This window comes from Eucyclogobius newberryi, unplaced genomic scaffold (assembly GCF_026437365.1).
Source record: "Eucyclogobius newberryi isolate DKJ021-1_F unplaced genomic scaffold, fEucNew1.0.hap1 SCAF_7, whole genome shotgun sequence".
Lineage (NCBI taxonomy): Eukaryota > Metazoa > Chordata > Actinopteri > Gobiiformes > Gobiidae > Eucyclogobius > Eucyclogobius newberryi.
The window spans coordinates 2,822,922-2,967,100 of record NW_027316389.1 but is presented as its reverse complement, the minus strand read 5'-3'; the positions used below and the strand labels follow the sequence as shown (position 1 = coordinate 2,967,100).

The following is a 144,179-nucleotide window of genomic DNA, read 5'->3' as shown; positions in this document are numbered from 1 at the left end:
AACAAGTATCCATCCATCCAACAAATATCCATCCATCCAACAAGTATCCATCCATCCAACAAGTATCCATCCATCCATCCAACAAGTATCCATCCATCCATCCAACAAGTATCCATCCATCCAACAAGTATCCATCCATCCAACAAATATCCATCCATCCAACAAGTATCCATCCATCCAACAAGTATCCATCCATCCAACAAGTATCCATCCATCCAACAAGTATCCATCCATCCATCCATCCAACAAGTATCCATCCATCCATCCAACAAGTATCCATCCATCCATCGGTGTAATCCCTCATTCGTCCAGGCGTGTTCCATAGTAGAAAAAGCTTCAGTTGTAGTCATCTGGACTCAGTTTGAAAAAATAGACGTTTCGACTCTCATCCAAGAGTCCAATAGGTTATTGACAATGACTCTTGGATGAGAGTCGAAACGTCTATTTTTTCAAACTGAGTCCAGATGACTACAACTGAAGTTTTTTCTACTATCCATCCATCCGACAAGTATCCATTCATCCATCCATCCAACAAGTATCCATACATCCAACAAGTATCCATCCATTCAAGTATCCATCCATCCATCCATCCAACCAACTAACCAACAGGTATCCATCCATCCATCAAACAAGTATCCATCCATCAAACAATTATCCATCTATCCATCCAACAAGTATCCATCCATCCATCCAACAAGTATCCATCCATCCAAATATCCATCCATCCAACAAGTATCCATCCAACAAGTATCCATCCATCCAACAAGTATCTATCCATCCAACAAGTATCCATCCATCCAACAAGTATCCATCCATCCATCCAACAAGTATCCATCCATCCATCCAACAAGTATCCATCCGACAAGTATCCATCCATCCATCCAACAAGTATCCATCCATCCAACAAGTATCCATCCATTCAAGTATCCATCCATTCAAGTATCCATCCATCCAACAAGTATCTATCCATCCAACAAGTATCCATCCATCCATCCAACAAGTATCCATCCAACCAACCAACAAGTATCCATCCATCTATCCATCCATCCAACAAGTATCCATCCATCCAACAAGTATCCATCCATCCAACAAGTATCTATCCATCCAACAAGTATCCATCCATCCATCCAACAAGTATCCATCCATCCATCCAACAAGTATCCATCCATCCATCCAACAAGTATCCATCCATCCAATCAACAAACAAGTATCCATCCATCTATCCATCCAACAAGTATCCATCCATCCAACAAGTATCCATCCATCCAACAAGTATTCATCCATCCAACAAGTATCCATCCATCCAAGTATCCATCCATCCATCCAACAAGTATCCATCCATTCAAGTATCCATCCATCCAACAAGTATCCATCCACCCAAGTATCCATCCATCCATCCATCCATCCAACAAGTATCCATCCATCCATCCATCCAACAAGTATCCATCCATCCAACAAGTATCAATCCATCCATCCGACAATTATCCATCCATCCATCCATCCAACAAGTATCCATCCATCCAACAAGTATCCATCAATTCAAGTATCCATCCATCCATTCAACAAGTATCCATCCATCCAACAAGTATCCATCCATCCAACAATATCCATCCAACAAGTATCCATCCATTCAAGTATCCATCCATCCAACAAGTATCCATCCATCCAACAAGTATCCATCCAACAAGTATCCATCCATCCATACATCCATCCATCCAACAAGTATCCATCCATCCATCCAACAAGTATCCATCCATCCAACAAGTATCCATCCATCCAACAAGTATCCATCCATCCAACAAATATCCATCCATCCAACAAGTATCCATCCATCCATCCATCCAACAAGTATCCATCCATCCAACAAGTATCCATCCAACAAGTATCCATCCATCCGACAAGTATCCATCCATCCATCCAACAAGTATCCATCCATCCAACAAGTATCCATCCATCCATCCATCCAACAAGTATCCATCCATTCAAGCATCCATCCATCCAACAAGTATCCATCCATCCAACAAGTATCCATCCATCCAACAAGTATAAATCCACCCATCAAACAAGTATCCATCCATCTGACAAGCATCCATCCATCCATCCATCCAACAAGTATCCATCCATCCAACAAGTATCCATCCATCCAACAAATATCCATCCATTCAAACAAGTATCCATCCATTCAAGTATCCATCCATCCAACAAGTATCCATCCATCCATCCATCCAACAAGTATCCATCCATCCGACAAGTATCCATCCATCCATCCATCCATCCAACAAGTATCCATCCATCCAACAGGTATCCATCCATTCAAGTATCCATCCATCCATCCAATCAACAAACAAGTATCCATCCATCTATCCATCCAACAAGTATCCATCCATCCAACAAGTATCCATCCATCCAACAAGTATTCATCCATCCAACAAGTATCCATCCATCCAAGTATCCATCCATCCATCCAACAAGTATCCATCCATTCAAGTATCCATCCATCCATCCAACAAGTATCCGTCCATCCATCCAACAAGTATCCATCCATCCAATAAGTATCCATCCATCCAACAAGTATCCATCCACCCAAGTATCCATCCATCCATCCATCCAACAAGTATCCATCCATCCATCCATCCAACAAGTATCCATCCATCCAACAAGTATCCATCCATCCATCCATCCGACAAGTATCCATCCATCCATCCATCCAACAAGTATCCATCCATCCAACAAGTATCCATCAATTCAAGTATCCATCCATCCATTCAACAAGTATCCATCCATCCATCCATCCAACAAGTATCCATCCATCCAACAAGTATCCATCCAACAAGTATCCATCCATTCAAGTATCCATCCATCCAACAAGTATCCATCCATCCAACAAGTATCCATCCAACAAGTATCCATCCATCCATACATCCATCCATCCAACAAGTATCCATCCATCCATCCAACAAGTATCCATCCATCCGACAAGTATCCATTCATCCATCCATCCAACAAGTATCCATCCATCCAACAAGTATCCATCCATTCAAGTATCCATCCATCCATCCATCCATCCAACCAACCAACAGGTATCCATCCATCCAACCAACCAACAGGTATCCATCCATCCAACCAACCAACAGGTATCCATCCATCCATCCATCCAACAAGTATCCATCCATCCATCCAACAAGTATCCATCCATCCATCCAACAAGTATATATCCATCCATCCAACAAGTATCCATCCATCCAACAAGTATCCATCCATCCAACAAGTATCTATCCATCCAACAAGGATCCATCCATCCAACAAGTATCCATCCATCCAACAAGTATCCATCCATCCGACAAGTATCCATCCATCCGACAAGTATCCATCCATCCAACAAGTATCCATCCATCCAACAAGTATCCATCCATTCAAGTATCCATCCATCCATCCATCCAACCAACCAACAAGTATCCATCCATCCATCCATCCATCCAACAAGTATCCATCCATTCAACAAGTATCCATCCATTCAAGTATCCATCCATCCATCCATCCAACAAGTATCCGTCCATCCATCCATCCAACAAGTATACATCCATCCAACAAGTATCCATCCATTCAAGTATCCATCCATCCATCCAACAAGTATCCGTCCATCCATCCATCCAACAAGTATCCATCCATCCAATAAGTATCCATCCATCCAACAAGTATCCATCCACCCAAGTATCCATCCATCCATCCATCCATCCAACAAGTATCCATCCATCCATCCAACAAGTATCCATCCATCCAACAAGTATCCATCCATCCAACAAGTATCCATCCATTCAAGTATCCATCCAGCCAACAAGTATTCATCCATTCAAGTATCCATCCATCCAACAAGTATCCATCCATCCAACAATTATCCATCCATCCATCCAACAAGTATCCATCCATCCATCCAACAAGTATCCATCCATCCAAATATCCATCCATCCAACAAGTATCCATCCATCCAACAAGTATCCATCCATCCAACAAGTATCTATCCATCCAACAAGTATCCATCCATCCAACAAGTATCCATCCATCCATCCAACAAGTATCCATCCATCCATCCAACAAGTATCCATCCGACAAGTATCCATCCATCCATCCAACAAGTATCCATCCATCCAACAAGTATCCATCCATTCAAGTATCCATCCATTCAAGTATCCATCCATCCAACAAGTATCCATCCATCCAACAAGTATCTATCCATCCAACAAGTATCCATCCATCCATCCAACAAGTATCCATCCAACCAACCAACAAGTATCCATCCATCTATCCATCCATCCAACAAGTATCCATCCATCCAACAAGTATCCATCCATCCAACAAGTATCTATCCATCCAACAAGTATCCATCCATCCATCCAACAAGTATCCATCCATCCATCCAACAAGTATCCATCCATCCATCCAACAAGTATCCATCCATCCAATCAACAAACAAGTATCCATCCATCTATCCATCCAACAAGTATCCATCCATCCAACAAGTATCCATCCATCCAACAAGTATTCATCCATCCAACAAGTATCCATCCATCCAAGTATCCATCCATCCATCCAACAAGTATCCATCCATTCAAGTATCCATCCATCCAACAAGTATCCATCCACCCAAGTATCCATCCATCCATCCATCCATCCAACAAGTATCCATCCATCCATCCATCCAACAAGTATCCATCCATCCAACAAGTATCCATCCATCCATCCGACAAGTATCCATCCATCCATCCATCCAACAAGTATCCATCCATCCAACAAGTATCCATCAATTCAAGTATCCATCCATCCATTCAACAAGTATCCATCCATCCAACAAGTATCCATCCATCCAACAAGTATCCATCCAACAAGTATCCATCCATTCAAGTATCCATCCATCCAACAAGTATCCATCCATCCAACAAGTATCCATCCAACAAGTATCCATCCATCCATACATCCATCCATCCAACAAGTATCCATCCATCCATCCAACAAGTATCCATCCATCCAACAAGTATCCATCCATCCAACAAGTATCCATCCATCCAACAAATATCCATCCATCCAACAAGTATCCATCCATCCATCCATCCAACAAGTATCCATCCATCCAACAAGTATCCATCCAACAAGTATCCATCCATCCGACAAGTATCCATCCATCCATCCAACAAGTATCCATCCATCCAACAAGTATCCATCCATCCATCCATCCAACAAGTATCCATCCATTCAAGCATCCATCCATCCAACAAGTATCCATCCATCCAACAAGTATCCATCCATCCAACAAGTATAAATCCACCCATCAAACAAGTATCCATCCATCTGACAAGCATCCATCCATCCATCCATCCAACAAGTATCCATCCATCCATCCATCCATCCAACAAGTATCCATCCATCCAACAAATATCCATCCATTCAAACAAGTATCCATCCATTCAAGTATCCATCCATTCAAGTATCCATCCATCCATCCAACAAGTATCCGTCCATCCATCCAACAAGTATCCATCCATCCAATAAGTATCCATCCATCCATCCATCCGACAAGTATCCATCCATCCATCCATCCAACAAGTATCCATCCATCCAACAAGTATCCATCAATTCAAGTATCCATCCATCCATTCAACAAGTATCCATCCATCCATCCATCCAACAAGTATCCATCCATCCAACAAGTATCCATCCAACAAGTATCCATCCATTCAAGTATCCATCCATCCAACAAGTATCCATCCATCCAACAAGTATCCATCCAACAAGTATCCATCCATCCATACATCCATCCATCCAACAAGTATCCATCCATCCATCCAACAAGTATCCATCCATCCGACAAGTATCCATTCATCCATCCATCCAACAAGTATCCATCCATCCAACAAGTATCCATCCATTCAAGTATCCATCCATCCATCCATCCATCCAACCAACCAACAGGTATCCATCCATCCAACCAACCAACAGGTATCCATCCATCCAACCAACCAACAGGTATCCATCCATCCATCCATCCAACAAGTATCCATCCATCCATCCAACAAGTATCCATCCATCCATCCAACAAGTATCCATCCATCCATCCAACAAGTATCCATCCATCCAACAAGTATCCATCCATCCAACAAGTATCCATCCATCCAACAAGGATCCATCCATCCAACAAGTATCCATCCATCCAACAAGTATCCATCCATCCGACAAGTATCCATCCATCCGACAAGTATCCATCCATCCAACAAGTATCCATCCATCCAACAAGTATCCATCCATTCAAGTATCCATCCATCCATCCATCCAACCAACCAACAAGTATCCATCCATCCATCCATCCATCCAACAAGTATCCATCCATCCAACAAGTATCCATCCATTCAAGTATCCATCCATCCATCCATCCAACAAGTATCCATCCATCCGACAAGTATCCATTCATCCATCCATCCAACAAGTATCCATCCATCCAACAAGTATCCATCCATTCAAGTATCCATCCATCCATCCAACCAACCAACAGGTATCCATCCATCCATCCAACAAGTATCCATCCATCCATCCAACAAGTATCCATCCATCCATCCAACAAGTATCCATCCATCCATCCAACAAGTATCCATCCATCCAACAAATATCCATCCATCCAACAAGTATCCATCCATCCAACAAGTATCCATCCATCCATCCAACAAGTATCCATCCATCCAACAAGTATCCATCCATCCAACAAGTATCCATCCATCCAACAAGTATCCATCCATCCAACAAGTATCCATCCATCCAACAAGTATCCATCCATCCATCCAACAAGTATCCATCCATCCATCCAACAAGTATCCATCCATCCGTCGGTGTAATCCCTCATTCGTCCAGGCGTGTTCCATAGTAGAAAAAGCTTCAGTTGTAGTCATCTGGACTCAGTTTGAAAAAATAGACGTTTCGACTCTCATCCAAGAGTCCAATAGGTTATTGACAATGACTCTTGGATGAGAGTCGAAACGTCTATTTTTTCAAACTGAGTCCAGATGACTACAACTGAAGTTTTTTCTACTATCCATCCATCCGACAAGTATCCATTCATCCATCCATCCAACAAGTATCCATACATCCAACAAGTATCCATCCATTCAAGTATCCATCCATCCATCCATCCAACCAACTAACCAACAGGTATCCATCCATCCATCCAACAAGTATCCATCCATCCATCCAACAATTATCCATCCATCCAACAAGTATCCATCCATCCATCCAACAAGTATCCATCCATCCAAATATCCATCCATCCAACAAGTATCCATCCATCCAACAAGTATCCATCCATCCAACAAGTATCTATCCATCCAACAAGTATCCATCCATCCAACAAGTATCCATCCATCCATCCAACAAGTATCCATCCATCCATCCAACAAGTATCCATCCGACAAGTATCCATCCATCCATCCAACAAGTATCCATCCATCCAACAAGTATCCATCCATTCAAGTATCCATCCATTCAAGTATCCATCCATCCAACAGGTATCCATCCATCCAACAAGTATCTATCCATCCAACAAGTATCTATCCATCCAACAAGTATCCATCCATCCATCCATCCATCCAACAAGTATCCATCCATCCAACAAATATCCATCCATTCAAACAAGTATCCATCCATTCAAGTATCCATCCATCCAACAAGTATCCATCCATCCATCCAACAAGTATCCATCCATCCGACAAGTATCCATCCATCCATCCATCCATCCAACAAGTATCCATCCATCCAACAGGTATCCATCCATTCAAGTATCCATCCATTCAAGTATCCATCCATCCATCCAATCAACAAACAAGTATCCATCCATCTATCCATCCAACAAGTATCCATCCATCCAACAAGTATCCATCCATCCAACAAGTATTCATCCATCCAACAAGTATCCATCCATCCAAGTATCCATCCATCCATCCAACAAGTATCCATCCATTCAAGTATCCATCCATCCATCCAACAAGTATCCGTCCATCCATCCAACAAGTATCCATCCATCCAATAAGTATCCATCCATCCAACAAGTATCCATCCACCCAAGTATCCATCCATCCATCCATCCAACAAGTATCCATCCATCCATCCATCCAACAAGTATCCATCCATCCAACAAGTATCCATCCATCCATCCATCCGACAAGTATCCATCCATCCATCCATCCAACAAGTATCCATCCATCCAACAAGTATCCATCAATTCAAGTATCCATCCATCCATTCAACAAGTATCCATCCATCCATCCATCCAACAAGTATCCATCCATCCAACAAGTATCCATCCAACAAGTATCCATCCATTCAAGTATCCATCCATCCAACAAGTATCCATCCATCCAACAAGTATCCATCCAACAAGTATCCATCCATCCATACATCCATCCATCCAACAAGTATCCATCCATCCATCCAACAAGTATCCATCCATCCGACAAGTATCCATTCATCCATCCATCCAACAAGTATCCATCCATCCAACAAGTATCCATCCATTCAAGTATCCATCCATCCATCCATCCATCCAACCAACCAACAGGTATCCATCCATCCAACCAACCAACAGGTATCCATCCATCCAACCAACCAACAGGTATCCATCCATCCATCCATCCAACAAGTATCCATCCATCCATCCAACAAGTATCCATCCATCCATCCAACAAGTATCCATCCATCCATCCAACAAGTATCCATCCATCCAACAAGTATCCATCCATCCAACAAGTATCTATCCATCCAACAAGGATCCATCCATCCAACAAGTATCCATCCATCCAACAAGTATCCATCCATCCGACAAGTATCCATCCATCCGACAAGTATCCATCCATCCAACAAGTATCCATCCATCCAACAAGTATCCATCCATTCAAGTATCCATCCATCCATCCATCCAACCAACCAACAAGTATCCATCCATCCATCCATCCATCCAACAAGTATCCATCCATCCAACAAGTATCCATCCATTCAAGTATCCATCCATCCATCCATCCAACAAGTATCCGTCCATCCATCCATCCAACAAGTATACATCCATCCAACAAGTATCCATCCATTCAAGTATCCATCCATCCATCCAACAAGTATCCGTCCATCCATCCATCCAACAAGTATCCATCCATCCAATAAGTATCCATCCATCCAACAAGTATCCATCCACCCAAGTATCCATCCATCCATCCATCCATCCAACAAGTATCCATCCATCCATCCAACAAGTATCCATCCATCCAACAAGTATCCATCCATCCAACAAGTATCCATCCATTCAAGTATCCATCCAGCCAACAAGTATCCATCCATTCAAGTATCCATCCATCCAACAAGTATCCATCCATCCAACAAGTATCCATCCATCCATCCAACAAGTATCCATCCATCCAACAAGTATCCATCCATCCAACAAATATCCATCCATCCAACAAGTATCCATCCATCCAACAAGTATCCATCCATCCATCCAACAAGTATCCATCCATCCAACAAGTATCCATCCATCCAACAAATATCCATCCATCCAACAAGTATCCATCCATCCAACAAGTATCCATCCATCCATCCAACAAGTATCCATCCATCCGACAAGTATCCATTAATCCATTCATCCAACAAGTATCCATACATCCAACAAGTATCCATCCATCCATCCATCCAACCAACTAACCAACAGGTATCCATCCATCCATCCAACAAGTATCCATCCATCCATCCAACAATTATCCATCCATCCATCCAACAAGTATCCATCCATCCATCCAACAAGTATCCATCCATCCATCCAACAAGTATCCATCCATCCAACAAGTATCCATCCATCCAACAAATATCCATCCATCCAACAGGTATCCATCCATCCAACAAGTATCCATCCATCCATCCAACAAGTATCCATCCATCCAACAAGTATCCATCCATCCAACAAGTATCCATCCATCCAACAAGTATCCATCCATCCAACAAGTATCCATCCATCCAACAAGTATCCATCCATCCATCCAACAAGTATCCATCCATCCATCCAACAAGTATCCATCCATCCGTCGGTGTAATCCCTCATTCGTCCAGGCGTGTTCCATAGTAGAAAAAGCTTCAGTTGTAGTCATCTGGACTCAGTTTGAAAAAATAGACGTTTCGACTCTCATCCAAGAGTCCAATAGGTTATTGACAATGACTCTTGGATGAGAGTCGAAACGTCTATTTTTTCAAACTGAGTCCAGATGACTACAACTGAAGTTTTTTCTACTATCCATCCATCCGACAAGTATCCATTCATCCATCCATCCAACAAGTATCCATACATCCAACAAGTATCCATCCATTCAAGTATCCATCCATCCATCCATCCAACCAACTAACCAACAGGTATCCATCCATCCATCCAACAAGTATCCATCCATCCATCCAACAATTATCCATCCATCCAACAAGTATCCATCCATCCATCCAACAAGTATCCATCCATCCAAATATCCATCCATCCAACAAGTATCCATCCATCCAACAAGTATCCATCCATCCAACAAGTATCTATCCATCCAACAAGTATCCATCCATCCAACAAGTATCCATCCATCCATCCAACAAGTATCCATCCATCCATCCAACAAGTATCCATCCGACAAGTATCCATCCATCCATCCAACAAGTATCCATCCATCCAACAAGTATCCATCCATTCAAGTATCCATCCATTCAAGTATCCATCCATCCAACAAGTATCCATCCATCCAACAAGTATCTATCCATCCAACAAGTATCCATCCATCCATCCATCCAACAAGTATCCATCCAACCAACCAACAAGTATCCATCCATCTATCCATCCATCCAACAAGTATCCATCCATCCAACCAACAAGTATCCATCCATCCAACAAGTATCTATCCATCCAACAAGTATCCATCCATCCATCCAACAAGTATCCATCCATCCATCCAACAAGTATCCATCCATCCATCCAACAAGTATCCATCCATCCGACAAGTATCCATCCATCCATCCATCCATCCAAAAAGTATCCATCCATCCAACAAGTATCCATCCATTCAAGTATCCATCCATCCATCCATCCAACAAACAAACAAGTATCCATCCATCCATCCAACAAGTATCCATCCATCCAACAAGTATCCATCCATCCAACAAGTATTCATCCATCCAACAAGTATCCATCCATCCAAGTATCCATCCATCCATCCATCCAACAAGTATCCATCCATTCAAGTATCCATCCATCCATCCATCCAACAAGTATCCGTCCATCCATCCATCCAACAAGTATCCATCCATCCACCCAAGTATCCATCCATCCAACAAGTATCCATCCATCCATCCATCCAACAAGTATCCATCCATCCAACAAGTATCCATCCATCCACCCATCCATCCATCCAACAAGTATCCATCCATCCGACAAGTATCCATCCGTCCATCCAACAAGTATCCATCCATCCAACAAGTATCCATCCATCCAACAAGTATCCATCCATCCAACAAGTATCCATCCATCCAACAAGTATCCATCCATCCAACAAGTATCCATCCATCCATCCATCCAACAAGTATCCATCCATCCATCCAACAAGTATCCATCCATCCAACCAACCAATAGGTATCCATCCATCCAACAAGTATCCATCCATCCATCCAACAAGTATCCATCCATCCAAGTATACATCCATCCAAGTATCCATCCATCCAACTATCCATCCATCCAACAAGTATCCATCCATCCAACAAGTATCCATCCATCCAACAAGTATCTATCCATCCAACAAGTATCCATCCATCCAACAAGTATCCATCCATCCATCCAACAAGTATCCATCCATCCATCCAACAATTATCCATCCATCCGACAAGTATCCATCCATCCATCCAACAAGTATCCATCCATCCAACAAGTATCCATCCATTCAAGTATCCATCCATCCAACCAACAAACAAGTATCCATCCATCCATCCATCCAACCAACAAACAAGTATCCATCCATCTATCCATCCAACAAGTATCCATCCATCCAACAAGTATCCATCCAACAAGTATTCATCCATCCAACAAGTATCCATCCATTCATCCATCCATCCAACAAGTATCCATCCATCAAACAAGTATCCATCCATCCATCCATCCAACAAGTATCCATCCATCCAACAAGTATCCATCCATCCAACAAGTATCCATCCATCCATCCATCCATCCATCCAACAAGTATCCATCCATCCAACAAGTATCCATCCATTCAAACAAGTATCCATCCATTCAAGTATCCATCCATCCAACAAGTATCCATCCATCCATCCATCCAACAAGTAGCCATCCATTCATCCATCCATCCAACAAGTATCCATCCATCCAACAAGTATCCATCCATCCATCCATCCAACAAGTATCCATCCATCCAACAAGTATCCATCCATCCATCCAACAAGTATCCATCCATCCAACAAGTATCCATCCATCCAACAAGTATCCATCCATCCAACAAGTATCCATCCATCCATCCATCCATCCAACAAGTATCCATCCATCCATCCATCCAACAAGTATCCATCCATCCGACAAGTATCCATTCATCCATCCATCCAACAAGTATCCGTCCATCCAACAAGTATCCATCCATTCAAGTATCCATCCATCCATCCAACCAACCAACAGGTATCCATCCATCCATCCAACAAGTATCCATCCATCCATCCAACAAGTATCCATCCATCCATCCAACAAGTATCCATCCATCCATCCAACAAGTATCCATCCATCCAACAAATATCCATCCATCCAACAAGTATCCATCCATCCAACAAGTATCCATCCATCCATCCAACAAGTATCCATCCATCCAACAAGTATCCATCCATCCAACAAGTATCCATCCATCCAACAAGTATCCATCCATCCAACAAGTATCCATCCATCCAACAAGTATCCATCCATCCATCCAACAAGTATCCATCCATCCATCCAACAAGTATCCATCCATCCGTCGGTGTAATCCCTCATTCGTCCAGGCGTGTTCCATAGTAGAAAAAGCTCAAGAGTCCAATAGGTTATTGACAATGACTCTTGGATGAGAGTCGAAACGTCTATTTTTTCAAACTGAGTCCAGATGACTACAACTGAAGTTTTTTCTACTATCCATCCATCCGACAAGTATCCATTCATCCATCCATCCAACAAGTATCCATACATCCAACAAGTATCCATCCATTCAAGTATCCATCCATCCATCCATCCAACCAACTAACCAACAGGTATCCATCCATCCATCCAACAAGTATCCATCCATCCATCCAACAATTATCCATCCATCCAACAAGTATCCATCCATCCATCCAACAAGTATCCATCCATCCAAATATCCATCCATCCAACAAGTATCCATCCATCCAACAAGTATCCATCCATCCAACAAGTATCTATCCATCCAACAAGTATCCATCCATCCAACAAGTATCCATCCATCCATCCAACAAGTATCCATCCATCCATCCAACAAGTATCCATCCGACAAGTATCCATCCATCCATCCAACAAGTATCCATCCATCCAACAAGTATCCATCCATTCAAGTATCCATCCATTCAAGTATCCATCCATCCAACAGGTATCCATCCATCCAACAAGTATCTATCCATCCAACAAGTATCTATCCATCCAACAAGTATCCATCCATCCATCCATCTATCCAACAAGTATCCATCCAACCAACCAACAAGTATCCATCCATCTATCCATCCATCCAACAAGTATCCATCCATCCAACAAGTATCCATCCATCCAACAAGTATCTATCCATCCAACAAGTATCCATCCATCCATCCAACAAGTATCCATCCATCCATCCAACAAGTATCCATCCATCCATCCAACAAGTATCCATCCATCCGACAAGTATCCATCCATCCATCCATCCAACAAGTATCCATCCATCCAACAAGTATCCATCCATTCAAGTATCCATCCATCCATCCATCCAACAAACAAACAAGTATCCATCCATCCATCCAACAAGTATCCATCCATCCAACAAGTATCCATCCATCCAACAAGTATCCATCCATCCATCCAACAAGTATCCATCCGACAAGTATCCATCCATCCATCCAACAAGTATCCATCCATCCAACAAGTATCCATCCATTCAAGTATCCATCCATTCAAGTATCCATCCATCCAACAAGTATCCATCCATCCAACAAGTATCTATCCATCCAACAAGTATCCATCCATCCATCCATCCAACAAGTATCCATCCAACCAACCAACAAGTATCCATCCATCTATCCATCCATCCAACAAGTATCCATCCATCCAACAAGTATCCATCCATCCAACAAGTATCTATCCATCCAACAAGTATCCATCCATCCATCCAACAAGTATCCATCCATCCATCCAACAAGTATCCATCCATCCATCCAACAAGTATCCATCCATCCGACAAGTATCCATCCATCCATCCATCCATCCAACAAGTATCCATCCATCCAACAAGTATCCATCCATCCAACAAGTATCCATCCATCCATCCATCCAACAAACAAACAAGTATCCATCCATCCATCCATCCAACAAGTATCCATCCATCCAACAAGTATCCATCCATCCAACAAGTATTCATCCATCCAACAAGTATCCATCCATCCAAGTATCCATCCATCCATCCATCCAACAAGTATCCATCCATTCAAGTATCCATCCATCCATCCATCCAACAAGTATCCGTCCATCCATCCATCCAACAAGTATCCATCCATCCACCCAAGTATCCATCCATCCAACAAGTATCCATCCATCCATCCATCCAACAAGTATCCATCCATCCAACAAGTATCCATCCATCCACCCATCCATCCATCCAACAAGTATCCATCCATCCGACAAGTATCCATCCGTCCATCCAACAAGTATCCATCCATCCAACAAGTATCCATCCATCCAACAAGTATCCATCCATCCAACAAGTATCCATCCATCCAACAAGTATCCATCCATCCATCCATCCAACAAGTATCCATCCATCCATCCAACAAGTATCCATCCATCCAACCAACCAACAGGTATCCATCCATCCAACAAGTATCCATCCATCCATCCAACAAGTATCCATCCATCCAAGTATCCATCCATCCAAGTATCCATCCATCCAACTATCCATCCATCCAACAAGTATCCATCCATCCAACAAGTATCCATCCATCCAACAAGTATCTATCCATCCAACAAGTATCCATCCATCCAACAAGTATCCATCCATCCATCCAACAAGTATCCATCCATCCATCCAACAAGTATCCATCCATCCGACAAGTATCCATCCATCCATCCAACAAGTATCCATCCATCCAACAAGTATCCATCCATTCAAGTATCCATCCATCCATCCAACCAACAAACAAGTATCCATCCATCCATCCAACCAACAAACAAGTATCCATCCATCTATCCATCCAACAAGTATCCATCCATCCAACAAGTATCCATCCAACAAGTATTCATCCATCCAACAAGTATCCATCCATTCATCCATCCATCCAACAAGTATCCATCCATCAAACAAGTATCCATCCATCCATCCATCCAACAAGTATCCATCCATCCAACAAGTATCCATCCATCCAACAAGTATCCATCCATCCATCCATCCAACAAGTATCCATCCATCCAACAAGTATCCATCCATTCAAACAAGTATCCATCCATTCAAGTATCCATCCATCCAACAAGTATCCATCCATCCATCCATCCAACAAGTAGCCATCCATTCATCCATCCATCCAACAAGTATCCATCCATCCAACAAGTATCCATCCATCCATCCATCCAACAAGTATCCATCCATCCAACAAGTATCCATCCATCCATCCAACAAGTATCCATCCATCCAACAAGTATCCATCCATCCAACAAGTATCCATCCATCCAACAAGTATCCATCCATCCATCCATCCATCCAACAAGTATCCATCCATCCATCCATCCAACAAGTATCCATCCATCCGACAAGTATCCATTCATCCATCCATCCAACAAGTATCCATCCATCCAACAAGTATCCATCCATTCAAGTATCCATCCATCCATCCAACCAACCAACAGGTATCCATCCATCCATCCAACAAGTATCCATCCATCCAACAAGTATCCATCCATCCATCCAACAAGTATCCATCCATCCATCCAACAAGTATCCATCCATCCAACAAATATCCATCCATCCAACAAGTATCCATCCATCCAACAAGTATCCATCCATCCATCCAACAAGTATCCATCCATCCAACAAGTATCCATCCATCCAACAAGTATCCATCCATCCAACAAGTATCCATCCATCCAACAAGTATCCATCCATCCAACAAGTATCCATCCATCCATCCAACAAGTATCCATCCATCCATCCAACAAGTATCCATCCATCCGTCGGTGTAATCCCTCATTCGTCCAGGCGTGTTCCATAGTAGAAAAAGCTTCAGTTGTAGTCATCTGGACTCAGTTTGAAAAAATAGACGTTTCGACTCTCATCCAAGAGTCCAATAGGTTATTGACAATGACTCTTGGATGAGAGTCGAAACGTCTATTTTTTCAAACTGAGTCCAGATGACTACAACTGAAGTTTTTTCTACTATCCATCCATCCGACAAGTATCCATTCATCCATCCATCCAACAAGTATCCATACATCCAACAAGTATCCATCCATTCAAGTATCCATCCATCCATCCATCCAACCAACTAACCAACAGGTATCCATCCATCCATCCAACAAGTATCCATCCATCCATCCAACAATTATCCATCCATCCAACAAGTATCCATCCATCCATCCAACAAGTATCCATCCATCCAAATATCCATCCATCCAACAAGTATCCATCCATCCAACAAGTATCCATCCATCCAACAAGTATCTATCCATCCAACAAGTATCCATCCATCCAACAAGTATCCATCCATCCATCCAACAAGTATCCATCCATCCATCCAACAAGTATCCATCCGACAAGTATCCATCCATCCATCCAACAAGTATCCATCCATCCAACAAGTATCCATCCATTCAAGTATCCATCCATTCAAGTATCCATCCATCCAACAAGTATCCATCCATCCAACAAGTATCTATCCATCCAACAAGTATCCATCCATCCATCCATCTATCCAACAAGTATCCATCCAACCAACCAACAAGTATCCATCCATCTATCCATCCATCCAACAAGTATCCATCCATCCAACAAGTATCCATCCATCCAACAAGTATCTATCCATCCAACAAGTATCCATCCATCCATCCAACAAGTATCCATCCATCCATCCAACAAGTATCCATCCATCCATCCAACAAGTATCCATCCATCCGACAAGTATCCATCCATCCATCCATCCAACAAGTATCCATCCATCCAACAAGTATCCATCCATTCAAGTATCCATCCATCCATCCATCCAACAAACAAACAAGTATCCATCCATCCATCCAACAAGTATCCATCCATCCAACAAGTATCCATCCATCCAACAAGTATTCATCCATCCAACAAGTATCCATCCATCCAAGTATCCATCCATCCATCCATCCAACAAGTATCCATCCATTCAAGTATCCATCCATCCATCCAACAAGTATCCGTCCATCCATCCATCCAACAAGTATCCATCCATCCACCCAAGTATCCATCCATCCAACAAGTATCCATCCATCCATCCATCCAACAAGTATCCATCCATCCAACAAGTATCAATCCATCCACCCATCCATCCATCCAACAAGTATCCATCCATCCGACAAGTATCCATCCGTCCATCCAACAAGTATCCATCCATCCAACAAGTATCCATCCATCCAACAAGTATCCATCCATCCAACAAGTATCCATCCATCCAACAAGTATCCATCCATCCAACAAGTATCCATCCATCCAACAAGTATCCATCCATCCATCCATCCAACAAGTATCCATCCATCCATCCAACAAGTATCCATCCATCCAACCAACCAACAGGTATCCATCCATCCAACAAGTATCCATCCATCCATCCAACAAGTATCCATCCATCCAAGTATCCATCCATCCAAGTATCCATCCATCCAACTATCCATCCATCCAACAAGTATCCATCCATCCAACAAGTATCCATCCATCCAACAAGTATCTATCCATCCAACAAGTATCCATCCATCCAACAAGTATCCATCCATCCATCCAACAAGTATCCATCCATCCATCCAACAAGTATCCATCCATCCGACAAGTATCCATCCATCCATCCAACAAGTATCCATCCATCCAACAAGTATCCATCCATTCAAGTATCCATCCATCCATCCAACCAACAAACAAGTATCCATCCATCCATCCAACCAACAAACAAGTATCCATCCATCTATCCATCCAACAAGTATCCATCCATCCAACAAGTATCCATCCAACAAGTATTCATCCATCCAACAAGTATCCATCCATTCATCCATCCATCCAACAAGTATCCATCCATCAAACAAGTATCCATCCATCCATCCAACAAGTATCCATCCATCCAACAAGTATCCATCCATCCAACAAGTATCCATCCATCCATCCATCCAACAAGTATCCATCCATCCAACAAGTATCCATCCATTCAAACAAGTATCCATCCATTCAAGTATCCATCCATCCAACAAGTATCCATCCATCCATCCATCCAACAAGTAGCCATCCATTCATCCATCCATCCAACAAGTATCCATCCATCCAACAAGTATCCATCCATCCATCCAACAAGTATCCATCCATCCAACAAGTATCCATCCATCCATCCAACAAGTATCCATCCATCCAACAAGTATCCATCCATCCAACAAGTATCCATCCATCCAACAAGTATCCATCCATCCAACAAGTATCCATCCATCCATCCATCCATCCAACAAGTATCCATCCATCCATCCATCCAACAAGTATCCATCCATCCGACAAGTATCCATTCATCCATCCATCCAACAAGTATCCATCCATCCAACAAGTATCCATCCATTCAAGTATCCATCCATCCATCCAACCAACCAACAGGTATCCATCCATCCATCCAACAAGTATCCATCCATCCATCCAACAAGTATCCATCCATCCATCCAACAAGTATCCATCCATCCATCCAACAAGTATCCATCCATCCATCCAACAAGTATCCATCCATCCATCCAACAAGTATCCATCCATCCATCCAACAAGTATCCATCCATCCATCCAACAAGTATCCATCCATCCAAGTATCCATCCATCCAACAAGTATCCATCCATCCAACAAGTATCCATCCATCCAACAAGTATCTATCCATCCAACAAGTATCCATCCATCCATCCATCCAACAAGTATCCATCCATCCATCCAACAAGTATCCATCCATCCGACAAGTATCCATCCATCCGACAAGTATCCATCCATCCAACAAATCAAATCATCAAATCAAATCAATTTATTTTTGTAAGGCCCAAAATCACAACAACAGTTGCCTCTGAGGGCCACAGGGAGAAATGAATCAACAATGTCTGTGGTGGCGATGAAGTCAAACAATGTCTGTGGTGGCGATGAAGTCAGACAATGTCTGTGGTGGCGATGAAGTCAGACAATGTCTGTGGTGGCGAGGGACGATGTCCCAGGGTCCTCTGTCCTTAGACTCTCCTTCTCGGCCAGGAAAAACTACAAAAAAAACCTCTTCGGGAAAAAAGCGTAGAAACCTGGAGGAGTTCCAGTGAAGGAGAGATCCGACTCTCACAGACGGACAGACGGACACAAGGAGACTGGAGCTGGACCCACTCTTCAGGCAGAAGAGGGACCGTCTGAGTCGAGCTGGACCCACTCTTCAGGCAGATGAGGGACCGTCTGAGTCGAGCTGGACCCACTCTTCAGGCAGAAGAGGGACCGTCTGAGTCGAGCTGGACCCACTCTTCAGGCAGAAGAGGGACCGTCGGAGGCGAGCTGGACCCACTCTTCAGGCAGATGAGGGACCGTCGGAGGCGAGCTGGACCCACTCTTCAGGCAGATGAGGGACCGACTGAGGCGAACTGGAGCCACTCTTCAGGCAGATGAGGGACCGTCCACACAGGGCAGGGACCACTTCACCAGGAGAGGGGCATCTGGGTCCACAGGTCCTCAGGAGTGAGAGAAAGAAAAGAAGGCGGTGAACAGTTTGCAAGTGGAATCAAAAAATAAATATTGTTTGATAGCATAAGTAGTCAGAAGAAGAAGAGGATAGTGCTCAAGCTGTCATACTTCCCCCAGCATAGTTACTCCTAGGGCAGCGTAGCTAAAGCTGTGGGTTTATGTTTCTGTTCCTAACTACTCTGACCATAAGCGATTTCGAAGAGGAACGTTTTAAGCCTGGACTTAAATGAAGAGACTGTGTCAGCATATTTAACATGGGTCGGGAGCTGATTCCATAACACAGGAGCTTGGTAGCTAAACGCTCTACCTCCTACAGTACTTTTAGAGACTCTTGGCACCACCAGAAGGCCAGCATTCTGGGAGCGAAGAGCTCTGTTTGGATGATATGGTTCTATAGCATCTTTGAGGTAGGATGGGGCCATGTCATTTATGGCTTTGTAGGTCAAGAGTAGAATTTTGAATTTGATTCTAGACTCGACGGGGAGCCAGTGAAGAGACTTCAGCACTGGCGTAATGTGCTCTCTTCTTTTTGTTCCTGTTAGTAATCTTGCTGCTGCATTTTGAACCAGTTGAAAGCTTTTTATGGAGCTTTTAGGACACGCTGCAAGCAGGGAGTTACAGTAGTCTAATCTAGTCGTTACAAATGCATGGATAAGTTTTTCGGCATCACTTTTAGGCAGGATTCTTCTGATTTTGGCGATGTTGCGCAAATGGAAATAGGCTGTTTTACAAGCTTGATTTATATGAGCTTTAAATGAGAGCTCCTGGTCAAATAAGACTCCAAGGTTTCTTACAGTAGAACTGGAGGCTACACTGACATTGTCCAGTGTGACTATCTGCTCAGATAGAGCGTCTCGTAGATGCTTAGGGCCAAGCACAATGACCTCGGTTTTTTCAGGGTTAAGAAGCAGGTAGTTTAGTGTCATCCAGGTTTTTATCTCCTTCACACAAGTACTAAGTCTGTCTACTTGATCGCTCTGATCAGGTTTCATTGATAAATACAGCTGAGTGTCATCTGCATAGCAGTGGAAGTTAATGCCATGCTTTCTGATAATGTTGCCTAATGGTAGCATATAAAGAGTAAACAGAATTGGACCGAGTACCGAACCCTGTGGCACACCGTAAATTACTTTAGAGCTTGGTGAGGAGCTCTGGTTTACATTAACAAATTGGAACCTATCAGATAGATAGGATTTAAACCAGCTGAGGGCTGTTCCTCCAACACCTACATCACATTCTAACCTCTGCAGTAGAATGTTGTGGTCGATGGTGTCAAACGCTGCGCTGAGGTCCAACAGAACCAGGATTGAGACCAGTCCATCGTCAGCGGCTAATAACAAATCATTTGTGACTTTAACTAGTGCAGTTTCAGTGCTGTGGTGGGCTCTGAACCCTGACTGGAAAACTTCAAATAAGTTATTGTCCTGCAGGTGGCGACAAAGCTGTTTTACTACAACTTTTTCAAGGATTTTAGAGACGAAGGGAAGATTTGAAATAGGTCTGTAGTTTACCAATAGGTCGGGATCTAGATTAGGCTTTTTCAGAAGAGGTTTAATGACTGCATGTTTGAAGGACTGTGGAACATAGCCACTTTCGAGTGAAGTATTTATTATATTAAGAATAGGGTCTATAATTAGGGGAAGAATGTCTTTGAGGAGTCTGCTTGGAATGGGGTCTAGGACACAAGTTGAGCTTTTAGAGGACATAATGGCTGAAGTTATCTCTGCTTGATCAACAGCTGTGAACCTTTCTAAGTTTACAGGTGGATTTATATGGGACGTTAGATTTACAGCTTGGGCTAGTTCAGGGCTAATAGCGGGGGTAATTTCATCTAATTTATCTCTGATTGTTTTTATTTTATTATTAAAAAATAGGAGGAAATCATCAGAGCTAAGTGTAGCTGGGATTGAGGGCTCTACTGCACTGTGACAGTTTGTTAGCCTAGCTACAGTGCTGAAAAGGAATTTAGTGTTACTTTTGTTGACTTCTATTAGATTTGAATAATATCTGATTTGGGCCTTACGCAGAGCCTGCTTATAGGACAGCAGGCAACTTTTCCATGCTTTTAGGGATTCTTCGGTGTGAGAGCGACGAAATAATCCCTCTAACTTTCTAACTTTTTGTTTATGTGAACGCAGTTCTTGGTTGTACCATGGGGAGGCGCGCTTTGGCCTAATGACCTTCTGTTTTAACGGCGCGACAACGTCAAGAGCAGACTTCAGAGAATTCATGGTCAAGTCGACACATTGATCACTTAAACTGGGACTAAAGCTGTTCTCAGCAGGATCACATGACATGTCACTGAATATTGGCTCTATTATTTCTTTGAATTTTGAGATAGATTTTTCAGATATTGTCCTTTTCATTATAACTTTATTTTGTGGGACTGGATGATCTTTAAGAATAAACTGAAAGGTAATTAGGAAATGATCTGACAATATAGGGTTTTGAGGGAGGACAATGAGGTCACTAATCTCTGTTCCATACGTTAGGACAAGATCCAGAGTGTTCTTGTGAGTGTGAGTCGGTTTATTTACATTCTGAGTGAAACCAATGCTGTCTAACAAGGCGCTGAAGGCATTACTGAGAGCGTCATAACTCATGTTCACGTGGATATTAAAGTCTCCAACTATAACTATTTTATCCCAGGCTAACACTAAGTTTGATATAAAGTCAGAAAACTCTGTTAAAAACTCTGAATAGGGACAAGTATCCATCCATCCAACAAGTATCCATCCATTCAAGTATCCATCCATCCATCCATCCATCCAACCAACCAACAAGTATCCATCCATCCATCCAACAAGTATCCATCCATCCATCCAACAAGTATCCATCCATCCAACAAGTATCCATCCATCCATCCAACAAGTATCCATCCATCCAACAAGTATCCATCCATCCATCCAACAAGTATCCATCCATCCATCCATCCATCCATCCAAGTATCCATCCATCCAACAAGTATCCATCCATCCAACAAGTATCTATCCATCCAACAAGTATCCATCCATCCATCCATCCAACAAGTATCCATCCATCCAACAAGTATCCATCCATTCAAGTATCCATCCATTCAAGTATCCATCCATCCATCCATCCAACCAACCAACAAGTATCCATCCATCCATCCAACAAGTATCCATCCATCCAACAAGTATCCATCCATTCAAGTATCCATCCATCCATCCATCCAACAAGTATCCGTCCATCCATCCATCCAACAAGTATCCATCCAGCCAACAAGTATCCATCCATCCAACAAGTATCCATCCATCCAACAAGTATCCATCCATTCAAGTATCCATCCATCCATCCATCCAACAAGTATCCATCCATCCATCCATCCAACAAGTATCCATCCATCCATCCAACAAGTATCCATCCATCCAACAAGTATCCATCCATCCAACAAGTATCCATCAATCCAACAAGTATCCATCCATTCAAGTATCCATCCATCCAACAAGTATCCATCCAACAAGTATCCATCCATCCATACATCCATCCATCCAACAAGTATCCATCCATCCATCCAACAAGTATCCATCTATCCAACAAGTATCCATCCATCCAACAAATATCCATCCATCCAACAAGTATTCATCCATCCAACAAGTATCCATCCATCCAAATATCCATCCATCCAACAAGTATCCATCCATCCAACAAGTATCCATCCATCCGACAAGTATCCATCCATCCAACAAGTATCCATCCATTCAACAAGTATCCATCCATTCAAGTATCCATCCATTCAAGTATCCATCCATTCAAGTATCCATCCATCCATCCAACCAACCAACAAGTATCCATCCATCCATCCATCCAACAAGTATCCATCCAACAAGTATCCATCCATTCAAGTATCCATCCATCCGACAAGTATCCATCCAGCCAACAAGTATCCATCCATCCAAGTATCCATCCATCCATCCATCCAACAAGTATCCATCCATCCATCCAACAAGTATCCATCCATCCAACAAGTATCCATCCATCCAACAAGTATCCATCCATTCAAGTATCCATCCATCCATCCATCCAACAAGTATCCGTCCATCCATCCATCCAACAAGTATCCATCCATCCAATAAGTATCCATCCATCCAACAAGTATCCATCCACCCAAGTATCCATCCATCCATCCATCCAACAAGTATCCATCCATCCATCCAACAAGTATCCATCCATCCAACAAGTATCCATCCATCCAACAAGTATCCATCCATTCAAGTATCCATCCATCCAACATGTATCCATCCATTCAAGTATCCATCCATCCAACAAGTATCCATCCATCCAACAAGTATCCATCCATCCATCCAACAAGTATCCATCCATCCATCCAACAAGTATCCATCCATCCAACAAATATCCATCCATCAAACAAGTATCCATCCATCCATCCAACAAGTATCCATCCATCCATCCATCCAACAAGTACCCATCCATCCAACAAGTATCCATCCATCCAACAAGTATCCATCCATCCAACAAGTATCCATCCATCCATCCAACAAGTATCCATCCATCCGACAAGTATCCATTCATCCATCCATCCAACAAGTATCCATCCATCCAACAAGTATCCATCCATTCAAGTATCCATCCATTCAAGTATCCATCCATCCAACCAACCAACAAGTATCCATCCATCCATCCAACAAGTATCCATCCAACAAGTATCCATCCAACAAGTATCCATCCATTCAAGTATCCATCCATCCATCCATCCAACCAACCAACCAACAAGTATCCATCCAACAAGTATCCATCCATTCAAGTATCCATCCATCCGACAAGTATCCATCCATCCAACAAGTATCCATCCATCCAACAAGTATCCATCCATTCAAGTATCCATCCATCCATCCATCCAACAAGTATCCGTCCATCCATCCATCCAACAAGTATCCATCCATCCAATAAGTATCCATCCATCCAACAAGTATCCATCCACCCAAGTATCCATCCATCCATCCAACAAGTATCCATCCATCCATCCATCCAACAAGTATCCATCCATCCAACAAGTATCCATCCATCCATCCAACAAGTATCCATCCATCCAACAAGTATCCATCCATCCAACAAGTATCCATCCATCCAACAAATATCCATCCATCCAACAAGTATCCATCCATCCATCCAACAAGTATCCATCCATCCATCCAACAAGTATCCATCCATCCAACAAGTATCCATCCATCCAACAAGTATCCATCCATCCAACAAGTATCCATCCATCCAACAAGTATCCATCCATCCATCCAACAAGTATCCATCCATCCATCCATCCAACAAGTATCCATCCATCCGACAAGTATCCATTCATCCATCCATCCAACAAGTATCCATACATCCAACAAGTATCCATCCATTCAAGTATCCATCCATCCATCCATCCATCCAAACAACCAACAGGTATCCATCCATCCATCCATCCAACAAGTATCCATCCATCCATCCAACAAGTATCCATCCATCCATCCATCCATCCAACAAGTATCCATCCATCCAACAAGTATCCATCCATCCAACAAGTATCCATCCATCCAACAAGTATCCATCCATCCATCCAACAAGTATCCATCCATCCATCCAACAAGTATCCATCCATCCGACAAGTATCCATTCATCCATCCATCCAACAAGTATCCATCCATCCAACAAGTATCCATCCATTCAAGTATCCATCCATTCAAGTATCCATCCATCCAACCAACCAACAAGTATCCATCCATCCATCCATCCAACAAGTATCCATCCAACAAGTATCCATCCATTCAAGTATCCATCCATCCATCCATCCAACCAACCAACAAGTATCCATCCAACAAGTATCCATCCATTCAAGTATCCATCCATCCGACAAGTATCCATCCATCCAACAAGTATCCATCCATCCAACAAGTATCCATCCATTCAAGTATCCATCCATCCATCCATCCAACAAGTATCCGTCCATCCATCCATCCAACAAGTATCCATCCATCCAATAAGTATCCATCCATCCAACAAGTATCCATCCACCCAAGTATCCATCCATCCATCCATCCAACAAGTATCCATCCATCCATCCATCCAACAAGTATCCATCCATCCATCCAACAAGTATCCATCCATCCAACAAGTATCCATCCATCCAACAAGTATCCATCCATCCATCCATCCAACAAGTATCCATCCATCCATCCAACAAGTATCCATCCATCCAACAAGTATCCATCCATCCAACAAATATCCATCCATCCAACAAGTATCCATCCATCCATCCAACAAGTATCCATCCATCCATCCAACAAGTATCCATCCATCCAACAAGTATCCATCCATCCAACAAGTATCCATCCATCCAACAAGTATCCATCCATCCATCCAACAAGTATCCATCCATCCATCCATCCAACAAGTATCCATCCATCCGACAAGTATCCATTCATCCATCCATCCAACAAGTATCCATACATCCAACAAGTATCCATCCATTCAAGTATCCATCCATCCATCCATCCAAACAACCAACAGGTATCCATACATCCATCCAACAAGTATCCATCCATCCATCCAACAAGTATCCATCCATCCATCCAACAAGTATCCATCCATCCAACAAGTACCCATCCATCCAACAAGTATCCATCCATCCAACAAGTATCCATCCATCCAACAAGTATCCATCCATCCAACAAGTATCTATCCATCCAACAAGTATCCATCCATCCAACAAGTATCCATCCATCCATCCATCCAACAAGTATCCATCCATCCATCCAACAAGTATCCATCCATCAGACAAGTATCCATCCATCCATCCAACAAGTATCCATCCATCCATTCAAGTATCCATCCATTCAAGTATCCATCCATTCAAGTATCCATCCATTCAAGTATCCATCCATTCAAGTATCCATCCATCCATCCAACAAGTATCCATCCATCCATCCATCCAACAAGTATCCATCCATCCAACAAGTATCCATCCATCCAACAAGTATTCATCCATCCAACAAGTATCCATCCATCCAAGTATCCATCCATCCATCCAACAAGTATCCATCCATTCAAGTATCCATCCATCCATCCAACAAGTATCCATCCATCGATCCATCCAACAAGTATCCATCCATCCAACAAGTATCCATCCATCCAACAAGTATCCATCCATCCAACAAGCATCCATCCACCCAAGTATCCATCCATTCATCCATCCATCCAACAAGTATCCATCCATCCAACAAGTATCCATCCATCCAACAAGTATCCATCCATCCAACAAGTATCCATCCATCCATCCATCCGACAAGTATCCATCCATCCAACAAGTATCAATCCATCCAACAAGTATCCATCCATCCAACAAGTATCCATCCATTCAAGTATCCATCCATCCATTCAACAAGTATCCATCCATCCATCCATCCAACAAGTATCCATCCATCCAACAAGTATCCATCCATCCAACAAGTATCCATCCATTCAAGTATCCATCCATCCAACAAGTATCCATTTATCCAACAAGTATCCATTCATCCAACAAGTATCCATCCATCCATCCAACAAGTATCTTTCCATCCAACAAGTATCCATCCATCCAACAAATATCCATCCATCCAACAAGTATCCATCCATCCATCCAACAAGTATCCATCCATCCAACGAGTATCCATCCAACGAATATCCATCCATCCATCCATCCAACAAGTATCCATCCATTCAAGTATCCATCCATCCAACAAGTATCCATCCATTCAAGTATCCATCCATCCAAGTATCCATCCATCCAACAAGTATCCATCCATCCAACAAGTATCCATCCATCCATCCAACAAGTATCAATCCATCCAACCAACAAGTATCCATCCATCCAACAAGTATCCATCCATCCAACAAGTATCCATCCATCCATCCAACAAGTATCCATCCATCCAAGTATCCATCCATCTATCCATCCAACAAGTATCCATCCATCCATCCAACAAGTATCAATCCATCCATCCGATAAGTATCCATCCATCCAAGTATCCATCCATCCAACAAGTATCCATCCATCCAACAAGTATCCATCCATGCATCCATCCATCCAAAATATCCATCCATCGTTTCCATTGCAGGAGTCTTATGTCCCAGATTCTCAGATACTTAGTTTTCATATTCAAGTGGGACGTAAACGTTGAAAATAATCCAGTGTTTTATCGATCTCAGACGTAACAATCTCTGCTCTGCGTCCGAGCGTTTGACAGTTTGAAAAACGGTCAAAAGGCCTCGTCTGAAGCGGTTTGTAGATGTTCAGTTTCACTAAAAGAACATGTCGGAGCAGTGGTTCCCAAACTGTGGTTCGGACCTTCCTCTACGTTATTGACTCAAATTAGACTTATCACTGAATTTCAGGAAAAGATTCTAAAATGGAAACATTTTATTGTGTATTTTACTAAAAAAAATGTTTTGAAATGTGCACTTTTTACTGTTGAATAAACTAAACTAAACTAAAGACAACAGCTCAAAAACAGATTAATTTTCTGAAACAAATTTTATTCATACGTTTATTTTTAAATCACGCAAAACATATTTTAAGTATCAAGTTTAGTGCATGTTTGGTTCAGTTTTAGTCCTGAGTCGTCCTCGTTCATACTTTCATATTTGTCTTTAGCTGGTTCTCATGACCTTCAGCTCTGGTTTTTGCTCCTCAGAATCGGAATTCATCGGATGAAGCTCGGTCGGATCCCTCGGCGCGGTCGGTTCTCTTGGCTCTCTCGGTTCTTTTGGCTGGGTCGGTTCTCGTGGTTTGGTCGGTTCTTGGCTCGGTCGGTTCTCTTGGCTCTCTCGGTTCTTTTGGCTCGGTCGGTTCTCGTGGTTTGGTCGGTTCTTTTGGCTCGGTCGGTTCTTTTGGCTCGGTCGGTTCTCTTGGCTCTCTCGGTTCTTTTGGCTCGGTCGGTTCTTTTGGCTCGGTCGGTTCTCGTGATTTGGTCGGTTCTTTTGGCTCGGTCGGTTCTTTTGGCTCGGTCGGTTCTCTTGGCTCGGTGGGTTCTTTTGGCTCGGTCGGTTCTCTTGGCTCGGTCGGTTCTCTTGGTTCGGTCGGTTCTCTTGGCTCGGTCGGTTCTCTTTGCTCGGTCGGTTCTTTTGGCTCGGTCGGTTCTTTTGGTTCGGTCGGTTCTTTTGGCTCGATCGGTTCTCTTGGTTCGGCCGGTTCTTTCGGCCTCACAAACCCCGGTTTGTGTCAAACTGAATTAATCATCTGAGAAATATCTCCGACGTGTGAAAAACAGCTTCATTTCATTCACTCTATTTTTCACGGCTTTATGATCACTTAGCCCTGGTTTAGTCCTGGTTTAGACCTGGTTTAGTCCTGGTTTAGTCCTGGTTTAGACCTGGTTTAGACCTGGTTTAGACCTGGTTTAGTCCTGGTTTAGTCCTGGTTTAGTCCTGGTTTAGACCTGGTTTAGACCTGGTTTAGACCTGGTTTAGTCCTGGTTTAGTCCTGGTTTAGACCTGGTTTAGTCCTGGTTTAGTCCTGGTTTAGACCTGGTTTAGTCCTGGTTTAGACCTGGTTTAGTCCTGGTTTAGTCCCGGTTTAGTCCTGGATTAGTTCTAGCTTAGTCCTGGTTTAGACCTTGTTTAGACCTGGTTTAGTCCTGGTTTAGTCCTGGTTTAGACCTGGTTTAGACCTGGTTTAGTCCTGGTTTAGTCCTGGTTTAGTCCTGGTTTAGTCCTGGTTTAGACCTGGTTTAGAGACACATTTTTCCCTGAGTAAAATCCACATTGTGCTTTCATCGTTTCATCTTCAGCTCATATTTCGCGTGCTCCAGATCTTTCTCTTTAAAGGTCCCGTATCGAGCAAAAGTGACTTTTCAGATCTTTTAACCTTCTTTGTTCTATTTGTGCCTCATATTTGTCCAAAGTGTTTTTTGATTGATTTCCGCAGTTTTTAGCTACAAAACAGTCTATATCCTTTCCTCGGATCTGGGCGGGGCACACAAGCTCTCACTGAGACTACGTCACGGGGTGGGCGGGGCACTACGTCACGTGGTGGGCGGGGCACACACGCTCTCACTGAGACTACGTCACGGGGTGGGCGGGGCACTACGTCACGTGGTGGGCGGGGCACACACGCTCTCACTGAGACTACGTCACGGGGTGGGCGGGGCACTACGTCACGTGGTGGGCGGGGCACACACGCTCTCACTGAGACTACGTCACGGGGTGGGCGGGGCACTACGTCACGTGGTGGGCGGGGCACACACGCTCTCACTGAGACTACGTCACGGGGTGGGCGGGGCACTACGTCACGTGGTGGGCGGGGCACACACGCTCTCACTGAGACTACGTCACGGGGTGGGCGGGGCACTACGTCACGTGGTGGGCGGGGCACACACGCTCTCACTGAGACTACGTCACGGGGTGGGCGGGGCACTACGTCACGTGGTGGGCGGGGCACACACGCTCTCACTGAGACTACATCACGTGGTGGGCGGGGCACACACGCTCTCGCTGAGACTACGTCACATGGTGGGCGGGGCACACACGCTCTCGCTGAGACTACGTCACATGGTGGGCGGGGCACAACGCTCTCACTGAGACTACGTCACGGGGTGGGCGGGGCAGGCGGATCGCTCTTGGCGAGGGTGGGGGCGAATCTCAAACTAAGCCGTCTGCATTTCCGGGTTTGTGGGCGGGTCCAGGACATGGGTGATATTTCATAACTGTTATGTTATGGGTGATGCACAACACTTATTATGATCAAATACACTTAGGATGGACTAGGGACCGGGGGAAAAAGCATGATATGGGACCTTTAAAGTGGTGAAAAGACTCTTTCAGCGCTGGTTCCTCGCGAGTCTCAAGCTGCGGGTCTAACCCACAAGTTACAAATGGATATTCGCTGTTAGAAACAGTAAATATTTTACTGGAGGAAACGTGTTTAAATAAGTTGTTCATTTTGTGAAGTTTCAGTTTGTGTTTTTAGCTTTAGCTTTGAAAGAAAAGAGTCAGTTCTGCTGAACGTGTCGTTTCCTCTTAAAATGTCTCAAAAAACACTTTTCAAATGTAGTTTGAGTGTTCAGGCAGGTGTTCAGGCAGGTGTTCAGGCAGGCGTTCAGGCACCTGCCTGTTCAGGCAGATGTTCAGGTGGAAGTTCAGGCAGGTGTTCAGGCAGGTGTTCAGGTGGAAGTTCAGGCGAGCGTTCAGGCAGGTGTTCAGGCGGGTGTTCAGGTGGAAGTTCAGGCAGGTGTTCAGGCAGGTGTTGAGGCAGGTGTTCAGGTGGAAGTTCAGGCAGGTGTTCAGGCAGGTGTTCAGGCAAGCGTTCAGGCATGCGTTCAGGCAGGTGTTCAGGCAGGCGTTCAGGCAGGTGTTCAGGCAGGCGTTCAGGCAGGTGTTCAGGCAGGTGTTCAGGCATGCGTTCAGGCAGGTGTTCAGGCAGGCGTTCAGGCGGAAGTTCAGGCGAGCGTTCAGGTGGGCATTCAGTTGTTCAGCGCGCTGGGTTGACAGGTGTCATTCATGATCCGCAGAATGAGCCGGTCGAACACGGCGGTCGGCAGGTGTCGCTGGAGGAAGGGGAGGAGCCAGGCTCCTTGTCCCGGACAGTAGAGCGTCTTGGGCCGGCTCGACAGCAGCGCGTGCTCCAGACACTCCAGCACCGGAGAGAAGTCCTGCTCGGAATTCTGGGACATGAAGGCCAGAGAGGAGGGCAGCTGGGAGATGTAGTCCAGGCCGTAGTCCTGCAGAACCTCGGGCGTAGTGCGGGCGAGAAGCTCCTGTTTGTACCGACACACGTCCTCACGGCTGCCGAAGATCTCTGCCACGAAGAAGAGAGGATAGGTCAGAAGAAGGAAGTACTAGCAAGGAGTACTAAGTAGTAAGTCGTTAAGAGTAGTAAGTAAGTAGAGTAGTAAGAAGTAGTAAGTGCTAAGTGCTAAGTGCTAAGTGCTAAGTGCTAAGTAGTAGGTAGTAAGTAGTAGAGATGCATGACCAGTTCCATACTTGTCCTGAAGCCTGAAGGCTGAACCAGAGCCACATGAACTCCCCACTGAAACATCTCGAGTCTGAGGACTCTAGAGAAGCAGCTCAGAGCAGCTTTAGACGACGAGTAGGCCGAGAAGCGCCGCATCGGCACAGATCCTGAAAACAACCACACAACCACATCACAGGCCAACACAACCACAACACAAGCCTACACAACAGGCCTACATAACCACAACACAAGCCTACACAACAGGCCTACATAACCACAACACAAGCCTACACAACAGGCCTACATAACCACAACACAAGCCTACACAACAGGCCTACACAACCACAACACAAGCCTACACAACAGGCCTACACAACCACAACACAAGCCCACACAACAGGTCTACACAACACAAGCCTACACAACCACACAACAGGTCTACTCAACCTCACAACAGGCCTACACAACCACATCACAAACCTACACAACCACACAACAGGCCTACACAACCACATCACAAGCCTACACAACCACACAATAGGTCTACTCAACCACACAACAGGCATACTCAACCACACAACAGGTCTACTCAACCACACAACAGGTCTACTCAACCACACAACAGGCCTACTCAACCACACAACAGGCCTACACAACCACATCACAAGCCTACACAACCACACAACAGGCATACTCAACCACACAACAGGTCTACTCAACCACACAACAGGCCTACTCAACCACACAACAGGCCTACACATCCACACAACAGGCCTACTCAACCACACAACAGGCCTACACATCCACACAACAGGCCTACACAACCACACAACAGGCCTACACAACCACATCACAAGCCTACACAACCACACAATAGGTCTACTCAACCACACAACAGGCATACTCAACCACACAACAGGTCTACTCAACCACACAACAGGTCTACTCAACCACACAACAGGCCTACTCAACCACACAACAGGCCTACACAACCACATCACAAGCCTACACAACCACACAACAGGCATACTCAACCACACAACAGGTCTACTCAACCACACAACAGGCCTACTCAACCACACAACAGGCCTACACATCCACACAACAGGCCTACTCAACCACACAACAGGCCTACACATCCACACAACAGGCCTACACAACCACACAACAGGCCTACACAACCACATCACAAGCCTACACAACCACACAACAGGCATACTCAACCACACAACAGGTCTACTCAACCACACAACAGGCCTACACAACCACATCACAAGCCTACACAACCACACAACAGGCATACTCAACCACACAACAGGTCTACTCAACCACACAACAGGTCTACTCAACCACACAACAGGCATACTCAACCACACAACAGGCCTACACATCCACACAACAGGCCTACTCAACCACACAACAGGCCTACACATCCACACAACAGGCCTACACAACCACACAACAGGCCTACACAACCACATCACAAGCCTACACAACCACACAACAGGCATACTCAACCACACAACAGGTCTACTCAACCACACAACAGGCCTACTCAACCACACAACAGGCCTACACATCCACACAACAGGCCTACTCAACCACACAACAGGCCTACACATCCACACAACAGGCCTACTCAACCACACAACAGGCCTACACAACCACATCACAAGCCTACACAACCACACAACAGGCATACTCAACCACACAACAGGTCTACTCAACCACACAACAGGTCTACTCAACCACACAACAGGCATACTCAACCACACAACAGGCCTACACATCCACACAACAGGCCTACTCAACCACACAACAGGCCTACACATCCACACAACAGGCCTACACAACCACACAACAGGCCTACACAACCACATCACAAGCCTACACAACCACACAACAGGCATACTCAACCACACAACAGGCCTACTCAACCACACAACAGGCCTACACATCCACACAACAGGCCTACTCAACCACACAACAGGCCTACACAACCACACAACAGGCCTACACATCCACACAACAGGCCTACACATCCACACAACAGGCCTACACATCCACACAACAGGCCTACTCAACCACACAAAGACGTCTTAATAGAAACTCCTCGCCTGGCTTCAGGTGTAAAGTTTGTGGAGATCGATGCTGTAAATGAAATGTCTGACATCTTGGATCCAGCTACTTTTACAAACACGAGCCGCTGATAACGACGGAGGCGTTTTCTCCGTCTGTTTTGCCTCATTTTTGTCGGTTGAAAATGCAAACAGTAATTCTTTGCCACTGCAGAGTTTAGCTAGCTAAAGGAGGGGGAGATAAAGGCCACTCCAACTCAACACTTCAATGAAACACATTATTTTGGTCTTGAGCTCAACTGTGTGTGATCTTGAAGTCTGTGTCAGCGATAAATGTGGGCGGAGCTGCAGCTCGACGTCATAAATCTGCTTTTTTTTACCATTTACGGCGTTTCTTTTTTTAGATTTCAGGTACAAACTCAATATCTAGCAGAGTTGTAGACTTCTACGCTCTGATGTCGACCGCTCACCTGCCAGACTGGACACGTTGACCACTCTTCCTTTGGCTCTTCTGATCAGCGGGAGGAAGGCCTGCGTCACGGTAACGGCCGACAGGAAGTTCACCTCCATCAGCCGCCGGAAACAGGAAATGGACTGCAGCTCCGCGTCGACTGGGCACAAGAGGAGTCCGGCGTTGTTCACCAGCCCCCACAACCCTGCCACAGGAGCACGTGAAGGTTTATGGCGGTCAGTGACGCTGTGTTCTGGTCGTGTGGGTGGAGACGTGCTCCACCGTGAACAGAGCTCCAGCCTTTAGGAGGAGTCAGGACAACCACCCTTTAGGAGGAGTCAGGACAACCACCCTTCAGGAGGAGTCAGTACAACCACCCTTCAGGAGGAGTCAGTACAACCACCATTTAGGAGGAGTCAGGACAACCACCCTTCAGGAGGAGTCAGGACAACCACCCTTCAGGAGGAGTCAGGACAACCACCCTTCAGGAGGAGTCAGTACAAACACCCTTCAGGAGGAGTCAGTACAACCACCCTTTAGGAGGAGTCAGGACAACCACCCTTTAGGAGGAGTCAGGACAACCACCCTTCAGGAGGAGTCAGGACAACCACCCTTCAGGAGGAGTCAGGACAACCACCCTTCAGGAGGAGTCAGGATGTGACGGAGCCAGTGCGTCTTTAACTGGTGTCGGCGCTTATTTGCTGAGCAACCGCGCGGCCGTCATGCCCGCGCGCACTTTCCAACACACACTCATACATTCCCCGCTCCCCGCGTTTCCCTCTGTTTCATTCATTCGCATCAGACGCCACACACGCATCTTTCCCCGCACTCCTCCGTCACTAATCCGCCAAGGGTGCACACTTGCGCGCGTTAGGTTCATTCTAAGCATACACACGTCAATTGTTGCCTGTTTTGTCACGAAGCCGCGCTCCGCCGATGCGTCGCGTTGGGTCGAAACCGAGCCAGGACTTCCTGGAAGTTTAAATGCGCGTTGTTCGCGCCGTGGTGCTGACCATGTGACACCGGGTATTCTATGTGTTTATATTGCTTTATTTTGAACATGTGTATATAATTAATGATGTATTAGGTTGTAGGAAGAGGCCACAACAGTTTATTGTCAATTTATTTGGGATTTGAATTATATAGTTATTTTGCTCAGTGGGAGGGGCAAGTGAGGAATAAAGGGAGCCGCTCTTGGCTGGGGGGGGAGTCTGTCCCCAACAACAGAGAAGGAAACAGTGTGAGAGAGAGAGTTAAAAGAGAGAACGAGTTAAAGTTGAACTCATAATTGGAACTCTGTAAATATATGTTTTTGGATTTTTGGACCTTTTTGCTCACTGTATATATTTTGCACTGTTACACTATTTTTGCACTTTGGTTTGGCACAATAAATCCACCTGAGCACTTGAAATCTGACTTCGCCATATTTTTGAGGGAGAGCCCCGCTACACAGGACAACCACCCTTCAGGAGGAGTCAGTACAACCACCCTTCAGGAGGAGTCAGGACAACCACCCTTCAGGAGGAGTCAGTACAACCACCCTTTAGGAGGAGTCAGGACAACCACCCTTCAGGAGGAGTCAGGACAACCACCCTTCAGGAGGAGTCAGGACAACCACCCTTCAGGAGGAGTCAGTACAACCACCCTTTAGGAGGAGTCAGGACAACCACCCTTCAGGAGGAGTCAGGACAACCACCCTTTAGGAGGAGTCAGGACAACCACCCTTCAGGAGGAGTCAGGACAACCACCCTTCAGGAGGAGTCAGGACAACCACCCTTCAGGAGGAGTCAGGACAACCACCCTTTGAACCTACCCTTCTCCCCGAGCTGTTCTGTGATGTGCTCTTTGGCCCGTGCGACGTGCTCGGGTTTGGTGACGTCCATGTGTAAAACTGTGATGCCTTTGGGGTCCTGTTCTTTCAGGCTTTGGGCTCCGGGGCCATCAATGTCCAGGACGCCAGCAAAAATCTGCACTCCCCGTCCACTCAGCCGGAGTGCCAAAGCGTGACCGAATCCAGAGTCACAACCTGCAGAAGAAGAGCCACAAAGATGCTCCACATCACAGTCAAAATCACCAATAAATGTGAACTTTACGATTTACCGGGTAAAACTCAACTGAAGGCTTTGAATGATAGTGTTAGTATTTTACAAGGTCAGGGAATTATAATTGGACAGAATTAAAGATGTGTGTTCTAAAATAAAACACTTATCATCATATGTATCATGTATCATTTTGTAAGAGTGATTTATTTCTGGAATTTATTCTCAACAACATTGTCACTTTGTACACGTCAATAGTTATTTGTGATTCTGGAAGGTCTGGGTCTTTAAACCAGTTTGAGGCGACAAGTGGTTCAGCTGTAAGTCCTCTGGGGGCGTGGTCTGCCTCCATTGTCTAGACTTTGTGCTTTGTTTGATACGTTAGACTCTGTTTACGACAAACACACGGAATCTTCTGGCTTCATTTCCAAAGTATCCGAGGACAACCTTTGAGTCCGTCCAGTGTGTTTCTTGTGAGAGTTTAACTTCCAGTTCCTTTTTTAGCGAACGGCGACTTCAGCAGCTGACAACTCAAGTCGTGGATCGGTTGTGACTTTAGGTACGTCCACAGACCATATCCAGACGCGTCAGAGAAAGGATGCAGTTCAAAATGCTGGGCCTTGAAATTAGTTGGAGTTTAGCATCTTTGAATCTTTACCCCTGCTAGGTTCCTCAGGTCAAGCGGCCGAGATTCTCACTGAGGTCGAAGACTGTCAGGTAAGGTGTCGTCTCAGCTGAGTTCATCTCGACATATTTGTTGCTTTCCTAGCAAGACCAAGAGTGACACAAATCCAAGCGGATCGAATACTGAGGCAACTGAGGACAAACGCTCTAAACTGGAACTGATCTAATGCTAAATCTTTGGCAGCTCCAGCACATTCTTCTTTAGGAAGCGACTCTAAGACCTTGGAACAGTTTGAGATGAACTAAGATTGACTTTACTGCAGAGTTCACGTGCCTCTTAGACCAGCTGCATTGCTTGACCTTCTGTGTCAACACTTCGTCCATCGTCAGCATAGAAGTTGGTTTTGATAGACTAGATGGTTTCCTCGCTGAAGTGTCCTTCTCCTGGCAACAAAAGAACGACGAAACGACGGAACCACAGAATAAAAGAACAAAAGAACGACGGAACCACAGAATAAAAGAACGACAGAACAAAAGAATGACGGAACAAAAGAACGACGGAACCACAGAATAAAAGAACAAAAGAACGACGGAACCACAGAATAAAAGAACGACAGAACAAAAGAATGACGGAACCGCAGAACAACAGAACAAAAGAACGACGGAACAAAAGAACGACGGAACCGCAGAACAACAGAACAAAAGAACGACGGAACAAAAGAACGATGGAACCACAGAATAAAAGAACAACAGAACAAAAGAACGACGGAACGACGGAAGCACAGAATAAAAGAACGACGGAAAGAGAGAACGAAAGAACGACAGAACGACGGAACGACAGAACGAAAGAACGACAGAACAAAAGAACAAGAGAACGACGGAACAACAGAACAAAAGAACAACAGAACCAAAGAACGACAGATCAACGGAACGAAATAACGACGGAACGAAAGAACGACGAAACGAGAGAACGACGGATCGACGGAACAACAGAACAAAAGAACGACGGAACGAAAGAACAACAGAACAAAAGAACGACGGAACGACGAAGCGGCATAACGACAGATTGACGGAACAAAAGAACGACGGAACCACAGAACAACAGAACGACGGAAAGAGAGAATGATGGATCGACGGAACGACAGAACAACAGAACGACGGAAAGAGAGAACGATGGATCGACGGAACGACAGAACAAAAGAACGACGGAAAGAGAGAACGATGGATCGACGGAACGACAGAACGAAAGAACGACAGAACGACGGAACCACAGAACAAAAGAACGACGGAAAGAGAAAAAGACGGATCGACAAAACAGAAGAACAACAGAACAAAAGAATGACGGAACGACAGAACAAAAGAACGACAGAACAAAAGAACAACTGAACAACAGAACGACGGATCGACGGAACGAAAGAACGACGGAACAAAAGAACGACGGAACGAGAGAACGAAGGATCCACCGAACGGCAGAACAACAGAACAAAAGAACGACGGAACGACAGAACAAAAGAACGACAGAACAAATGAACAAAAGAACGACGAAACGACAGAACAAAAGAACGACGGAACGAGAGAACGACAGAACGAAAGAACAACAGAACGACGGAACCACAGAACAAAACAATGATGGAAAGAGAGAACGACGGATCGACGGAACGACAGAATAACAGAACAAAAGAATGACGGAACGACAGAACAACAGAACAAAAGAACAAGAGAACGACAGAACAAAAGAACGACGGAACGACAGAACAAAAGAACGACGGAACGACAGAACAACAGAACAAAAGAACGACAGAACGACAGAATAACAGAACAAAAGAACGACGGAACGAAAGAACAACAGAACAAAAGAACGACGAAGCGGCATAACGACAGATTGACGGAACAAAAGAACGACGGAACCACAGAACAACAGAACGACGGAAAGAGAGAACGATGGATCGACGGAACGACAGAACAAAAGAACGACGGAAAGAGAGAACGACAGAACGACGGAACCACAGAACAAAAGAACGACGGAAAGAGAAAAAGACGGATCGACAAAACAGAAGAACAACAGAACAAAAGAATGACGGATCGACGGAACGAAAGAACGACGGAACAAAAGAACGACGGAACGAGAGAACGAAGGATCCACCGAACGGCAGAACAACAGAACAAAAGAACGACGGAACGACAGAACAAAAGAACGACAGAACAAATGAACAAAAGAACGACGAAACGACAGAACAAAAGAACGACGGAACGAGAGAACGACAGAACGAAAGAACAACAGAACGACGGAACCACAGAACAAAACAATGATGGAAAGAGAGAACGACGGATCGACGGAACGACAGAATAACATAACAAAAGAATGACGGAACGACAGAACAACAGAACAAAAGAACAAGAGAACGACAGAACAAAAGAACGACGGAACGACAGAACAAAAGAACGACAGAACAACAGAACAAAAGAACGACAGAACGACAGAATAACAGAACAAAAGAACGACGAAGCGACATAACGACAGATTGACGGAACAAAAGAACGACGGAACCACAGAACAACAGAACGACGGAAAGAGAGAACGATGGATCGACGGAACGACAGAACAACAGAACGACGGAAAGAGAGAACGATGGATCGACGGAACGACAGAACAAAAGAACGACGGAAAGAGAGAACGATGGATCGACGGAATGACAGAACAAAAGAACGATGGAAAGAGAGAACGATGGATCGACGGAACGACAGAACAAAAGAACGACAGAACAACGGAACCACAGAACAAAAGAATGACGGAACGACAGAACAAAAGAACGACAGAACAAAAGAACGACAGAACAAAAGAACGACGGAACAACAGAACAAAAGAACAAGAGAACGACGGAACGACAGAACAAAAGAACAACAGAACGACGGATCGACGGAACGAAAGAACGACGGAACAAAAGAACGACGGAACCACAGAACAACAGAACGACGGAAAGAGAGAACGATGGATCGACGGAACGACAGAACAAAAGAACGACGGAAAGAGAGAACGATGGATCGACGGAACGACAGAACGAAAGAACGACAGAACGACAGAACGACGGAACCACAGAACAAAAGAACGACGGAAAGAGAAAAAGACGGATCGACAAAACAGAAGAACAACAGAACAAAAGAATGACGGAACGACAGAACAAAAGAACGACAGAACAAAAGAACAACTGAACAACAGAACGACGGATCGACGGAACGAAAGAACGACGGAACAAAAGAACGACGGAACGAGAGAACGAAGGATCCACCGAACGGCAGAACAACAGAACGACGGAACGACAGAACAAAAGAACGACAGAACAAATGAACAAAAGAACGACGAAACGACAGAACAAAAGAACGACGGAACGAGAGAACGACAGAACGAAAGAACAACAGAACGACGGAACCACAGAACAAAACAATGATGGAAAGAGAGAACGACGGATCGACGGAACGACAGAATAACAGAACAAAAGAATGACGGAACGACAGAACAACAGAACAAAAGAACAAGAGAACGACAGAACAAAAGAACGACGGAACGACAGAACAAAAGAACGACGGAACGACAGAACAACAGAACAAAAGAACGACAGAACGACAGAATAACAGAACAAAAGAACGACGGAACGAAAGAACAACAGAACAAAAGAACGACGAAGCGGCATAACGACAGATTGACGGAACAAAAGAACGACGGAACCACAGAACAACAGAACGACGGAAAGAGAGAACGATGGATCGACGGAACGACAGAACAAAAGAACGACGGAAAGAGAGAACGACAGAACGACGGAACCACAGAACAAAAGAACGACGGAAAGAGAAAAAGACGGATCGACAAAACAGAAGAACAACAGAACAAAAGAATGACGGATCGACGGAACGAAAGAACGACGGAACAAAAGAACGACGGAACGAGAGAACGAAGGATCCACCGAACGGCAGAACAACAGAACAAAAGAACGACGGAACGACAGAACAAAAGAACGACAGAACAAATGAACAAAAGAACGACGAAACGACAGAACAAAAGAACGACGGAACGAGAGAACGACAGAACGAAAGAACAACAGAACGACGGAACCACAGAACAAAACAATGATGGAAAGAGAGAACGACGGATCGACGGAACGACAGAATAACATAACAAAAGAATGACGGAACGACAGAACAACAGAACAAAAGAACAAGAGAACGACAGAACAAAAGAACGACGGAACGACAGAACAAAAGAACGACAGAACAACAGAACAAAAGAACGACAGAACGACAGAATAACAGAACAAAAGAACGACGGAACGAAAGAACAACAGAACAAAAGAACGACGAAGCGGCATAACGACAGATTGACGGAACAAAAGAACGACGGAACCACAGAACAACAGAACGACGGAAAGAGAGAACGATGGATCGACGGAACGACAGAACAACAGAACGACGGAAAGAGAGAACGATGGATCGACGGAACGACAGAACAACAGAACGACGGAAAGAGAGAACGACAGAACGACGGAACCACAGAACAAAAGAACGATGGAAAGAGAGAACGATGGATCGACGGAACCACAGAACAAAAGAACGACGGAAAGAGAAAAAGACGGATCGACAAAACAGAAGAACAACAGAACAAAAGAATGACGGATCGACGGAACGAAAGAACGACGGAACAAAAGAACGACGGAACGAGAGAACGAAGGATCCACCGAACGGCAGAACAACAGAACAAAAGAACGACGGAACGACAGAACAAAAGAACGACAGAACAAATGAACAAAAGAACGACGAAACGACAGAACAAAAGAACGACGGAACGAGAGAACAACAGAACGAAAGAACAACAGAACGACGGAACCACAGAACAAAACAATGATGGAAAGAGAGAACGACGGATCGACGGAACGACAGAATAACATAACAAAAGAATGACGGAACGACAGAACAACAGAACAAAAGAACAAGAGAACGACAGAACAAAAGAACGACGGAACGACAGAACAAAAGAACGACAGAACAACAGAACAAAAGAACGACAGAACGACAGAATAACAGAACAAAAGAACGACGAAGCGGCATAACGACAGATTGACGGAACAAAAGAACGACGGAACCACAGAACAACAGAACGACGGAAAGAGAGAACGATGGATCGACGGAACGACAGAACAACAGAACGACGGAAAGAGAGAACGATGGATCGACGGAACGACAGAACAAAAGAACGACGGAAAGAGAGAACGATGGATCGACGGAATGACAGAACAAAAGAACGATGGAAAGAGAGAACGATGGATCGACGGAACGACAGAACAAAAGAACGACAGAACAACGGAACCACAGAACAAAAGAATGACGGAACGACAGAACAAAAGAACGACAGAACAAAAGAACGACGGAACAACAGAACAAAAGAACAAGAGAACGACGGAACGACAGAACAAAAGAACAACAGAACGACGGATCGACGGAACGAAAGAACGACGGAACAAAAGAACGACGGAACCACAGAACAACAGAACGACGGAAAGAGAGAACGATGGATCGACGGAACGACAGAACAAAAGAACGACGGAAAGAGAGAACGATGGATCGACGGAACGACAGAACGAAAGAACGACAGAACGACGGAACCACAGAACAAAAGAACGACGGAAAGAGAAAAAGACGGATCGACAAAACAGAAGAACAACAGAACAAAAGAATGACGGAACGACAGAACAAAAGAACGACAGAACAAAAGAACAACTGAACAACAGAACGACGGATCGACGGAACGAAAGAACGACGGAACAAAAGAACGACGGAACGAGAGAACGAAGGATCCACCGAACGGCAGAACAACAGAACGACGGAACGACAGAACAAAAGAACGACAGAACAAATGAACAAAAGAACGACGAAACGACAGAACAAAAGAACGACGGAACGAGAGAACGACAGAACGAAAGAACAACAGAACGACGGAACCACAGAACAAAACAATGATGGAAAGAGAGAACGACGGATCGACGGAACGACAGAATAACATAACAAAAGAATGACGGAACGACAGAACAACAGAACAAAAGAACAAGAGAACGACAGAACAAAAGAACGACGGAACGACAGAACAAAAGAACGACGGAACGACAGAACAACAGAACAAAAGAACGACAGAACGACAGAATAACAGAACAAAAGAACGACGGAACGAAAGAACAACAGAACAAAAGAACGACGGAACCACAGAACAACAGAACGACGGAAAGAGAGAACGATGGATCGACGGAACGACAGAACAACAGAACGACGGAAAGAGAGAACGATGGATCGACGGAACGACAGAACAAAAGAACGATGGAAAGAGAGAACGATGGATCGACGGAACGACAGAACAAAAGAACGATGGAACGACAGAACGACAGAACAAAAGAACGACGGAACGACAGAACAAAAGAACGACGGAACGACAGAACGACAGAACAAAAGAACGACGGAACGACAGAACAACAGAACAAAAGAACGACAGAATAACAGAACAAAAGAACGACGGAACGATGGAACGACAGAACAGAACAAAAGGCAGTTTTTGCTGTTGATCAAAATCAGGTGTGATTCAACAGTAAGAATTTAAACATGTGTCAACAGGTCAAAACTAGGTCTAAACCAGGTCTAAACCAGGTCTAAACTAGGACTAAACCAGGTCTAAACTTGGAATAAACCAGGTCTAAACTAGGACTAAACCAGGTCTAAACTTGGAATAAACCAGGTCTAAACTAGGACTAAACCAGGTCTAAACTTGGAATAAACCAGGTCTAAACTAGGACTAAACCAGGTCTAAACTTGGAATAAACCAGGTCTAAACTAGGACTAAACCAGGTCTAAACTTGGAATAAACCAGGTCTAAACTAGGACTAAACCAGGTCTAAACTTGGAATAAACCAGGTCTAAACTAGGACTAAACCAGGTCTAAACTTGGAATAAACCAGGTCTAAACTAGGACTAAACCAGGTCTAAACTTGGAATAAACCAGGTCTAAACTAGGACTAAACCAGGTCTAAACTTGGAATAAACCAGGTCTAAACTAGGACTAAACCAGGTCTAAACTTGGAATAAACCAGGTCTAAACTAGGATTTAACCAGGGGATTACTCTGGGATTACTCTGGGATTACACCGACAGTAAATAGTGTTTGTATTTACTGTCTGGTTGGTTTTCATAATCTTTAACAAAGTCATTAAAGGAGTGAGATTCACACTACAATTATATAATTGTAAAACAACAATAACAATTATTATAATCATTATAATTATTATAATTCCAGCGCTCCCTGTGCTCCAGAGTCAGAGCAGGACAGAGGAGGAGGAGCAGAGCAGGAGGAGCAGAGCAGGAGGAGAAGAGCAGGGGGAGAAGAGCAGGAGGAGAGCAGGAGGAGAAGAGGAGGAGGAGAGCAGGAGGAGAAGAGGAGGAGGAGAGCAGGAGGAGAAGAGGAGGAGGAGAGCAGGAGGAGAAGAGGAGGAGGAGAAGAGGAGGAGGAGAAGAGCAGGAGGAGAGGAGGAGGAGGAGAAGAGCAGGAGGAGAGGAGGAGGAGAAGAGCAGGAGAAGAGCAGGAGGAGAAGAGGAGGAGGAGGAGAAGAGCAGGAGGAGAAGAGGAGGAGGAGAAGAGCAGGAGAAGAGCAGGAGAAGAGGAGGAGGAGGAGAAGAGCAGGAGGAGAGGAGGAGGAGAAGAGCAGGAGAAGAGCAGGAGGAGCGGACCCTCTAGAGTATAACAGTATTGCACATGAGAGTATTGCACATGGGTATGACAGTATTGCAGGTGGGTATGACAGTATTGCACATGAGAGTATTGCACATGGGTATGTCAGTATTGCACATGGGTATGACAGTATTGCACATGAGAGTATTGCACATGGGTATGTCAGTATTGCACATGGGTATGTCAGTATTGCACATGGGTATGACAGTATTGCACATGGATATGACAGTATTGCACATGGATATGACAGTATTGCACATGGGTATGACAGTATTGCACATGGGTATGACAGTATTGCACATGGGTATGACAGTATTGCACATGGGTATGACAGTATTGCACATGGGTATGACAGTATTGCACATGGATATGACAGTATTGCACATGGGTATGACAGTATTGCACATGGGTATGACAGTATTGCATATGACAGTATTGCACATGGATATGACAGTATTGCACATGGGTATGACAGTATTGCACATGGATATGACAGTATTGCACATGGATATGACAGTATTGCACATGGATATGACAGTATTGCACATGACAGTATTGCACATGGATATGACAGTATTGCACATGAGAGTATTGCACATGGGTATGATAGTATTGCACGTGGGTATGACAGTATTGCACATGGGTATGTCAGTATTGCACATGGGTATGACAGTATTGCACATGGGTATGTGCAGTATGACAGTATTGCATATGAGAGTATTGCATATGGGTATGAGAGTATTGCACATGGGTATGACAGTATTGCACATGGATAAGTCAGTATTGCACATGGGTATGACAGATTTGCATATGACAGTATTGCACATGGGTATGACAGTATTGCACATGGGTGTGACAGTGTTTGTTGTAGAGTGTGACAGCAGCAGAAGGACTGTGAAACGTCTCCTTCACACAGCGAGGGTGGATCAGTCACTGAAGCTGTTCTCCAGGGTGGACAGAGTTTCCTGCAGGGGACAGAGTGTCCTGCAGGGGGCGACACTCATGGTCCAGCATAGATGTGCGTTTAGTCTGTCACTGAAGCCTCAACATTGTCAGAGTAAAACCAGCAGGAGGCCGGTCCATGTTTAGTCCTGACTCTGGCACCAGCAGGAGGCCGCTCCATGTTTAGTCCTGACTCTGGCACCAGCAGGAGGCCGGTCCATGTTTAGTCCTGACTCTGGCACCAGCAGGAGGCCGCTCCATGTTTAGTCCTGACTCTGGCACCAGCAGGAGGCCGGTCCATGTTTAGTCCTGACTCTGGCACCAGCAGGAGGCCGGTCCATGTTTAGTCCTGACTCTGGCACCAGCAGGAGGCCGGTCCATGTTTAGTCCTGACTCTGGCACCAGCAGGAGGCCGGTCCATGTTTAGGCATGACTCTGGCACCAGCAGGAGGCCGGTCCATGTTTAGGCATGACTCTGGCACCAGCAGGAGGCCGGTCCATGTTTAGGCATGACTCTGGGCACCAGCAGGAGGCCGGTCCATGTTTAGTCCTGACTCTGGCACCAGCAGGAGGCCGGTCTGTGTTTAGTCCTGACTCTGGCACCAGCAGGAGGCCGGTCCATGTTTAGGCATGACTCTGGCACCAGCAGGAGGCCGGTCCATGTTTAGGCATGACTCTGGCACCAGCAGGAGGCCGGTCCATGTTTAGTCCTGACTCTGGCACCAGCAGGAGGCCGGTCCATTGTTTAGGCATGACTCTGGCACCAGCAGGAGGCCGGTCCATTGTTTAGGCATGACTCTGGCACCAGCAGGAGGCCGGTCCATGTTTAGGCATGACTCTGGCACCAGCAGGAGGCCGGTCCATGTTTAGGCATGACTCTGGCACCAGCAGGAGGCCGGTCCATGTTTAGGCATGACTCTGGCACCAGCAGGAGGCCGGTCCATGTTTAGGCATGACTCTGGCACCAGCAGGAGGCCGGTCCATGTTTAGTCCTGACTCTGGCACCAGCAGGAGGCCGGTCCATGTTTAGTCCTGACTCTGGCACCAGCAGGAGGCCGCTCCATGTTTAGTCCTGACTCTGGCACCAGCAGGAGGCCGGTCCATGTTTAGTCCTGACTCTGGCACCAGCAGGAGGCCGGTCCATTGTTTGGTCCTGACTCTGGCACCAGCAGGAGGCCGGTCCATGTTTAGTCCTGACTCTGGCACCAGCAGGAGGCCGCTCCATGTTTAGTCCTGACTCTGGCACCAGCAGGAGGCCGCTCCATGTTTAGTCCTGACTCTGGCACCAGCAGGAGGCCGGTCCATTGTTTAGTCCTGACTCTGGCACCAGCAGGAGGCCGGTCCATGTTTAGTCCTGACTCTGGTACCAGCAGGAGGCCGGTCCATTGTTTAGTCCTGACTCTGGCACCAGCAGGAGGCCGGTCCATTGTTTAGTCCTGACTCTGGCACCAGCAGGAGGCCGGTCCATTGTTTAGTCCTGACTCTGGCACCAGCAGGAGGCCGCTCCATGTTTAGTCCTGACTCTGGCACCAGCAGGAGGCCGGTCCATTGTTTAGTCCTGACTCTGGCACCAGCAGGAGGCCGGTCCATGTTTAGTCCTGACTCTGGTACCAGCAGGAGGCCGGTCCATTGTTTAGTCCTGACTCTGGCACCAGCAGGAGGCCGGTCCATTGTTTAGTCCTGACTCTGGCACCAGCAGGAGGCCGGTCCATTGTTTAGTCCTGACTCTGGCACCAGCAGGAGGCCGCTCCATGTTTAGTCCTGACTCTGGCACCAGCAGGAGGCCGCTCCATGTTTAGGCATGACTCTGGCACCAGCAGGAGGCCGGTCCATGTTTAGGCCTGACTCTGGCACAAGCAGGAGGCCGGTCCATGTTTAGTCCTGACTCTGGCACCAGCAGGAGGCCGGTCCATGTTTAGTCCTGACTCTGGCACCAGCAGGAGGCCGGTCCATTGTTTATTCCTGACTCTGGCACCAGCAGGAGGCCGGTCCATTGTTTAGTCCTGACTCTGGCACCAGCAGGAGGCCGCTCCATGTTTAGTCCTGACTCTGGCACCAGCAGGAGGCCGCTCCATGTTTAGGCATGACTCTGGCACCAGCAGGAGGCCGGTCCATGTTTAGGCATGACTCTGGCACCAGCAGGAGGCCGGTCCATGTTTAGTCCTGACTCTGGCACCAGCAGGAGGCCGGTCCATGTTTAGTCCTGACTCTGGCACCAGCAGGAGGCCGGTCCATGTTTAGTCCTGACTCTGGCACCAGCAGGAGGCCGCTCCATGTTTAGTCCTGACTCTGGCACCAGCAGGAGGCCGGTCCATGTTTAGTCCTGACTCTGGCACCAGCAGGAGGCCGGTCCATGTTTAGTCCTGACTCTGGCACCAGCAGGAGGCCGGTCCATGTTTAGTCCTGACTCTGGCACCAGCAGGAGGCCGGTCCATGTTTTGTCCTGACTCTGGCACCAGCAGGAGGCCACTCCATGTTTTGTCCTGACTCTGGCACCAGCAGGAGGCCGGTCCATGTTTAGTCCTGACTCTGGCACCAGCAGGAGGCCGGTCCATGTTTTGTCCTGACTCTGGCACCAGCAGGAGGCCACTCCATGTTTTGTCCTGACTCTGGCACCAGCAGGAGGCCGGTCCATGTTTAGTCCTGACTCTGGCACCAGCAGGAGGCCGGTCCATGTTTAGTCCTGACTCTGGCACCAGCAGGAGGCCGCTCCATGTTTAGTCCTGACTCTGGCACCAGCAGGAGGCCGGTCCATGTTTAGTCCTGACTCTGGCACCAGCAGGAGGCCGGTCCATGTTTAGTCCTGACTCTGGCACCAGCAGGAGGCCGGTCCATGTTTTGTCCTGACTCTGGCACCAGCAGGAGGCCACTCCATGTTTTGTCCTGACTCTGGCACCAGCAGGAGGCCGGTCCATGTTTAGTCCTGACTCTGGCACCAGCAGGAGGCCGGTCCATGTTTTGTCCTGACTCTGGCACCAGCAGGAGGCCACTCCATGTTTTGTCCTGACTCTGGCACCAGCAGGAGGCCGGTCCATGTTTAGTCCTGACTCTGGCACCAGCAGGAGGCCGGTCCATGTTTAGTCCTGACTCTGGCACCAGCAGGAGGCCGGTCCATGTTTTGTCCTGACTCTGGCACCAGCAGGAGGCCGCTCCATGTTTAGTCCTGACTCTGGCACCAGCAGGAGGCCTGTCCATGTTTAGTCCTGACTCTGGCACCAGCAGGAGGCCTGTCCATGTTTAGTCCTGACTCTGGCACCAGCAGGAGGCCGGTCCATGTTTAGTCCTGACTCTGGCACCAGCAGGAGGCCGGTCCATGTTTTGTCCTGACTCTGGCACCAGCAGGAGGCCGCTCCATGTTTAGTCCTGACTCTGGCACCAGCAGGAGGCCGGTCCATGTTTAGTCCTGACTCTGGCACCAGCAGGAGGCCGGTCCATGTTTAGTCCTGACTCTGGCACCAGCAGGAGGCCGGTCCATGTTTTGTCCTGACTCTGGCACCAGCAGGAGGCCGGTCCATGTTTAGTCCTGACTCTGGCACCAGCAGGAGGCCGGTCCATGTTTAGTCCTGACTCTGGCACCAGCAGGAGGCCGCTCCATGTTTAGTCCTGACTCTGGCACCAGCAGGAGGCCGGTCCATGTTTAGTCCTGACTCTGGCACCAGCAGGAGGCCGGTCCATGTTTAGTCCTGACTCTGGCACCAGCAGGAGGCCGGTCCATGTTTAGTCCTGACTCTGGCACCAGCAGGAGGCCACTCCATGTTTAGTCCTGACTCTGGCACCAGCAAGAGGCCGGTCCATGTTTAGTCCTGACTCTGGCACCAGCAGGAGGCCGCTCCATGTTTAGTCCTGACTCTGGCACCAGCAGGAGGCCGGTCCATGTTTAGTCCTGACTCTGGCACCAGCAGGAGGCCGGTCCATGTTTAGTCCTGACTCTGGCACCAGCAGGAGGCCGGTCCATGTTTTGTCCTGACTCTGGCACCAGCAGGAGGCCACTCCATGTTTTGTCCTGACTCTGGCACCAGCAGGAGGCCGGTCCATGTTTAGTCCTGACTCTGGCACCAGCAGGAGGCCGGTCCATGTTTTGTCCTGACTCTGGCACCAGCAGGAGGCCACTCCATGTTTTGTCCTGACTCTGGCACCAGCAGGAGGCCGGTCCATGTTTAGTCCTGACTCTGGCACCAGCAGGAGGCCGGTCCATGTTTAGTCCTGACTCTGGCACCAGCAGGAGGCCGGTCCATGTTTAGTCCTGACTCTGGCACCAGCAGGAGGCCGGTCCATGTTTTGTCCTGACTCTGGCACCAGCAGGAGGCCGCTCCATGTTTAGTCCTGACTCTGGCACCAGCAGGAGGCCTGTCCATGTTTAGTCCTGACTCTGGCACCAGCAGGAGGCCGGTCCATGTTTAGTCCCGACTCTGGCACCAGCAGGAGGCCGGTCCATGTTTTGTCCTGACTCTGGCACCAGCAGGAGGCCGCTCCATGTTTAGTCCTGACTCTGGCACCAGCAGGAGGCCGGTCCATGTTTAGTCCTGACTCTGGCACCAGCAGGAGGCCGGTCCATGTTTAGTCCTGACTCTGGCACCAGCAGGAGGCCGGTCCATGTTTTGTCCTGACTCTGGCACCAGCAGGAGACCGGTCCATGTTTAGTCCTGACTCTGGCACCAGCAGGAGGCCGGTCCATGTTTAGTCCTGACTCTGGCACCAGCAGGAGGCCGCTCCATGTTTAGTCCTGACTCTGGCACCAGCAGGAGGCCGGTCCATGTTTAGTCCTGACTCTGGCACCAGCAGGAGGCCGGTCCATGTTTAGTCCTGACTCTGGCACCAGCAGGAGGCCGGTCCATGTTTAGTCCTGACTCTGGCACCAGCAGGAGGCCACTCCATGTTTAGTCCTGACTCTGGCACCAGCAAGAGGCCGGTCCATGTTTAGTCCTGACTCTGGCACCAGCAGGAGGCCGGTCCATGTTTTGTCCTGACTCTGGCACCAGCAGGAGGCCACTCCATGTTTTGTCCTGACTCTGGCACCAGCAGGAGGCCACTCCATGTTTTGTCCTGACTCTGGCACCAGCAGGAGGCCACTCCATGTTTTGTCCTGACTCTGGCACCAGCAGGAGGCCACTCCATGTTTAGTCCTGACTCTGGCACCAGCAGGAGGCCACTCCATGTTTTGTCCTGACTCTGGCACCAGCAGGAGGCCACTCCATGTTTAGTCCTGACTCTGGCACCAGCAGGAGGCCACTCCATGTTTTGTCCTGACTCTGGCACCAGCAGGAGGCCGGTCCATGTTTAGTCCTGACTCTGGCACCAGCAGGAGGCCGGTCCATGTTTAGTCCTGACTCTGGCACCAGCAGGAGGCCGGTCCATGTTTTGTCCTGACTCTGGCACCAGCAGGAGGCCGCTCCATGTTTAGTCCTGACTCTGGCACCAGCAGGAGGCCGGTCCATGTTTAGTCCTGACTCTGGCACCAGCAGGAGGCCGGTCCATGTTTAGTCCTGACTCTGGCACCAGCAGGAGGCCGGTCCATGTTTAGTCCTGACTCTGGCACCAGCAGGAGGCCACTCCATGTTTAGTCCTGACTCTGGCACCAGCAAGAGGCCGGTCCATGTTTAGTCCTGACTCTGGCACCAGCAGGAGGCCGGTCCATGTTTTGTCCTGACTCTGGCACCAGCAGGAGGCCACTCCATGTTTTGTCCTGACTCTGGCACCAGCAGGAGGCCACTCCATGTTTTGTCCTGACTCTGGCACCAGCAGGAGGCCACTCCATGTTTAGTCCTGACTCTGGCACCAGCAGGAGGCCACTCCATGTTTTGTCCTGACTCTGGCACCAGCAGGAGGCCACTCCATGTTTTGTCCTGACTCTGGCACCAGCAGGAGGCCGGTCCATGTTTTGTCCTGACTCTGGCACCAGCAGGAGGCCACTCCATGTTTTGTCCTGACTCTGGCACCAGCAGGAGGCCACTCCATGTTTAGTCCTGACTCTGGCACCAGCAGGAGGCCACTCCATGTTTTGTCCTGACTCTGGCACCAGCAGGAGGCCACTCCATGTTTAGTCCTGACTCTGGCACCAGCAGGAGGCCACTCCATGTTTTGTCCTGACTCTGGCACCAGCAGGAGGCCACTCCATGTTTTGTCCTGACTCTGGCACCAGCAGGAGGCCGGTCCATGTTTTGTCCTGACTCTGGCACCAGCAGGAGGCCACTCCATGTTTTGTCCTGACTCTGGCACCAGCAGGAGGCCGCTCCATGTTTAGTCCTGACTCTGGCACCAGCAGGAGGCCGGTCCATGTTTAGTCCTGACTCTGGCACCAGCAGGAGGCCGGTCCATGTTTAGTCCTGACTCTGGCACCAGCAGGAGGCCGGTCCATGTTTTGTCCTGACTCTGGCACCAGCAGGAGGCCGCTCCATGTTTAGTCCTGACTCTGGCACCAGCAGGAGGCCGGTCCATGTTTAGTCCTGACTCTGGCACCAGCAGGAGGCCGGTCCATGTTTAGTCCTGACTCTGGCACCAGCAGGAGGCCACTCCATGTTTTGTCCTGACTCTGGCACCAGCAGGAGGCCACTCCATGTTTAGTCCTGACTCTGGCACCAGCCCAGTCTGTGCATACGACTGAAAGCATCTCTGTAAAACCATCACTAAACGTTGTCAGTGCTGGAGAGGTTTGTGTAAAACAATGAAGAGAATGAGACTGTTTTAGCTCCATTTTAAAGGAGACAAACTCACATGATGAAAAGACCACAAAAGAACAAACTGTGGGTCATTATTTCATCTCTAAAGACAGCACATACTCCGCCCCCTTTTTTGTTTTTGTGTTTCAGATTGAAAGTTGGGTGGAGCAGATTCTATCAGAACTACATTTCCTGTGTTTTTGTCAAGCCATGTTTCAGTTAAAAACATAAAATCAAGATTATAAGAAGAAATAAAATGATGAATTAAGAGTGATTTGTGGCATAAGGATCTGACATTATCACAGTTAGCTTCAGACGAGTGTCAGTGACTGGGCCTCATCTTCTCACATATGAATCACATTTCTCAGATTGGGCCTGACTCGCATTTTGTTTTCCCATCTGTGTGATGTGACTACAGTCACGTGTCGCCGACTCGTCACGTGTCAGCGTCTGCATCATATAAAACTGTCAAAATGTTCTTCAAATCTTTGGTTTACTTAAAAAGTCATAAATAAAATGTTTGGAAGACAAACACTGATTGAAAAGCAAGGGCCAGCGCTCCAGACCCTGCACCGAGGGGCCTGGGCCGTTCAGGACGGGCTCTCCAGAAATCAGGATCAGGGACTAAACCCATATTTAAAGTGGTCCAACTGAAGCAGTGTGTGTACAGTGTGTACAGTGTGTAAAGTGTGTGTAAAGTGTGTGTAGTGTGCAAAGTGTGTGTAAAGTGTGTGTAAAGTGTGTGTACTGTGTGTGTACAGTGTGTGTACAGTGTGTGTACAGTGTGTGTACAGTGTGTGTACAGTGTGTAAAGTGTGTGTACAGTGTGTAAAGTGTGTGTACAGTGTGTGTACAGTGTGTGTACAGTGTGTGTACAGTGTGTGTACAGTGTGTAAAGTGTGTAAAGTGTGTGTACAGTGTGTAAAGTGTGTGTAAAGTGTGTGTAGTGTGTAAAGTGTGTGTAAAGTGTGTGTAGTGTGTAAAGTGTGTGTACAGTGCGTGTACAGTGTGTAAAGTGTGTAGTGTGTGTACAGTGTGTGTACAGTGTGTGTACAGTGTGTAAAGTGTGTGTAGTGTGTAAAGTGTGTGTAGTGTGTAAAGTGTGTGTAAAGTGTGTACAGTGTGTACAGTGTGTGTACAGTGTGTGTACAGTGCGTGTACAGTGTGTAAAGTGTGTACAGTGTGTGTACAGTGTGTGTACAGTGTGTGTACAGTGTGTAAAGTGTGTGTAGTGTGTAAAGTGTGTGTAAAGTGTGTGTAAAGTGTGTGTAAAGTGTGTACAGTGTGTACAGTGCGTGTACATTGTGTGTGTAAAGCGTGTAAAGGGGCGTGTCTGACCTGTGATGAGCGCACTTCTCGTCGATGAAAGCAGCGTCTCTTCTCCGCTCCACGCGCGTGTCCCCAGCGCACCGCACATCAAAGCCGCCACAGCCACGAGCCCCGCCCACGCGCCCCACGCGCACAGACCCCCAGCCACGCACGCGCTCACGCACACGGTCAGCAGCAGCACGCGCGGCAGCTCCATGTCACCGACGCACACTGACGCACGGCAGACGCACACCTGAGAGCGCAGGTACAGGAGCCACGCCCTCCGCACAAGCAGCAGGCGGGTTTATAGTTTGTAGCCCCGCCCCCAAAGTTTGTTCTTTCAGCCAAAGTCCTTTTGTTCATTCTGCTGCTGTCAAAACTGCTCCCACTGAACTGCAGCCAATGTCCATAGCAACACCATAGCAACACCTGTTTGAGTTCAAAGGGGGCGGGGCTTAGGCAGCAGAACTTCTTATGAGGAATGAAATGTCTTATATGAAGTTTGTTCTTGTTCTAAGCTCATGAAGTGAGTGTGCCTAAGGCTGGTTTATAGTGCCACGCCTCCTGATGCACACGCAGCCAATCAGAAAACCTGAGGCTCTTGTTACTTTTAATGGCGGCTGCATTTACCGCCACAAACAAAAAGATGTTGAAAAATGGACTCTTGTTTAAGTCCAAGTTAAAGGATTGAAACTATTAAAATGAATGTTTTGCTCAGATTTCTCTCTCTGTTCCAGATTCTTCTGATTTCCATCTCCGACTGTTTGATGATGACCGCGGTGAAGCTAGTTTACGTTGGACATTCGTCTCCGCAACAAGAGCAGGAGCTTCCTCTGAGGGGCCCCGCCTGCAGGAGCATCCTCTGAGGGGCCAGGAGCTTCCCCTGAGGGGCCCCGCCTGCAGGAGCTTCCCCTGAGGGGCCCCGCCTGCAGGAGCATCCTCTGAGAGGCCCCGCCTGCAGGAGCTTCCCCTGAGGGGCCAGGAGCTTCCCCTGAGGGGCCCCGCCTGCAGGAGCATCCTCTGAGAGGCCCCGCCTGCAGGAGCTTCCCCTGAGGGGCCCCGCCTGCAGGAGCTTCCCCTGAGGGGCCCCGCCTGCAGGAGCTTCCCCTGAGGGGCCCCGCCTGCAGGAGCATCCTCTGAGAGGCCCCGCCTGCAGGAGCTTCCCCTGAGGGGCCCCGCCTGCAGGAGCTTCCCCTGAGGGCCCCCGCCTGCAGGAGCATTTAAGGTATTTTCTTAAAAAATATCAAACATATTTATATATTTTTTTAAAACCAACAACATTGAGCATGAATCTTTTTGGACTCATCAGGTCCTCAGGGCCAGTGAGCCAGGGACACACAAAAACAAAAGGGAGACTAAGAGCCCATTAAAGGCTCGTTAGAAACAAAGAGGGAAAGTTTCCGCCCAATGGACTTAACACAGAATAGTATAAATATCTGAGTTCTAGGCCTAAATTCTCTTATTAACAATGACTCTTGGATGAAGTCGAAACGTCTAATTGTTCGAAACTGAAGCTTTTTCTACATTTGTCCTTTTGGATTAAAAATTTAACCCTTTGTAGATTTTTAAGGAATATTTTGCGGGGCCCGTCAGATGAAGCTCCCGCTGGAGCTGCGGAGGAGAATGTCCAACGTCCAACGTGAAACTAACTTCACCGCGGTCAGAGACATCAGGTTTAGGACAGAGACATCAGAGAGAAATGTGGACAAAACATTCATTTTATAGTTTTAATCCTTTGACTTAGACCAGACATGTCCAAAGTACGACCCGGGGGCCAAATGTGGCCCTCAGACCCTCTGGCTTCTGCTCAGTGGATCTTTTTTTACTGTAAAATTGAAAAAATTCAAATCATTTAATGTTATACAAACATAATGTGAATGTTCCAAGTCAGAAAAGGTTCATTTCCATTAGTAATGAACAGAATTCACAAACATAGCAACTTGTCTTGATGATTCAACATAAAACAACATAAAACAATAACAATTTAATAAAAGGCTTAATATGTTCGCACATGTGCAGTGAGTGATTAAATGATGGTTGTGAAGAAGTGTTCATGAGTCCAACGACCTGAGGGGCGTGGCCTCCTGCCTGAGGGGAGTGGCCTCCTGCCTGAGGGGAGTGGCCTCCTGCAGAGATAGAAGTCTACAGCCTATCACCTTCTCAGCAGAGGGCGCTGTAGTCTCTGTTTGTACCTGGCTGTGGCTCCAGTGATGGAGGAGGTGATGGAGGAGGTGGTGGAGGAGGTGGTGGAGGAGATGTAGAACTGCACCATCATCATCTTGTCTTTCTTCAGTTGCTGCAGGAAGTTCATCCTCTGCTGGAGCTGATGGTGGTGGTTGTTACCGCTGCACCTCCTGTAGACGGACTCATCCCATAGTCATCCTGGGGATCGAGGTGTGTCTTTAGAGCTTTATACCGCTCTTAAGTGTGTCTTTAGAACTTTATACAGCTCTGAGGTGCTTTTTAAAGAGGTTTATTAAAAGAAAATATTTACAGATAAAACAGAAACATTAGATTTTTACAACAAATCAAGAAAAACAGAAATGGGCTGAAAAGACGAGCGACAGCGATCGAGCCAAAAACGCCACAAAAATCGCCAGAAACGAACGAGACGGCGAGTTTTAGAGATTTTGTAAATTCCTCAAAAAGAAAAGTTCCAAATGGAGTTCTTTTCCCTTTGGTTTGTTTCCAAAGAAGTTCATAAAAAACTATTAAATTCCACTTCTTAAAATAATTGTTTCCTGAAAATATGACAGAATTAAAGTCAAGTTTAACGTTTAAATTCTAAAAACAAACAATTTTAAATCTATGAATGATGTTTTTTTTAAAATAGTAAATTTAAAACTAAATTAAAAGTTAGAAAAACAGATCAAAGTTCAACCGACAGATTTAAATCGAGTGAATTCTTGGATTTTTAACTTGAGTTGATCGACACGTCACAAAATGTCCGCCGTTTGTTTTGTCTTTTTGGCGGTGCTGACCTCTGCGACCTTTGACCCGATCACAGTCTTAGCAGCAGCTCTTTACATTTATCTCTTTACATTTATCTTTTCACATTTAAAAACAATTTTTAAACATTTGTGTGAATCGTTTTTTTAAATTTCGACTCGTTCAAACAAAAGTGCTCTGATCGACCATGGTTCAGCTTACATTCAGGAAGGAGACGAGGAGGAGAGGGAAGGAGACGAGGAGGAGAGGGAAGGAGACGAGGAGGAGAGGGAAGGAGACGAGGAGGAGAGAGAAGGAGACGAGGAGGAGAGGGAAGGAGACGAGGAGAGAGAAGGAGACGAGGAGGAGAGGGAAGGAGACGAGGAGAGGGAAGGAGACGAGGAGGAGATGAGGGGGGAGGGAAGGAGACGAGGGAGGAGATGAGGGGGAGGGAAGGAGACGAGGGAGGAGATGAGGGGGAGGGAAGGAGACGAGGGAGGAGATGAGGGGGAGGGAAGGAGACGAGGGAGGAGATGAGGGAGGAGATGAGGGAAGTAGAGCCAAAACTTTTGAAATTGAAAAACAAAAAGTGAAACTGAGAAAAATGTCATTTCCAAAAGTCCTTAAATTTTTCAAATTCTACTTTTGTTTATATTTCTTTTTCCCCCAAATTCAAACTGTGAAAAACATGATCTGAAGGTGAAACACGTCAAATGATTCAAAATAAATTAAAAAAACAAGTGTTTTTCTTCAGTTTCAGTTTCACAAATTAAGTTTCACTTTTGTCTTTTGGCTCCAGAGGAAAGGAGGAAAGGAAAGAAGGAGAGGAAACAGGATCTCATTTCACAGTTTGAAATCTTCAAAACTTAAACATTTGAGAAAAATTGAAAGCAGAATAAAAAAAGTTTAGTTTGATTCAAATTGTCAGATTTTGAATTTAAAATGTGAAACGTCACAATATAAATGAGATTTTAATCGTCTCAAATGTCGTGAAAGTCAAAGTGTGAAACGAGGATTTAAATATTGTCCAAATTTACAAACTTCAAAAAGTCTTTTTCCTCTGAATTTACAGTTTGTTCAGTTTTGGTTCAATTTAAAAAGTTTTCCAAAGATTCATCCAAATCTGGAACTTCAACCTGGTGACTCTGGACACGCCCCCTGGAGCCTGGACACGCCCCCTGGAGCCTGGACACGCCCCCTGGCCCCGCCCTCAGTAGATGGTTAGGCTGACCGAGCGGTTCATCTTTTTGCCGATGAGGCGTCCGGTCCTGGGTCCAGTCTGGAGCGTGGAGCGGGTCAGAACTCTGTCCGTGGTCAAGACCTTCTCCTCTGCAGCTGCTCGAGCCATTTGAGCCTTCTTCAGCTCTCTGAGGAACATGTGAGGAACATGTGAGGAACATGTGAGGAACACGTGAAGAACACGAGAGGAACACGTGAAGAACACGTGAAGAACACGAGAGGAACACGTGAAGAACACGTGAAGAACACGAGAGGAACACGTGAAGAACACGAGAGGAACACGTGAAGAACACGAGAGGAACACGTGAAGAACACGAGAGGAACACGTGAAGAACACGAGAGGAACACGTGAAGAACACGAGAGGAACACGTGAGGAACACGTGAAGAACACGAGAGGAACACGTGAAGAACACGAGAGGAACACGTGAAGAACACGAGAGGAACACGTGAAGAACACGAGAGGAACACGAGAGGAACACGTGAAGAACACGAGAGGAACACGTGAAGAACACGAGAGGAACACGTGAAGAACACGAGAGGAACACGTGAAGAACACGTAAGGAACATGTGAGGAACACGTGAGGAACACGTGAGGAACACGTGAGGAACACGCGAAGAACACGCGAGGAACACGCGAAGAACACGCGAAGAACACGCGAGGAACACGTGAGGAACACGAGAGGAACACGTGAGGAACACGTGAGGAACACGTGAGGAACACGTGAGGAACACGTGAGGAACAAGTGAGGAACACGCGAGGAACACGCGAAGAACACGCGAGGAACACGAGAGGAACACGCGAGGAACACGAGAGGAACACGTGAACACGAGAGGAACACGAGAGGAACACGTGAAGAACACGAGGAACACGTGAAGAACACGTGAAGAACACGAGAGGAACACGTGAAGAACACGAGAGGAACACGTGAAGAACACGAGAGGAACACGTGAGGAACACGTGAAGAACACGAGAGGAACACGTGAGGAACACGTGAAGAACACGAGAGGAACACGTGAAGAACACGAGAGGAACACGTGAAGAACACGAGAGGAACACGTGAAGAACACGAGGGGTACACGTGAGGAACACGTGAGGAACACGTGAAGAACACGAGAGGAACACGTGAACACGTGAGGAACACGGAGGAACACGAGAGGAACACGAGAGGAACACGTGAGGAACACGTGAGGAACATGTAAGGAACATGTGAGGAACACGTGAGGAACACGAGAGGAACACGAGAGGAACACGTGAGGAACACGCGAAGAACACGCGAGGAACACGCGAAGAACACGCGAGGAACACGTGAGGAACAAGTGAGGAACACGCGAGGAACACGCGAAGAACACGCGAGGAACACGCGAGGAACACGTGAGGAACACGCGAAGAACACGTGAGGAACACGAGAGGAACACGCGAAGAACACGTGAGGAACACGAGAGGAACATGTGAGGAACACGTGAGGAACACGCGAGGAACACGTGAGGAACATGTGAGGAACACGAGACCATAGTAGTAATAGTATACAGTAATAGTACACGCAGTAGTAGTAATAGTACACGCAGTAGTAGTAATAGTACACGCAGTAGTAGTAATAGTACACAGTAATAGTACACACAGTAGTAGTAATAGTATACAGTAATAGTACATGCAGTAGTAGTAATAGTACACGCAGTAGTAGTAATAGTATACAGTAATAGTACACGCAGTAGTAGTAATAGTACACACAGTAGTAGTAATAGTATACAGTAATAGTACACGCAGTAGTAGTAATAGTACACGCAGTAGTAGTAATAGTACACAGTAATAGTACACGCAGTAGTAGTAATAGTACACAGTAATAGTACACGCAGTAGTAGTAATAGTACACAGTAATAGTACACGCAGTAGTAGTAATAGTACGCAGTAGTGTTGCATGACGTACTTTTGCAGCAGAGCGTTCTTGAACTTCTCAGCGTTCAGCTCCACTCTCAGCTGGTCAGCATCCATCCTAGCAGCGGTCAGAAGAACAGGGTTCCTCAGGAGCTCAGAGGTCGAAGGTCGCCGCGAGGGGTCAGGATGAACCATCAACTGTGAAGAGACACAACCATCAACTGAAGAGACACAACCATCAACTGAAGAGACACAACCATCAACTGAAGAGACACAACCATCGACTGAAGAGACACAACCATCGACTGAAGAGACACAACCATCGACTGAAGAGACAACCATCGACTGAAGAGACTGCGCATCATATTCTCCGTTTTACCTTGAGTAACGACGTAAACTCGGGCGACAGAACTTGGGGGATGTTTGGGACTTTTCCTTGTCTGATTTCGTGCCATTTGTCTCCGTTTGTGGGCAACGGCTCCGCCCCCGACGCACTCACGACGGTCAGAGCCAGAGCGAAGATGTCCGCCTTCGTCAGGTTACTGTAGTCCTGAAAGTCACATGTACATGAGTCAGGTTACTGTAGTCCTGAAAGTCACATGTACATGAGTCAGGTTACTGTAGTCCTGAAAGTCACATGTACATGAGTCAGGTTACTGTAGTCCTGAAAGTCACATGTACATGAGTCAGGTTACTGTAGTCCTGAAAGTCACATGTACATAAGTCAGGTTACTGTAGTCCTGAAAGTCACATGTACAAAAGTGTACAAATCTATCACAAACAAAACAGGTAAAGATGAAAGTAAAAGTATAAGCCGGGCTGACCTCCTGCAGGACCTCGTTGGCCAAGTATCTGCTGTCGCCTTCTTCCACCTGAGGGTTGTTGACGCGCGTCACATGACCCAAGTCACCTGATCACACACTCATTAGTACAAATACACATGTACCACAGGATCAAACACTCGAGGACACGTTCTCTCACCGATCTTGTAAACGACGTTGGTGGAGAGTTCGTCCTCTTCGTCCAAGTCTTCACAACTCGAAGCGGATTTGCGGGAAATAAAGATATTGCCTGCGAAAAGGGAAGAAAGCGTCAGAGAAAGGTGTGTAAATGCTGGCTGTCTGCCCGCTCGCACAGCCGCACTCACTGGGTTTGAGGTCCATGTGCACGAGGCCCGAGGAGTGGATGTAGCGCAGGCCTCGCGTCACTTGCAGCACCAGATCTTTGAGCGCCGCTTCGTTCAGGTACGACAGGCGCCTGCAGTTCTCGGACACGGCGTCGGCCAGCGTCCCCCCGTTACAGTACTCGTTCTGGATCAACATGTGCTGGTCCTCGGCCCACGCCGAGTAGTATCTGACCACGTGGGGGTGCTGTCCCAGGACGGCGTGAGCGTACACCTCGCGGAGGGCGTTCTGCCTGAAAGTAGAACAAGACCAGATCCATTTACAAGACCAGATCCATTTACAAGACCAGAGCCATTTACAAGACCAGAGCCATTTACGAGACCAGAGCCATTTACGAGACCAGAGCCATTTACAAGACCAGATCCATTTACAAGACCAGATCCATTTACAAGACCAGAGCCATTTACAAGACCAGAGCCATTTACGAGACCAGAGCCATTTACGAGACCAGAGCCATTTACGAGACCAGAGCCATTTACGAGACCAGAGCCATTTACAAGACCAGATCCATTTACAAGACCAGAGCCATTTACAAGACCAGAGCCATTTACGAGACCAGAGCCATTTACGAGACCAGAGCCATTTACAGGACCAGAGCCATTTACGAGACCAGAGCCATTTACACATAAAGCGTGAATATGATTACAGTGTGTGCTAGGTGTTTTATTACAATCAGACTCATATTCAGGAGAAATGAGTCCAATGAGGAAGTGACTCTAGACGCTGCTGAACACAAAGACACACGTGAGACATGTGACACATGGGTCTGAAGTTTAGAACCTGCTGCGGTCACATGACACATGGGTCTCGAGTTTAGAACCTGCTGCGATCACATGACACATGGGTCTCGAGTTTAGAACCTGCTGCGATCACATGACACATGGGTCTGGAGTTTAGAACCTGCTGCGATCACATGACACATGGGTCTGGAGTTTAGAACCCGCTGCGGTCACATGACACATGGGTCTGGAGTTTAGAACCTGCTGCGGTCACATGACACATGGGTCTGGAGTTTAGAACCTGCTGCGATCACATGACACATGGGTCTGGAGTTTAGAACCTGCTGCGATCACATGACACATGGGTCTGGAGTTTAGAACCTGCTGCGATCACATGACACATGGGTCTGGAGTTTAGAACCTGCTGCGATCACATGACACATGGGTCTGGAGTTTAGAACCTGCTGCGGTCACATGACACATGGGTCTGGAGTTTAGAACCTGCTGCGATCACATGACACATGGGTCTGGAGTTTAGAACCCGCTGCGGTCACATGACACATGGGTCTGGAGTTAAGAACCCGCTGCGATCACATGACACATGGGTCTGGAGTTTAGAACCTGCTGCGATCACATGACACATGGGTCTGGAGTTTAGAACCCGCTGCGGTCACATGACACATGGGTCTGGAGTTTAGAACCCGCTGCGGTCACATGACACATGGGTCTGGCGTTTAGAACCCGCTGCGGTCACATGACACATGGGTCTGGAGTTTAGAACCCGCTGCGATCACATGACACATGGGTCTGGAGTTTAGAACCTGCTGCGATCACATGACACATGGGTCTGGAGTTTAGAACCTGCTGCGATCACATGACACATGGGTCTGGAGTTTAGAACCTGCTGCAGTCACATGACACATGGGTCTGGAGTTTAGAACCTGCTGCAGTCACATGACACATGGGTCTGGAGTTTAGAACCCGCTGCGGTCACATGACACATGGGTCTGGAGTTTAGAACCCGCTGCAGTCACATGACACATGGGTCTGGAGTTTAGAACCTGCTGCAGTCACATGACACATGGGTCTGGAGTTTAGAACCCGCTGCGGTCACATGACACATGGGTCTGGAGTTTAGAACCCGCTGCGGTCACATGACACATGGGTCTGGAGTTTAGAACCCGCTGCGATCACATGACACATGGGTCTGGAGTTTAGAACCCGCTGCGGTCACATGACACATGGGTCTGGAGTTTAGAACCTGCTGCGATCACATGACACATGGGTCTGGAGTTTAGAACCCGCTGCGGTCACATGACACATGGGTCTGGAGTTTAGAACCTGCTGCAGTCACATGACACATGGGTCTGGAGTTTAGAACCCGCTGCGGTCACATGACACATGGGTCTGGAGTTTAGAACCCGCTGCGGTCACATGACACATGGGTCTGGAGTTTAGAACCTGCTGCGGTCACATGACACATGGGTCTGGAGTTTAGAACCCGCTGCGGTCACATGACACATGGGTCTGGAGTTTAGAGGAGGTAAAGTGTTTAAAGTCCACTCACTCGTCCACAGAGCCGGCGAGCGGCTTCTTTGACCTCTTGATGGCGTAAATACATCCGTCCAAACGTTTCACACATTTGAAGACGGCGCCGAACTCTCCACAGCCGATCTTCTCCAGCTCCAGGAACTCGTGGGTGTAACGAGACGCCATGTTACTGTCCATCATCGTGATGCGCTGCAAACATGAAACAACAGTTCAAGAGGTGTAACGAGTTCAAGAAGTGTAACGACGCGCTATTAAAAACACTCCGGGAGATGTTTTGAATTGTGTGTGTAAAAAGTACCTTTGAGGGCGGGACAATCTCCTCGTCTCCTTCTCCGTCGCTGGGATCCATGTCTTCACCACAAGAACTGAAAGCAAGATCCAGGGTGAGAACATGACTTGTGTTATTAGTGTTCTGACTCGTTCCAATTGTGTTTTAGTATGTTTTTAGTGTTCTTAAGATAAGATAAGATATTCCTTTATTGTCCCACATGGGGAAATTTCATTGGTGCAACGCAGGTAGATACAGAGGTAGATACAGAAGAACAGATCACTATTAGGAAGTCTGAAAAACACTCTCAGTAGAAGATCTCCTATAAATAAATAAAAACTCCCATAGACAAATAAATAAATACCATTGCATGTGATCCCGACAGTAATTGCACATGAATATGTGTCACGACAGCACATAGATTGCACATGAATCACGACAGTAATTGCACATGGTTAGGTCAGTATTGCGAGTGTTCAGTACTAACAGTTTTTGTTATAAAGTCTGACAGCAGCAGGAAGGAAAGACCTGCGAAACCTTTCCTTCACACAGCGAGGGTGGATCAGTCTCTCACTGAAGCTGCTCTCCAGAGCGGACAGAGTGTCCTGCAGGGGGCGACACTCATGGTCCAGCATAGATGTGAATCTAGCCAGGACCCTCCTGTCCCCCACCTCCTGCACCGAGTCCAGAGCACAGCCCAGGACGGAGCTGGACTTCTTGATGACTTTGTCCAGCCTCTTCCTCTCCCTCTCTGTGATGCTGCTGCTCCAGCAGACCACACCTACAGGAGCTGATGCCACCACAGAGTCGTAGAAGGTCTTCAGGAGTGGCCCTGTCACTCCAAAAGACCTGAGTCTCCTCAGGAGGTAGAGCCGACTCTGGCTCTTCCCGTACAGTGCGTCTGTGTTATGAGTCCAGTCCAGTTTGTGGTTCAGATGAACACCCAGGTACTTGTATGAGTCCACTCTCTCAATGTCCCGTCCCTGGATGTTCACTGGTGAGGGGGCAGTGGGGTGGCGTCTGCGGAAATCCACCACCATCTCCTTGGTCTTCCCCGCGTTGATGAGGAGGTGGTTCCGCTGACACCAGTCCACAAAGTCCTGCGCCAGTCCTCTGTACTCCGCGTCATCGTCGTCCGTGATGAGTCCGATGATGGCAGAGTCATCAGAGAACTTCTGCAGGACACAGCTGTCCGTGTCATGTCTGAAGTCTGCAGTGTAAAGGGTGAAGAGAAAGGGCGCGAGGACAGTGCCCTGGGGCGCCCCAACACTGCAGGTCCGAGTGTCAGACACACAGTCCCGGGCTCTCACAAACTGGGGTCGGTCTGTGAGGTAGTCCAGGATCCACTCTGCAGGTCGTACTCCACACCAGCAGTCTCCAGCTTGTCCCTCAGGAGCTGATGGTGTTGAAGGCGCTGGAAAGATCGAAGAACAGAATCCTCACAGAGCTGCCAGGTTTCTCCAGGTGAGAGAGAGAGAGCGGTGCAGCAGGGAGATGACGGCGTCCTCCACTCCGATGCCAGACCGATATGCAAACTGCAGCGGTTCCATGGCTGAGCTCACGGTGGAGCGGAGGTGGTCCAGGACTAGCCGCTCCAGTGTTTTCATCAGGTGGGACGTGAGAGCCACTGGCCTGAAGCTGTTGAGGTCTTTGGGGCGCGGTGTCTTAGGCACAGGTACCAGACAGGAGGTCTTCCAGACCTGTGGTACCACCCTCAGCTTCAGGCTCATGTTGAAGACATGCTCCATAACTCCACACAGTTCATCTGCGCAGGACTTAAGGAGCCTGGGGCTGATGCCATCAGGTCCTGCTGCCTTCCTCACTTTAATCCTCTTCAGCTCACTCCTCACCTGTGCTGCTGTGACAGTCAGTGGTTGGCAGGGGGACCGTGTGCTGGGGGGATGGGTGAGTCCAGGCGAAGTGGGGAGCTGATGGTCCGGGGCAGATAAGCGAAGAGGAACAGATGCAGGGCATTGTCCAGCTGTGGAAGAGGGAGCATGCAGATGTGCAGGGGGAGGGGCGGGTGACCGATCAAACCTCAAGAAGTGAGCATTTAAATCAATCACCCACTGTGGATCCCCCTCTGTCTGGGCAGGGGGGATTTTGAAGCCCGAGATGGTTTTCAGGCTCCTCCACACTCCCTGAATGTTCTTTTGCTGCAGCTGCTCCTCCATCCTCCTCTTGTAGCCGGCCTCAGCCTGCCTGATCTTCCTCCTCAGCTCCTTCTGCACAGTCCTCAGCTCCTCCTTGTTCCCTGACCTGAAGGCTCTCTTCTTCTCCTTCAGCAGAGCCTTCAGTTCACGGTTAATCCATGGCTTGTTGTTTGGAAAACACAGCACCGTCCGGGAGGGAACAATGTTCTCAAAACAGAAGTTGATGTAGTCCATGATGCACTCTGTGATGGTGTTGATGTCCTCCCCATGTGGGTCATAAAGCTCAGTCCAGACAGTGGTGCTGAAGCAGTCCCTCAGAGCCTCCTCGCTCTCAGCAGACCACATCCTCACCTCACGGGACACCACAGGCTGCCTGCGCAAGATGGGTTCATACACAGGCCTCAGATGTACAAGGTTGTGGTCCGAGCTGCCCAGGGGAGGGAGGGGGAAAGAGGAATAAGCCTCCTTGGTGTTGGCAAAAAACAAGTCCAATGTTCTATTCTCTCTGGTGGGGCAGGTAACATACTGGGTGTATGTTGGTAGAACAGAAGAGGGAGAAGCGTGGTTAAAGTCACCAGAGACGTAAAACTTACCCGTGTCAGTTGTGTTTATAGTATGTGTAGTGTTCTTACTCGTTCCAGTTGTGTTTTTAGTACGTTTTAGTGTTCTTACTCGTTCCAGTTGTGTTTAGTATGTTTTTAGTGTTCTTACTCGTTCCAGTTGTGTTTATAGTATGTTTTTAGTGTTCTTACTCGTTCCAGTTGTGTTTTTAATATGTTTTTAGTGTTCTTACTCGTTCCAGTTGTGTTTTTAGTGTTCTTACTCGTTCCAGTGCGCCCTCTTCCTGTTTGCCCTCTGCTGCGTGGCTGATTGGATGAGCAGTGAGTCGGGGGTGAAGGGGTTAAAGTTCACGAGGGGCGTGTGCTGCCGCCGCGTGCTGTCTGTCAGGGCCTTTCCCGATTGGTCCGTTTTAAAGAGCGCCACTCTGCGATTGGACGACCCCGTGCCGGACGTCCGAGCTCTGGACAGTAAACTCTGAGGAGACAAACGGGTGAGAGGAGCGGGTGAGACATACGGACGAGACATATGGAGGGGTTTTGACGAGCGTCTCACTAACACAATATGTAACGCAGTTATTGTGTAACACAGTGTGTTTAGACTTATACACATGTAATAGTGTGTTTAGGCTTATACATATGTAATAGTGTGTTTAGACTTATACACATGTAATAGTGTGTTTAGGCTTATACACATGTAATAGTGTGTTTAGACTTATACACATGTAATAGTGTGTTTAGACTTATACACATGTAATAGTGTGTTTAGGCTTATACACCATGTAATAGTGTGTTTAGGCTTATACACCATGTAATAGTGTGTTTAGACTTATGCATATGTAATAGTGTGTTTAGGCTTATACACCATGTAATAGTGTGTTTAGACTTATACACCATGTAATAGTGTGTTTAGACTTATACACATGTAATAGTGTGTTTAGACTTATACACATGTAATAGTGTGTTTAGGCTTATACACATGTAATAGTGTGTTTAGACTTATACATATGTAATAGTGTGTTTAGGCTTATACACCATGTAATAGTGTGTTTAGACTTATACATATGTAATAGTGTGTTTAGGCTTATACACCATGTAATAGTGTGTTTAGGCTTATACATATGTAATAGTGTGTTTAGACTTATACATATGTAATAGTGTGTTTAGGCTTATACACCATGTAATAGTGTGTTTAGACTTATACATATGTAATAGTGTGTTTAGGCTTATACACCATGTAATAGTGTGTTTAGACTTATACATATGTAATAGTGTGTTTAGGCTTATACACCATGTAATAGTGTGTTTAGACTTATACATATGTAATAGTGTGTTTAGGCTTATACACCATGTAATAGTGTGTTTAGACTTATACATATGTAATAGTGTGTTTAGGCTTATACACCATGTAATAGTGTGTTTAGACTTATACACATGTAATAGTGTGTTTAGACTTATACACATGTAATAGTGTGTTTAGGCTTATACACATGTAATAGTGTGTTTAGGCTTATACACATGTAATAGTGTGTTTAGGCTTATACACCATGTAATAGTGTGTTTAGACTTATACATATGTAATAGTGTGTTTAGGCCTATACACATGTAATAGTGTGTTTAGACTTATACATATGTAATAGTGTGTTTAGACTTATACACATGTAATAGTGTGTTTAGGCTTATACACATGTAATAGTGTGTTTAGGCCTATACACATGTAATAGTGTGTTTAGGCTTATACATATGTAATAGTGTGTTTAGGCCTATACACATGTAATAGTGTGTTTAGACTTATACACATGTAATAGTGTGTTTAGACTTATACACATGTAATAGTGTGTTTAGACTTATACACATGTAATAGTGTTTATGGTGCATGTACATTTGGAAATAATGAAGGTAACATTAAACCCGTATGAGGCACATTTACCGTCCCTTAAAAACATCCTGGGAGAACACCCCAGACGCTTCCTCTCAGCCGTGTGCAGAATGTCACAAAGTCTCGTCCTCGGCTTTAACGCCTCGACACTAATGACAAACGCCAAAACAAAAGACGCTTGTTCTCCTGAACCCGTTTAAACCTGAGCTAACGGTCAGAAGCTCAGCTTCGGACGCCCGCTCGCCTCAGCTTTGGAAACATGAGACTTTTGAACGGATTTGAAAGTAGTGGGATCGTTTTACACGCCACAGAAGAGATTCTTTTACAAAACATCCAACAGTTTGTGGTACGAAGCGTCAGCTCAGACCCCAGAGTCACTGTGCGCGTGTTTGTGTAGTTGAAATCCCCCTTATCATCGTCTGTGACGGGATTATCTTTAGTCACAGCGTAAACGAGACGATTCAAACGTTTCACAACAACAAGAATATATAATGTTCAAATAAAAAAGGTCAATTGGGGTTAAATATTATTACTTTTAAATGACAAATGAAGAAGTGCAGAGTTACTGACATTTCTCTGCACTTCAGCGTTCAAACTGTTTAAAATGGTTTGTAAAATGCGGCGTGTTCAGTTCAAACTGGTGCATTGTGGGTAGATTCCTTCAGTTACAGTGACTTTAACCCACTGACCCACATCTGGGTGACATAACTGTACTGTAAAAACAGGAATGTACTGTAAAAACAGGACTGTACGTGGACTTTAAACTTTTAAACTGTAAAACAGCAGCGTTTAAAGCCTTTAAAGGAACTGAACATTATTTATCCCAAAACTTCATCTTCTGAATGTTTTCTGAGTCTAAAAACTCTAAACTAAGAACAATAAAAGCTCCAAATGCATGTTTTGGTGTTTCACAGTCAAATTACGATTATTTCTGCTGAACATTAAGACTTCTAAAAACATTAACTAAATAAAGATGTAAATATGTGACTGACGTTTGTAGAGAGAATATTCAGGAATAAAGTGTTATTGACGTGCAGAATGTGTGTTACTATAGTCTGTCCACGTGGGACACGGGGCCCACACACAGGCACGCGGGGCTCACGCACAGACAAGCGGGGCTCACGCACAGACACGCGGGGCTCACGCACAGACACGCGGGGCTCACGCACAGACACGCGGGGCTCACGCGGGACACTCACCTTTGGCGTGTGCGGCGTGTCGAACAGCCGCAGCTTCCTGAAGGTCTTGTGCGGCGGCGTGTCGGGACAGTCCGGGACGGGCGAGCTGGACGCGTCGCCCTCGTCCTCCGGAGAGTCTCCAAAGAGCCGGGACGAGGCCTTCCGCGGTGACGGGGACACGGTGCTGAAGAGGCGCGTGCTGGAGGCGCGCAGGTGCTGCGGGGACCCGAAGCCCTCCTCATCCTCCTCCTCTTCTTCCCAAGTGTCCGCGGAGCGATCCAGCGCGCCGGCCGCCGCCTCCATGCGCGCCGCCACCGGGGAGTCCATCTCCGTGAAGCCCGACTCTCCTCCGGTGCTGTTGTTCACGTCGTCGATGGGCTCGTCCTCGCCGTCGCTGGACGTGAAGTGCAGCTTCTGCCGCAGAGGTTTGGGCGACGCGGAGGCGTGACGCGTGCGGCCGAAGCGCGACATGTTTGTGACAACAAGTCCTCAGCGCGCGCGACAGAAACGCGACAAAAGCGGCGTGAACCCGGGGCTCGCGCGGGCTCTTACGCACCGCGCGGGACTTTATCACGTTTGTCCAACTTTGAATCAAGAAAAATGATTAAAAACAAGTTAAAAGGCGCCGTTGAAGCGTCGTAAGGTCACACACGCCCATCAAACCGCCGCGGCCCACGCGGAGATGAACGCGTTTCAGCGGCTCAGCGCGAGCTACGGTCCAGTAAAGTGAGCTACGGTCCGGGAAAGTGAGCTCGGGTCCAGTAAAGTGAGCTCCGGTCCGGTGTCGGTCGGTCGGTGAAAACCCGGAGAAAACGGGACTTTTCTCGGTGTAAAACACGCAGACTGCGGGCTCGTCGCTCTTCGCTTCTCTCACGCACGCGTGGCTCAGGACTTCCCGCGGCCGTTGGTCACGTGGCTCGGCGCGGCCAATCAGAGAGCGCGGCCCGAGTTTGAAAAGGAGGCGGGGCGTGCGTAAGGACACAGGCGCGGAACGTGAGTGACGCAATGACGTTACGTAAAAGCGTCGGATCAACGTGAAAACAAAAGAGCGAGATTTACATGAGAAAAGTCAAGAGTTTTGAGGCAAAACTCGTTTGAAACAAAGACTTTCGCTCGACAAACGCGGCGAGCGTCAGTTTAGAGATGAAAAAGGAGATAAAAGGAGGATTTAGCATAAATGTGAACTCGTTTGTTTAGGTCGAACAATCAAGGCTCAAGTTAATGAATGTGACACGCGGGACTAAAGCAAGTATCAGGAACATTCATCTTTAAGACTGATGTGATTTACGTTCTGTGAAATACTCAAGTCTTTTATCTTTGACGTCATCAAAGTGATCAATACTAAAGGAAAAACAGATCAACTTAGTTTGATTTAGAGTCTGAACATTTAAGTTTGTTTTGTCCTGGTTCAAACACTCAAACACAGTCAGTTATTATTTTATTAGAAATAGCGCCATCTGCAGTTACAAAGAGTCACTTCAGCAAAATACTTTAGTCTTTATCAAAATCCCACAATTCTATTTACAATAAAAGTTTGTTTAGGAAGACCCCAACTGTCAAAGACTGAGACCAGGACCAGGACCAGGACCAGGACCGGGACCGGGACCGGGACCGGGACCGGGACCGGGACATGGACTCAGAATTGGCTCCCTGGTTCCTCCCCGTTACCAGAGGCTCCCTGGTTCCTCCCTCCTGAATCGTTTCATAGACGGGATCATTGGGTGCAGTCCCTGGTTGGTCCAGCAGGGTTCCATAGTAGAAGAAGCTTCAGTCGTTTCATCTGGACAAGTCATTTTCAATCTGTGGACCTAGTCTGAGAGCTAAGCCCCCCCACTGGGAGACAACCGAGGCCTTTTCTATCATTCTTGGGATGTTTTTATTGATGAAGCATAAAAATCCCAGTGAATTCTGTTTGAGGACAAAAATATAAACAAGGAATAAATAAACAACAAATAAAAAAACATGTGTTCATATTTAAGATTAAACCACTACAAAAGAAACTAAAAAGCTGCTGTCGATAAAACGATGGTGGTTCTGTCCTTTGATGGAGTCGACATGATCCTCAAGACCAAACTCAGGAGGTGCAGGAGGTTCAGGTTTGTGAAAGTTGATGCAACTCAATCCTGTTGTTTTTAATCTGTGTCAACGTGGTCCAGGTCCAGGTCCAGGTCCAGGTCCAGGTCCAGGTCCAGGTCCAGGTCCTGGTCCTGGTCCTACTGTCAGTCTTCCAGGCCTGGAGACTCTCCCTGTTGTATCCTTGAGGCGATCCTGATGGCCTCCTCCAGCGACGGACTCTCACTCAACTGAAACACACAATTACACTTTTTATTCACAAATCACATTTAAAAAAAAACTAATGTGAACACAATTTCAACACAAGGGGGGAGAGTCCGGGGGGGGGGGGGGGGGGGGGGGTCCATAAACAGAGCTGGTGTTTAGAGACAAACACGTGGTCTTCGTTTACAGACGACAGATTCAGGGCGGTTCATGTGATGTAACGTGTCACTTATGTAAATGAGGCCCATTTGCATATTTAAACTGTATTTCTTATTACATTAGGTCATTATTTAATAAAATGATTATTTTACAAATCTGTCTTCGTTTGAAGTGTGTCGTGTGTCAAACATGCGGCCCGGGGGCCACATCCGGCCCTCCAGATGTGTTAATCCGGCCCGTTATGTTTGGCCCAAAATGAGTTTGACACTGGTTTAAAGGGTAAATAGTGTGACCTTCAGTATTCTAACATGACATACTTTTACTTTAATCTTATTTTACTTTTATAAGATTAAAGCTGCATCAAACCATCATTTCTACTGAACATAGACTTTTTAACACATTTTGAAAACAAATAAAAGGTTTGAATCTGAAGCTTCAGAGAGTATTTATGAATAAAGTGTGTTATTGATGAAAATCACAAATAGTTATTCTTTTTTGACATTTTGTTCAGTCCTGACGAAGACCTTAAGACAAATGTGACACTACATGGTACTATATGGTATCGTGATAATGTATTGTGATAGTATATGAGAAGTGAATACAACATGAGAGTGGCATATATTTGTCGTGTCTTTCCGCTGCCTGAGCGGGCCGAGCAGGCGACGCCTTAGTTTCAGTCTGACTCTGGACAAAGCAGTGAAACCTGCTCCTCAAAGTCCCAAACTATTGTCTCCAGACTTTTCCAGAACACGTCTGATCTAATCACACGGAAAATAACCACAAGAAGCAAAGTGACACTGACTCCTAAAGTAGAAGTAGAAGAAGTAGAAGTAGTAGAAGTAGTAGAAGTAGTAGAAGTAGTAGTAGTAGTAGAAGGTGTAGGTGTAGGTGTAGGTGTAGTAGGAGGTGTTGTAGGAGTAGTAGTAGTAGTAGTACCTGTACAGCGATGTGCGTTCCGTTGGACGTGGCGAGCAGCGTCACTGGGCCGTCACCCTGATCCTGAGCGTACGCTTCTTCTACCGTCTGGAACGAGCTCATGTCGGGGGCCATGATCGCCACCTGCAGGACACACCAGGCCACAGCACGTTAGCAACACAAAGCTAGCAAAGCACGTTAGCAACACAAAGCTAGCGTAGCGCGTTAGCAACACAAAGCTAGCGTAGCGCGTTAGCAACAGCAGTTTCCTGTTCATGGCCGCACGGCACTCGCTTTGTCAAGAGCCACAATCTGATATTTACAGGTGCTTCTGACATTAGCATTAGCATGACATAAAGAGGTTCAAACGCGGCGTAGAGGCTTTGAGAGAAGTCAAAGAAATGAGGCAAAACTGTTCTTGTGCACTCGCTTTAGCCACGCCCCTTACACACGCTAGCTTTAGCCACACCCCTCACACACACACTCTAGCTTTAGCCACACCCCTCACACACACACACACTAGTTTTAGCCACACCCCTCACACACACTAGTTTTAGCCACACCCCTCACACACACACTAGTTTTAGCCACACCCCTCACACACACTAGTTTTAGCCACACCCCTCACACACACACTAGTTTTAGCCACACCCCTCACACACACACTAGTTTTAGCCACACCCCTCACACACACTAGTTTTAGCCACACCCCTCACACACACACTCTAGCTTTAGCCACGCCCCTCACACACTCTTTGTGACTCAGATTTATGAAGGAAACAGCTTTAACTGTATTCTAGACTTGGTGTCTCACCTGCTCTTCTCCTCCGTCAGACGTTACCATGGTGAGCGCGTGGCCCTGACTGGTCAGGTGGTGCGCCCTCTGGTGGGTGAGCTCATGTGCGGGGATCGTGATGGTCGTGCCCTCCTGCGTCACCATGGTGATAGTCCCACCCATCGCCTGTAGCTCCGCCTCAGAGATGCTCACCTGCACAGGTACAAATACATTCACTACGATCCACGAAGCAGGCTTCATCCAAAGGGACCTCCTCTGGTCTTGTGTCCTCTGGTCTTGTGTCCTCTGGTCTTGTGTCCTCTGGTCTTGTGTCCTCTGGTCTTGTGTCCTCTGGTCTTGTGTCCTCTGGTCTTGTGTCCTCTGGTCTTGTGTTGAGCGTGCTTGTGTTGAGCGTGCTTGTGTTGAGCGTGCTTGTGTTGAGCGTGCTTGTGTTGAGCGTGCTTGTGTTGAGCGTGCTTGTGTCCCCTCACCTGCTGGTGTGTCCCGTCCTCCTGCGTGACCAGAGCCAGGTGTTGTCTTTGGACCAGTTCTGTGGTTTCTGGTCCTGGTTCTGGTCCCGAGTCGTCTCCGTCTGCTCGACCATAGGTCACGCTCGGGTCGTCCATGGCGTCTGAAGACAACAACACCACGTTTGACCTCAACGTCAGAGTTTTGACCACAAGTGAAAAAACAGTTAATTTAAGGATGAGACAAGACCCACTTTTCAGTCCCAGAGACTCAAACTGAACGTGGAAGAAAGAGTTTCTCAAGAGTTAAAATATATTTATTCTATTTGACTTAGGCTGTTATGGATTTAGACATTTACTTTACATTTTTACCACTAAAACTAGGTCTGTGAAGGGAATACCAAATATATTAACTTTACTAAGATTGTATTACCAACTATGTTCATTTTATGAGACTGTATTAAACTATATTTGAGATTTACTCCTGACACGCGGACACAGAGCCCATTGTTCCTCTAAGACACCCCGCGGTAAGACACCCCGCGATAAGCTGCAGACGAGCTCAAGGACATTTCTGTGTGAAACTGGAGAGGGACAGAGGAGGAGACCAGAGAGGCGTCACCCTTCAGATCACGCCCTATATCAAAATGTATAAAAACATAGGAGTGCAAGGAAAGGGCGAGTCCGGAGTGCCCGCGTAAGTCGCCGACACATTCGATAGAGTCAGACGGTAAGTGCTCTGTTATCTCTGTGTTAGAATTGTACTGACAGGGACTAAACATTTGACTGATTTTAACTGTTTTGATTCTTTCCTTTTCCTTCATAAACAGTCTGACACTAATGATGACTTAAGTCAAACCATTATTTATATTGAGACTTTTTAAAGACATTCAAGTTTAGATGTGACTGAAGAATATGTAAGAATTAAGTGTTATATTTATGACATTGTGTTCTAAAAGGTTTAGACTGGTCAGGAAGAGTCAATCTCAATCTAAAGCCCTCTTGTACCTGGCGGGGGTTCGAAGTAGGCGTCCTGCTCCTCCTCGATGGGCTCTGTGTCGTTGTGGGCCGTGCGCTTGTGCATGGCGAGCGTGGAGATCTGTTTGTAGGTCTTTCCACAGTGGTTACAGTTGTAGGGTTTACACGGCGTGTGCACCACGTGATGTTTGTACAGGCTCGAGTATTCTGTGAAACGCTTGTCACAACCAGGAACTGTGCACACGTACGGCTTCTCTCCTGAGGAACCGTGAGGAACCGTGAGGGAACATGGGGGGACATGAGGGAACATGGGGGACATGAGGGAACATGAGGGAACATGAGGGAACATGAGGGAACATGAGGGAACATGAGGGAACATGAGGGAACATGGGGGAACCATGAGGGAACCATGAGGGACATGGGGGACATGGAGGTCTCACCCGTGTGTATCCTCATGTGGTTCTTGTAGTTGGTGGCGCTGGCGAAGCTTCTTCCACAGCTGGGTTCAGAGCAGTAATACGGACGTTCTCCAGTGTGAGTTCTGATGTGGACTTTTCTGATGTTTGAGGTGGTGAAGGAGCGACCACAGCCTTCTACTGGACACTTGAACGGCTTCTCTCCTGAAGGACGAGGAGTGAGACGAGAGCAGGGGTGAGACGAGAGCAGGGGTGAGACGAGAGCAGGGGTGAGACGAGAGCAGGGGTGAGACGAGTCAGAGGAGCACAAAACTGGTGGAAATTCGTGTGTTTCACCTGTGTGCGTCCGTGTGTGTGTTTCACCTGTGTGCGTCCGTGTGTGTGTTTCACCTGTGTGCGTCCGTGTGTGTGTTTCACCTGTGTGCGTCCGTGTGTGTGTTTCACCTGTGTGCGTCCGTGTGTGTGTTTCACCTGTGTGCGTCCGTGTGTGTGTTTCACCTGTGTGCGTCCGTGTGTGTGTTTCACCTGTGTGCGTCCGTGTGTGTGTTTCACCTGTGTGCGTCCGTGTGTGTGTTTCACCTGTGTGCGTCCGTGTGTGTGTTTCACCTGTGTGCGTCCGTGTGTGTGTTTCACCTGTGTGCGTCCGTGTGTGTGTTTCACCTGTGTGCGTCCGTGTGTGTGTTTCACCTGTGTGCGTCCGTGTGTGTGTTTCACCTGTGTGCGTCCGTGTGTGTGTTTCACCTGTGTGCGTCCGTGTGTGTGTTTCACCTGTGTGCGTCCGTGTGTGTGTTTCACCTGTGTGCGTCCGTGTGTGTGTTTCACCTGTGTGCGTCCGTGTGTGTGTTTCACCTGTGTGCGTCCGTGTGTGTGTTTCACCTGTGTGCGTCCGTGTGTGTGTTTCACCTGTGTGCGTCCGTGTGTGTGTTTCACCTGTGTGCGTCCGTGTGTGTGTTTCACCTGTGTGCGTCCGTGTGTGTGTTTCACCTGTGTGCGTCCGTGTGTGTGTTTCACCTGTGTGCGTCCGTGTGTGTGTTTCACCTGTGTGCGTCCGTGTGTGTGTTTCACCTGTGTGCGTCCGTGTGTGTGTTTCACCTGTGTGCGTCCGTGTGTGTGTTTCACCTGTGTGCGTCCGTGTGTGTGTTTCACCTGTGTGCGTCCGTGTGTGTGTTTCACCTGTGTGCGTCCGTGTGTGTGTTTCACCTGTGTGCGTCCGTGTGTGTGTTTCACCTGTGTGCGTCCGTGTGTGTGTTTCACCTGTGTGCGTCCGTGTGTGTGTTTCACCTGTGTGCGTCCGTGTGTGTGTTTCACCTGTGTGCGTCCGTGTGTGTGTTTCACCTGTGTGCGTCCGTGTGTGTGTTTCACCTGTGTGCGTCCGTGTGTGTGTTTCACCTGTGTGCGTCCGTGTGTGTGTTTCACCTGTGTGCGTCCGTGTGTGTGTTTCACCTGTGTGCGTCCGTGTGTGTGTTTCACCTGTGTGCGTCCGTGTGTGTGTTTCACCTGTGTGCGTCCGTGTGTGTTTCTGCAGGTCTCCAGACGTCTTGAAGGACTTGCAGCAGTTCACTTCTTGACACCTGTAAGGTTTCTCTCCCGTGTGAGTCCTCGAGTGGCTCTTCAGCCCGTAACCTGAAAACACACGAAAGACGGACAAATGTAAAGCATTTTGCCTGTTCCTCTGTCTATTTTGTTTGTTTTTGTGTAAGTTTGATTGGTCCAGATTGAGGTCCAGATCGTGAAGATGAATCAAGACTTGTACCTGTAGCAAACTTCTTGTCACAGCTCGGATAATCACAGACGTACGGCTTGTCTCCAGTGTGCGACCGCTCATGGACCTGAACAGACACAGCGCTCAGAAACCACACACAGACTACACACAGACTACACAACCCTAAATATAAACTACAGACCGGTTTAAAGTAGCGGTTTAACGTAGCGGTTTAAAGTAACGGTTTAACGTAGCGGTTTATGGGTTTGAAGAGTGAAGTGTGAGGGCGGGTGCAGACCTTGAGATGATGGGCCGTGGTGTAGAGCTTCCCACATCCGTCGTAGTCACATCTGAAGGCCTTTTCTCCCACGTTTGTCACTCGTCTGTTGTCGTGGCCCTGCAGCACGATCTGTCCCACAAAAACCCATTAGGAGCATTCCAAGTATTACAAACGCAGTGAAGCGAGCTCTTACTCTCATGTGGACGCCGTTGTCCGTCTCCACTCGACCAAACGGCACCAGAGGGTTCTCGATGTTCTCCACCTTAAAGCAGGAGCATCTTTTACACTTAGAGTACAAGCGCTTTCTTCCTCCACATTCCCTCCAAATGACGCGCTCAGTGAGAAGTGAACACCAGGGGGCAGCGTTTATTTCCACTTTCATGGTAATACTGACGTGTACTTCAACCTGGAGATGCTCGTTTGGCCCCTCGGGTTTCAGAACGAGGAAAAATATGAGTTCAATCTCAGTGTATTTTTATCTGTCACTTTTGTACCTGAGCTTTGGCACCACCTACTGGCTGCAGAGGGAATTACACAGGTTAAAATGACTGATTTTACAGCTTTAGTTTAGACCACAAAAGAAATCACAGGTTCAGCTTTTGTGAATTTAACTTTAACAAGAATGTGATGAGCCAGATTTTCAGATTGAAAATATTGTTCTGTAAAAGGTCAATTAATTTGACCCATAAATCTCTTAAAACTGCATTTCAAACTAAAACCAAACCATGTTGTTTTGGGTGGCTTTATGGCACTAGAAACACCACACGGGAGGGCATCCGACGCACAGGAGCAGGGGCGTGTACCTTGGCGGTGTACTGCTCCAGCACACTGATGGTCTCGGGGTCGATGGCGCCCTCTGCCTGCAGGTCGGCCACGGTGCCGTCGGCCTGGATGGCGAGGATGGTGTTGGACTGAGGCATGTGCACCGTGTGTTGTATGTACGCCGTGCTCCCGTCCTCCAGCTGCACCTCCTGCAGACCCGACTGCTCGTACGACTCTGAGGAGGACAGCACCACTCAGAACTGTTCTAGTGTCGGGACGTGAGGACACTTTACACAACTGCTCTAGTGTCGGGACGTGAGGACACTTTACACAACTGTTCTAGTGTCGGGACGTGAAGACACTTTACACAACTGCTCTAGTGTCGGGACGTGAGGACACTTTACACAACTGTTCTAGTGTCGGGACGTGAAGACACTTTACACAACTGTTCTAGTGTCGGGACGTGAAGACACTTTACACAACTGTTCTAGTGTCGGGACGTGAGGACACTTTACACAACTGCTCTAGTGTCGGGACGTGAGGACACTTTACACAACTGTTCTAGTGTCGGGACGTGAGGACACTTTACACAACTGCTCTAGTGTCGGGACGTGAGGACACTTTACACAACTGCTCTAGTGTCGGGACGTGAGGACACTTTACACAACTGTTCTAGTGTCGGGACGTGAGGACACTTTACACAACTGCTCTAGTGTCGGGACGTGAGGACACTTTACACAACTGCTCTAGTGTCGGGACGTGAGGACACTTTACACAACTGCTCTAGTGTCGGGACGTGAGGACACTTTACACACCTGCTCTAGTGTCGGGACGTGAGGACACTTTACACAACTGCTCTAGTGTCGGGACGTGAGGACACTTTACACAACTGCTCTAGTGTCGGGACGTGAGGACACTTTACACAACTGCTCTAGTGTCGGGACGTGAGGACACTTTACACAACTGCTCTAGTGTCGGGACGTGAGGACACTTTACACAACTGCTCTAGTGTCGGGACGTGAGGACACTTTACACAACTGCTCTAGTGTCGGGACGTGAGGACACTTTACACAACTGCTCTAGTGTCGGGACGTGAGGACACTTTACACAACTGCTCTAGTGTCGGGACGTGAGGACACTTTACACAACTGCTCTAGTGTCGGGACGTGAGGACACTTTACACAACTGCTCTAGTGTCGGGACGTGAGGACACTTTACACAACTGCTCTAGTGTCGGGACGTGAGGACACTTTACACAACTGCTCTAGTGTTGGGACGTGAGGACACTTGACACAACTGTGCTGGACGCGCGGCCCCCTGCTGGACCAGCGGCCCCCTGCTGGACGAGCGGCCCCTGCTGGACCAGCGGCCCCCTGCTGGACGAGCGGCCCCTGCAGTGTCTCACCTTTGGGGGTGTGAATGTACGCTGTGGTTCCATCCTCCAGCTGCACGGCCTGACCGTCCTCCAGCTGCAGACCCTCTCCTCCTGCTCAGCCAATCAGAGAGAAGAAGACGAGTCAGTGTGAGACGGGACGGTCCCGTGTCCCGCTGCAGCGCCGGACACAGAGCCGCTCAGAGCTTTGTGTCCTGACCCCCGCTTGACCCCCAGAGGAACCACATTTGATAATATCGCTCTCTGTTGTGAATTGTACAAATCAAATCCCACCCCCTGGTGTTGGTGGTGCGAGCTCTGACCACACCCCCCTCGCTCTGACCACACACACCCCTCGCTCTGACCACACCCCGGTCGCTCTGACCACACCCCCGTCGCTCTGACCACACCCCTGGACCATCTCCAGTCGTGACATTCAAACCTCGAGCTTCAGACACATTCCAGATGGAGTGGTCTTCTTCACGTGAACAAACCCTGAAGAACTTCCTCTCCGTAAACCCCGCCCACACACAGACCGACCAATCGAGCGTGAGCGTGTGGCGTCGTACCAGTCTTGGGCACAGACAGGTGCTGCACGTAGGCCGCAGAGCCCACCTCCAGCTGGATCACCTGACCGTCCATCAGATGAGGCTCCGAGAAGGGTTTGGACTCGTGCTGGAAGTGGATGACTTGACCGTCCATGATCTGAGCCTCAGGGAAGGGTTTGGACTCGTGCTGGATGTACGCCGTGGACCCGTCCGCCAGGGTGACCGCCTGAAGGCTCACGGTGTCCACGCCCTCCATCTGGTCTCCATCTGAGGAGCAGAGGAACATGAGAACATGCACCAGGAGCAGCAGAACATGAGGCGAACATGCACCAGGAGCAGCAGAACATGAGGCGAACATGCACCAGGAGCAGCAGAACATGAGGAGAACATGCACCAGGAGCAGCAGAACATGAGAACATGCACCAGGAGCAGCAGAACATGAGAACATGCACCAGGAGCAGCAGAACATGAGAACATGCACCAGGAGCAGCAGAACATGAGAACATGCACCAGGAGCAGCAGAACATGAGGAGAACATGCACCAGGAGCAGCAGAACATGAGAACATGCACCAGGAGCAGCAGAACATGAGAACATGCACCAGGAGCAGCAGAACATGAGAACATGCACCAGGAGCAGCAGAACATGAGAACATGCACCAGGAGCAGCAGAACATGAGGAGAACATGCACCAGGAGCAGCAGAACATGAGGAGAACATGCACCAGGAGCAGCAGAACATGAGGAGAACATGCACCAGGAGCAGCAGAACATGAGGAGAACATGCACCAGGAGCAGCAGAACATGAGGAGAACATGCACCAGGAGCAGCAGAACATGAGGAGAACATGCACCAGGAGCAGCAGAACATGAGAACATGCACCAGGAGCAGCAGAACATGAGAACATGCACCAGGAGCAGCAGAACATGAGAACATGCACCAGGAGCAGCAGAACATGAGAACATGCACCAGGAGCAGCAGAACATGAGAACATGCACCAGGAGCAGCAGAACATGAGAACATGCACCAGGAGCAGCAGAACATGAGAACATGCACCAGGAGCAGCAGAACATGAGGAGAACATGCACCAGGAGCAGCAGAACATGAGGGGAACATGCACCAGGAGCAGCAGAACATGAGGAGAACATGCACCAGGAGCAGCAGAACATGAGGAGAACATGCACCAGGAGCAGCAGAACATGAGAACATGCACCAGGAGCAGCAGAACATGAGAACATGCACCAGGAGCAGCAGAACATGAGGAGAACATGCACCAGGAGCAGCAGAACATGAGGACATGCACCAGGAGCAGCAGAACATGAGGAGAACATGCACCAGGAGCAGCAGAACATGAGGAGAACATGCACCAGGAGCAGCAGAACATGAGGAGAACATGCACCAGGAGCAGCAGAACATGAGGAGAACATGCACCAGGAGCAGCAGAACATGAGGAGAACATGCACCAGGAGCAGCAGAACATGAGGAGAACATGCACCAGGAGCAGCAGAACATGAGAACATGCACCAGGAGCAGCAGAACATGAGGAGAACATGCACCAGGAGCAGCAGAACATGAGGAGAACATGCACCAGGAGCAGCAGAACATGAGGAGAACATGCACCAGGAGCAGCAGAACATGAGAACATGCACCAGGAGCAGCAGAACATGAGAACATGCACCAGGAGCAGCAGAACATGAGAACATGCACCAGGAGCAGCAGAACATGAGGAGAACATGCACCAGGAGCAGCAGAACATGAGAACATGCACCAGGAGCAGCAGAACATGAGAACATGCACCAGGAGCAGCAGAACATGAGGAGAACATGCACCAGGAGCAGCAGAACATGAGGAGAACATGCACCAGGAGCAGCAGAACATGAGGAGAACATGCACCAGGAGCAGCAGAACATGAGAACATGCACCAGGAGCAGCAGAACATGAGGAGAACATGCACCAGGAGCAGCAGAACATGAGAACATGCACCAGGAGCAGCAGAACATGAGGAGAACATGCACCAGGAGCAGCAGAACATGAGGAGAACATGCACCAGGAGCAGCAGAACATGAGGAGAACATGCACCAGGAGCAGCAGAACATGAGGAGAACATGCACCAGGAGCAGCAGAACATGAGAACATGCACCAGGAGCAGCAGAACATGAGGAGAACATGCACCAGGAGCAGCAGAACATGAGAACATGCACCAGGAGCAGCAGAACATGAGGAGAACATGCACCAGGAGCAGCAGAACATGAGGAGAACATGCACCAGGAGCAGCAGAACATGAGGAGAACATGCACCAGGAGCAGCAGAACATGAGGAGAACATGCACCAGGAGCAGCAGAACATGAGGAGAACATGCACCAGGAGCAGCAGAACATGAGGAGAACATGCACCAGGAGCAGCAGAACATGAGAACATGCACCAGGAGCAGCAGAACATGAGGCGAACATGCACCAGGAGCAGCAGAACATGAGGAGAACATGCACCAGGAGCAGCAGAACATGAGGACATGCACCAGGAGCAGCAGAACATGAGGAGAACATGCACCAGGAGCAGCAGAACATGAGGAGAACATGCACCAGGAGCAGCAGAACATGAGAACATGCACCAGGAGCAGCAGAACATGAGGAGAACATGCACCAGGAGCAGCAGAACATGAGGAGAACATGCACCAGGAGCAGCAGAACATGAGGAGAACATGCACCAGGAGCAGCAGAACATGAGGAGAACATGCACCAGGAGCAGCAGAACATGAGGAGAACATGCACCAGGAGCAGCAGAACATGAGGAGAACATGCACCAGGAGCAGCAGAACATGAGGAGAACATGCACCAGGAGCAGCAGAACATGAGGAGAACATGCACCAGGAGCAGCAGAACATGAGGAGAACATGCACCAGGAGCAGCAGAACATGCACCAGGAGCAGCAGAACATGAGGAGAACATGCACCAGGAGCAGCAGAACATGAGGAGAACATGCACCAGGAGCAGAAGAACATTCACCAGGAGCAGAAGAACATTCACCAGGAGCAGAAGAACATGAGAACATGCACCAGGAGCAGGAGAACATGCACCAGGAGCAGGAGAACATGCACCAGGAGCAGGAGAACATGCACCAGGAGCAGGAGAACATGCACCAGGAGCAGAAGAACATGAGAACATGCACCAGGAGCAGCAGAACATGAGGAGAACATGCACCAGGAGCAGAAGAACATTCACCAGGAGCAGCAGAACATGCACCAGGAGCAGCAGAACATGCACCAGGAGCAGAAGAACATGAGAACATGCACCAGGGCGAGGAGTATTTGCGGTGGTAGTATTCGCAGTAGTAGTTTTCGCAGAAGTAGTATTCATAGTAGTTGTATTTGCAGCAGTAGTATTTGCAGCAGTAGTATTTGCAGTAGTAGTAGTAGTATTTTCTGCAGTAGTATTTGCAGCAGTAGTGGTATTTGCAGTACCTGCCACCGTGACCGTCTCGGTCAGACACAGAGTGACCGGTTGACCGTCCGCGTCCTGAAACTCGGCCACTCCCTGAGCGTCGCCGCGGTTTATCTGAGCGAGGAGCATGATTCAGCTGAAACCAAAGCAGAGGTCAAAGGTCAGGAGCATGATTCAGCTGAAACCAGAGCAGAGGTCAAAGGTCAGGAGCATGATTCAGCTGAAACCAGAGCAGAGGTCAAAGGTCAGGAGCATGATTCAGCTGAAACCAGAGTAGAGGTCAAAGGTCAGGAGCATGATTCAGCTGAAACCAGAGTAGAGGTCAAAGGTCAAGATTCAGCTGAAACCAGAGCACAGGTCAGAGGTCAAAGGTCAAGAGCATGATTCAGCTTAAACCCGAGCAAAGGTCAGAGGTCAGGAGCATGATTCAGCTGAAACCAGCGCAAAGGTCAGAGGTCAGAGGTCAGGAGCATGATTCTGAGCTTTGTGACTCTGGACCACATCGAATGGTCTCATTTTACGCTCGTAATATGGACTTCTTTCTCATGTCACTCAGAACACTGGTCTGGTGTCAATGTGTCGCCGCGGCAACAGTGTCAGTTATGGACTCTCTTATGGTTTATTCACTTTATTCTAAATATGTTTTTATATTCTAAAAGTACCAAACTCTGACCCTCTGGTCATTACACGGTGCGTCTAATTTATAGATATTTACTGTCTCAGGGCCACCGGGGGGGGCGCTCCGTCTCAGGGCCACCGGGGGGCCGCTCCGTCTCAGGGCCACCGGGGGGCCGCTCCGTCTCAGGGCCACCGGGGGGCCGCTCCGTCTCAGGGCCACCGGGGGGCCGCTCCGTCTCAGGGCCACCGGGGGGCCGCTCCGTCTCAGGGCCACCGGGGGGGCGCTCCGTCTCAGGGCCACTCCGTCTCAGGGCCACCGGGGGGCGCTCCGTCTCAGGGCCACCGGGGGGCGCTCCGTCTCAGGGCCACCGGGGGGCGCTCCGTCTCAGGGCCACCGGGGGGGCGCTCCGTCTCAGGGCCACCGGGGGGCGCTCCGTCTCAGGGCCACCGGGGGGCCACTCCGTCTCAGGGCCACCGGGGGGCGCTCCGTCTCAGGGCCACCGGGGGCGCGCTCCGCCTCAGGGCCACTCCGTCTCAGGGCCACCGGGGGGGCGCTCCGTCTCAGGGCCACCGGGGGGGCGCGCCGCCTCAGGGCCACTCCGTCTCAGGGCCACCGGGGGGGCGCTCCGTCTCAGGGCCACCGGGGGCGCGCTCCGCCTCAGGGCCACTCCGTCTCAGGACCACCGGGGGGGCGCTCCGTCTCAGGGCCACTCCGTCTCAGGGCCACCGGGGGCGCGCTCCGTCTCAGGGCCACCGGGGGCCGCTCTGTCTCAGGGTCACCGGGGGGCCGCTCCGTCTCAGGGCCACCGGGGGCGCGCTCCGCCTCAGGGCCACTCCGTCTCAGGGCCACCGGGGGGGCGCTCCGTCTCAGGGCCACCGGGGGCGCGCTCCGCCTCAGGGCCACTCCGTCTCAGGGCCACCGGGGGCGCGCTCCGCCTCAGGGCCACTCAGGGCCACTCCGTCTCAGGGCCACCGGGGGCGCGCTCCGTCTCAGGGCCACCGGGGGCGCGCTCCGTCTCAGGGCCACCGGGGGGGCGCTCCGTCTCAGGGCCACCGGGGGGGCGCTCCGTCTCAGGGCCACCGGGGGCCACTCCGTCTCAGGGCCACCGGGGGGCGCTCTGTCTCAGGGCCACCGGGGGCCACTCCGTCTCAGGGCCACCGGGGGGCGCTCTACAGGAAGTGTTTGACGCTGTAGAAGACGCGAGTGTCATCTCTGTCATGGGACACATGGTGTTTTCTATAGTTTAAGTGTTTTATTACGATCTGACTCAAATTCAGGAGAAATGAGTCTAATGAGGAAGTGACTCTAGACGCAGCTGAAGACAAAGACATACGGGAGACACATGACAGACATGTGACTCTGAAGTTTAGAACCTACCGAGGTCATGTGATGTTTAACTGCCGTTTATCGTCCGGCGCGGCTCGAATATGGAGTTTCTGTTTCCTTCATAAACATCGTGCGGCCGGTTTATTCCATTTGTAGCAGTGATTTCTTTATTTTTGGCTCCATGTTTGACCCTCTGATGTCACGTGTTCATATTCCACACGTTTCACGCTAAATTTACTTATTTTGAGTGTTTCATTATGTCCCAGCAGAACTTTAATAAAGTCTGTGGTCGTAAAAGGTCAAATAATCCTTAAAATAACTCATGTCAACAAGAATTCCTCTCATTATTCTGTCCACACGGCGCGTTTGTGTTTAAATTCAGTCTTTTATCATTCTGAAACCTTATTTAATGTTAGTATTTGATCAGTTTATATTTTACTCCTGATAATTATGGTTTTATGTTGCACATTCCCACATTATTCACCGACAACGGCAATAAAACTGCCTCCAATCTCTGACGTTTCTCCTCAAGCTTGCAGTTTGTGTTGTTGCCGGAGCTAACGCGCTAGCCGCATGCTAACCGTGCTAACCGTGCCAAACGCAGCTGTCACGGCTCGGAGCGGCTCGTCACTTTGTCACCCGGTTAAACGTTAAAACTTAAACACCATTTAACCGGTTTAAGTTGCGTGCGCGTCTCCAGGTGGCGCTCGTCCGCTCGGAGCGCGATGCTAACGCGTTAGCCTCGTGTCAAAAGTGATGCTAAGTCGCGCGCAGTGTGAAAACAGAACCGTCATAAAGATCACATAAGCCTCTCCACTCGCGGCGTCACACTTTATTTCACGGGGAAACGGGGCCGTTGACGCGGGTGTGCGGGCCCCGCGCCGCCGCCGGTCACCGCCCGCTCCTCGGAGGCGGCGGCGGCGGCGGGAATAATGCACACTGGGTAAAAACCGATTTATACACTAACCTCCAGAAATTTCCAACAATTCCTCCTGTCCGACCACCATGCACCAGTGCAGGAAACGCTCCGCGGAGTCCGCCCCGGGAACATGAATGGTGACGGCGGCGGAGCGCGTCAGGCCCCGCCTCCGGGCCGTACGCGCGCGCCTGATTGGTCCGTGGGGAAGAAGAGCGCACGGCGATTGGTCCGGCGAGCTGTCAGTCGCGTCTCCGCAGCCCCAGATCAGGCATCGCAGGCGTTAGCTCGATGCTACGACTCGTGCGATGCTAAGTGGCGTTAAAGCCGCGTTTAAAAAGTCATTTCTGGATATTTTTAACATCTCCTGACGTCATAAGGACGCGGCGTTTATTCCGGGTCCACCGACTCGAAGCGTTTGCGAAAAAGTGGATTCTGAGCGGATTTAAAGAGCGTTTCTTGACTATTTTTAGCACTAGCTTCGTTTAGCGAGTGTGACGCGTTACGTCACACGGAAGAGCACGGGCTCAAAGACAAACGTTCCGTCTTTACGAGCCGATTTTCTCCATTCATGAGACACAAAGTACAATCTTTGCTTCTTCAAACTCGTCTTAAATCCCGGGCAGAGTCTGTGGCGCGGTTAAAACTCGCCTGTAGAACATTTCTCCGGTTATTTACAGCCGTTACTCTGGTTCCCGGGCTCCGCACAGGCGCCATTCCGCACAGGCTTCGTATTGTTTTGCACTTTAGACCGAAAAGAAGCCGCGCCGTCGGTTAAATTGGACTTTTGAGACGTTATATTCGCTCATTTCCGTCCCGCGCCTCGGTTTATCCCCGGTTCCCGCCGCGCAGAGCCGCGTGAGCCGCGCTCCGGGCGCGTTACCGGCGGCGCGGCCGAGTTTATGGGTGTTTTTGGGCTCCATGTTGGAACAAGGCCGTGTGGGTAAAAACCGGGGCGTGTGGGGGATGAAGTGAAGCCGAGGCCTCTGGGAGCAGATGTAGGCGAAGCGCGGAGAGCACCGGGGCCTCTGCGGGGGGCGCGCATACACCGGCCCCACTGACCTCTCACTCTGGACCTCACTTTCTGGACCTCTCACTCTGGACCTCTCTCTGGACCTCTCACTTTCTGGACCTCTCACTCTGGACCTCTCACTCTGGACCTCTCACTCTGGACCTCACTCTCAGGACCTCTCACTTTCTGGACCTCACTCTGGACCTCTCACTCTGGACCTCTCACTCTGGACCTCACTCTCAGGACCTCTCACTCTGGACCTCTCACTCTGGACCTCTCACTTTCTGGACCTCTCACTTTCTGGACCTCACTCTGGACCTCTCACTCTGGACCTCACTCTCAGGACCTCTCACTCTGGACCTCTCACTCTGGACCTCTCACTCTGGACCTCTCACTTTCTGGACCTCACTCTCAGGACCTCTCACTCTGGACCTCTCTCTCTGGACCTCACTCTGGACCTCACTCTCAGGACCTCTCACTCTGGACCTCTCACTTTCTGCACCTCACTCTGGACCTCTCACTCTGGACCTAACTCTGGACCTCTCTCACTCTCTGGACCTCTCACTCTGGACCTCTCTCACTCTCTGGACCTCTCACTCTGGACCTCTCTCACTCTCTGGACCTCTCTCTCTGGACCTCTCTCTCTGGACCTCTCACTCTGGACCTCTCTCACTCTGGACCTCTCTCTGGACCTCTCACTCTGGACCTCTCTCTGGACCTCTCACTCTGGACCTCTCACTCTGGACCTCTCTCACTCTCTGGACCTCTCACTCTGGACCTCTCACTCTGGACCTCTCTCTCTGGACCTCTCACTCTGGACCTCTCTCACTCTCTGGACCTCTCACTCTGGACCTCTCTCTGGACCTCTCACTCTGGACCTCTCTCACTCTCTGGACCTCACTCTGGACCTCTTTACAAAGGCCTCACTTTCCATCGTTTCCACATAAATTATGTTAAAAGTGAAGTTTATATATTTTACATTTGTATTTTCTTTAATTTATGAAATAAAGACTTTGTTTCATCTCAGGATTTTGAGCTTTTACTCTTTTACTCTGCGTTTAGCACTAAACACTGTGTGAGGCCCATAGACGGGGGCGAGAGAGGAGAGGACATGCAGCAAACTCTTAAACACGTCGTTCAAAGAGGATTCAAAAAGTGACCTTTTTTTATTTTCACACATTGTTTTTAATATTTACAGCATAAACACTTGAGTCGGTCTGAGCAGGACATCTGAGCAGGTGTAGGACATCTGAGCAGGTGTAGGACATCTGGACGGGAAACTTCACATCTGCAAAATAAAAACTAAATAAAACTTCACTCGTCTCGTTTGAGATGATTTATGGAAATGAGACTTTTTGAACCAAATAAAGATGTGAATCTGTGACTGAAGCTTCGGAGTTTCATGGATGAAGATCACGTCCTCCAACATGTCCAACATGTCCTGAACCTGGAGCTTTCATCCACTTCATAGTATCACCTCTCTGGTTCCTCTGTGGTCCCTTTCACCTCTCTGGTTCCTCTGTGGTCCCTTTCACCTCTCTGGTTCCTCTGTGGTCCCTTTCACCTCTCTGGTTCCTCTGTGGTCCCTTTCACCTCTCTGGTTCCTCTGTGGTCCCTTTCACCTCTCTGGTTCCTCTGTGGTCCCTTTCACCTCTCTGGTTCCTCTGTGGTCCCTTTCACCTCTCTGGTTCCTCTGTGGTCCCTTTCACCTCTCTGGTTCCTCTCACCTTCTCTCTGGTTCCTCTCACCTCTCTGGTTACTCTCTGGGTCCTCTCACCTCTGTGGTTCCTCTGTGGTCCCTTTCACCTCTCTGGTTCCTCTCACCTTCTCTCTGGTTCCTCTCACCTCTCTGGTTACTCTCTGGGTCCTCTCACCTCTGTGGTTCCTCTGTGGTCCCTTTCACCTCTCTGGTTCCTCTCACCTCTCTGGTTCCTCTGTGGTCCCTTTCACCTCTCTGGTTCCTCTCACCTTCTCTCTGGTTCCTCTCACCTCTCTGGTTACTCTCTGGGTCCTCTCACCTCTGTGGTTCCTCTGTGGTCCCTTTCACCTCTCTGGTTCCTCTCACCTCTCTGGTTCCTCTGTGGTCCCTTTCACCTCTCTGGTTCCTCTCACCTCTCTGGTTCCTCTCACCTCTCTGGTTACTCTCACCTCTCTGGTTACTCTCTGGTTCCTCTCACCTCTGTGGTTCCTCTGTGGTCCCTTTCACCTCTCTGGTTCCTCTCACCTCTCTGGTTCCTCTGTGGTCCCTTTCACCTCTCTGGTTCCTCTCACCTTCTCTCTGGTTCCTCTCACCTCTCTGGTTACTCTCTGGTTCCTCTCACCTCTGTGGTTCCTCTGTGGTCCCTTTCACCTCTCTGGTTCCTCTCACCTCTCTGGTTCCTCTCACCTTCTCTCTGGTTCCTCTGTGGTCCCTTTCACCTCTCTGGTTCCTCTCACCTCTCTGGTTCCTCTGTGGTCCCTTTCTCCTCTGTGGTTCCTCTGTGGTCCCTTTCACCTCTCTGGTTCCTCTCACCTCTCTGGTTCCTCTCACCTCTGTGGTTCCTCTGTGGTCCCTTTCACCTCTCTGGTTCCTCTCACCTCTCTGGTTCCTCTGTGGTCCCTTTCTCCTCTGTGGTTCCTCTCACCTCTGTGGTTCCTCTCACCTCTGTGGTTCCTCTGTGGTCCCTTTCACCTCTCTGGTTCCTCTCACCTCTCTGGTTCCTCTGTGGTCCCTTTCACCTCTCTGGTTCCTCTCACCTTCTCTCTGGTTCCTCTCACCTCTCTGGTTACTCTCTGGTTCCTCTCACCTCTGTGGTTCCTCTGTGGTCCCTTTCACCTCTCTGGTTCCTCTCACCTCTCTGGTTCCTCTCACCTTCTCTCTGGTTCCTCTGTGGTCCCTTTCACCTCTCTGGTTCCTCTCACCTCTCTGGTTCCTCTGTGGTCCCTTTCTCCTCTGTGGTTCCTCTGTGGTCCCTTTCACCTCTCTGGTTCCTCTCACCTCTCTGGTTCCTCTCACCTCTGTGGTTCCTCTGTGGTCCCTTTCACCTCTCTGGTTCCTCTCACCTCTCTGGTTCCTCTGTGGTCCCTTTCTCCTCTGTGGTTCCTCTGTGGTTCCTCTCACCTCTGTGGTTCCTCTCACCTCTCTGGTTCCTCTGTGGTCCCTTTCACCTCTCTGGTTCCTCTCACCTTCTCTCTGGTTCCTCTCACCTCTCTGGTTACTCTCTGGGTCCTCTCACCTCTGTGGTTCCTCTGTGGTCCCTTTCACCTCTCTGGTTCCTCTCACCTCTCTGGTTCCTCTCACCTCTCTGGTTACTCTCTGGGTCCTCTCACCTCTGTGGTTCCTCTGTGGTCCCTTTCACCTCTCTGGTTCCTCTCACCTCTCTGGTTCCTCTCACCTCTCTGGTTCCTCTGTGGTCCCTTTCACCTCTCTGGTTCCTCTCACCTCTCTGGTTCCTCTGTGGTCCCTTTCTCCTCTGTGGTTCCTCTCACCTCTGTGGTTCCTCTCACCTCTGTGGTTCCTCTGTGGTCCCTTTCACCTCTCTGGTTCCTCTCACCTCTCTGGTTCCTCTGTGGTCCCTTTCACCTCTCTGGTTCCTCTCACCTTCTCTCTGGTTCCTCTCACCTCTCTGGTTACTCTCTGGTTCCTCTCACCTCTGTGGTTCCTCTGTGGTCCCTTTCACCTCTCTGGTTCCTCTCACCTCTCTGGTTCCTCTCACCTTCTCTCTGGTTCCTCTGTGGTCCCTTTCACCTCTCTGGTTCCTCTCACCTCTCTGGTTCCTCTGTGGTCCCTTTCTCCTCTGTGGTTCCTCTGTGGTCCCTTTCACCTCTCTGGTTCCTCTCACCTCTCTGGTTCCTCTCACCTCTGTGGTTCCTCTGTGGTCCCTTTCACCTCTCTGGTTCCTCTCACCTCTCTGGTTCCTCTGTGGTCCCTTTCTCCTCTGTGGTTCCTCTGTGGTTCCTCTCACCTCTGTGGTTCCTCTCACCTCTCTGGTTCCTCTCACCTTCTCTCTGGTTCCTCTCACCTCTCTGGTTACTCTCTGGGTCCTCTCACCTCTGTGGTTCCTCTGTGGTCCCTTTCACCTCTCTGGTTCCTCTCACCTTCTCTCTGGTTCCTCTCACCTCTCTGGTTACTCTCTGGTTCCTCTCACCTCTGTGGTTCCTCTGTGGTCCCTTTCACCTCTCTGGTTCCTCTCACCTCTCTGGTTCCTCTCACCTTCTCTCTGGTTCCTCTGTGGTCCCTTTCACCTCTCTGGTTCCTCTCACCTCTCTGGTTCCTCTGTGGTCCCTTTCTCCTCTGTGGTTCCTCTGTGGTCCCTTTCACCTCTCTGGTTCCTCTCACCTCTCTGGTTCCTCTGTGGTTCCTCTCACCTCTGTGGTTCCTCTGTGGTCCCTTTCACCTCTCTGGTTCCTCTCACCTTCTCTCTGGTTCCTCTCACCTCTCTGGTTACTCTCTGGGTCCTCTCACCTCTGTGGTTCCTCTGTGGTCCCTTTCACCTCTCTGGTTCCTCTCACCTCTCTGGTTCCTCTGTGGTCCCTTTCACCTCTCTGGTTCCTCTCACCTTCTCTCTGGTTCCTCTCACCTCTCTGGTTACTCTCTGGGTCCTCTCACCTCTGTGGTTCCTCTGTGGTCCCTTTCACCTCTCTGGTTCCTCTCACCTCTCTGGTTCCTCTGTGGTCCCTTTCACCTCTCTGGTTCCTCTCACCTTCTCTCTGGTTCCTCTCACCTCTGTGGTTCCTCTCACCTCTCTGGTTCCTCTGTGGTCCCTTTCACCTCTCTGGTTCCTCTCACCTTCTCTCTGGTTCCTCTCACCTCTCTGGTTACTCTCTGGGTCCTCTCACCTCTGTGGTTCCTCTGTGGTCCCTTTCACCTCTCTGGTTCCTCTCACCTCTCTGGTTCCTCTCACCTCTCTGGTTACTCTCTGGGTCCTCTCACCTCTGTGGTTCCTCTGTGGTCCCTTTCACCTCTCTGGTTCCTCTCACCTCTCTGGTTCCTCTCACCTCTCTGGTTCCTCTGTGGTCCCTTTCACCTCTCTGGTTCCTCTCACCTCTCTGGTTCCTCTCACCTCTCTGGTTCCTCTGTGGTCCCTTTCACCTCTCTGGTTCCTCTCACCTTCTCTCTGGTTCCTCTCACCTCTCTGGTTACTCTCTGGTTCCTCTCACCTCTGTGGTTCCTCTGTGGTCCCTTTCACCTCTCTGGTTCCTCTCACCTCTCTGGTTCCTCTCACCTTCTCTCTGGTTCCTCTGTGGTCCCTTTCACCTCTCTGGTTCCTCTCACCTCTCTGGTTCCTCTGTGGTCCCTTTCTCCTCTGTGGTTCCTCTGTGGTCCCTTTCACCTCTCTGGTTCCTCTCACCTCTCTGGTTCCTCTCACCTCTGTGGTTCCTCTGTGGTCCCTTTCACCTCTCTGGTTCCTCTCACCTCTCTGGTTCCTCTGTGGTCCCTTTCTCCTCTGTGGTTCCTCTGTGGTTCCTCTCACCTCTGTGGTTCCTCTCACCTCTCTGGTTCCTCTCACCTTCTCTCTGGTTCCTCTCACCTCTCTGGTTACTCTCTGGGTCCTCTCACCTCTGTGGTTCCTCTGTGGTCCCTTTCACCTCTCTGGTTCCTCTCACCTTCTCTCTGGTTCCTCTCACCTCTCTGGTTACTCTCTGGTTCCTCTCACCTCTGTGGTTCCTCTGTGGTCCCTTTCACCTCTCTGGTTCCTCTCACCTCTCTGGTTCCTCTCACCTTCTCTCTGGTTCCTCTGTGGTCCCTTTCACCTCTCTGGTTCCTCTCACCTCTCTGGTTCCTCTGTGGTCCCTTTCTCCTCTGTGGTTCCTCTGTGGTCCCTTTCACCTCTCTGGTTCCTCTCACCTCTCTGGTTCCTCTGTGGTTCCTCTCACCTCTGTGGTTCCTCTGTGGTCCCTTTCACCTCTCTGGTTCCTCTCACCTCTCTGGTTCCTCTGTGGTCCCTTTCTCCTCTGTGGTTCCTCTGTGGTCCCTTTCACCTCTCTGGTTCCTCTCACCTCTCTGGTTCCTCTGTGGTTCCTCTCACCTCTGTGGTTCCTCTGTGGTCCCTTTCACCTCTCTGGTTCCTCTCACCTTCTCTCTGGTTCCTCTCACCTCTCTGGTTACTCTCTGGGTCCTCTCACCTCTGTGGTTCCTCTGTGGTCCCTTTCACCTCTCTGGTTCCTCTCACCTCTCTGGTTCCTCTGTGGTCCCTTTCACCTCTCTGGTTCCTCTCACCTTCTCTCTGGTTCCTCTCACCTCTCTGGTTACTCTCTGGGTCCTCTCACCTCTGTGGTTCCTCTGTGGTCCCTTTCACCTCTCTGGTTCCTCTCACCTCTCTGGTTCCTCTGTGGTCCCTTTCACCTCTCTGGTTCCTCTCACCTTCTCTCTGGTTCCTCTCACCTCTCTGGTTACTCTCTGGGTCCTCTCACCTCTGTGGTTCCTCTGTGGTCCCTTTCACCTCTCTGGTTCCTCTCACCTCTGTGGTTCCTCTGTGGTCCCTTTCACCTCTCTGGTTCCTCTGGTCACTTGCTGGGCCCCGGCTCGCTCTGGTTCCTCAGGGAGAATGGTTCCAGTCGGTCTCCTTCAGGCAGCAGGTTGTTGAGTCGCTCGAGCAGAGGAAGAGTCTGGTCGATTCCCATCTGAACTCGTCTGAGGATCATCGACATCTCGTTCACTTTCTGGATCTGCTCTGCGTATTTAGCGTAACGTTTCTGTCGCTCCTGCATCAGGCTGAAGAGGGCGTCGACCGACAGGTCCATCTGCACCAGAGGAGGAGGGGCTAAACCAGGTCTAATCCAGAGCTAAACCAGGTCTAAACCAGGTCTAATCCAGAGCTAAACCAGGTCTAAACCAGGTCTAATCCAGAGCTAAACCAGGTCTAAACCAGGTCTAATCCAGAGCTAAACCAGGTCTAAACCAGGTCTAAACCAGGTCTAAACCAGGACTAAACCAGGTCTAAACCAGGACTAAACCAGGTCTAAACCAGGTCTAAACCAGGACTAAACCAGGTCTAAACCAGGACTAAACCAGGACTAAACCAGGTCTAAACCAGGACTAAACCAGGTCTAAACCAGGACTAAACCAGGTCTAAACCAGGTCTAAACCAGGACTAAACCAGGTCTAAACCAGGTCTAAACCAGGACTAAACCAGGTCTAAACCAGGACTAAACCAGGTCTAAACCAGGTCTAAACCAGGACTAAACCAGGTCTAAACCAGGACTAAACCAGGTCTAAACCAGGTCTAAACCAGGTCTAAACCAGGACTAAACCAGGTCTAAACCAGGTCTAAACCAGGTCTAAACCAGGACTAAACCAGGTCTAAACCAGGACTAAACCAGGACTAAACCAGGTCTAAACCAGGACTAAACCAGGACTAAACCAGGTCTAAACCAGGACTAAACCAGGTCTAAACCAGGTCTAAACCAGGTCTAAACCAGGTCTAAACCAGGTCTAAACCAGGTCTAAACCAGGACTAAACCAGGACTAAACCAGGACTAAACCAGGACTAAACCAGGACTAAACCATAGTGAGTGCTGACCTCTTTGATGCGCTTGACCAGTGCGTTCTGGTCAAAGGTCACTGCTTCGCTGCACTGATGTAAATGTTGTTGGTAACGAACACAAAGCTGCAAAACCTGCACCGGATCCAAACGCTCCAGCGACAGAGACGAAGGAGACGTCTGACCACTCAGGACACCTAGAGGAGGAAGAGGAGGAGAGGGTGAGTGAGAGGAGGAGAGGGTGAGGAAGAGGAGGAGCGGGTGAGGGAGAGGAGGAGAGGGAGAGGAGGAGAGAGAGGAGGAGAGGGAGAGGAGGAGAGAGAGGAGGAGAGGGAGAGGAGGAGAGGGTGAGGAGGAGGAGGAGCGGGTGAGGGAGAGGAGGAGAGGGAGAGGAGGAGAGAGAGGAGGAGAGGGAGAGGGAGAGGAGGAGAGGGTGAGGAAGAGGAGGAGCGGGTGAGGGAGAGGAGGAGAGGGAGAGGAGGAGAGAGAGGAGGAGAGGGAGAGGGAGAGAGAGAGGAGGAGAGGGAGAGGGAGAGGAGGAGAGGGTGAGGAGGAGAGAGAGGAGGAGAGGGAGAGGGAGAGGAGGAGAGGGAGAGGAGGAGAGAGAGGAGGAGAGGGAGAGGGAGAGGAGGAGAGGGTGAGGAAGAGGAGGAGCGGGTGAGGGAGAGGAGGAGAGGGAGAGGAGGAGAGAGAGGAGGAGAGGGAGAGGAGGAGAGGGTGAGGGAGGAGGAAGCGCGTGCAGGTCAAAGGTCAGATGTGTCTCTGACCTTTGAGCAGCGGCTGAAACGTGGGGATCTCCTGCAGCTTTATCACGTCCGGGTCGTTGTGGATGTTCCTCAGACTCTGAGTTCCTGCTGCCACCACCACGATGTCATCCATCCTGGCCCTCTGCTTCAGGGGGGACGCCACTGCAAGAGAGACATGTGAGCGTCCTGCAGGGGGCGTGTCCTGCAGGGGGCGTGTCCTGCAGGGGGCGTGTCCTGCAGGGGGCGCCGTCACATGTGAGAGCGTCCTCCAGGGGCGTGTCCTCCAGGGGGCGTGTCCTGCAGGGGGCGCGTCCTCCAGGGGGCGCTGTCACATGTGAGAGTGTCCTCCAGGGGGCGTTTCACGTGAGAGCGTCCTCCAGGGGGCGTGTCGCTTGGTAGCCGTGCGTCTACGAGTGGCAGCTCGTAGACGCACGGCGTAGACTTTTTAACACCAAAGCAATGGAAGGAGTACTTTTACGGACTACGACAGAGTCTGAGGACAAAGCACTGGAAGTCAAGGCACTGGAAGAAGAACTTTTAGGACTACGACAAAGTCTAAGGAATAAAGTCTGGCGGTAATGCAACACTCGGATGTCAACCGCCATAAAACAACAACAACAACAACAACAACAACATGAGAGCGTCCTCCAGGGGGCGTGTCACATGAGAGCGTCCTCCAGGGGGCGTGTCACGTGAGAGCGTCCTCCAGGGGGCGTGTCACATGAGAGCGTCCTCCAGGGGGCGTGTCCTCCAGGGGACGTGTCACGTGAGAGCGTCCTCCAGGGGGCGTGTCACGTGAGAGCGTCCTCCAGGGGGCGTGTCACGTGAGAGCGTCCTCCAGGGGGCGTGTCACGTGAGAGCGTCCTCCAGGGGGCGTGTCACGTGAGAGCGTCCTCCAGGGGGCGTGTCACGTGAGAGCGTCCTCCAGGGGCCGTGTCACATGAGAGCGTCCTCCAGGGGGCGTGTGTCACATGAGAGCGTCCTCCAGGGGGCGTGTCACATGAGAGCGTCCTCCAGGGGCCGTGTCACATGAGAGCGTCCTCCAGGGGCCGTGTCACATGAGAGCGTCCTCCAGGGGCCGTGTCACATGAGAGCGTCCTCCAGGGGGCGTGTCACATGAGAGCGTCCTCCAGGGGGCGTGTCACATGAGAGCGTCCTCCAGGGGCCGTGTCACATGAGAGCGTCCTCCAGGGGCCGTGTCACATGAGAGCGTCCTCCAGGGGCCGTGTCACATGAGAGCGTCCTCCAGGGGCCGTGTCACATGAGAGCGTCCTCCAGGGGGCGTGTCACGTGAGAGCGTCCTCCAGGGGGCGTGTCACGTGAGAGCGTCCTCCAGGGGGCGTGTCACGTGAGAGCGTCCTCCAGGGGGCGTGTCACGTGAGAGCGTCCTCCAGGGGGCGTGTCACATGAGAGCGTCCTCCAGGGGGCGTGTCACGTGAGAGCGTCCTCCAGGGGGCGTGTCACGTGAGAGTGTCCTCCAGGGGGCGTGTCACATGAGAGCGTCCTCCAGGGGCCGTGTCACATGAGAGCGTCCTCCAGGGGGCGTGTCACATGAGAGCGTCCTCCAGGGGGCGTGTCACATGTGTGGAGGCCGTTTACACGTTGGAATGACATTATTTCGCGGCATTGAGCGCTTGTTAAGTTCTCACCCGCAGATCCGTGCTCCAGGTGTTTGTTCTCCTGGTGTTTGTTCTCCTGGTGTTTGTGCTCCTGGTGTTTGTTCTCCTGGTGTTTGTTCTCCTGGTGTTTGTTCTCCTGGTGTTTGTTCTCCTGGTGTTTGTTCTCCTGGTGTTTGTGCTCAGAGTCCGCGCTTTGCTCCGCTCCCATCCTCAAACTCGCGTCTTTAACGCGAACAGAACGAGCATCGACACAACCGCCGAAGCTAACCTCTGCTACATGGGTCAAACCGTCACTTTTCTGCTATAAAACGCACTTATTTCACACGTAAACTCACAAATCACAGCGTCACGTTGTGTTTCAAATCCAAACGCGACATGTAAAACTGTTCTTAATTGTGAATTTTATTAAAAAGCGCCGCATCTTCTCGGAGGAGAAAAAAACACCCACTACTTCCGTAAATACGCGTCACGTGATTACAACCCGGAAATGATTTGTTCTTTCGTTTCGCTGTTTTTACATTTTTTTTTAAATTATGTATTTTGTCTTAAATATTACACTTCCCTTTGTATTATTGTCTAAAATCCTGTTATTTTTTATTATTTAATATTTTTATTGATTTGTTTAGTAATTAAAATATTCATTCACTTGTGGTTTTTCACCAAAAAAAGGTGAAAATGTGACAGAAGCTTCTAGAGAATATTATAAATAAAGTGTTTTGTTGATCAAATTCTGAATGAATTGTTTTGTTTTTCACATTCAGGTGGTTCTGTTTCAGTTTGTTCAGTCCACAAACATTATTATGATTCAGTTATTTTTATCATTGATTAATCATTTAGAATTTCAAACAATTTCAGACAAAAAAGAGGGCAAAAGGGTAAATACGACTCAAGAGTCTGATTCATTCTTTGTTTCCATTTTTAATATGTTTGATTAATACTGAAAAGTATTGAGTTATTGACAGAACATTAAGTCTGGATCACAAATATTTTAAAACATGTAAACTTCATCTTTGGTTTCCACTTTAAATCCTTTATTTTCTTAAACCAGTGAAAATAAAGAACTGGAACAAACTTTATTTCCATTAAAGTTCACAGCAGCAGAAAGTTATTTATGAGGAACAGAAGATTAAAGGTTCAAAGGTCAAATTCTAACATGACTAAACTGTAAATTGCGTTAAACAAAGTCAGAACAGTTAAACACGACCATTTAAAACACTTTTAAAACTTAAACCAGTGAAACTATGAGTGAACATTATGAACAATATTGAATAAAGAGTCGGCCTGTCACGGTGTTTATTACAATCGTTCATAAAGAGACATAAACAATAGTATTTACTTTATAAATGTCTTTTACTTTTGCCAGATTTATGTTATTAGTGTTACAAATGTCTTTCCGTTTTGATCCAAATGTGAAAAATAAAAACTGGGATTAAATCAAAGACATTTTAGACCGAAACCACGAATCAAATCTGAAGTTTTCATTTTAAAAACAGATTGAATGTTTCGTCAAGTTTAGATATTTATGTCAAAACGTGACTCTCGTTCTGTTGTTTCAGTTGCAGTTTAACTCGTGACAGGTCGACACGTGGCGTTTTGTCATGGAGACGAGGCCGAGGCTTCGCCGTGTCGCCCGTGTGGCGGCCCGGTCTCACCGTGTGGCGGCCCGGTCTCACCGTGTGGCGGCCCGGTCTCACCGTGTGGCGGCCCGGTCTCACCGTGTGGCCCGGTCTCGCCGTGTCTCCCGTTTTCGTCGTCGGCGAGAGGAAACGGGCGTAGATCCAGGGTTAGAATACGGCTGAACATCCACTCGTCCAACTGCAGAGAGAGGAACAGGAAGTGTCACGAGTAGTGGGCGTTTCCATGCTCTATGTGGGCGTTTAAATTCACTAAGTGGGTGTTTACATGCTCTAAGTGGGCGTTTCCAGTCTCTAAGTGGGCGTTTACATTCATTAAGTGGGTGTTTACATGCTCTAAGTGGGCGTTTAAATGCTCTAAGTGGGCGTTTAAATGCTCTAAGTGGGTGTTTAAATGCTCTAAGTGGGTGTTTACATGCTCTAAGTGGGCGTTTACATTCATTAAGTGGGTGTTTACATGCTCTAAGTGGGCGTTTAAATGCTCTAAGTGGGCGTTTACGGTCTCTAAGTGGACGTTTACATGCTCTAAGTGGGCGTTTACATGCTCTAAGTGGGCGTTTACGGTCTCTAAGTGGGCGTTTACATGCTCTAAGTGGGGGTTTACATGCTCTAAGTGGGTGTTTCCATTCACTAAGTGGGCGTTTACATGCTCTAAGTGGATGTTTGCAGTCTCCAAGTGGGCGTTTCTATTCACTAAGTGGGCGTTTACATTCACTAAGTGGGCGTTTACATGCTCTAAGTGGGCGTTTACATGCTCTAAGTGGGTGTTTCCCTTCACTAAGTGGGCGTTTACATGCTCTAAGTGGGCGTTTACATGCTCTAAGTGGGCGTTTACGGTCTCCAAGTGGGCGTTTACATGCTCTAAGTGGGCGTTTACATGCTCTAAGTGGGTGTTTCCATTCACTAAGTGGGCGTTTACATGCTCTAAGTGGGCGTTTACGGTCTCCAAGTGGGCGTTTCTATTCACTAAGTGGGCGTTTACATTCACTAAGTGGGCGTTTACATGCTCTAAGTGGGCGTTTACAGTCTCTAAGTGGGCGTTTACAGTCTCTAGGTGGGCGTTTAAAGTCTCTAAGTGGGCGTTTACAGTCTCTAAGTGGGCGTTTACAGTCTCTAGGTGGGCGTTTACAGTCTCTAGGTGGGCGTTTACAGTCTCTAAGTGGGCGTTTAAAGTCTCTAAGTGGGCGTTTACAGTCTCTAAGTGGGCGTTTACAGTCTCTAAGTGGACGTTTACATGCTCTAAGTGGGCGTTTACAGTCTCTAAGTGGGCGTTTACAGTCTCTAGGTGGGCGTTTAAAGTCTCTAAGTGGGCGTTTACAGTCTCTAAGTGGGCGTTTACAGTCTCTAGGTGGACGTTTACATGCTCTAAGTGGGCGTTTACAGTCTCTAAGTGGGCGTTTACAGTCTCTAGGTGGGCGTTTAAAGTCTCTAAGTGGGCGTTTACAGTCTCTAAGTGGACGTTTACATGCTCTAAGTGGGCGTTTACAGTCTCTAAGTGGGCGTTTACAGTCTCTAGGTGGGCGTTTAAAGTCTCTAAGTGGGCGTTTACAGTCTCTAAGTGGGCGTTTACAGTCTCTAGGTGGGCGTTTACAGTCTCTAAGTGGGCGTTTAAAGTCTCTAAGTGGGCGTTTACAGTCTCTAAGTGGACGTTTACATGCTCTAAGTGGGCGTTTACAGTCTCTAGGTGGGCGTTTACAGTCTCTAGGTGGGCGTTTACAGTCTCTAAGTGGGCGTTTACAGTCTCTAAGTGGGCGTTTACAGTCTCTAGGTGGGTGTTTACAGTCTCTAGGTGGGCGTTTACAGTCTCTAGGTGGGCGTTTACAGTCTCTAAGTGGGCGTTTACAGTCTCTAGGTGGGCGTTTACATTCACTAAGAGGGGGTTTACCGTCTCTAAGAGGGCGTTTACCAGTTCAGAAGCCCCGCCCATGTTGAAGTAAATTTCTCCTCAAATATTAAAGAGTTAAAGCTCTGAGGTAAATAATAGAGCTTTGAGGATCAAAGTGAGAACAAGACTTGAAATGGGCGTGTCTTTACATCAGCGTATACGCCCAGGAGGGCGTCGGCTTTGGAGAAGAACTCCTCCTTCAGAGAAATCACGATGATCTGCAGATTGTGTCGCGACTCGTCTCGGATGAAACTCGTCATCTGGAAAAGAACACGAGACGTCACAGTCAGTGGGACGTGTCAGTGGGACGTGTGTCTGTGGGACGTGTCTGTGGGACGTGTCAGTGGGACGTGTGTCTGTGGGACGTGTCTGTGGGACGTGTCAGTGGGACTTGTGTCTGTGGGACTTGTGTCTGTGGGACGTGTCAGTGGGACGTGTGTCTGTGGGACGTGTCTGTGGGACGTGTCAGTGGGACTTGTGTCTGTGGGACTTGTGTCTGTGGGACGTGTCAGTGGGACGTGTGTCTGTGGGATGTGTCTGTGGGACTTGTGTCTGTGGGACGTGTCAGTGGGACGTGTGTCTGTGGGACGTGTCAGTGGGACGTGTGTCTGTGGGACGTGTCTGTGGGACGTGTCAGTGGGACTTGTGTCTGTGGGACGTGTGTCTGTGGGACATGTCTGTGGGACGTGTCAGTGGGACGTGTCAGTGGGACGTGTCTGTGGGACGTGTCAGTGGGACTTGTGTCTGTGGGACGTGTCAGTGGGACGTGTGTCAGTGGGACGTGTCAGTGGGACGTGTCTGTGGGACGTGTCAGTGGGACGTGTGTCTGTGGGACGTGTCAGTGGGACGTGTGTCAGTGGGACGTGTCAGTGGGACGTGTGTCTGTGGGACGTGTCAGTGGGACGTGTCAGTGGGACGTGTCTGTGGGACGTGTCAGTGGGACTTGTGTCTGTGGGACGTGTCAGTGGGACGTGTGTCTGTGGGACGTGTCAGTGGGACGTGTCTGTGGGACGTGTCAGTGGGACGTGTGTCTGTGGGACGTGTCAGTGGGACGTGTGTCAGTGGGACGTGTCAGTGGGACGTGTGTCTGTGGGACGTGTCAGTGGGACGTGTCAGTGGGACGTGTCTGTGGGACGTGTCTTTGGGACGTGTCTGTGGGACGTGTCAGTGGGACGTGTCTTTGGGACGTGTCTGTGGGACGTGTCTGTGGGACGTGTCTGTGGGACGTGTCAGTGGGACGTGTCTTTGGGACGTGTGTCAGTGGGACGTGTCTGTGGGACGTGTGTCTGTGGGACGTGTGCCAGTGGGACGTGTCTGTGGGACGTGTCTGTGGGACGTGTCAGTGGGACGTGTCTGTGGGACGTTGTCAGTGGGACGTGTCAGTGGGACGTGTCTGTGGGACGTGTCTGTGGGACGTGTCAGTGGGACGTGTCTGTGGGACGTGTCAGTGGGACGTGTCTGTGGGACGTGTCTGTGGGACGTGTCAGTGGGACGTGTCTGTGGGACGTGTCTGTGGGACGTGTCTGTGGGACGTGTCAGTGGGACGTGTCTGTGGGACGTGTCAGTGGGACGTGTCTGTGGGACGTGTCTGTGGGACGTGTCTGTGGGACGTGTCTGTGGGACGTGTCAGTCGTACTTTCCCGATGTTGGAGTTGTCCAAAGCTGCGTCCACTTCGTCCAGGATCAGGAACGGAGCCGGACGAAAACTGAAACACACAGAACAAGCTTCAGACATGATCTAGAACAGAACAACTACAGCAACGAAGGCTCTGCAGTTCCTCTACAGTTCTATAGCTCCTCTACAGTTCTACAGTTCCTCTACAGTTCTATAGCTCCTCTACAGTTCTACAGTTCCTCTACAGTTCCTCTATAGCTCCTCTACAGTTCTACAGCTCCTCTACAGTTCTAAAGTTCCTCTATAGCTCCTCTACAGTTCTACAGTTCCTCTACAGTTCCTCTATAGCTCCTCTACAGTTCTACAGCTCCTCTACAGTTCTAAAGTTCCTCTATAGCTCCTCTACAGTTCTACAGTTCCTCTACAGTTCCTCTATAGCTCCTCTACAGTTCTACAGCTCCTCTACAGTTCCTCTACAGCTCCTCTATAGCTCCTCTACAGTTCTACAGTTCCTCTACAGTTCCTCTATAGCTCCTCTACAGTTCTACAGCTCCTCTACAGTTCTAAAGTTCCTCTATAGCTCCTCTACAGTTCTACAGCTCCTCTACAGTTCCTCTACAGCTCCTCTATAGCTCCTCTACAGTTCTACAGGTCCTCTACAGTTCCTCTACAGCTCCTCTATAGCTCCTCTACAGTTCTACAGTTCCTCTACAGCTCCTCTACAGTTCTACAGTTCCTCTACAGCTCCTCTACAGTTCTACAGTTCCACTACAGCTCCTCTACACTTCTTCTTGAGTTCCTCTACAGTTCTTCTATAGTTCCTCTACAGTTCCTCTTGAGTTCTGCTTGAGTTCCTCGACACTTCTTATATAGTTCTTCTTGAGTTCCTCTACAGTCCTTCTTGAGTTCCTCTACAGTCCTTCTTGAGTTCCTCTACAGTTCTTCTTGAGTTCTCCTTGAGTTCCTCTACAGTCCTTCTTGAGTTCCTCTACAGTTCTTCGACAGTTTCTCTTGAGTTCCTCTAAAGTCCTTCTTGAGTTCCTTTACAGTTCTTCTACAGTTCTTCTTGAGTTCTTCTACAGTTCCTCTACAGTTCTTCTACAGTTCCTCTACGGTTCTTCTTCAGTTTCTCTACAGTTCCTCTACAGTTTCTCTACAGTTCCTCTACAGTTCTTCTACAGTTCCTCTACAGTTCTTCGACAGTTTCTCTTGAGTTCCTCTAAAGTCCTTCTTGAGTTCCTTTACAGTTCTTCTACAGTTCTTCTTGAGTTCTTCTACAGTTCCTCTACAGTTCTTCTACAGTTCCTCTACGGTTCTTCTTCAGTTTCTCTACAGTTCCTCTACAGTTTCTCTACAGTTCCTCTACAGTTCTTCTACAGTTCCTCTATCTGCTCTGATCAGAAGAGTAAAGTTCAAACCTGTGGATGGCGAAGACGAGAGCGAGCGCAGCCAGAGCCTTTTCTCCTCCAGACAGATTATCCATGGACATGAACCTTTTCCCTGGAGCCACACAGTTATAACTGACGCCCCCCAAGTACGGCTCCTCAGGGTTCTCCGCACTCAGGATGGCCTTCAACAGAGACATGGTCAGTCCTGGTCCAGTCCTGGTCCTGGTCCTGGTCCTGGTCCCGGTCCTGGTCCAGTCCTGGTCCAGTCCAGGTCCTGGTCCAGTTCAGGTCCAGGTCCAGGTCCCGGTCCAGGTCCAGTGGTACCTGAGCACTGTTGTTCCTGCAGATGTGTTTGTAGATGTGGTCGATCTTCACAGACACGTGTTCGAAACACTGAGTGAACATCTGACATCTCTGAGTCTTCAGCGCCTCAAACTCCAGACTGCATTTACGAGTCGCTCGACTGCTCGCGTCGAACGCTGTGGAGCATCAGAGCAGGTGTGAGGAGCAGGTGTGAGGAGCAGGTGTGAGGAGGCATCAGAGCAGGTGTGAGGAGCAGGTGTGAGGACACATCAGAGCAGGTGTGAGGAGACATCAGAGCAGGTGTGAGGAGACATCAGAGCAGGTGTGAGGAGACATCAGAGCAGGTGTGAGGAGCAGGTGTGAGGAGACATCAGAGCAGGTGTGAGGAGACATCAGAGCAGGTGTGAGGAGCAGGTGTGAGGACACATCAGAGCAGGTGTGAGGAGACATCAGAGCAGGTGTGAGGAGACATCAGAGCAGGTGTGAGGAGACATCAGAGCAGGTGTGAGGAGACATCAGAGCAGGTGTGAGGAGCAGGTGTGAGGAGACATCAGAGCAGGTGTGAGGAGACATCAGAGCAGGTGTGAGGAGCAGGTGTGAGGAGACATCAGAGCAGGTGTGAGGAGCAGGTGTGAGGACACATCAGAGCAGGTGTGAGGAGGCATCAGAGCAGGTGTGAGGAGGCGTCAGAGCAGGTGTGAGGAGCAGGTGTGAGGAGGCATCAGAGCAGGTGTGAGGAGGCATCAGAGCAGGTGTGAGGAGCAGGTGTGAGGAGGCATCAGAGCAGGTGTGAGGAGGCATCAGAGCAGGTGTGAGGAGACATCAGAGCAGGTGTGAGGCATCAGAGCAGGTGTGAGGAGCAGGTGTGAGGAGGCATCAGAGCAGGTGTGAGGAGACATCAGAGCAGGTGTGAGGAGCAGGTGTGAGGCATCAGAGCAGGTGTGAGGAGGCATCAGAGCAGGTGTGAGGAGACATCAGAGCAGGTGTGAGGAGACATCAGAGCAGGTGTGAGGAGCAGGTGTGAGGACACATCAGAGCAGGTGTGAGGAGACATCAGAGCAGGTGTGAGGAGACATCAGAGCAGGTGTGAGGAGGCATCAGAGCAGGTGTGAGGAGCAGGTGTGAGGAGCAGGTGTGAGGAGCAGGTGTGAGGAGGCATCAGAGCAGGTGTGAGGAGCAGGTGTGAGGACACATCAGAGCAGGTGTGAGGAGGCATCAGAGCAGGTGTGAGGAGCAGGTGTGAGGAGGCATCAGAGCAGGTGTGAGGAGGCATCAGAGCAGGTGTGAGGAGCAGGTGTGAGGAGGCATCAGAGCAGGTGTGAGGAGCAGGTGTGAGGCATCAGAGCAGGTGTGAGGAGACATCAGAGCAGGTGTGAGGCATCAGAGCAGGTGTGAGGAGCAGGTGTGAGGAGCAGGTGTGAGGAGGCATCAGAGCAGGTGTGAGGAGACATCAGAGCAGGTGTGAGGAGCAGGTGTGAGGCATCAAAGCAGGTGTGAGGAGGCATCAGAGCAGGTGTGAGGAGCAGCTGTGAGGCATCAGAGCAGGTGTGAGGAGGCATCAGAGCAGGTGTGAGGAGGCATCAGAGCAGGTGTGAGGAGGCATCAGAGCAGGTGTGAGGAGGCATCAGAGCAGGTGTGAGGAGCAGCTGTGAGGCATCAGAGCAGGTGTGAGGAGGCATCAGAGCAGGTGTGAGGAGGCATCAGAGCAGGTGTGAGGAGGCATCAGAGCAGGTGTGAGGAGGCATCAGAGCAGGTGTGAGGAGCAGGTGTGAGGAGGCGTCTGACCTTCAGCGACGTCCTGCAGCTTCTCCTTGACCTGTCTCATCTTCTCCACAGCTTTGAGGTTTGGAGCGGCGGTTCGTGCGAGCACCTCCTCCAGGAGCAGCAGAGAGTCGCTCAGACCCTCGATACACGCCTCCACCTCCTGCTCCTCCTGCAGACACTGAGGAGACACAGGACACTTTGTCCCTCAGACGGTGGATCATCTGGACAAAACACGCTGTCATCCAAAAGTCATTCTCAATCTGAGGAGCTAGTCTGAGTAAGCCCCGCCCACCAAGCGGAGCCTCCTGATAACAGCCTATCCTGGTGATGAAGAGCTGCAGCAGCTAACAATAGGATGATATGGCCCATTACAGGGCTGTTGGGGAACAAAGAAGATTCACTTCAGGGAAACAGTGCAAACAAATAGATAAAGAGAACAGACTAGACCCACAGATTGAGAATGACTTTTGGATAAATGTTGAAATGTCCGGATGAATCTTCTTTATGATTCTTCAGATGAACCATTAGAAAGTAACAACATACATGCTGGAACTGTCTCTTTTTAAAGATAAACACTGTGATGGTGTGTTGTGCCCCTGCTGGTGTCACCTGCCGGTCCTGCCTCAGAGCAGAGAAGTCGATGATGATCTGAGCTTCTCTCTCGTAGGTCTTCATGGTGGACACCGCTCTCTCAGAGTCGTCCTCCAGCTGAAACACAGAGTCATCATCATTTACTCTGGCTTTTCTTCATAAACTGTGTCCAGATCTTTGTGAGGACTAAAGCCAGGAGCGCCCAGGAGCCTCCAGGAGTGCCCAGGAGCGAGTGTGCAGGAGCGTCCAGGAGCCTCCAGGAGCGCGTGTGCAGGAGCCTCCAGGAGCGCGTGTGCAGGAGCGTCCAGGAGCGCGTGTGCAGGAGCGTCCAGGAGCGCGTGTGCAGGAGCGTCCAGGAGCGCGTGTGCAGGAGCGTCCAGTAGCCTCCAGGAGCGCGTGTGCAGGAGAGTCCAGGAGAGTCCAGGAGCGCGTGTGCAGGAGCGTCCAGGAGCCTCCAGGAGCGCGTGTGCAGGAGAGTCCAGGAGAGTCCAGGAGCGCGTGTGCAGGAGCGTCCAGTAGCCTCCAGGAGCGCGTGTGCAGGAGAGTCCAGGAGAGTCCAGGAGCGCGTGTGCAGGAGCGTCCAGGAGCCTCCAGGAGCGCGTGTGCAGGAGAGTCCAGGAGAGTCCAGGAGCGCGTGTGCAGGAGCGTCCAGTAGCCTCCAGGAGCGCGTGTGCAGGAGCGTCCAGTAGCCTCCAGGAGCGCGTGTGCAGGAGCGTCCAGGAGCCTCCAGGAGCGCGTGTGCAGGAGCGTCCAGGAGCCTCCAGGAGCGCGTGTGCAGGAGCGTCCAGGAGCCTCCAGGAGCGCGTGTGCAGGAGCGTCCAGGAGCCTCCAGGAGCGCGTGTGCAGGAGCGTCCAGTAGCCTCCAGGAGCGCGTGTGCAGGAGCGTCCAGGAGCCTCCAGGAGCGCGTGTGCAGGAGAGTCCAGGAGAGTCCAGGAGCGCGTGTGCAGGAGCGTCCAGTAGCCTCCAGGAGCGCGTGTGCAGGAGCGTCCAGTAGCCTCCAGGAGCGCGTGTGCAGGAGAGTCCAGGAGAGTCCAGGAGCGCGTGTGCAGGAGCGTCCAGGAGCCTCCAGGAGCGCGTGTGCAGGAGCGTCCAGTAGCCTCCAGGAGCGCGTGTGCAGGAGAGTCCAGGAGAGTCCAGGAGCGCGTGTGCAGGAGCGTCCAGGAGCCTCCAGGAGCGCGTGTGCAGGAGAGTCCAGGAGAGTCCAGGAGCGCGTGTGCAGGAGCGTCCAGGAGCCTCCAGGAGCGCGTGTGCAGGAGAGTCCAGGAGAGTCCAGGAGCGCGTGTGCAGGAGCGTCCAGGAGCCTCCAGGAGCGCGTGTGCAGGAGCGTCCAGGAGCCTCCAGGAGCGCGTGTGCAGGAGCGTCCAGGAGCCTCCAGGAGCGCGTGTGCAGGAGCGTCCAGGAGCCTCCAGGAGCGCGTGTGCAGGAGCGTCCAGGAGCCTCCAGGAGCGAGCGTCCAGGAGCCTCCAGGAGCGAGTGTCCAGGAGCGTCCAGGAGCCTCCAGGAGCGAGTGTCCAGGAGCGTCCAGGAGCGAGTGTCCAGGAGCGCCCAGGAGCGCGTGTGCAGGAGAGTCCAGGAGAGTCCAGGAGCGCGTGTGCAGGAGCGTCCAGTAGCCTCCAGGAGCGCGTGTGCAGGAGCGTCCAGTAGCCTCCAGGAGCGCGTGTGCAGGAGCGTCCAGGAGCCTCCAGGAGCGCGTGTGCAGGAGCGTCCAGGAGCCTCCAGGAGCGCGTGTGCAGGAGCGTCCAGGAGCCTCCAGGAGCGCGTGTGCAGGAGCGTCCAGGAGCCTCCAGGAGCGCGTGTGCAGGAGCGTCCAGTAGCCTCCAGGAGCGCGTGTGCAGGAGCGTCCAGGAGCCTCCAGGAGCGCGTGTGCAGGAGAGTCCAGGAGAGTCCAGGAGCGCGTGTGCAGGAGCGTCCAGTAGCCTCCAGGAGCGCGTGTGCAGGAGCGTCCAGTAGCCTCCAGGAGCGCGTGTGCAGGAGAGTCCAGGAGAGTCCAGGAGCGCGTGTGCAGGAGCGTCCAGGAGCCTCCAGGAGCGCGTGTGCAGGAGCGTCCAGTAGCCTCCAGGAGCGCGTGTGCAGGAGAGTCCAGGAGAGTCCAGGAGCGCGTGTGCAGGAGCGTCCAGGAGCCTCCAGGAGCGCGTGTGCAGGAGAGTCCAGGAGAGTCCAGGAGCGCGTGTGCAGGAGCGTCCAGGAGCCTCCAGGAGCGCGTGTGCAGGAGCGTCCAGGAGCCTCCAGGAGCGCGTGTGCAGGAGCGTCCAGGAGCCTCCAGGAGCGCGTGTGCAGGAGCGTCCAGGAGCCTCCAGGAGCGCGTGTGCAGGAGCGTCCAGGAGCCTCCAGGAGCGAGCGTCCAGGAGCCTCCAGGAGCGAGTGTCCAGGAGCGTCCAGGAGCCTCCAGGAGCGAGTGTCCAGGAGCGTCCAGGAGCGAGTGTCCAGGAGCGCCCAGGAGCGAGTGTCCAGGAGCGCCCAGGAGCCTCATGGAACGTCCAGGAGCCTCCAGAAGCGTCCAGGAGGCCTAGGAATGGGCCCTCCGCCCTGCTGGGGCTCGGGCCTAACAAGTTCTGTCTCTGATTGAAGAAAATAGGACTGAGTGACACGTGGAGGGAGATGAACACTAGGGGGGGCCAGTGTCACATGTTTATAACATACACTTTATTCTCCTGCTATAACCAGCGGACACATTCTGGCTCCGACCATCGAGGACGATGTAAATGGACCTCTTGGACAGAAGATGGACACAATGGGACTCTGTGTCTCTCATTCCTCACAACAACCTGCTCGAACCTCCATGTCTCTAGTATTTGTAGTATCTGTAGTATTTGTAGTATCTGTAGTATCTGTAGTATCTGTAGTATTTGTAGTATCTGTAGTATTTGTAGTATCTGTAGTATTTGTAGTATCTGTAGTATCTGTAGTATCTGTAGTATCTGTAGTATTTGTAGTATCTGTAGTATCTGTAGTATCTGTAGTATCTGTAGTATTTGTAGTATCTGTAGTATTTGTAGTATCTGTAGTATTTGTAGTATCTGTAGTATCTGTAGTATCTGTAGTATCTGTAGTATTTGTAGTATTTGTAGTATCTGTAGTATCTGTAGTATCTGTAGTATCTGTAGTATCTGTAGTATTTGTAGTATCTGTAGTATTTGTAGTATCTGTAGTATCTGTAGTATTTGTAGTATTTGTAGTATCTGTAGTATTTGTAGTATCTGTAGTATTTGTAGTATCTGTAGTATCTGTAGTATTTGTAGTATCTGTAGTATTTGTAGTATCTGTAGTATTTGTAGTATCTGTAGTATCTGTAGTATTTGTAGTATCTGTAGTATTTGTAGTATTTGTAGTATCTGTAGTATTTGTAGTATCTGTAGTATCTGTAGTATTTGTAGTATCTGTAGTATTTGTAGTATCTGTAGTATCTGTAGTATCTGTAGTATTTGTAGTATCTGTAGTATTTGTAGTATCTGTAGTATCTGTAGTATTTGTAGTATCTGTAGTATTTGTAGTATCTGTAGTATCTGTAGTATCTGCAGTATGTGTAGTATTTGTAGTACATGTACCTGAGACAGCTGGTGGATGTCTCCTGACAGCAGTTTGATGGACAAACCCTGGATTTTACAGTCCATGAGCAGATTGTGTCTGAAAAGTCGTTTCTGCTCCAGCTCTGACTCCAGCATCATCACCTCCATCTGCAGGTTCACCAGGTCCCTGAGGAGACCAGAGACCAGGTCTAGAACCAGGTCTAGAACCAGGTCTGAACCAGGTCTAAACCGGGTCTAAACCGGGTCTAAACCGGGTCTAAACCGGGTCTAAACCAGGTCTGAACCAGGTCTAAACCGGGTCTAAACCGGGTCTAAACCGGGTCTAAACCAGGTCTAAACAGGTCTAAACCGGGTCTAAACCGGGTCTAAACCGGGGCTAAACCGGGTCTAAACCGGGTCTAAACCGGGTCTAAACCGGGTCTAAACCAGGTCTAAACAGGTCTAAACCGGGTCTAAACCGGGTCTAAACCGGGTCTAAACCGGGTCTAAACCAGGTCTAAACCAGGTCTAAACAGGTCTAAACCGGGTCTAAACCGGGTCTAAACCAGGTCTAAACCAGGTCTAAACAGGTCTAAACCGGGTCTAAACCGGGTCTAAACCGGGTCTAAACCAGGTCTAAACCAGGTCTAAACAGGTCTAAACCAGGTCTAAACAGGTCTAAACCGGGTCTAAACCGGGTCTAAACCGGGTCTAAACCAGGTCTAAACCAGGTCTAAACAGGTCTAAACCGGGACATGTTAGAACAAAAGTAGCTCTTGTACTTGTTGATCTTCTGGAGTTTCTGCAGCTTCAGGTCCAGGTCAGTTTTGGCGCTGGTCACATGACTTTTCTTCATCACAAGTTGTTGTTTCAGATCCAGCACTTTGTCTTGTCCTTCCTCCACCGCAGCCAGAAGCATCTCCTCCTCCTGAATCAAACATCACATTTTTGTCTAGATTCATCCGCTCCTACATGCTTTGGTCTGTCATACGTGTGTCATACATGAAGATAAGTCTGTTATCTTAAGTTCGGGAGCAGGACCACACCCCCTTCCACGTCCCTTCCGGCGGCCACAGTATTTAAACAGGCCAATCAATTACACCTGCGTTCGTTACTTCATGCGTTGCAAGATTTACCCTCTGAAGCGCCAAAACGAACTTTCGACTCACCATGGATCTACTGAGCCTTCTTCCTTCCGACGAGGACCTGATCAGCCCATCCCAGGCTTCGCCTCCACCATCCCAGGAGACCTCCACCGGGGCGCATTTCGGGCTACCACCTCGCCGCCCTCGGTCCCGGAGCCGTTCACCCAGGCGCAGTTCTCGTTTACGTTCCGTTATTTCTTTTCCCGTTTCGCCTTCCTCTCCTTTGTCCCAACCCAGTACACCCAGTAGATTCATTACCAGACTCCATCCTCGTTCAAAAGGCAAAGCACCAGCCAGTAGACGGGCGTCCCGACACGGATCCCCACCTACCAGCACCTACTCCAGATCCCTCCGCTCTCCCGGGTCCTCCACGCGGCCTCGCCGCTCTCCGGAGGCCCTTATCCGGCCCCGATCCTCGCCCCAAACACGTCCAATACGGACTCGGCGCTCCTCTCCGCCTAGACCATCCGAATGGACAGTGGCAGGTCTCCAGCGAGCGCTCAAAAATAAGGGCATCATATTCCACCGCACCGACAACAAGAGCACGCTATTTAACCTGCTCTTTGACCAGCACAACACTCCAGCGCACGCCCGCTCTAACCGCGCCGTTCCGAGGTCAGGAAGCGGTGCGCGCTCCGCTCCTCCAACTCACGGCAAAGGTGCCGCAGGTTCTTCCAGAAGAGTGAGTCTTTCTTTCACGTTTGCTTGTCCTGCACCGGGCTGCGCTTCAAAGTTCTATACTTTCCTTCATAGTTTAATAGTTCAACAATTTACTTTTCACCGTGCTCACTTCTAAAAGCACTAGTTGCCCGATCACCAATTTCTTATTTTTCTGCCCCGGGCACTCCTCTAAGGACACGTTTAATAATGGGTACTCGTCAATCGATCATATTAATATACCACATACGCATAATTGACGAGATTCCTCAACAAATAATAAAAAAATAAAAAAATAAAAAAAATTCTAATATATAAATAAATATTAAACTCCTCCCCTTTCCCCCTCATTCCTTTTCAACCCCGTCCTTTACCCTGGCTCTCGCTCACCCGCGCTCTCTTTCTCCTCCTCCCTCCTTCTCCCTCCCTCTCGCCGGGTTCATGCGAGGCCCCACTCTTATCCAGCGAAAGGTTGCAATTTTCTCTTCCTGGATCACTAGGCCTCACTTTTTCTCTCATTTATTCCTAAACAAGTAAGTATGTCTCTTCTTCATGCCCCCTCTTTCTTGCTCGCTCTCTACCCCCTCATGCTCTCTCCCCCAGGCACCGGGATGCCAGATCTCCTTTTCGCCCTTCCCCCTAACAATGAACACTACCTTTTACTAAACATCTCTCTACCTCATGCCAGTTCTCCTATTTCCCCCATCTCTAATCCCCCCTCGGCACCGGGATGCCAGGTCTACCTTCTTTCCCCCCTCGGCACCGGGATGCCAGGTCTACCTTCTTTCCCCCCTCGGCACCGGGATGCCAGGTCTACCTTCTTTCCCCCCTCGGCACCGGGATGCCAGGTCTACCTTCTTTCCCCCCTCGGCACCGGGATGCCAGGTCTACCTTCTTTCCCCCCTCGGCACCGGGATGCCAGGTCTACTTTCTTTCCCCCCTCGGCACCGGGATGCCAGGTCTACTTTCTTTCCCCCCTCGGCACCGGGATGCCAGGTCTACTTTCTTTCCCCCCCTCGGCACCGGGATGCCAGGTCTACTTTCTTTCCCCCCTCGGCACCGGGATGCCAGGTCTAACTTGTTTCCCCCCTCGGCACCGGGATGCCAGGTCTACTTTCTTTCCCCCTCGGCACCGGGATGCCAGGTCTACTTTCTTTCCCCCCTCGGCACCGGGATGCCAGGTCTACTTTCTTTCCCCCCGCGGCACCGGGATGCCAGGTCTACTTTCTTTCCCCCTTCGGCACCGGGATGCCAGGTCTACTTCATTTCCCCCTTCCGCACCGGGATGCCAGTTCTACTTCTTTCCCCCTTCGGCACCGGGATGCCAGTTCTACTTTCTTTCCCCCTTCGGCACCGGGATGCCAGGTCTACTTCATTTCCCCCTTCCGCACCGGGATGCCAGTTCTACTTCTTTCCCCCTTCGGCACCGGGATGCCAGGTCTAACTTGTTTCCCCCCTCGGCACCGGGATGCCAGGTCTACTTTCTTTCCCCCCTCGGCACCGGGATGCCAGTTCTACTTTCTTCCCCCCTCGGCACCGGGATGCCATGTCTCCTCCTTCCTTCCCCCCACCCCATCCCGGGCACCGAGATGCCAGCTCCCACACTTCCCTCCGGGCACCGGGACGTCCAGTTCCTTTCATCCTTCCTAAACACCACCATGTCTCATTCGCAGACGCCCCACGCCCGTTCCTCAGGGAAGTCCGTCGCTCCAGACTCACCTACGCGAAATCGCTTTCCCGCTGGGACATCTACTTCCAGGAGGCCACCTTCCCATCCCCATGGTTCGAGTAGCCAGCCAGGAGTGGTTCCATTCCAACCTTCCCCGGCTCACGCTAAAAGTTCCCAAGAGCCTCTCATTCATCAGCATTCCACTTCCGGTACCATAGATTCCTCAGTGGTCCCAACTTCCCAACCCCCCGCGCCGGGTGCCCTACCCTCCGTGGCCGCGCCACAAACCACGTCATTTACGGCTTGGGCTTTGCCCTCCGTGTCCTGGGCCCCACCTTCGACATAATCTGACTCCATGTATCCCAATCGCCGTGAAGAATTCGACTCTTACATGACCCTGATCCTAGATCTGGCCATCAGATTAAGTGGCCCAGGGTTCTATCAGTATCACATCCTTTTCTCCTCCCAAGCCGCTGCCCGACTTCAGCAATTCAATCAAAACACATTCTGGGGGAGTCTTGATCAGGAACTTTATTGCAGGATTTTTGCATCTCGAGCTTCAGTTTGCTGCAGCTCCTGCGGCGCCCCATCCCACCCGGCCACCGCCTGCGTCTTCCCAGCCAGAAGGCCTCCAACCCAGGCTCAGGCCCCGGCTCCGGTCCGTCCAGCCACTCAACCAGTTCCGATCCCACCAATGTCTGCAAAAATTCCAATTCCCCAAGGCGTCGACAAGAGAGGCCGTCCCATCATGCTTCAGGGCGGCAAAGCGATATGCAACAATTTCAACGCCTCTCGTTGCACCCTATCCCAATGCAGATTCCTGCATACCTGCTCCTTCTGTGGCGGAGGGCACTCTCGTTCGGCGTGCCCCCACAACCCAACATCATGACTATACAAAGTTTCCACACCCATTCAGATTCCCGCCTTGTCCAAGGCACTACAGGATCATCCAGACCCAGAATTCGTCAGATTCCTCATCACCGGATTCTCCGAGGGTTTCCGGCCCGGCCTTATTTCTCCTCCATCCACTTCCTTCACCTGCAAAAACCTGCAGTCAGCCCTGAAGGAACCAGGAGTCGTGGATTCTCTCCTCGCTAAAGAGGTAAAAGATGGCCACATGATTGGCCCCTTTACAAATCCTCCATTCTCACCCTTCAGGATCAGTCCCATCGGCATAGCAACTAGAAAATACTCTGGCAAAAAACGCTTAATAATTGATCTCTCAGCTCCCCACGGCTGTCACATCCCCAGCATCAATAGCCTCATTCCAAGCGATGAGTTTGCACTGAAGTACGCCACTATCGACCACGCCATATCTCTAATAAAACTGGCCGGCCACGCTGCCTGGCTATCCAAGGCCGACATCACAAACGCTTTCAAAGTGCTCCCCATCCACCCAGATTTCTGGCGTTTCTTCGGCGTCTGCTGGAAAGGTGCCTTTTACTTTGCTGTCCGTCTCACCTTCGGATGTAAAAGCAGCCCCAAACTGTTCGACTGCCTATCCGAAGCCCTCTGCTGGATCCTCCTTAACAAACATGATGTACCATTCCTGGTTCACCTTCTTGACGACTTTCTGCTCGTCTCGCCAATCTCGTCCCCTCCGGCACGCGACCTGTTGACTCTAAAAAACGTCTTCTCGTCCCTCGGGGTTCCCCTGTCGGAAGAGAAGACCCTGGGTCCTTCCACCTCCCTAGAGTTCCTCGGCATTACCCTCGACACAGTCAAATACCAAGCTTCCCTCCCAACAGTGAAGCTGAACCGGATCTCCCTCCTCCTCAGTAACTTCCTCGTCGCCATTTCATGCTCGAAACGGCAGCTCCTCTCACTCCTTGGTCATCTCAACTTCGCCATGCGCATCATTCCTCAAGGACGAGCATTCATTTCCCACCTGTTGACACTAGCATCTTCCGTTAAATCCCTCCACAGCGTAATCATCCTAAGCAAGTCGGTCAAGTCAGAGCTTCGATTCTGGCACTTGCTACTTTCCAACTGGAATGGTATCACGCTTTTCTATCGGGACATCATTTCAGCCCCATTAGACATCTTTCTCTTTACAGATGCTGCACCATCAGCAGGCTTTGGGGGTTATTACCTGGGCAGGTGGTTCTCAGCCCCCTGGCCCAATGAGTTTCTCGATTTCATTCATAAGTCCGGTCCATCCTCCTCCGCCTTATTCGAGATCTATCCCGTTGTCATTGCCACTCTTCTCTGGGGCCACGAGTGGACTTCCACGTGCGTGGCTATTCAATCCGACAATCTCGCAGTCGTTGACATCATCAACAAAGGCAGAAGCAATGCACTTCCCATCATGCCTTTCGTCCGCCGCCTCACCTGGTTGTCCATCAAGCAAGCGAAATACATTCCCGGTTACCTTAATTCTGTTGCCGATTCTCTCTCCCGTTTTGCTTTTCAGAAATTCAGGACATTGGCTCCCGAGGCAGACCCCCTACCGATTCCTGTCCCTCCATTTTCAGCCACCACATTCCACACATGAACCCCGCTCTGGCCGACCTCCTCTTCATCTCCCGATCTGCTATCCTGCACAGCTTCACTCCCAGAACGTTGTCTTCCTACTGGACCGCCTGGAACAGCTTCCGTTCCTTTCACAGCTACTTTAACCTGCCTTTCCCCTCTCTTGACATTCTCTCATTAACCAATTACATCTCGTTTGCTTTCACCTATCTTACTCTAACCCCTGGTACCATCAAAGCTTACCTGAGCGGCATCAACTTCTTCTCCAGGTTGCTCTCAGGCTACTCTCTTCCCGTTCCGGTTTTCACACAAGCCACGATGGTCATCAAAGGCTTGCAAAGGCAGAGTCGCCCAATGATCCGCAGGATGCTCCCCCTCACGTCAGATCTCCTTCTTCGATGTCTCGTCACCATCAGATCCAACCTCCTGCACCCTCACATCACCCGCACCCTAGAAGCGATGTTCCTTCTCGCTTTCTTTGGTTTTCTCCGTTGCTGAGTTCGCACCCTCTACCTCAATCCACGACCCTTCTCGTCACCCTTGCATCAAGGATTTCCAACTAGCATCCAGCGACTGCTTAGTTTTCCACCTCAAACAGAGCAAGACCAACCACAGCGGTAACTCAACCCCAATTTTCCTATTTAAACTCAACTCCGTCTTGAGCCCCTTCGAAGTCCTTCTAGACTTCATCTCGTACCGGTCTATGCACGGCGCCTCTCCTCACAACCCGCTCTTCACAACCGAACTTGGCCAAATCGCGACCAGGTCTTGGTTCATTCCATTCTTCAAACTTATTCTTACTAGGTCCAACATCTGCCCCAACTTCTTTTCCGGACATTCATTCCGCATCGGTGCTGCTACTTCTGCCTCCAGTCGCGGAGTTCCCGACCGCTTCATCAAAACCATGGGACGTTGGTCCTCCACGGCGTTCGAAATCTACACCAGACATAACCTCAGCGACCTTCAGTCCGCTCAATCAGCGCTTCTTCCATAGGCTTCTTTTGGGGTTCAAAGGCCCGGGAGCCTACAGCCCTCATCTACCGAAGCCCCAAAACGGCATCCATTGCTTATACATACTTATTATTCATTTTCGTTCTTCAATAAATCTGTTGCATCAAACATGGGGTTGTGGTCCTTGCTAGTGAAATGAAGATAAGTCTGTTATCTTAAGTTCGGGAGCAGGACCACACCCCCTTCCACGTCCCTTCCGGCGGCCACAGTATTTAAACAGGCCAATCAATTACACCTGCGTTCGTTACTTCATGCCCCTCCCTCCCACCCCTTCTAAATCTTCTGCTTATCTTTCAGACAGGGGGTTCAAAGGCCCGGGAGCCTACAGCCCTCATCTACCGAAGCCCCAAAACGGCATCCATTGCTTATACATACTTATTATTCATTTTCGTTCTTCAATAAATCTGTTGCATCAAACATGGGGTTGTGGTCCTTGCTAGTGAAGTGTGTAAAGTCTATAACACGTGTCAAACCTGCTCTTGCTCCTCCACCGCTCGCTCTTCTCGCTCCACCGTTTCCTGGAGCTGCTGCAGTTTATTCTTCTGCTGCTGGAGTCGGTTCTGTTCATATTCGAGCTGAGCGGACAGACGTGCCGCTTGTCTCTCAAACTCCAGCCTGCAGGGGGCAGCCGACAGTGAGTGTGAGGAGTTCCCTGCCCTCTGACCTCTGCAGCTTCATCTGGACCTGGTCTTGTCGTGCTCCGTGTGGTGCTTCAGGTGCTGCTTCTCGTACTCTCGGATGCTCTCCACTCCGATCTCTCCACAGAAAGCAGCGAACACCACGTCCTCCACCTGAAGACATCACAATGTGAAGATGTTTGGAGCTGTGTCTCTGCAGCAGCACAAAGCACCTGCTCCATCTGGTCCCTGAGACCCTTCAGCTCCAGCTCTTTCTCCTCCAGATGTTGCTCCTGCATCTGGATCTCTGAGTTCAGGTTGGTGTGGTCGCTCTCCAGCCGCGAGATGTCCTGAACGTGACACAGCACAGATCAATGACAGCAGGTGAGACCCTCAGAGCGCGTGTGGGACCCTCAGAACGCGTGTGGGACCCTCAGAACGTGCGTGGGACCCTCAGAGAGCGCGTGGGACCCCCAGAGCGTGTGTGGGACCCTCAGAGCGCGTGTGGGACCCTCAGAGCGCGTGTCAGACCCTCAGAGCGCGTGTGGGACCCTCAGAGCGTGTGGGACCCTCAGAGCGCGTGTGTCAGACCCTCAGAGCGCGTGTGGGACCCTCAGAGCGTGTGGGACCCTCAGAGCGCGTGTGTCAGACCCTCAGAGCGTGTGTGGGACCCTCAGAGCGCCTGTGGGACCCTCAGAGCGCCTGTGGGACCCTCAGAGCGCGTGTGGGACCCTCAGAGCGTGTGGGACCCTCAGAGCGCGTGTGTCAGACCCTCAGAGCGTGTGTGGGACCCTCAGAGTGCCTGTGGGACCCTCAGAGCGCCTGTGGGACCCTCAGAGCGCGTGTGTCAGACCCTCAGAGCGTGTGTCAGACCCTCAGAGCGTGTGTGGGATCCTCAGAGCGTGTGTGGGACCCTCAGAGCGCGTGTCAGACCCTCAGCGCGTGTGTGGGACCCTCAGAGCGTGTGTGGGACCCTCAGAGCTTGTGTGGGACCCTCAGAGCGCGTGTGGGACCCTTAGAGCGCCTGTCAGACCCTCAGAGCTTGTGTGGGACCCTCAGAGCGTGTGTGGGACCCTCAGAGCGCGTGTCAGACCCTCAGAGCGTGTGTGGGACCCTCAGAGCGCCTGTCAGACCCTCAGAGCTTGTGTGGGACCCTCAGAGCGTGTGTGGGGCCCTCAGAGCGTGTGTGGGGCCCTCAGAGCGTGTGTGGGGCCCACAGCACGTACAGCCTGGATCTTAGGGAGCCCTCTCTTCCTCAGCAGGTCCAGGTCTTGGCTCGAGTACTTGAGTCTGGTCTGAACTCCGTGACTCTGGGCATGGATCTGCTTCAGCTCCGGCTCTTTCCTCCTCAGCTTCTGCAGCTCCTGAACACGTCAGAGGAACACGTCAGAGGAACACGTCAGGGGAACACGTCAGAGGAACACGTCAGGGGAACACGTCAGGGGAACGCGTCAGAGGAACACGTCAGGGGAACACGTCAGAGGAACACGTCAGAGGAACACGTCAGGGGAACACGTCAGAGGAACACGTCAGGGGAACACGTCAGAGGAACACGTCAGGGGAACACGTCAGGGGAACGCGTCAGAGGAACACGTCAGGGGAACACGTCAGGGGAACGCGTCAGAGGAACACGTCAGAGGAACACGTCAAAAGAACACGTCAGAGGAACACGTCAGGGGAACACGTCAGAGGAACACGTCAGGGGAACACGTCAGAGGAACACGTCAGGGGAACACGTCAGAGGAACACATCAGAGGAACACGTCAGGGGAACACGTCAGGGGAACACGTCAGGGGAACACGTCAGGGGAACACGTCAGGGGAACACGTCAGAGGAACACGTCAGGGGAACACGTCAGAGGAACACGTCAGGGGAACACGTCAGGGGAACGCGTCAGAGGAACACGTCAGAGGAACACGTCAAAAGAACACGTCAGAGGAACACGTCAGGGGAACACGTCAGAGGAACACGTCAGGGGAACACGTCAGAGGAACACATCAGAGGAACACGTCAGAGGAACACATCAGAGGAACACGTCAGGGGAACACGTCAGAGGAACACGTCAGGGGAACACGTCAGGGGAACGCGTCAGAGGAACACGTCAGAGGAACACGTCAAAAGAACACGTCAGAGGAACACGTCAGGGGAACACGTCAGAGGAACACGTCAGGGGAACACGTCAGAGGAACACATCAGAGGAACACGTCAGGGGAACACGTCAGGGGAACACGTCAGAGGAACACGTCAGGGGAACACGTCAGGGGAACACGTCAGGGGAACACGTCAGAGGAACACGTCAGGGGAACACGTCAGAGGAACACGTCAGAGGAACACGTCAGAGGAACACGTCAGAGGAACACGTCAGGGGAACACGTCAGAGGAACACGTCAAAAGAACACGTCAGGGGAACACGTCAGTGAAACACGTCAGAGGAACACGTCAAAAGAACACGTCAGAGGAACACGTCAGGGGAACACGTCAGAGGAACACGTCAGAGGAACACGTCAGGGGAACACGTCAGTGGAACACGTCAGAGGAACACGTCAGAGGAACACGTCAGTGGAACACGTCAGGGGAACACGTCAGAGGAACACGTCAAAAGAACACGTCAGGGGAACACGTCAGTGGAACACGTCAGAGGAACACGTCAGAGGAACACGTCAGGGGAACACGTCAGAGGAACACGTCAGGGGAACACGTCAGAGGAACACGTCAAAAGAACACGTCAGAGGAACACGTCAGAGGAACACGTCAAAAGAACACGTCAGAGGAACACGTCAGGGGAACACGTCAGTGGAACACGTCAGAGGAACACGTCAGAGGAACACGTCAGAGGAACACGTCAGGGGAACACGTCAGAGGAACACGTCAAAAGAACACGTCAGGGGAACACGTCAGTGGAACACGTCAGAGGAACACGTCAGGGGAACACGTCAGGGGAACACGTCAGGGGAACACGTCAGAGGAACACGTCAAAAGAACACGTCAGTGGAACACGTCAGTGGAACACGTCAGAGGAACACGTCAGAGGAACACGTCAGAGGAACACGTCAGTGGAACACGTCAGGGGAACACGTCAGAGGAACACGTCAGAGGAACACGTCAGGGGAACACGTCAAAAGAACACGTCAGGGGAACACGTCAGAGGAACACGTCAGGGGAACACGTCAGGGGAACACGTCAGAGGAACACGTCAGAGGAACACGTCAAAAGAACACGTCAGAGGAACACGTCAGGGGAACACGTCAGAGGAACACGTCAGAGGAACACGTCAGGGGAACACGTCAGAGGAACACGTCAGGGGAACACGTCAGGGGAACACGTCAGAGGAACACGTCAGGGGAACACGTCAGGGGAACACGTCAGGGGAACACGTCAGGGGAACACGTCAGAGGAACACGTCAGGGGAACACGTCAGAGGAACACGTCAAAGGAACACGTCAGAGGAACACGTCAGGGGAACACGTCAGAGGAACACGTCAAAAGAACACGTCAGAGGAACACGTCAGGGGAACACGTCAAAAGAACACGTCAGGGGAACACGTCAGTGGAACACGTCAGAGGAACACGTCAGAGGAACACGTCAAAAGAACACGTCAGAGGAACACGTCAGGGGAACACGTCAGAGGAACACGTCAGAGGAACACGTCAAAAGAACACGTCAGGGGAACACGTCAGTGGAACACGTCAGAGGAACACGTCAGAGGAACACGTCAGGGGAACACGTCAGAGGAACACGTCAGGGGAACACGTCAGAGGAACACGTCAGGGGAACACGTCAGAGGAACACGTCAAAAGAACACGTCAGAGGAACACGTCAGGGGAACACGTCAGTGGAACACGTCAGAGGAACACGTCAGAGGAACACGTCAGAGGAACACGTCAGGGGAACACGTCAGAGGAACACGTCAAAAGAACACGTCAGGGGAACACGTCAGAGGAACACGTCAGGGGAACACGTCAGGGGAACGCGTCAGAGGAACACGTCAGAGGAACACGTCAAAAGAACACGTCAGGGGAACACGTCAGAGGAACACGTCAGGGGAACACGTCAGGGGAACGCGTCAGAGGAACACGTCAGAGGAACACGTCAAAAGAACACGTCAGAGGAACACGTCAGGGGAACACGTCAGAGGAACACGTCAGGGGAACACGTCAGAGGAACACATCAGAGGAACACATCAGAGGAACACGTCAGGGGAACACGTCAGAGGAACACGTCAGGGGAACACGTCAGGGGAACGCGTCAGAGGAACACGTCAGAGGAACACGTCAAAAGAACACGTCAGAGGAACACGTCAGGGGAACACGTCAGAGGAACACGTCAGGGGAACACGTCAGAGGAACACATCAGAGGAACACGTCAGGGGAACACGTCAGGGGAACACGTCAGAGGAACACGTCAGGGGAACACGTCAGGGGAACACGTCAGGGGAACACGTCAGAGGAACACGTCAGGGGAACACGTCAGAGGAACACGTCAGAGGAACACGTCAGAGGAACACGTCAGAGGAACACGTCAGGGGAACACGTCAGAGGAACACGTCAAAAGAACACGTCAGGGGAACACGTCAGTGAAACACGTCAGAGGAACACGTCAAAAGAACACGTCAGAGGAACACGTCAGGGGAACACGTCAGAGGAACACGTCAGAGGAACACGTCAGGGGAACACGTCAGTGGAACACGTCAGAGGAACACGTCAGAGGAACACGTCAGTGGAACACGTCAGGGGAACACGTCAGAGGAACACGTCAAAAGAACACGTCAGGGGAACACGTCAGTGGAACACGTCAGAGGAACACGTCAGAGGAACACGTCAGGGGAACACGTCAGAGGAACACGTCAGGGGAACACGTCAGAGGAACACGTCAAAAGAACACGTCAGAGGAACACGTCAGAGGAACACGTCAAAAGAACACGTCAGAGGAACACGTCAGGGGAACACGTCAGTGGAACACGTCAGAGGAACACGTCAGAGGAACACGTCAGAGGAACACGTCAGGGGAACACGTCAGAGGAACACGTCAAAAGAACACGTCAGGGGAACACGTCAGTGGAACACGTCAGAGGAACACGTCAGGGGAACACGTCAGGGGAACACGTCAGGGGAACACGTCAGAGGAACACGTCAAAAGAACACGTCAGTGGAACACGTCAGTGGAACACGTCAGAGGAACACGTCAGAGGAACACGTCAGAGGAACACGTCAGTGGAACACGTCAGGGGAACACGTCAGAGGAACACGTCAGAGGAACACGTCAGGGGAACACGTCAAAAGAACACGTCAGGGGAACACGTCAGAGGAACACGTCAGGGGAACACGTCAGGGGAACACGTCAGAGGAACACGTCAGAGGAACACGTCAAAAGAACACGTCAGAGGAACACGTCAGGGGAACACGTCAGAGGAACACGTCAGAGGAACACGTCAGGGGAACACGTCAGAGGAACACGTCAGGGGAACACGTCAGGGGAACACGTCAGAGGAACACGTCAGGGGAACACGTCAGGGGAACACGTCAGAGGAACACGTCAGGGGAACACGTCAGGGGAACACGTCAGGGGAACACGTCAGGGGAACACGTCAGAGGAACACGTCAGGGGAACACGTCAGAGGAACACGTCAAAGGAACACGTCAGAGGAACACGTCAGGGGAACACGTCAGAGGAACACGTCAAAAGAACACGTCAGAGGAACACGTCAGGGGAACACGTCAAAAGAACACGTCAGGGGAACACGTCAGTGGAACACGTCAGAGGAACACGTCAGAGGAACACGTCAAAAGAACACGTCAGAGGAACACGTCAGGGGAACACGTCAGAGGAACACGTCAGAGGAACACGTCAAAAGAACACGTCAGGGGAACACGTCAGTGGAACACGTCAGAGGAACACGTCAGAGGAACACGTCAGGGGAACACGTCAGAGGAACACGTCAGGGGAACACGTCAGAGGAACACGTCAGGGGAACACGTCAGAGGAACACGTCAAAAGAACACGTCAGAGGAACACGTCAGGGGAACACGTCAGTGGAACACGTCAGAGGAACACGTCAGAGGAACACGTCAGAGGAACACGTCAGGGGAACACGTCAGAGGAACACGTCAAAAGAACACGTCAGGGGAACACGTCAGAGGAACACGTCAGAGGAACACGTCAAAAGAACACGTCAGGGGAACACGTCAGGGGAACACGTCAGAGGAACACGTCAGAGGAACACGTCAGAGGAACACGTCAGGGGAACACGTCAGAGGAACACGTCAAAAGAACACGTCAGGGGAACACGTCAGGGGAACACGTCAGAGGAACACGTCAAAAGGAACACATCAGAGGAACACGTCAGAGGAACACGTCAGAGGAACACGTCAGAGGAACACGTCAAAAGGAACACGTCAGAGGAACACGTCAGAGGAACACGTCAGAGGAACACGTCAGAGGAACACGTCAGAGGAACACGTCAAAAGGAACACGTCAGAGGAACACGTCAGAGGAACACGTCAGAGGAACACGTCAAAAGGAACACGTCAGAGGAACACAGTAGTCTTCTTCTGACTACTTATGCTATCAAACAATATTTATTTTTTGATTCCACTTGCAAACTGTTCACCGCCTTCTTTTTCTTTCTCTCACTCCTGAGGACCTGTGGACCCAGATGCCCCTCCCCTGGTGAAGTGGTCCCTGCCCTGTGTGGACGGTCCCTCATCTGCCTGAAGAGTGGGTCCAGCTCCAGTCTCCCTCGTGTCCGTCTGTGAGAGTCGGATCTCTCCTTCACTGGAACTCCTCCAGGTTTCTACGCTTTTTTCCCAAAGAGGTTTTTTTGTAGTTTTTCCTGGCCGAGAAGGAGAGTCTAAGGACAGAGGACCCTGGGACATCGTCCCTCGCCACCACAGACATTGTTGATTCATTTCTCCCTGTGGCCCTCAGAGGCAACTGTTGTTGTGATTTTGGGCCTTACAAAAATAAATTGATTTGATTTGATTTGAACACGTCAGAGGAACACATCAGAGGAACACGTCAGAGGAACACATCAGAGGAACACATCAGAGGAACACGTCAGAGGAACACATCAGAGGAACACGTCAGAGGAACACGTCAGAGGAACACATCAGAGGAACACGTCAGAGGAACACGTCAGAGGAACACGTCAGAGGAACACGTCAGAGGAACACATCAGAGGAACACATCAGAGGAACACGTCAGAGGAACACATCAGAGGAACACGTCAGAGGAACACGTCAGAGGAACACGTCAGAGGAACACGTCAGAGGAACACATCAGAGGAACACGTCAGAGGAACACGTCAGAGGAACACATCAGAGGAACACGTCAGAGGAACACGTCAGAGGAACACGTCAGAGGAACACGTCAGAGGAACACATCAGAGGAACACATCAGAGGAACACGTCAGAGGAACACATCAGAGGAACACGTCAGAGGAACACGTCAGAGGAACACATCAGAGGAACACGTCAGAGGAACACATCAGAGGAACACGTCAGAGGAACACGTCAGAGGAACACATCAGAGGAACACGTCAGAGGAACACGTCAGAGGAACACGTCAGAGGAACACGTCAAAAGGACTGGTCCTGGTTTCTACTCACGCTGAACTCTTTGAGGAGTCGTTGCTTCTGCTCCTTCAGGTTCTTGACTTGGGCGTCGTCCCAGCAGCGAGCTCGACTCCTCAGGTCACTGGAGCCTCCGGAAATCACCCCGGACTTGGCGAACATTGTCCCGTCCAGCGCCACCGTCTGGACAGAGTCAGAATGCACACGTGTCTGAACCTCTGCTCATGAAACAAACACTGGCACAAAGCTCAACATCTGCAGAGATCTGCCCCGCCCTTCATCTGCAGGGAACAGCTCCGCCCTTCATCTGCAGAGAACAGCCCCGCCCTTCATCTGCAGAGAACAGCCCCGCCCTTCATCTGCAGAGAACAGCCCCGCCCTTCATCTGCAGAGATCAGCCCCGCCCTTCATCTGCAGAGAACAGCCCCGCCCTTCATCTGCAGAGAACAGCCCCGCCCTTCACCTGCAGAGAACAGCCCCGCCCTTCATCTGCAGAGAACAGCCCCGCCCTTCATCTGCAGAGAACAGCCCCGCCCTTCATCTGCAGAGAACAGCCCCGCCCTTCATCTGCAGAGAACAGCCCCGCCCTTCATCTGCAGAGATCAGCCCCGCCCTTCATCTGCAGAGAACAGCCCCGCCCTTCATCTGCAGAGAACAGCCCCGCCCTTCATCTGCAGAGATCAGCCCCGCCCTTCATCTGTTCATCTGCAGAGAACAGCTCCGCCCTTCATCTGCAGAGAACAGCCCCGCCCTTCATCTGCAGAGATCAGCCCCGCCCTTCATCTGCAGAGATCAGCCCCGCCCTTCATCTGCAGAGATCAGCCCCGCCCTTCATCTGCAGAGATCAACCCCGCCCTTCATCTGCAGAGAACAGCTCCGCCCTTCATCTGCAGAGAACAGCCCCGCCCTTCATCTGCAGAGATCTGCCCCGCCCTTCATCTGCAGAGATCAGCCCTGCCCTTCATCTGCAGAGATCTGCCCCGCCCTTCATCTGCAGAGAACAGCTCCGCCCTTCATCTGCAGAGAACAGCCCCGCCCTTCATCTGCAGAGAACAGCCCCGCCCTTCATCTGCAGAGATCAGCCCCGCCCTTCATCTGCAGAGAACAGCCCCGCCCTTCATCTGCAGAGAACAGCCCCGCCCTTCATCTGCAGAGAACAGCCCCGCCCTTCATCTGCAGAGAACAGCCCCGCCCTTCATCTGCAGAGATCAGCCCCGCCCTTCATCTGCAGAGAACAGCCCCGCCCTTCATCTGCAGAGAACAGCCCCGCCCTTCATCTGCAGAGATCAGCCCCGCCCTTCATCTGCAGAGATCAGCCCCGCCCTTCATCTGCAGAGAACAGCCCCGCCCTTCATCTGCAGAGAACAGCCCCGCCCTTCATCTGCAGAGATCAGCCCCGCCCTTCATCTGTTCATCTGCAGAGAACAGCTCTGCCCTTCATCTGCAGAGAACAGCCCCGCCCTTCATCTGCAGAGATCAGCCCCGCCCTTCATCTGCAGAGATCAGCCCCGCCCTTCATCTGCAGAGAACAGCCCCGCCCTTCATCTGCAGAGAACAGAACAAAGGTAAATGCAGGACATGGACCTTGCGTCGCTCGTGTTTGTCGAAGGCCAGAGCTCGAGCTTCTTTGACGCTCTCACAGACCAGAGTGTTTCCACAGACAAACTGCACCACGCGGCGGAGCTGTGGAGCGGCGACAGCGGCGCTCACCTGCAGGGACGCCACGGCAACAGACATCAAACATCAGACATCAGACACACAGTATGTCAAACACGCAGACGTCACGGGCTTCTGTTACCTGCACCACGTCCACCGCCATCTTGGCTCCGGGCAGCTCCCTCAGTCGCTCGTTCAGAGGCTGCACCTGACAGAGCACGGACAGTTCAGTGTGTGGCCACCAGGGGGCTCCAGAGTCACCTCTACGGTCTTATAACGGCCACACCCACGGGCTCTCAGCTGCTTCCCCTCGCTCCACCTCTATTATATTTATTATAATTATAACTCTTTTGTTCTGGATGAAGCGCCACGCGTGTTTTAGAAAGATGAGAAATACGACCACAGCGGGTTTCAACACTTTAAAACAACATCATGTACTTTTGACTGAGAAAACCTCCTCAAAATGAAACTCATGAACAGAACTGTACTTTAGAGTGTGAAACATCAGGACCAGAACGCTGTGCAAGAGCAGCTTCCAGGCTTTTAGCTAGAATTTGAAAACACCCCGTCCAACCGGGGGCTTACATTTATTTTTATTTTTTTAAGGAAGGCTATGGAAAGCCAATATGTTTATCACCGCCTTTTTTCGCCGCTTTTACAAAATAAAGCGGCGCTTTTAACGCGGAGGCGACTACACGGCAGCACCCGCACGCCTCTCGTATCATCGCGCCGCCTGAGCTTGGCATTTTCCAGACCACGGCTCGGCAGCCAATCAGAGCCAGGCACACAAACTTTGTCGACCAATCAGCGCGCAGCATACAAATTTTCACTTGTAAACAGTGAGCTGTCATGGCGCGGACCACGGCGACTATCGTCAAACGCTTCCCGGCCCGATTTAATGATGATATTCACTTTTCTAAAATATATTAATAAAAATTACACCGTCCTTGTCCTCGAAAATGTCCGTCCACATGTCGAGACACCCCGTCCAAAAGACGGGAAGACGGCCCTCCAGCTAAAAGCCTGGCAGCTTCTTTGTGCACAAGCAGTGTCTAAACTCACCTGGAGGTAGTCGATGGGCAGGAAGGTCTCGGGCTCGCAGCGCTCTTCTTTGATGAACTGGATGCAGTCGCGGGCCACGCCCTCAGAGCTGACCACGATGGCGTTCAGGAAGCGGCTGAACACTTTGGTCACTGCCAACTGGAACTTCTTATGGACGGGACTGACCAGGTCAGACAGACGGCCGAACTGAGGGAGAGACAGGTTAAAGGTGTGAACTGCAGCGCCTCCTGCAGGTTAAAGGTGTGAACTGCAGCGCCTCCTGCAGGTTAAAGGTGTGAACTGCAGCGCCTCCTGCTGGTGTGAACACATCATTAAGAGACCAGGTCCAAACAGGATTAAAGCGGAACTAAATCAGGACTAAACCAGGACTAAACCAGGTCCAAACCGGGACTAAACCAGGACAAAACCAGGACAAAACCGGGTCTAAACCGGGTCTAAACCAGATCTAAACCAGGTCCAAACCGGGACTAAACCAGGTCTAAACCAGGAATAAACCGGGTCTAAACCAGATCTAAAAAAGAGCTAAACCAGGGCTAAACCAGGACTAAACCAGGTCTAAACCAGGTATAAACCAGGTCTAAACCAAGTCTTCCAGAAGTTAGTTTAGCTGGACTTTTGATCCGTCTGAACACATTTAGTGTATATTTAGGTGTATTTTCCTGAGCTGTTGTACTTGTATCACTGTTTCTGCTTCTGCAGAAAAACCTGGAGCAGATCGTTTCTCTAGAAGAATCATTTCTGCACAAATACAGACTAAACTAAACTAATTATCGCGTCAGCCTATGGTACTTTTACATGGATACTTCAGCGATATACTCTGTATATTGACATGGATACTTCAGCGATATACTCTGTATATTTACATGGATACTTCAGCGATATACTGCGATACTCTGAAGTACTCTATATTTACATGGATACTTCAGCGATATACTGCGATACTCTGAAGTACTCTATATTTACATGGATACTTCAGCGATATACTGCGATACTCTGAAGTACTCTGTATATTTACATGGATACTTCAGCGATATACTGCGATACTCTGAAGTACTCTGTATACTCTAGACTCTAGATGTTTCCTCCGGGTTCTTGTACCACGGTGTCGGGGCACCGCCTCTGCAGCCGCTCCAGGACCTCCTTCCTCTGGCTCCGCCTCTTGTTCTCGTGCGTCTCCAGACCGGCGTGGCCCAGCTCCTCCAGGACGGCCTCCAGCTCCGCCCGAACCTGCTCCGCCCTGGCCCCGCCCGTCTGCAGCTCGGCGCCCAGAGTCTGCTCCTGCTCCCGGAGAGCGTGGATGGAGGACCTGAGCGGAGGAGAAGAAGAGCGTCACAGCGTCGCCTCCCTCCTCGCGGAGGGCGTGGCTCACACCTGCAGGCGGCCGTGTACTTCTCCAGCTTCTCCGCTCGCCGCGCCCCGTCCTCCAGCTCCTTCTGACCGCTGCTGACCCCGGCCTGGACCTGGCTGCGTCGGCGCCGGTCCAGGTCCAGTCTCTCCCGGTCGGCCTTGATCTCCCAGTGCAGTTTGTCGGCCTGTTGGGTCAGGACCGCGCCCTGGCGCCGAGAGAGCTCCTTCAGCTCCTTGTAACGCTCCAACTGTGGCAGAGGTCAAAGGTCCTTTAGCACGACCCGGGTCTGATAACTGTAAGGGTCATCTGAAGGTCTGAGAGTCATCTGAGGGTCATCTGAAGGTCTGAGAGTCATCTGAGGGTCATCTGAGGGTCTGAGAGTCATCTGAGGGTCATCTGAGGGTCTGAGAGTCATCTGAGGGTCATCTGAGGGTCTGAGAGTCATCTGAGGGTCGTCTGAATGTCATCTGAGGGTCATCTGAGGGTCTGAGAGTCATCTGAGGGTCGTCTGAATGTCATCTGAGGGTCATCTGAAGGTCTGAGAGTCATCTGAGGGTCATCTGAGGGTCTGAGAGTCATCTGAGGGTCGTCTGAAGGTCATCTGAGGGTCATCTGAAGGTCTGAGAGTCATCTGAGGGTCATCTGAAGGTCTGAGAGTCATCTGAGGGTCATCTGAGGGTCAGAGAGTCATCTGAGGGTCGTCTGAAGGTCATCTGAGGGTCGTCTGAAGGCCTGAGAGTCATCTGAGGGTCGTCTGAAGGCCTGAGAGTCATCTGAGGGTCTAAGAGTCATCTGAAGGTCATCTGAGGGTCATCTGAAGGTCTGAGAGTCATCTGAGGGTCGTCTGAATGTCATCTGAGGGTCATCTGAGGGTCTGAGAGTCATCTGAGGGTCGTCTGAATGTCATCTGAGGGTCATCTGAAGGTCTGAGAGTCATCTGAGGGTCATCTGAGGGTCTGAGAGTCATCTGAGGGTCGTCTGAAGGTCATCTGAGGGTCATCTGAAGGTCTGAGAGTCATCTGAGGGTCATCTGAAGGTCTGAGAGTCATCTGAGGGTCATCTGAGGGTCAGAGAGTCATCTGAGGGTCGTCTGAAGGTCATCTGAGGGTCGTCTGAAGGCCTGAGAGTCATCTGAGGGTCGTCTGAAGGCCTGAGAGTCATCTGAGGGTCTAAGAGTCATCTGAAGGTCATCTGAGGGTCATCTGAAGGTCTGAGAGTCATCTGAGGGTCATCTGAAGGTCTGAGAGTCATCTGAGGGTCATCTGAGGGTCAGAGTCATCTGAGGGTCGTCTGAAGGTCATCTGAGGGTCGTCTGAAGGCCTGAGAGTCATCTGAGGGTCGTCTGAAGGCCTGAGAGTCATCTGAGGGTCTAAGAGTCATCTGAAGGTCATCTGAGGGTCATCTGAAGGTCTGAGAGTCATCTGAGGGTCAGAGAGTCATCTGAGGGTAGTCTGAAGGTCATCTGAGGGTCGTCTGAAGGCCTGAGAGTAATCTGAGGGTCTAAGAGTCATCTGAAGGTCATCTGAGGGTCATCTGAAGGTCTGAGTTATCTGAGGGTCATCTGAGGGTCAGAGTCATCTGAGGGTCGTCTGAAGGTCATCTGAGGGTCGTCTGAAGGCCTGAGAGTCATCTGAGGGTCGTCTGAAGGCCTGAGAGTAATCTGAGGGTCTAAGAGTCATCTGAAGGTCATCTGAGGGTCATCTGAAGGTCTGAGAGTTATCTGAAGGTCTGATGGTAATCTTGAAGGTCTGAGCATCATCTGAAGGTCTGAGGGTCATCTGAAGGTCTGAGAGTCATCTGAGGGTCATCTGAAGGTCTGAGAGTCATCTGAAGGTCATATGAGGGTCATCTGAAGGTTATCTGAGGGTCATCTGAAGGCCTGAGAGTCATCTGAGGGTCGTCTGAGGGTCATCTGACGGTCATCTGAAGGCCTGAGAGTCATATGAGGGTCGTCTGAAGGTCATCTGAGGGTCGTCTGAAGGTCTGAGAGTAATCTGAGGGTCGTCTGAAGGCCTGAGAGTCATCTGAGGGTCTAAGAGTCATCTGAAGGTCATCTGAGGGTCATCTGAAGGCCTGAGAGTTATCTGAGGGTCGTCTGAAGGTCTGAGAGTCATCTGAGGGTCGTATGAAGGTCTGAGAGTCATCTGAGGGTCGTCTGAAGGCCTGAGAGTTATCTGAGGGTCGTCTGAAGGTCTGAGAGTCATCTGAGGGTCGTCTGAAGGTCACCTGAGCTCTAAACCAGGATCTAAATGTAGCCCATTTATTTCACCAGGAGAACCTTAGAGTAGTAGAAGTCCACACCTCCTCACAGCCCCACCAGCCCTGAGCAGCAGCAGATGTTTGCTCTGACCTGCTCCTGGTCCAGCTGGATGTCCCTGGAGGCCGTCTGTCTCTGGGCTTCTCTCTCGTAGCTCCTCCTGCTCTCCTCCAGCTCCTCCGCCTCCTGACGTCCTCGCCTCAGCTCCTGCTTCTTCAGAGCCAGCTGCTCCTCGGCCTCCCTCAGCGCCGCCCGGATCTCCTCCGCCTTCTTCTTGTGGTGGGACGAGTTGACCTTGGCCTTGATGTAGTGGGCGCGGCACTGGGACAGAAGCTGCTCCTGGGCCCTGCCACACAAACACACCACACGCCTCAGAACGCGCTCCTCGCATCTGAGCTTCTGTGGAGGTGTTTACCGTATGTCTTTGTCGAGGAGCTGCGCCTCCCTCTGCAGACGGCCGTGATCTTTCCTCTGAGCTTTGACTTGGAGCTCGCAGTCGCTGGCGTGGCTCTGTTTGGAGGAGACCACCTGCTGCTTCTGCCCCAGAGAGTCGCAAAGAGCGTCGATGCTCCTCTCGCTGTGGAAGAGCCGAGTCAGACTGAGCTGCAGACGCTGCTCGCCCAGGTCGTCCAACAGCGACTGGTACTTCTCCGCCTGAAGACACCAACAAACTCCTGTTTCTCCTGCGACACTTGCTTCCTCACCTCCTGTTTCTCCTGCGACACTTGCTTCCTCACCTCCTGTTTCTCCTGCGACACTTGCTTCCTCACCTCCTGTTTCTCCTGCGACACTTGCTTCCTCACCTCCTGTTTCTCCTGCGACACTTGCTTCCTTACCTCTTGTTTCTCCTGCGACACTTGCTTCCTCACCTCCTGTTTCTCCTGCGACACTTGCTTCCTTACCTCTTGTTTCTCCTGCGACACTTGCTTCCTCACCTCCTGTTTCTCCTGCGACACTTGCTTCCTTACCTCTTGTTTCTCCTGCGACACTTGCTTCCTCACCTCCTGTTTCTCCTGCGACACTTGCTTCCTCACCTCCTGTTTCTCCTGCGACACTTGCTTCCTCACCTCCTGTTTCTCCTGCGACACTTGCTTCCTCACCTCTTGTTTCTCCTGCGACACTTGCTTCCTCACCTCCTGTTTCTCCTGCGACACTTGCTTCCTCTCCACCACAGCCGCCTTCTTCTTGTTGAAGTGGAACTGAGTGTCTTCTTTGGCGCGCAGCATGGCCTTCTTCTTCTGCTCGTACTCTGAGGCCAGCTCTCTGGACTGACTGATGATCTCGAACATCTTGGTCCGCTCTTTGGGGTCCTTCAGAGCGATGGACTCCACTGCCCCCTGGTGGAGACGACACAAACACAGGTCAGCACTCAGGACGTCTTCACTTCATTCATTTTATTTGATTCTTTTGAGCAGCAGAATGATGAACCTGGAAGACGAGGCAGTTCTGGGCTTTGGTGACGATGCCGATCTCCTCCAGATGCTTCAGATACTGACCCAGAGTCACCTGGACGTTATTGACCCGATACTCTGAGGAGTCGCCTGGAACATGAAGTCACATGACACACAGCACGAGATTATGAAGACACGAAGAAGAGCGAGATAATAATTGTGTCGAGTTCTGAGTGAGCTTTAGTCCTACAAGAGGCTCGTGTCACACTCCCTCGACCTTTAGATGTTTGACCTGGTCCTCTCGACCTTTAGATGTTTGACCTGGTCCTCTCGACCTTCAGATGTTTGACCTGGTCCTCTCGAGCTTCAGATGTTTGACCTGGTCCTCTCAACCTTCAGATGTTTGACCTGGTCCTCTCGACCTTCAGATGTTTGACCTGGTCCTCTCTGGTCCTCTCGAGCTTCAGATGTTTGACCTGGTCCTCTGGAGCTTCAGATGTTTGACCTGGTCCTCTCTGGTCCTCTCGAGCTTCAGATGTTTGACCTGGTCCTCTGGTCCTCTCGAGCTTCAGATGTTTGACCTGGTCCTCTCTGCTCCTCTCGAGCTTCAGATGTTTGACCTGGTCCTCTCTGGTCCTCTGGAGCTTCAGATGTTTGACCTGGTCCTCTGGTCCTCTCGAGCTTCAGATGTTTGACCTGGTCCTCTGGAGCTTCAGATGTTTGACCTGGTCCTCTCTGGTCCTCTCGAGCTTCAGATGTTTGACCTGGTCCTCTGGTCCTCTCGAGCTTCAGATGTTTGACCTGGTCCTCTGGTCCTCTCGAGCGTCAGATGTTTGACCTGGTCCTCTGGTCCTCTCGAGCTTCAGATGTTTGACCTGGTCCTCTGGTCCTCTCGAGCTTCAGATGTTTGACCTGGTCCTCTGGTCCTCTCGAGCTTCAGATGTTTGACCTGGTCCTCTCTGGTCCTCTCGAGCTTCAGATGTTTGACCTGGTCCTCTGGTCCTCTCGAGCTTCAGATGTTTGACCTGGTCCTCTCTGGTCCTCTCGAGCTTCAGATGTTTGACCTGGTCCTCTGGTCCTCTCGAGCTTCAGATGTTTGACCTGGTCCTCTGCTCCTCTCGAGCTTCAGATGTTTGACCTGGTCCTCTGGTCCTCTCGAGCTTCAGATGTTTGAGCTGGTCCTCTGGTCCTCTCGAGCTTCAGATGTTTGACCTGGTCCTCTGGTCCTCTCGAGCTTCAGATGTTTGACCTGGTCCTCTCTGGTCCTCTCGAGCTTCAGATGTTTGACCTAGTGACCTGTAGATATTTGACCTGGTCCTCACCGGTGATGGTGCGGCTGAAGCTGCGCTCCTCCTCGTCCTCGCCGCAGTATCTCAGACAGACCGTGGCACTTCTGGACACAGGCTGACCGATGTGAGCTCCGTGGATCAGGTCTCGCAGATGTTTCACTCTGAGAGAAGACGAGCGCTCTCCTGTGGCGAAGCTGATGGCGTCCATCACGTTGGATTTACCTGGAGAGACAATAGTACAGGAAATCGTTTAGAACAAAGTCTGTGGCTAAAGATGAAACATGTTCATTAAGTACTGTATTTTCGCACATTTTTTCATAGTTTTGGCCGGGTGCGACTTATATTTATACGTATATACTACTTATCTCCGGAGCAACTTATATATGATATTATTTGTTATTTTCCCACTTGCAACTTAAAATGCAAGTACATGATTAAATGTGTACTTCAATAGATCGCTCATGCTGTATGTGTACTTTTACTTACACGTGAGTACTACTACACGTGAGTACTAGTACTACTACACGTGAGTACTACTACACGTGAGTACTAGTACTACTACACGTGAGTACTACTACACGTGAGTACTAGTACTACTACACGTGAGTACTACTACACGTGAGTACTAGTACTACTACACGTGAGTACTACTACACGTGAGTACTAGTACTACTACACGTGAGTACTACTACACGTGAGTACTAGTACTACTACACGTGAGTACTAGTACTACTACACGTGAGTACTAATACACGTGAGTACTAGTACTACTACACGTGAGTACTACTACACGTGAGTACTAGTACTACTACACGTGAGTACTAGTACTACTACACGTGAGTACTACTACTGCGTAAACACAGGATTTCTTTTAAACTGCTTATTTTTGATTGTTTGCATTTGAATTTATTTTTAATAGTTTTATGTTTTACGTTATGTTCGGCCCGCGACCCAAATGAGTTTGACACGCCTGGTTTAGAATAAGAAGTTATCGACATGTGTTTTTGCCCCAGTGTTTTCCTGATGAATGACACAATAATGAACATGTTTATAAAAGTACAGCATCGAGACACGAAAAGGTCTAAAAACATTCAAACTTCTGTCGTGTTGGTAACATCATTAAACAGGATTCAGAATGAGTCAGTAACATTTAAACACATTTAACACACATTTGACACATTTAACACACATTTGACACATTTAACACAGAGTTTTACTACATTTAAACACATTAAACACATTTAACACAGGGTTTTACTGCATTTAAACACATTTAACACACGTTTAAACACATTTAACACACATTTAAATACATTTAACAAGGGGTTTTACTGCATTAGAACACATTAAACACATTTATATACATTTGACACACATTATGGCACAGTTAGACTTTCACACTCACAAAAATCGTTTTTACTTTTATCTGAAGATATATTACACACTAATTATAATATATATATCTAAAAAAGCTACATAATAATAGAGACAATATTCAAATGTTTTTATCATGTTTTTATCCTGTTTTCATCCAGTTTTCTGACTTTAAAGCCCAGAAACGTGTCTCAAAAGCGTGTTTAAATGAGACAGAAACGCGGCCGTGACGGAGGCGCGTCTTTGACCTCAAACCGGCGCCATTAACGTGGATAAAAAGCACATTTACCGGATCCGTTGGTCCCGATGATGCAGCTGAACCGGAGGAACGGGCCGATGGTCTGCCTCCCGCGCCACGACTTAAAGTTCTCCACGTCGATCTGCTTCAGAAAACCCATTTTACCTCCGCGTTTGACGGAGGGAAAGTGACGGCGCTCGAGCGCGCTGTGCGAGCGGAGGCGGGAAAACCGGCTAGCGTAGCATTAGCATAAACATTAGCATTAGCGTTAGCCACGGTTTCGTCAACACAAACGAGTGCAAATACTGAGAATACTTTCACATTGAGTCGCATTGTAAACAGAGGGAGGACGCGATGTAAGATTAAAACTGCTTTGTTTGTGTTTTTACCTTTTAATGAACTTAACTTTATGACAAATGAGAGAATCAGGACGTGTTTGTTCCTCTGATTGTAGAAAAGTAGCTGTATTTTGCGCACTTCTGCTCATAACACGAAAGTCCTCCACCAAAACAAGCACTTTCCTTTCCCTTTTTAAATATATAAAGTAATATATAAAGAATGATGTTGTTTTATTTAGCACAAGGAAAGAAATGGACTGTGTGTAATTCTGATAATGGCCGCTAGAGGGAAGCACACGTGTACATTTGTATTAAAGCCACAGTCTGTAACTTTCTGCCGTGTAAAGTTAGTAGAAAGTTAAAGCCAGACTTCCAGATTAATGCCACAGTGTGGAACATTACAGCAGAAGAAACGGTATTTCCATGGAAACAAGCAGGAGGCTCCTCAGGGTGAGGAGTCAGGTTTGTGGAAAGGCCGCTCACTGTGAGAACACAGCTTTTTCAGTGCAGTAAAAATTCATTAATTTTGTCTTGGGCTTAAAAGTTATGCATTAGAGCTTTAGTCAGTGCATTTGTGTTGAGCAAAAGGAAACGATAAAGTCTGTTGAATGTGACATTTTATAATGACGATAAAACAGTAAGAGGGGGCACTGCAGGACCACCTTTACACCAGCAGGGGCACTGCAGGACCACCTTTACACCAGCAGGGGCACTGCAGGACCACCTTTACACCAGCAGGGGCACTGCAGGACCACCTTTACACCAACAGGGGCACTGCAGGACCACCTTTACACCAGCAGGGGCACTGCAGGACCACCTTTACACCAGCAGGGGCACTGCAGGACCACCTTTACACCAGCAGGGGCACTGCAGGACCACCTTTACACCAGCAGGGGCACTGCAGGACCACCTTTACACCAGCAGGGGCACTGCAGGACCACCTTTACACCAGCAGGGGCACTGCAGGACCACCTTTACACCAGCAGGGGCACTGCAGGACCACCTTTACACCAGCAGGGGCACTGCAGGACCACCTTTACACCAGCAGGGGCACTGCAGGACCACCTTTACACCAGCAGGGGCACTGCAGGACCACCTTTACACCAGCAGGGGCACTGCAGGACCACCTTTACACCAGCAGGGGCACTGCAGGACCACCTTTACACCAGCAGGGGCACTGCAGGACCAACACTGAATATTACAATTTATTCCACAATTAAAAGTAAATTGTTCCTATGAATTTTCCTCGAATAAAACAAAATGGTCGACATCAAAAGCTCGACACTATAAAAGTAATAGTTGTATTTGTTGTTATTTGAGATTCACGGGTTTAAAGTCAGGAACGGAACATGAACATATGAACTATTCGATTATTATGATTATTATGATTATTATTATTATTATTATTATTATTATTATTAGTAGTAGTAGTAGTAGTAGTAGTAGTAGTAGTAGTAGTAGTAGTAGTAGTAGTAGTAGTAGTAGTAGTAGTAGTAGTAGTAGTAGTTCAGGTTTTCTTGTGTCTTTGAGTCGAGCTCTGTACAAACTGTATAATTCTGCCGGATCAGCAGAACTCACACGTTTAGCCCCCTCCTCTCTCCCCCTCTCCTCTCTCCTCCCCCTCTCTCCTCCCCCTCTCCTCCCTCTCTCCCTCTCTCCATCGCTCCTCCCCCTATCTCCCTCTTCTCTCCCCCTCTCTCCTACCTCCCTCCTCTCTCCTCTCTCCCCCTCTCCCTCTCTTCCCTCTCTCCCTCCTCTCTTCCTCCCCCCCTCTCCCCCTCTGTCTCCCCCTCTCCTCGCTCCTCTCCCTCCCCCTCTTTCCCCCTCTCTCTCCCCCTCTCCTCGCTCCTCCCCCTCTCTCCCTCCTCCCTCCTCCCCCTCTCCCCCCTCTCCTCCCCCTCTCCTCCCCCTCTCCCCCCTCTCCTCTCCCTCTCTCTCCCCCTCTCTCCTCCCTCTTTCTTCTTTGTGCACACTCAGCACTCTTCACTCTTAGACCTGGACATTTTCCTTTGTTCTGCAAATTTACACAAAACGATAATTAGGCCACAAGAAAAGAGCCGTTTCTCATGTCCACAACAGACCAGGAACCAGGAACCCGTGAAGACCAGGAACCAGTGAAGACCAGGAACCAGTGAAGACCAGGAACCAGTGAAGACCAGGAACCAGTGAAGACCAGGAACCAGGAACCATTGAAGACCAGGAACCAGTGAAGGCCATGGACCAGTGAGGACCAAGAACCAGTGAGGACCAGGGAAGACCAGGGACCAGTGAAGACCAGTGAAGACCAGGGACCAGTGAAGACCAGGAACCAGTAAAGACCAGGGGCAGAGGAGCCGGGGCCTGCAGGGGGCGCTCTTCACACAGAGGAGCCGGGGCCTGCAGGGGGCGGAGCCGGGGCCTGCAGGGGGCGCTCTTCACACAGAGGAGCCGGGGCCTGCAGGGGGCGGAGCCGGGGCCTGCAGGGGGCGGAACCGGGGCCTGCAGGGGGCGCTCTTCACACAGAGGAGCCGGGGCCTGCAGGGGGCGCTCCTCACCTGCATTATTAAAGAGGCGCTCCAGGCTCCGTCTGAAGCGCTGAAACATTTATGGAAGTGGCTCTCGCTGTCGTTCCTCCTGCTTTTATGAAACATCGTTCTGACGTTTCACCAGGAAAGAAAAGGAATTTCTACAAAAGCAATTTTTACATTTTCTCTTAAACGATGAGGCCGAATGTTCCACCATCAGACGTTCCACCATCAGACGTTCCACCATCAGAGGTTCCACCACCAACTGTTCCACCATCAGATGTTCCACCATCAGATGTTCCACCATCAGATGTTCCACCATCAGACGTTCCACCATCAGATGTTCCACCACCAGACGTTCCACCATCAGAGGTTCCACCATCAGATGTTCCACCACCAGATGTTCCATCATCAGAGGTTCCACCACCAACTGTTCCACCATCAGATGTTCCACCATCAGACGTTCCACCATCAGATGTTCCACCATCAGATGTTCCACCACCAGACGTTCCACCATCAGAGGTTCCACCATCAGATGTTCCACCATCAGATGTTCCACCATCAGATGTTCCACCACCAGACGTTCCACCATCAGACGTTCCACCATCAGACGTTCCACCATCAGATGTTCCACCATCAGACGTTCCACCATCAGATGTTCCACCACCAGACGTTGCACCATCAGACGTTCCACCACCAACTGTTCCACCATCAGATGTTCCACCATCAGATGTTCCACCATCAGACGTTCCACCATCAGATGTTCCACCATCAGACGTTCCACCATCAGATGTTCCACCCCCAGTCGTTCCACCATCGGATGTTCCACCATCAGATGTTCCACCATCAGATGTTCCACCACCAGACGTTCCACCATCAGAGGTTCCACCACCAACTGTTCCACCATCAGATGTTCCACCATCAGATGTTCCACCATCAGATGTTCCACCACCAGACGTTCCACCATCAGATGTTCCACCATCAGATGTTCCACCACCAACTGTTCCACCACCAACTGTTCCACCATCAGATGTTCCACCACCAGACGTTCCACCATCAGATGTTCCTCCATCAGATGTTCCACCTTCCTGGTTCCATACCTGGTTCCACACCTGGTTCCACACCTGGTTCCACACCTGGTTCCACACCTGGCTCCATACCTGGTTCCACACCTGGTTCCGCACCTCCAGCTGTCTCCATCACAGTGTGGAACATGGGATGGAGTTTGGACCTGAGCCTGTTCCTTCAGCCCGTGAATATTTAGTTCAGGTTCTTTATGGATGGATCCGCCCTAAATCAACTTTAAACTCAACAACACCAGATCCAGATGGCGAGATCCAGATCCAGATGGCGAGATCCAGATCCAGATGGCGAGCCAGCCAGGAGCAAGTGTGAAAGATGTAATAACTGATTTACTGTGTGTAATAAGTTGAGTTGAATCATGAATTTCTTTGATGAAACTGCATTACTGTCACTCTTCTGTCATTGTTTCTGGTGTAACAAAACACTCGAGCAGAGGATGAAAGTGATGCACATTTACGTCGTTACGGTTACATAAAATCATCATTATTTGTCACTGATCAACAAAGTCCATTTTATAAAAACCTATAAAAACGCTGGCACTGTAGATAAAGCTTTACACTTGTACTCTCGAGTAAGTCAGCGGGACGGCCCCTCACCCTCGACCACTGACCCTCCCCCTCGATCCTCTCCCCCTCGACCACTGACCCTCCCCCTCGACCACTGACCCTCCCCCTCAACCACTGACCCTCCCCCTCGATCCACTGACCCTCCCCCTCGACCACTGACCCTCCCCCTCGACCACTGACCCTCCCCCTCGATCCACTGACCCTCCCCCTCGATCCACTGACCCTCCCCCTCGACCACTGACCCTCCCCCTCGATCCACTGACCCTCCCCCTCGATCCACTGACCCTCCCCCTCGACCACTGACCCTCCCCCTCGATCCACTGACCCTCCCCCTCGACCACTGACCCTCCCCCTTGACCACTGACCCTTCCCCTCGACCACTGACCTTCCCCCTCGACCACTGACCCTCCCCCTCGATCCTCTCCCCCTCGACCACTGACCCTCCCCCTCGACCACTGACCCTCCCCCTCGATCCACTGACCCTCCCCCTTGACCACTGACCCTCCCCCTCGACCACTGACCCTCCCCCTCGATCCACTGACCCTCCCCCTCGACCACTGACCCTCCCCCTCGATCTACTGACCCTCCCCCTCGATCCACTGACCCTCCCCCTCGATCTACTGACCCTCCCCCTCGATCCACTGACCCTCCCCCTCGACCACTGACCCTCCCCCTCGATCTACTGACCCTCCCCCTCGATCCACTGACCCTCCCCCTCGATCTACTGACCCTCCCCCTCGATCCACTGACCCTCACCCTCGACCACTGACCCTCCCCCTCGATCCTCTCCCCCTCGACCACTGACCCTCCCCCTCGACCACTGACCCTCCCCCTCAACCACTGACCCTCCCCCTCGATCCACTGACCCTCCCCCTCGACCACTGACCCTCCCCCTCGATCCACTGACCCTCCCCCTCGACCACTGACCCTCCCCCTCGATCCACTGACCCTCCCCCTCGATCCACTGACCCTCCCCCTCGACCACTGACCCTCCCCCTCGATCCACTGACCCTCCCCCTCGATCCACTGACCCTCCCCCTCGACCACTGACCCTCCCCCTCGATCCACTGACCCTCCCCCTCGACCACTGACCCTCCCCCTTGACCACTGACCCTTCCCCTCGACCACTGACCTTCCCCCTCGACCACTGACCCTCCCCCTCGATCCTCTCCCCCTCGACCACTGACCCTCCCCCTCGACCACTGACCCTCCCCCTCGATCCACTGACCCTCCCCCTCGACCACTGACCCTCCCCCTCGACCACTGACCCTCCCCCTCGATCCACTGACCCTCCCCCTCGACCACTGACCCTCCCCCTCGATCTACTGACCCTCCCCCTCGATCCACTGACCCTCCCCCTCGACCACTGACCCTCCCCCTCGATCCACTGACCAACTCAAAAACAGAGACGCCTTTTGAAGATGTTTTCAAAGGAGCTATGGGTCAGATAAACGCGATCTGGACCGCCACTGGAGGAGAGGATGATGACCATGAAGAAGATGACCATGAAGAAGATGACAATGAAGAAGATGAGAATGAAGAAGATGACCATGAAGATGACCATGTAGAAGATGACCACGAAGAAGATGACCATGAAGAAGATGACCATGAAGATGACCATGTAGAAGATGACCACGAAGAAGATGACCATGAAGAAGATGACCATGAAGAAGATGACCATGAAGAAGATGACAATGAAGAAGATGAGAATGAAGAAGATGACCATGAAGATGACCATGTAGAAGATGACCACGAAGAAGATGACCATGAAGAAGATGACCATGAAGATGACCATGTAGAAGATGACCACGAAGAAGATGACCATGAAGAAGATGACCATGAAGAAGATGACCATGAAGAAGATGACAATGAAGAAGATGAGAATGAAGAAGATGACCATGAAGATGACCATGTAGAAGATGACCACGAAGAAGATGACCATGAAGAAGATGACCATGAAGAAGATGAGAATGAAGAAGATGACCACGAAGAAGATGACTATGAAGAAGATGACCATGAAGAAGATGACCATGAAGAAGATGAGCATGAAGAAGATGACCATGAAGAAGATGAGAATGAAGAAGATGAGAATGAAGAAGATGACCATGAAGAAGATGAGAATGAAGAAGATGACTATGAAGAAGATGATTATGAAGAAGATGACCATGAAGAAGATGAGAATGAAGAAGATGACCATGAAGAAGATGACCATGAAGAAGATGACCATGAAGAAGATGAGAATGAAGAAGATGACTATGAAGAAGATGACCATGAAGAAGATGAGAATGAAGAAGATGACTATGAAGAAGATGACCATGAAGAAGATGACCATGAAGAAGATGACCATGAAGAAGATGAGAATGAAGAGGAAGAAACCACTTTGTACTATAATATTGGTGGTTGTGTTTTCGTTTACACCTCGGGCTCCTTCAAAAAACCCAGGAGCCTCCGACTGAGCCCTAAACTGTCACGAACGGCAGAAGCTGGAAACGGGAGATGATTTGTAACAGGTTTTAATGAAGACAGAACTGAGAATGTGCAAAGTCTTTTAGTAAAGTGTGACGACAAAAGAGGATCCTTCCAGCGGTGGTCAGAGCCAGCAAACGGCCGGGTCAGAGAGCAGACGAGAGGCGTGGTCAGTATCCGCTCCAGGTTCGATTCACAGGCGTTGTCAGAGGAGAGGCGGAAGGAGAGTCAGGAAGGTCGTCCGAGGTCGTCAACAGCAAACAAGTGTCACGAGGGTTAGAAAGCGGGTGGTCAGGGCAAAAAACTGGTCATTGGCGTCCGGAGAAAAACTGGGTTAGGCAAAAAGCAGAAGTCAGGGTCAAAAACACGAATCAAAATACCAGAAGCTCGATCGCTGGGGCCGACAGGGCAACGCAGACAATCTCGCACCGAGGCAGAGAAACACACCTAATATACCACACGCAGTGACTAACAAGCAGATACAGCTGTGAACCCACGCACAGGTGTGAAGAGCCTGTGATGAGCTGAGAGGCAAAGGGGCGGTAACCAGAGAAAAAAGGGGGCGGTAACCAGAGAAACAAGGGGGCGGTAACCAGAGCGACAAGGGGGCGGTAACCAGAGAAAAAAGGGGGCGGTAACCAGAGAAACAAGGGGGCGGTAACCAGAGCGACAAGGGGGCGGTAACCAGAGAGAAAAGGGGGCGGTAACCAGAGAGACAAGGGGGCAGTAACCAGAGCGACAAGGGGGCAGTAACCAGAGAGACAAGGGGGCGGTAAACAGAGAAACAAGGGGGCGGTAACCAGAGCGACAAGGGGGCGGTAACCAGAGAGACAAAGGGGCGGTAACCAGAGAGACAAGGGGGCGGTAACCAGAGCGACATGGGGGCGGTAACCAGAGAGACAAGGGGGCGGTAACCAGAGAAACAAGGGGGCGGTAACCAGAGCGACATGGGGGCGGTAACCAGAGAGACAAGGGGGCGGTAACCAGAGAAACAAGGGGGCGGTAACCAGAGCGACAAGGGGGCGGTAACCAGAGAGACAAGGGGGCGGTAACCAGAGCGACATGGGGGCGGTAACCAGAGAGACAAGGGGGCGGTAACCAGAGAGACAAGGGGGCGGTAACCAGAGAAACAAGGGGGCGGTAACCAGAACGACAAGGGGGCGGTAACCAGAGAGACAAGGGGGCGGTAACCAGAGAAACAAGGGGGCAGTAACCAGAGCGACAAGGGGGCGGTAACCAGAGAGATAAGGGGGCGGTGACCAGAGCGACAAGGGGGCGGTAACCAGAGAGATAAGGGGGCGGTGACCAGAGCGACAAGGGGGCAGTAACCAGAGAGATAAGGGGGCGGTAACCAGAGAGACAAGGGGGCGGTAACCAGAGAGACAAGGGAGCGGTAACCAGAGAGACAAGGGGGCGGTAACCAGAGAGACAAGGGGGCGGTAACCAGA

At 49.7% G+C, this 144,179-nt stretch overlaps 5 protein-coding genes across 5 annotated transcripts; all 5 read right to left on the bottom strand.

The window, feature by feature from the left end:
- Positions 1–31,587: 31,587 nt before the first annotated feature.
- hsd17b2 (hydroxysteroid (17-beta) dehydrogenase 2) lies at positions 31,588–54,234 on the bottom strand. The gene is made up of 5 exons (XM_072435571.1): positions 54,048–54,234; positions 36,507–36,719; positions 34,713–34,898; positions 32,194–32,331; positions 31,588–32,008 (listed from the first exon to the last, which is right to left on the bottom strand). Exons 1-5 carry the CDS (start codon positions 54,232–54,234, stop codon positions 31,674–31,676), a joined length of 1,059 nt encoding a protein of 352 aa, XP_072291672.1. The 3' UTR covers positions 31,588–31,673.
- Positions 54,235–58,124: 3,890 nt separating this feature from the next.
- Positions 58,125–70,058, bottom strand: wee1 (WEE1 G2 checkpoint kinase). The gene is made up of 10 exons (XM_072435582.1): positions 69,569–70,058; positions 66,757–66,968; positions 63,811–63,877; positions 63,529–63,701; positions 61,206–61,474; positions 61,040–61,129; positions 60,883–60,968; positions 60,438–60,608; positions 60,111–60,256; positions 58,125–58,312 (listed from the first exon to the last, which is right to left on the bottom strand). Exons 1-10 carry the CDS (start codon positions 70,016–70,018, stop codon positions 58,156–58,158), a joined length of 1,821 nt encoding a protein of 606 aa, XP_072291683.1. The 5' UTR covers positions 70,019–70,058; the 3' UTR covers positions 58,125–58,155.
- A 1,514-nt stretch (positions 70,059–71,572) lies between these two features.
- Positions 71,573–86,668, bottom strand: znf143b (zinc finger protein 143b). The gene is made up of 15 exons (XM_072434805.1): positions 86,545–86,668; positions 83,653–83,768; positions 80,220–80,465; positions 79,684–79,764; positions 78,320–78,513; positions 77,710–77,778; positions 77,535–77,645; positions 77,288–77,363; positions 77,032–77,157; positions 75,559–75,738; positions 75,149–75,376; positions 74,165–74,304; positions 73,713–73,886; positions 72,920–73,042; positions 71,573–71,850 (listed from the first exon to the last, which is right to left on the bottom strand). The coding sequence occupies exons 2-15, from the start codon at positions 83,759–83,761 to the stop codon at positions 71,767–71,769; spliced, it is 1,941 nt and encodes a 646-aa protein (XP_072290906.1). The 5' UTR covers positions 83,762–83,768; positions 86,545–86,668; the 3' UTR covers positions 71,573–71,766.
- A 7,175-nt stretch (positions 86,669–93,843) lies between these two features.
- On the bottom strand, positions 93,844–97,798 carry borcs5 (BLOC-1 related complex subunit 5). The gene is made up of 5 exons (XM_072434806.1): positions 97,364–97,798; positions 95,736–95,876; positions 95,008–95,165; positions 93,975–94,228; positions 93,844–93,862 (listed from the first exon to the last, which is right to left on the bottom strand). Exons 1-4 carry the CDS (start codon positions 97,539–97,541, stop codon positions 93,992–93,994), a joined length of 714 nt encoding a protein of 237 aa, XP_072290907.1. The 5' UTR covers positions 97,542–97,798; the 3' UTR covers positions 93,844–93,862; positions 93,975–93,991.
- Positions 97,799–98,929: 1,131 nt separating this feature from the next.
- Positions 98,930–135,966, bottom strand: smc1b (structural maintenance of chromosomes 1B). The gene is made up of 25 exons (XM_072435570.1): positions 135,826–135,966; positions 134,196–134,384; positions 132,911–133,023; positions 132,616–132,819; positions 131,898–132,136; positions 131,576–131,828; positions 129,249–129,472; positions 128,976–129,183; positions 127,878–128,063; positions 126,958–127,023; positions 126,744–126,869; positions 125,196–125,342; positions 118,818–118,955; positions 117,825–117,941; positions 117,659–117,765; positions 117,448–117,589; positions 110,803–110,948; positions 110,060–110,207; positions 106,532–106,630; positions 105,944–106,100; positions 104,180–104,334; positions 103,886–104,037; positions 102,489–102,558; positions 101,002–101,112; positions 98,930–99,148 (listed from the first exon to the last, which is right to left on the bottom strand). Exons 1-25 carry the CDS (start codon positions 135,932–135,934, stop codon positions 98,930–98,932), a joined length of 3,825 nt encoding a protein of 1,274 aa, XP_072291671.1. The 5' UTR covers positions 135,935–135,966.
- Between the last annotated feature and the right edge of the window lie 8,213 nt (positions 135,967–144,179).

Bases quoted from the DNA above. Each gene is read 5' to 3' on its own strand.
- smc1b (XM_072435570.1), bottom strand. From the start codon at position 135,934: ATGGGTTTTCTGAAGCAGATCGACGTGGAGAACTTTAAGTCGTGGCGC. The intron at 127,024-127,877 runs GTGAGTTTAGAC...GTGCTCTGTCAG, and splicing joins TGCCCATCGACTACCTCCAG to GTGCAGCCTCTGAACGAGCG. The intron at 126,870-126,957 runs GTAACAGAAGCC...GCGTCCCTGCAG, and splicing joins TGGCGGTGGACGTGGTGCAG to GTGAGCGCCGCTGTCGCCGC.
- znf143b (XM_072434805.1), bottom strand. From the start codon at position 83,761: ATGCTCCTCGCTCAGATAAACCGCGGCGACGCTCAGGGAGTGGCCGAG. The intron at 77,364-77,534 runs GTCTGCACCCGC...GTGTCTGTTCAG, and splicing joins CCACGGCCCATCATCTCAAG to GTCCATGAGCGGTCGCACAC. The intron at 77,158-77,287 runs GTACAAGTCTTG...GTGTGTTTTCAG, and splicing joins TGACAAGAAGTTTGCTACAG to GTTACGGGCTGAAGAGCCAC.
- hsd17b2 (XM_072435571.1), bottom strand. From the start codon at position 54,234: ATGGAGCTGCCGCGCGTGCTGCTGCTGACCGTGTGCGTGAGCGCGTGC. The intron at 32,332-34,712 runs GTGAGCGGTCGA...GGTTGTTTTCAG, and splicing joins CAACGTGTCCAGTCTGGCAG to GATCTGTGCCGATGCGGCGC. The intron at 32,009-32,193 runs GTATGGAACTGG...TCTTCGTGGCAG, and splicing joins GCCTTCAGGCTTCAGGACAA to AGATCTTCGGCAGCCGTGAG.
- borcs5 (XM_072434806.1), bottom strand. From the start codon at position 97,541: ATGGGAGCGGAGCAAAGCGCGGACTCTGAGCACAAACACCAGGAGAAC. The intron at 95,877-97,363 runs GTGAGAACTTAA...TCTCTCTTGCAG, and splicing joins CCTGGAGCACGGATCTGCGG to TGGCGTCCCCCCTGAAGCAG. The intron at 95,166-95,735 runs GTCAGAGACACA...TTCCTCCTCTAG, and splicing joins GTTTCAGCCGCTGCTCAAAG to GTGTCCTGAGTGGTCAGACG.
- wee1 (XM_072435582.1), bottom strand. From the start codon at position 70,018: ATGTCGCGCTTCGGCCGCACGCGTCACGCCTCCGCGTCGCCCAAACCT. The intron at 60,257-60,437 runs GTAAAACGGAGA...GTCTCTTCACAG, and splicing joins AGTTTACGTCGTTACTCAAG to TTGATGGTTCATCCTGACCC. The intron at 58,313-60,110 runs GTACGTCATGCA...CATGTTCCTCAG, and splicing joins AAGAACGCTCTGCTGCAAAA to AGAGCTGAAGAAGGCTCAAA.